The sequence below is a fragment of the Littorina saxatilis genome, linkage group LG17 (assembly GCF_037325665.1).
Source record: "Littorina saxatilis isolate snail1 linkage group LG17, US_GU_Lsax_2.0, whole genome shotgun sequence".
Taxonomy (NCBI): domain Eukaryota; kingdom Metazoa; phylum Mollusca; class Gastropoda; order Littorinimorpha; family Littorinidae; genus Littorina; species Littorina saxatilis.
In genome coordinates, this window is record NC_090261.1 from 63,420,537 (window position 1) to 63,564,715 (window position 144,179).

Below are 144,179 nucleotides of genomic sequence, written 5' to 3' on the forward strand. Positions count from 1 at the left end.
CCATTTATGTGAGTTGAGTAAGTATATTAATTAAATGAAAATTTAGTTTTGAAATTTTCGATTACAGGATCTTTTTCGTGCGCACTTGGTCTTGTGCTTGCGTGTACACACGGGGGTGTTCGGACACCGAGGAGAGTCTGCACACAAAGTTGACTCTGAGAAATAAATCTCTCGCCGAACGTGGGGACGAACTCACGCTGACAGCGGCCAACTGGATACAAATCCAGCGCGCTACCGACAGAGCTACATCCCCGCCCCATAGAGAGACAAATCACTTAGGTTAGTGCAAAAACCATCCGTTTTTGGATGTGAGTTTTCTGGAAGACATAGTTTGTACTTTAGTGCAGACACTTACGTTTGTGTGACACCAAGCCCGGCTGAAAACGGAGGAACAACGAGCCCCGCTAAAATAAGGCAGAACACAGTCCCCGGTGTGAATCTTGACTAAATGTTTTGGTGGTGTGTGTGTGTGTATGTAGAGCAATTCAAAGAAAACTTGACTACACGACCGATTTTGATGGTATTTCACATGAGAGTTCCTGGGTATGATATCCCCAGGCGATTATTTCATTTTTTACATTTAGTCAAGTTTTGACTAAATGTTTTTTAACATAGAGGGGGAATCGAGACGAGGGTCGTGGTGTATGTGTGTGTGTCTGTGTGTGTGTGTAGAGCGATTCAGACTAAACTACTGGACCGATCTTTATGAAATTTGACATGAGAGTTTCTGGGAATGATATCCCCGGACGTTTTTTTTCTTCATTTTTCGATAAAAAACCTTTGATGACGTCATATCTGGCTTTTTGTAAAAGTTGAGGCTGAATGTCTTTGATGACGTCATATCCGGCTTTTTGTGAAAGTTGAGGCCGCTCTGTCACGCCCTCATTTTTTGATCAAATGGATTGAAATTTTGGTCAAGCAATTTTTGACAAAGGCCGGACTTTGGTATTGCATTTCAGCTTGGAGGCGTAAAAATTAATCAATGAGTTTGGTCATTAAAAATCCGAAAATTGTAATAAAAATTATGTTTTTATAAAACGATCCAAAAATAACTTCAACTTATTATTCGTCCTTTTCTGATTAAAAAAACATATAAATATGTTTCATTTGGATTAAAAATAAGCTCTGGAATGTAGAAAATATGAAAATTAGGATTAAAATCAAATTTTCGAAATCGAGTTAAAACCAAGTTCATCTTATTCCTTGTCGGATCCCGATTCCAAAAACATATAGATATGTTATGTTTGGATTACAAACAAGCTCAGAAACGTAAAAAGAATAGAGATACAGAAAAGCGTGCTATCCTTCTCAGCGCAACCACTACCGAGCTATACTGACTTGTCAATTCCTCTGCCTTTTTCACGAGCGGGGTACTGACAATGCCATACGGTCTCTGTGAAAATGCAGTGCGTTCAGTTTCATTCTGTGAGTTCGACAGCTTGACTAAATCGTAGTAATTTCGCCTCACTGTCGACTTGTTGTTTCTTGCTGACAACTAGCTCGTTTTCTTGCGAAGAAGTTTCATTTTGTGTTAGTCCTTCTCTCTGTAGTTAACCGTTTGGCCTGTTTAGAGCGAATAAGCTACGATAGACATTCAGCAAAAATTAAGATAAATTCACAAATGGTCCATATTAGGAGGCCTCCACGAATCACCGTAAACAGCCCCCTATACTTCAAAATAACTTGATACATGTACAACTTTGCCGTGTGCAAGTCAGAGTAATTCAATTATTCTTTAGAAGTTTATTTGTTTCGGTTTGATGAGAACATCATTTGAAGCACAACAGGAAAGTAAAGAAACTTATCAAAAACAGAGAGAAAATAACTGAAATTATCAACTTCCACGAAAAGAAGACTATTTGTTATATTGCTATTTCATATGTAACGTGGATTTCCATTGGTCAAAACTGAGCTCATTGTAAAAGTGATATCGACGACATTTCCGTCGATATCAGACGACCTCTTTGCATATCCCTCCCTCTGATTATTATTTCTTTTTGTTCACTCTTTTCTTGTACTTTTCAGTATTTCAAAATGTCTTTTCTTTCAAAAAGTCTTTAGTCACTTGCTCAACTAAATTCTGGGATCATTACATTTTCATATATATTTGTTTGTTTTTAAATTTGGGTGTTTTTGTTTTTGAACACATACTTTTGTAATTTCTTTACAGTAAATACAAAATGTCCAGAGGTTATGTTTAACAAGCTTCTTAATAAATTAATGAACCCAGCCTTCAGCTTTTCTTTTCTTTTCTGTGTTGAAGGTACTTCATATTCGGGGACACAGACATACTTTCAGATTTTGCTATTGTTTTTTGTTTGCAGTAGCAACTAAAAACTGTTGATCAGTGCAACACAGTAAATGATGGGAGGGAACTCCAGGAGTAACGTCGCGGGTTTTCCTGGTGGAGTTATCTTCTCCTGCCTGGTCGTTTTTGTCACGCGTTGGTGGCGTCTCGAATTTTGTGTGTGTCGGGGTCTTGAACAGAACTGTCCGCCTATAAAAAAAAAATGTGTGTGTGTGTCTGTGATCTCTCCTGCTTATCAAAACCCTAGATCCTTCGGTGTTTGTGCACACACACATCCTGCCGTAACTACATGTATGAGCATCTACAGGCCGGAAACTTCAGAGTTCAGGGTATTACTCAATTTGGTAGTTCACATGAGAATGTGCAAATGCGTTTGTTTAACTTTATACATGTACGTGTATGAATGTGTACATTGTATATCTTTACCTGCGTGTGTGGTGGTGCAGACTGCTTTGCAATAATGGTCTTTGTGGACTACGGCTACCAACCGGAAGAAGAAGCATGTGTTTGCTCAAAGGAACATACTTGGTCTAGTTTCTGGCAATTGCTTTGTTTCACACAGACTAAAGTCTATAGATTAGATACCTGTCACTTGTTCTTTCTGCCATACTCCGAGACATCCGTCAACCAACCCGTTCACTACATGCACGCACAGACATAGCAAAGGAACGCACGCCAGTACTTTTGTCCCTGTTGAATGTTGTACACACCTTTAAGCACACACACACACACACGCCAGCAGGCAAACGCTCACACGGCTTATTTTCTCCTCACCAAGACACAGTCACACAAAGGTACGCACACACGACTGCTGAGACATGGAAAATGTTTATTTCACAGTCTCGCCATTCAGTGACGTTGGTAAAAGCAGACAGGATGAAACGGTGAAGTGAAACATTCGGCCATCACAACACCTCATACTCTCTGTCCCGCAATCATAGCGTTCGCCTCCACTCTCTTTATCTACAGACCCACTCTCAGTCTTACAGCAACAGGTGGCATTGCTCTACACATTTGTCCATAGACCATTGTTCACATCTTACAACAATCTGCAACAACCAAGTGGACAAATTCTATACATTTTAACACTCTTTTCCACTCAAGCAGATAGTGTTAATGATTATCAAAGGTGTCTGCAGAAGTTGCAGCCATTTCATTCCATAATTTGAAACGTTTTTACAGTTAAGTTTTAGACCTCAAACAAATTCAACAACGGACCCATCAACAAGTCCTCTTGCTTCAAGTTTTTAGACCAATCTTAAAAAAAGGCAGACACAAACAAACAACAAAACTAGCTTCCTTCTGATTGCAGGAGCTGGCAATGAAGGAATTATTGTTATACTTGCGTATGAATGCGGCAGTTTGGGGATAGGGGGAGTGGTGTGTACGTTACATACTAACATAGCATGTACTGCACAACCAACCAAACTGTCAAGGAAAAGGAACACTTGCTGCAAAACATTCAAACACAATCTACCCTTACTTATACACAATCTACCCTTACTTATAAACACTTTGCCATAACCCGCCCTGCATCACAATTACACAATGAAAAATGTCAATGAAAAGCGAGCATGAAGAGTTTGCAGAATGATATCAAATGGGGACGCTCATTCATCACGTGACTTAACAGCGGTCATCAATGGGTGATGGAGGAGTATTGCCCTTTCACCGGATAGCACTTCTCTTGTTCTGTTGGACCTTGGACCCAACAATGAATGGCCATCACTCCGATATCCCCAGTTTGGTGCCCAGGGCGCCAAGAATGTAGACGCCACACCAAGTAGCAGACCCAGGGTGTAGAGATGAGAATTCAGTGAATGTTGGTTTCAATACTGCTGATGGAGGATAGGAGTATGGCAGTAAGCAGGCTTGTCAGGGACTGTGCCTACAGCCCTAGGTGGGCACACACTGAGCTAACCTTAGTTTAAGCCCTATATAACGCAGTCATACCTCACTCTGCTTCTCTCAACTCGCACACTGATCCAACCTTCATTCAAGCCCTATATAATGCAGTCGTACCTCTCTCACTCTGCTTCTCTCAACAACCCACACATTCCTAGCTAATGCTTGCTACACCAAGCACATATCACGTGCTTGTCAAGTGGTTTTCACATAAAACACAGCGCATAAAGGCAGTGTAAGCGAGTTGCAATGGAGACAGGGAGACACACGCGGCTGGCTCTCCAGATACGCTGACCATGACGACCAGGGCTCACAAGGGGAGTGTGGGTCACTGAGGGACAAAGGGACGTGGGCATTAGCGACACACGATAATTACCTTGCACAGATACCACACAACACTGACATCTTCCCGTCATGGATACTTGGCTCAAATAACTGAGCAGAGGGTACTTAACCACATTTGATCGCTGACTACACACGCACAAACAGGTTACAGATAGTACGGTACACACACTACGACCGACAGGCCAGCACAACAGTGACAGGAGATTGCATCACAAAGTCAGCAGCTGCCCTGTCTGTCACTGTCAGCATCCTCATCACACACACACCAGCAGTGTTGCTGGCCAACGTCCAGTGTGAGATGACCAGTGTGAGATGACCAGTGAGATGACCAGTGTGAGATGACCAGTGTGAGATGACCAGTGCCCCAGCTGCCCTACACAGGGAGCACACCACACAGTGCTGCCATTGGTGGAGTCGGTGTGGCCCACACCGGTTGTTCACATACACCTCACAACTTGTTCAATACACACACCACTTGTTCACAAAAACACACCTCACTAGTTGTTCACACCCACACCGGTTGTTCACATACACCTCATAACTTGTTCACTACACGCACCACTTGTTCACACCCACACACACACACACACCTCACTAGTTGTTCACACCCACATACCGGTTGTTTGCACACACCACTTCACAACTAGTTGACACACCACCACCACACCTTACTGGTTGTTCACACACACCACCACCACACCTTACTAGTTGTTCACACACACCACCACCACACCTCACTAGTTCACACACACACTGTTCACATACACCTCACAACTTGCTCACTACACACCGGTTGTTGACATACATCCACTACCACACCTCACTAGTTCACACACACACTGTTCACATACATCCACTACCATACCTCACGACTAGTTGTTGACATACACCCACTACCATACCTCACGACTAGTTGTTGACTGCACACAGCTGGACAGATGTCAGTCTTGTCGCCAGTCACACATTTTGTTCTCCTTGCACACAAGTCGTGTGGTTCTCATCGTCATTTCCACTCGCACACCACAGGCAAGCCAAGCACCAGCAGAGACACAAATTCTGCTTTGACTGTAACACAACACTTCGTATTGATAGTGTGTGGCTTTCACCCCCCCCCCCCCCCCCCTTTCCATTCAGCACGTGACCAACACACAGCACGCTAAAACACCAGTGTGACACTCATTGCACACATACACTGACACACGCTTTGGACATGAGTACACAGCCCATGGCACTGGACTGGACATTGTCTATATGCTGGCCCGACTGACTTCGGGCCAAAGTCAACAGCACTTCATGGAAGTGAAAAAATCATGGCCTGGCACCAACTGGCCGGATACACACACGTCTGTCCGACACGCAGCTGGCTGACGGTTGTGACGCCCGACACAGCAACAAGCGTCTCCCTCTAAGTGGGTTGAGCACACAGCAAGACAAGTTGACCACTGTCACTTGACCGTCGGCACAATGTTCAGTACAACATCAACTTCTTACACTGCAGTACAGCCTCCATCCTACAGCTGGCCAGGGTGACAAGGTGTGACAGGTGTGTGGAAGCATGTATGTAGAATCCTGCCTCCCATTTTGTGCAGCACCCACATGTCCACACCATGGTCCGACAAGCCTGGCGTCACTAGTACACACACACGGCCCTAGCTGGCTGCCTCGTGACAGGCAGCGTCACAATGTTTGGTTCATCTTGACAGCACACAACTTGATCCTTGTCATCCACGCATCCTATTCTGTACATGTTAGCGTTATCTCACACGGCAGTGGGCCCCAGTGGTATCATCTTGACAACACACAACTTGATTCTTGTCACCAACGCATCCTGCTTTGTACATGTTAGCGTTATCCGACACGGCAGTGGGCCCTAGTGGCCAGACGGGCGAGGCGAGCGGTGAGAGGTATCACAGCACTCCGTGGTATGGACACCCGACTACAGGGTGTGTAGAGTGGCGCTGCCCAGCCGTGTTGAGATGGGTGTTAGTGCGGTGAGAGCCGTGTTGAGACGGGTGTAAGTGCGGCCCACACACGCTCCCATTCAGTCTTGCATCTCTTCGGGGATCTCGTGAGGTCCCAAGATTCCCGGCACGGCCATCTGCACCTTGCGCTTCTCGTCCGTCGCCTGACGGATGGCCGTCTCTCGCTCCTCCAGGAACAGGTCGCTCATGTCCTCCCCCGCGAACTCCTGTGGACACAGTGACAAACACTTGTAGGACAGGAACACCCTGACAAACACTTGTATGACAGGAACACAGTGACAAACACTTGTATGACAGAAAGCACACAGTGGAACAGACTGACAAACATCCATAAATGCATCTCTTGAGAATTGAAACTGGCAGCAGGAAACGCCTTGTTCTGTGAAATTCCTCTCCAATTAAATCTGCACAAAACATCTTATTCTTATTAACACAATAAAAAGCTTGTATAATTAACACCTATGGAGTATGACGACATCCTCTCCCTACTAATAACACAGCAACAAATGCGTAATAACCAAAAGGCGAGATGGAGGCTGATGAAATCAATGCAGCAACGAGTGTCAGTACTGACAGGACTACCCACCCTGATCTGCACCAGGAAATCCCTCAGGTGTTCCTTGAAGGCGTTGAAGTCTTGGTCAAAGCTGAACAGTCCCTCGATGAACAGTTTGATCTGAGGCCTGAACACAATAACACACATGTCAACATTGATAGTCTTGGTCAAAGCTGAACAGTCCCTCGATGAACAGTTTGATCTGAGGCCTGAACACAATAACACACATGTCAACATTGATAGTCTTGGTCAAAGCTGAACAGTCCCTTGATGAACAGTTTGATCTGAGGCCTCAACACAATAACACACATGTCAATATGGCTGCTTGTGAAGGACTTGATACATGATCTTAGCGACATCATCAGGTGTAAGGCATAAAACATCACCACAGTGGACCCAGGGCCAACACATGCACACCATTAACAAAATCAAGGGGAAAACAAGAAGGGCAAAGCCCATACGACTCACATGCTTGACCTAAACCTAGCAATGACATCATACACTAAGAACTGCTTTACACATTTTTCCTACCAAAATACATGTGACCTTGACCCAAGGTCAAGGTCATCCAAGGTCATGCAACACAAAGCTGTTAATTCAAGACATAGGAAGTACAATTGTGCTTATTGGCTCTTTCTACCATGAGATATGGTCACTTTTAGTGGTTCACTACCTTATTTTGGTCACATTTCATAAGGGTCAAAGTGACCTTGACCTTGATCATATGTGACCAAATGTGTCTCATGATGAAAGCATAACATGTGCCCCACATAATTTTTAAGTTTGAAACTGTTATCTTCCATAGTTCAGGGTCAAGGTCACTTCAAAATATGTATACAATCCAACTTTGAAGAGCTCCTGTGACCTTGACCTTGAAGCAAGGTAAACCAAACTGGTATCAAAAGATGGGGCTTACTTTGCCCTATATATCATATATAGGTGAGGTATTCAATCTCAAAAACTTCAGAGAAAATGGGAAAAATGTGAAAAATAGCTGTTTTTTAGACAACATTTATGGCCCCTGCGACCTTGACCTTGAAGCAAGGTCAAGATGCTATGTATGTTTTTTGGGGCCTTGTCATCATACACCATCTTGCCAAATTTGGTACTGATAGACTGAATAGTGTCCAAGAAATATCCAACGTTAAAGTTTTCCGGACGGACGGACGTCCGGACGGACGGACGACTCGGGTGAGTACATAGACTCACTTTTGCTTCGCATGTGAGTCAAAAAGAGCAAAAATATGTGGCAAAACAAATGCAAACCCAACCCAATATGAAGGCGATAAAAGTAGACCCCCCCCCATGTTAAAAGGATTACCGTATTTGACAGACTACAAGCCGCGACTTTTTTTTCAAAAAAAAAATCACATTGCGGCTTATAAAAAGATGCGGCTAAAACGTTAACTAAACTTCAATAGCATTCACCTAATGGAAGTCGCCGCGGATTTTCATTTCGCTCGATTAGCGATTACCGGTACTTTATAAGCTCTCTACTCAAGACTCGGCGCTTTTCTCTTTCTTTTGCGAATCTTCGTTTGTCAACAAGTCGTCGTGACAAGATAGCGTACAGAGAAACACTGGATGTATCAGGATCTCGCGCGTGCGAGATTTCGTTTATGTGTCTCGCAATAGTTGGAGGAGCGAGAGCCGCCATGTTGTGTTTTCGTCTGCTCGAAATGTGCGCAATAGTCGTAAATCATCCCAAAAAAGCTTATTCCGGGCGGGTCTACTTGTGTGTGTTTTTTTTTAATAATTTTTTTTTTTTTTTTTTTTTTTTTACAACACATTATACATTACATCACAGTTCACATCGCCACATACATACATACAACATGCATTCTAACAGAATGATCTAGAAAAGAGAGAGAAATAGAGAGAGATAGGGGGAATACTACATGTGTGTTGGTTACAAATTGTGTGTGTGATATTTTTCTTCAAACTTTTTCACAATTCTTCTTTGTTTCACTTGTTTATTCTCGGAGCCGATTTCGCCAAATACCGTACTTTCGTTTGCCTGGTTGTTTTGATTGATTGACACGATCTGATTATATTTTTTTCGACGGCGGCTAATATAGTGACGCGGCCTATACGTGGCTCGTCCCAATTTTTTTTTAAAAAGTCGAGGGCGCAGCTTATAAAACGGTGTGTCTTGTAATCCGTCCCTGGAACGCCGAAGAAGAAGAAGAAGAAGTAATCCGTCAAATACGGTATGAGGTGTTACGAGAGGAAAGTCACGTACTCGTTGAGGTGAGGGAAGGCTGTCTTGAGCAGGTTGAGGAGGAAGTCCTGGATGTAGGCCACGTTCTGTGCAGGGGGGTGGTTAGGGCTCAGCGGGGCGGTGATCTTGCCAGACTCCAGCGCCACAAACATCGTTGCCAGGATGGTGGCTTGCATTGTTAGACCTGGGGAAATAACACAATGTGCATCGTTAGACCTGGGGGAATAACACAATGTGCATCGTTAGACCTGGGGGAATAACACAATGTGCATCGTTAGACCTGGGGGGAATAACACAATGTGCATCGTTAGACCTGGGGGAATAACACAATGTGCATCGTTAGACCTGGGGAAATAACACAATGTGCATCGTTAGACCTGGGGAAATAACACAATGTGCATCGTTAGACCTGGGGAAATAACACAATGTGCATCGTTAGACCTGGGGGAATAACACAATGTGCATCGTTAGACCTGGGGGGAATAACACAATGTGCATCGTTAGACCTGGGGAATAACACAATGTGCATCGTTAGACCTGGGGGAATAACACAATGTGCATCGTTAGACCTGGGGGGAATAACACAATGTGCATCGTTAGACCTGGGGGGAATAACACAATGTGCATCGTTAGACCTGGGGGAAATAACACAATGTGCATCGTTAGACCTGGGGGGAATAACACAATGTGCATCGTTAGACCTGGGGAAATAACACAATGTGCATCGTTAGACCTGGGGGAAATAACACAATGTGCATCGTTAGACCTGGGGAAATAACACAATGTGCATCGTTAGACCTGGGGAAATAACACAATGTGCATCGTTAGACCTGGGGGAATAACACAATGTGCATCGTTAGACCTGGGGGAATAACACAATGTGCATCGTTAGACCTGGGGAATAACACAATGTGCATCGTTAGACCTGGGGGAAATAACACAATGTGCATTGTTAGACCTGGGGGACTAACACAATGTGCATCGTTAGACCTGGGGGGAATAACACAATGTGCATCGTTAGACCTGGGGGAATAACACAATGTGCATCGTTAGACCTGGGGGAATAACACAATGTGCATCGTTAGACCTGGGGGAAATAACACAATGTGCATCGTTAGACCTGGGGGAATAACACAATGTGCATCGTTAGACCTGGGGGAATAACACAATGTGCATCGTTACACCTGGGGGAATAACACAATGTGCATCGTTAGACCTGGGGGGAATAACACAATGTGCATCGTTAGACTTGGGGGAAATAACATCGTTAGACAATGTCACTGGAATGTGATTTCTCACTCTCCACCGAGACTGACACAGCATCAAAGGTTAGGAGAAAGGTTTACGCAGGAGACACACTTTGGATTGAATCATGAAGGGGACACCCTTTCCATTAAATCATCACCTTGCACACCAATGGTGTGAAGGGTGCCACCAGAGGGGGAGGGGGAGGGGTAGCGGTGCAATGTACCTGCGGTGTGTGAGCTGTCGGTGATGACGGAGAAGAGGTGCTGCAGGATGTCGGTGAAGTAGGTCTGGTAGAAGCTCTGTGCGGCCACCTCCTCCCCCGCGATGTTCTGCAGCAACGTGTAGAGGATGTCGAGCCCCGTGTCAGCCACGTTGCGCATGGTGTGCTTGAACGCCCAGATGATGGAGTCCAACACCAGCTTGAACTGGGCCGGCGGGATGTTGAGCAACGCTGCACCAAGCACACACAACACATACTTCATTCATCTTACAACTACACAACACTTGTCTTACAACAACACAACACAGTCAGCCACAGAACTGGGCCGGCGGGATGTTGAGCAACGCTGCACCAACCACACACAACAGTTGTTTTACAACTACACAACACAGTCAGCCACACACAACACATACTTTATTTATCTTGCAACTGTAAAACTCTGCATAAAAGGCTCGTCAACATCTATCTGCTATCCCATTCAATTCCGTGCTACAGCCCTGAAAAAAAGCTCAGCAGTCATGATAAAATGATATACAAGCCTTGTGAATTGCAACTGTCCACACAACATACACAGTGGTGGGGAGAAGAAGCAAGAGGTGTGACTGACCTTGGAAGCAGTGTGAGTTGACCGCCTGCAGGAGGAGGAAGAAGTTGGTTCTGTGCTCAGGGTACTCCTCAAAGTCCTGCAATATGGACAGTAACACCGGTGAATTAGCATCACAGCAGGTCCAATATCACCACTTTGTATCACAATTCTCTTTCTCCCGCCAACCGCGGGGTCTGATTGGTTGAAATAGAGATTTCTTGTGATTTCAACCAATCAGATGCTGCAGCTGGCTCCCACCCAGCTGGGTGGCACCCACTTTGGCTAAATGCACCTCAGCCCATGACTCCAACTGAATTGTAACGGTAAAGCTATGCCAGCCAAGGCATGCGCACATTGCCTTCTTGATATTGTGTATAGAAAAGACAGTGGTTGCCATGGTCACCTACCTTGTTGATCATGGCCAGGGTACACTCGAAGACAGCGTCAAAGATCTGTGGGATGCTCTGTGTGATGTGGTTCTGCAACACACAACAGTAAATATTACTTTCCTATAGTCATGTGCTTCTGTAAGACACATAAGTGCACATCATCCTGCATACACTGCTCACAGAAAAAAGACACGGTCTCAGTTCATACACTGCTCACAGCAGTGTGTGAACTTAGACCGTGTCTTTTCCCTGTGAGCAGTGTATGAACTGAGACCGTGTCTTTTCACTGTGAGCAGTGTATGAACTGAGACCGTGTCTTTTCACTGTGAGCAGTGTATGAACTGAGACCGTGTCTTTTCCCTGTGAGCAGTGTATGAACTGAGACCGTGTCTTTTCACTGTGAGCAGTGTATGAACTGAGACCGTGTCTTTTCCCTGTGAGCAGTGTATGAACTGAGACTGTCTTTTCATACACTGCTCACAGTGAAAAGAAAATCATGGTCTCAGTTCATACACTGCTCACAGTGAAAAGACACAGTCTCAGTTCATACACTGCTCACAGTGAAAAGACACGGTCTCAGTTCATACACTGCTCACAGTGAAAAGACACGGTCTCAGTTAATACACTGCTCACAGTGAAAAGACACAGTCTCAGTTCATACACTGCTCACAGGGAAAAGACACGGTCTCAGTTCATACACTGCTCACAGTGAAAAGACACGGTCTCAGTTCATACACTGCTCACAGTGAAAAGACACGGTCTAAGTTCATACACTGCTCACAGTGAAAAGACACGGTCTCAGTTCATACACTGCTCACAGTGAAAAGACACGGTCTCAGTTCATACACTGCTCACAGTGAAAAGACACGGTCTAAGTTCATACACTGCTCACAGTGAAAAGACACGGTCTCAGTTCATACACTGCTCACAGTGAAAAGACACGGTCTAAGTTCATACACTGCTCACAGTGAAAAGACACGGTCTCAGTTCATACACTGCTCACAGTGAAAAGACACGGCCTCAGTTCATACACTGCTCACAGTGAAAAGACACGGTCTCAGTTCATACACTGCTCACAGTGAAAAGACACGGCCTCAGTTCATACACTGCTCACAGTGAAAAGACACGGTCTAAGTTCATACACTGCTCACAGCGAAAAGACACGGTCTCAATTCATACACTGCTCACAGTGAAAAGACACGGTCTAAGTTCATACACTGCTCACAGTGAAAAGACACGGTCTAAGTTCATACACTGCGCACAGTGAAAAGACACGGTCTAAGTTCATACATTGCTCACAGAGAAAAGACACGGTCTAAGTTCATACACTGCTCACAGTGAAAAGACACGGTCTCAGTTCATACACTGCGCACAGGGAAAAGACACGGTCTTAGTTCATACACTGCTCACAGTTCATACACTGCTCACAGTGAAAAGACACGGTCTCAGTTCATACAACAGCTGCAAACAGTGAAGTTGGCACAGGATAAGGCCCAACAAAAATCCATTTCCAGTTCTTCAACCAACCTTACTTTTTCCTCCCAACCCAGAACTTTTGTTTGATCCTTCGATACAAAACAAACAACACATTCAACCCCCCCCCCCCCCCCCCCCCCCCCCCAACAGCTACTTGGACAGTCATCCACAAGGCAACGGCCAGTTCAACCCCCCAAAAGACAAGCTCTAGTCATCAACAAAGCAACAGGTATAGTTAAACCCCCCAACAGACAAGCTCAAGTCATCAACAAAGCAACAGGTATAGTTAACCCCCCAACAGACAAACTCTAGTCATCAACAAAGCAACAGGTATAGTTAAACCCCCCAACAGACATGCTCTCGTCACCAACAAAGCAACAGGTATAGTTAAACCCCCCAACAGACATGCTCTCGTCACCAACAAAGCAACAGGTATAGTTAAACCCCCCAACAGACAAGCTCTCGTCATCAACAAAGCAACAGGTATAGTTAAACCCCCCAACAGACAAGCTCTGGTCACCAACAAAGCAACAGGTCTAGTTAAACCCCCCAACAGACAAGCTCTGGTCACCAACAAAGCAACAGGTATAGTTAAACCCCCCAACAGACAAGCTCTGGTCACCAACAAAGCAACAGGTATAGTTAAACCCCCCAACAGACAAGCTCTGGTCACCAACAGCACGAATGCTCACCTCCAGCCTGTTGACGATGGTTGCCATGGTACTGAGGACCTCTGGTTCGCGAGCAGCGGGCACGTTCCTCTGGTAGTCGAGCAGCACGGCGTCCAGCAGGGGCAGGATGAAGTTCTCGGCCACCATCTGGGGGTCGTTGGAGCGGCTGACCCAGCCCGAGATCAGCTTCAGCGTCTCCTTCTTCACCGTGCGCATGCTGCGGATCAGAGGCTGCTTGGTCACGCTCTCCCCGTTGGTTGCTATGGCGCTCGAGATGTTCTCGCTCATCACCTTGTACACGTTGAGCATGTCCAGGTAGATACGACCCAGCTGTAACAACAGAGAGAAACACAAATAAATACCACCACTCAAAAGAAAGGGCAAACTGTTGCATACTTGTCATTATTTGTTGGAGTGTAGCAATTTCAAGCTTGACATAACAGTGTAGCAATTTGTCTTAAAACATAGCATGCTACGCTGAAAGCGTTTCAGTTGAAGTACAGCATGTGATAGCACAGGACGTTTTTAACAATACAAAGCAGGGGCCATGGCCGCCTCTGTGGGGCATGGCCTCCATGGCAAAGATAACTCAACCTACAAAAGCAGCTTCCATCTAGAAATCCTAGTTACCATGCCTGTTCATGAGTCTGCAAAATGCCCTCTTCCTCCATTTAAGTAAACCACTCAAGACATTGATGACAATGAGAGGTGTGCTGACCTGAACAACGTAGGGATGACCAAGTGCTTTGCAAGCCCGCACATTGGTCTTGAGGATGTTGCCTAGCTGTTTGACAGCGTCGGGGTCTTTGAGCACCTCCACGTTCTGCGTGGCCTGGTTGATGATGCCGTCCCACACCTGGTTGGGCAGCAGCATGTAGCGCTCGATCAGGTGTTCCTGGGCTACCTGGTCCGTCTGCGCGCTGATCATCAGGCCCACTGCTTCGTAGAATGTGTGCACCTGCAAACACAACACACACTTAGAATGTGCGCACCTGAAAACACAACACTTGCAACGTGCCCATCTTTCTTACGACCGTAAGTTATAGTGCAGGACTACAGGATACAAGAAGGGCAAAGCCCATACGACTCACATGCTTGACCTTGACCTTTACATGACCTTGACCTTCAGAGTCAAGGTCAAATAACTAAACCTAGCAATGACATCATCAGACCTGGGAACCCCTGTTTTACACTTTGAGTATTCTCAAACAAACTTGGTGTATTTTGTGACGGGCGCAGTGGCGTGGTGGTAAGACGTCGGCCTCCTAATCGGGAGGTCGTGAGTTCGAATCCCGGTCGCTGCCGCCTGGTGGGTTAGGAGTGGAGATTTTTCCGATCTCCCAGGTCAACTTATGTGCAGACCTGCTAGTGACTTAACCCCATTCGTGTGTACACGCAAGCACAAGACCAAGTGCGCACGGAAAAGATCCTGTAATCCATGTCAGAGTTCGGTGGATTATGGAAACACGAAAATACTCAGCATGCCTACTCAACGAAAGCGGAGTGAAGCTGACTATGCTCTCAGAGCATAGTGTGGGGAACCCAAATGGGCAAACGAGCTCACACGTAACCAGAAAATTCTGGAACGCTGAAGAAGAAGAAGAAGAAGGTGTATTTTGAAAAAAATGAGCGTACTCCACACAGCGTTTGCACATCCATGATTAAAACATGCCTCATGCGCGTCAGTCACACCGTTAATTAAGTTTACCTACACATTTAAAATAAATGCTTTTTTCAATTTTTACTGACAACAAGAAGAGCAAACGCTCGATCGAGTCACTTTCGCAGTTCTGAATATTATATGAGGCATCAGATGGACAGGAAGAAATTGCTATTCACAACACAATGAGTCACGTTCACATAAAATTTGAGCCCGGTCACTTTTATAGTTTCCGAGAAAAGCCCAACGTTAAGTTGTGTGTTGCCGAACAGAAAAGGCTAGTTATCTCCCTTGTTTTTCTGATAACGTTCGTAAAAGGCTACAGATGTAAATACTTTGATGTAAAGAATAATCCTACAAAGTTTCAATCACATCCGATGAACTTTGTCAAAGATATAAAATGTCTAATTTTTCCTTTGACGCTGACCTGTGACCTTGAAAAAGGTCAAAGGTCAACGAAACCATCGTTAAAGTGTAGAGGTCATTGGAGGTCACGACTAAACAAAATATGAGCCCGATCGCTTTGATAGTTTCCGAGAAAAGTCCAACGTTAAGGTGGTGTCTACGGACGGCCGGCCGGCCGGACAGACTAACACTGACCGATTACATAGAGTCACTTTTTCTCAAGTGACTCAAAAACTGTACCGTATTTGAGGGACTACAAGCCGCGACTTTAGAAAAAAAATAATCGCATTGCGGCTTATAAAAAGATGCGGCTAAAACGTTACCTAAACTTGAATAGCATTCACTTAATGGAAGTCGCCGCGGATTTTCATTTCGCTCGATTAGCGATTACCGGTACTTTATTAGCTTTCTACTCAAGACTCGGCGCTTTTCTCTTTCTTTCGCGAATCTTCGTTTGTCAACAAGTCGTCGTGACAAGCGTACAGAGAAACACCGGATGTATCAGGATCTCGCGCGCGCGAGATTTTGTTTTTTTTGTGTCTTGCGATAGTTGGAGGAGCGAGAGCTGCCATGTTGCGTTTTCGTCTGCTCGAAATGTGCGCAAAAGTCGTAAATCATCCCAAAAAAGCTTATTCCGGGCGGGACTACATGTGTGTGTTGGTTACAAATTGTGTGTGTGTGATATTTTTCTTCAAACTTTTTCACCTTTCTTCTTTGTTTCACTTGTTTATTCTCGGAGCCGATTTCGCGAAATACCGTACTTTCGTTTGCCTGGTTGTTTTGATTGATTGACACGATCCGATAATATATTTTTTTACAGCGGCTAATATAGTGACGTAATCATGTGCCAAAATACTGGATCGGCTTCAGGATGGGCTTGTGAAGAAAAGTAGTCTAGGAATTTTTCTCGTCGTATTTTTTCCCACTGACCATACTGAGCGTATTCTCGACAATCATGCGTACAAAATACGGCGAAATCGTATGAGTTCCCAGGTCTGCATCATACACTAAGAACTGCTTTACACATTTTTCCTACCAAAATACATGTGACAGGTCAAGGTCATCCAAGGTCATGCAACACAAAGCTGTTAATTCAAGACATAGGAAGTACAATGGTGCTTATTGGCTCTTTCTACCATGAGATATGGTCACTTTTAGTGGTTCACTACCTTATTTTGGTCACATTTCATAAGGGTCAAAGTGACCTTGACCTTGATCATATGTGACCAAATGTGTCTCATGATGAAAGCATAACATGTGCCCCACATAATTTTTAAGTTTGAAACAGTTATCTTCCATAGTTCAGGGTCAAGGTCACTTCAAAATATGTATACAATCCAACTTTGAAGAGCTCCTGTGACCTTGACCTTGAAGCAAGGTAAACCAAACTGGTATCAAAAGATGGGGCTTACTTTGCCCTATATATCATATATAGGTGAGGTATTCAATCTCAAAAACTTCAGAGAAAATGTGAAAAATAGCTGTTTTTTAGACAACATTTATGGCCCCTGCGACCTTGACCTTGAAGCAAGGTCAAGATGCTATGTATGTTTTTTGGGGCCTTGTCATCATACACCATCTTGCCAAATTTGGTACTGATAGACTGAATAGTGTCCAAGAAATATCCAACGTTAAAGTTTTCCGGACGGCCGGACGACTCGGGTGAGTACATAGACTCACTTTTGCTTCGCATGTGAGTCAAAAATGAGTTGGCAAATGCCTTGACCAGGTCTACACATTGCTTCACGAGGCAACTGCTACAACTGACCCAACAAGGAACAAGCTCACAAGATCTCCTGGTGGTCACTAGTTCACACCTGAAAACACATCACACAAATGCAATTCTTCCATCTTCCTTACAACACTGTATTCACAGCAATACGGCAATATAGCTATTCTGATGGACATGTGGGGGAATTCGGGGACTGTGATTGGATGGTCTCACACATCCCTTTTCCGATCATCAAAGCATAATGCTACGGAAGTCGGCCATTTTTGCCAATATCCAAAAGCATATTGGCAATAACAAAGACGCATGGTTCCGGTTTACCCATCTGTACCAAACGATGCCGTTTCAATCGACAACAGTATACACTGACAACTTGAAATTCTTCTCAGGAATGTTTTTCAGCTTTACAAATGTCGATAGTATACCCTTTTCTGCTAACTTCCCGATGAAACAGGACTAACCCAATTATTTTCTGTCCCTAAACACCACGAAATGCCCAAACTCGAAAGATGTAGTACAAACAGGGGAGTAAAACGGAACAGCCGTTTTTGTGTGAGCTCAGTTGCCGACTGACACAAACTTTCGCATTTGGCTTTTCTTATCTCGTAACTCCACACTAAATACCCCACTTCCCCTCTGAAGTATTGATGTACAACCCATGGCACTAACATTCATGTAGTCGTTTATAACTGAGGTTGAAAAATTCGCTTCATGACGAGACAAGTATAAATGCCATTCACCCAAACTGAAAAATTCGCTGCCGTCTGCTCGCGTCGTACGGATTAGCTGTTCTCTTCTCCTCCCCTTGTTGCATCCCAGTTCTTCAGTTGTTTCTAGTTTTCCGTTGGTGTTGTGTTTTGGTCTTCTTCTTAAGTAGTCTTGTTCAAAATTAAAAAAACTCAAACTTCTTTTTGTTGTATACGAATGAACTAATGAAAAGCTGTTTAACAGCTGTGTTATCAAATCAAGTTTTTTTCCAAAGTCAGTGTGGCGTCTGCGCAAAATTAATGCGCATAAGAAACGGCGTCTGCTATCAAGATCAACGCATCGACGCAAAAACTGTCATTTTGTAAGTTTGGAACAACAAATCAAGGTCAGAACAGCTATATAATCGCTATTGTATTTTCAGCGTAGCAATAGGGTCCGATATTTAGACTCGAACAAGTATAATGCGACTCGTCAGCTGTTAATACTATATGCAGCAAGCGACCAGACAAATACATGGTCAGCCAGGTATAAGTGAGCCACGTCTGACAAGCTCCTTACCTGCTGTGGCTGCAGATCACAGATGATGGTGTTGATGCCGTTGAGGATCTCCTCGATGAAGGGCATCACCTCCCCGACCTGCACCTGCACGAAGTGGCGGCGACATTTCTGTGCGATCTTGATGAACGTGTCACACGCCATGTCCTGCACTCCGTCGTGCGTCTCTGCACACACAATAAAGCTTGCTTACACCACACCCTTTGACCACACTACACAGCGCACTTTCTGTGACATCATATCTCTCTGCACACACAGTAAAGCTTGCTTACACCAACAAGTTACACCTCTTGCAATGAGACTCACAAAAACTGTCAAACAGCATTGGCAAGTGCATCAAATCACAAAACTGGAGTTAATGAGTGGCTAATGCGTTGTCTTTTGGCGTACGTGAATATCGGTCCAGACATGTGAAACAAGAAGGGCAAAGCCCATACGACTCACATGCTTTACACATTTTTCCTACCAAAATACATGTGACCTTGACCCAAGGTCAAGGTCATCCAAGGTCATGCAACACAAAGCTGTTAATTCAAGACATAGGAAGTACAATGGTGCTTATTGGCTCTTTCTACCATGAGATATGGTCACTTTTAGTGGTTCACTACCTTATTTTGGTCACATTTCATAAGGGTCAAAGTGACCTTGACCTTGATCATATGTGACCAAATGTGTCTCATGATGAAAGCATAACATGTGCCCCACATAATTTTTAAGTTTGAAACAGTTATCTTCCATAGTTCAGGGTCAAGGTCACTTCAAAATATGTATACAATCCAACTTTGAAGAGCTCCTGTGACCTTGACCTTGAAGCAAGGTAAACCAAACTGGTATCAAAAGATGGGGCTTACTTTGCCCTATATATCATATATAGGTGAGGTATTGAATCTCAAAAACTTCAGAGAAAATGGGAAAAATATGAAAAATAGCTGTTTTTTAGGCAACATTTATGGCCCCTGCGACCTTGACCTTGAAGCAAGGTCAAGATGCTATGTATGTTTTTTGGGGCCTTGTCATCATACACCATCTTGCCAAATTTGGTACTGATAGACTGAATAGTGTCCAAGAAATATCCAACGTTAAAGTTTTCCGGACGGACGGACGGACGGACGGACGACTCGGGTGAGTACATAGACTCACTTTTGCTTCGCATGTGAGTCAAAAAGTCCAGTTTTGCTTTTGTGTGTGTACGAATAAAGGTCTAGATGATCAATGTGCAAAGTGTGCCCAGCTTTGTGTGTACGAATAAAGGTGTAGATGATCAATGTGCAAAGTGTGCCCAGCTCACCATGCATGAACTCAAAGAGCTTGTTGACGACGGTCTTGAGGAACCTCCAGTGTGCGCGAAGGAAGCGCGGGTACTGGCCCACCACGTACATGATGTTGGAGGCGATGATGGCCTTGTTGTCCTTGCCGCGCTTCTGTTCACACAGCCCCAGCAGGTCCTTGATCACTGTCACCAGGAACCGCTTCTCGTCGTCCTCGTGCATCGCACCGCTGATCGAACCAATGGCCCAGCACAGCTGTAACACACACACACTGTTACACAGCACTGTAACACACACACCGTTACACAGCACTGTAACACACACCGTTACACAGCACTGTAACACACACACCGTTACACAGCACTGTAACACACACACACCGTTACACAGCACTGTAACACACACACACCGTTACATAGCAAACCCTTTTTTGTTCCTTGCACCCTTTAGCTGTTAAGTTTGGAAGAAAATACCGGTAAGAGAGAAAAACACAGAATTTTGACACCAATAGAAAATGTTTGAACGAGATGTGTAAGTTTGACACCAATAGAAAATGTTTGAACGAGATGTGTAAGTTTGACACCAATAGAAAATGTTTGAACGAGATGTGTAAGTTTGACACCAATAGAAAATGTTTGAACGAGATGTGCAAGTTTGTATGGGTTGTGAAAGAGCGAGTATCATTTTCTTGGACAAATATTGACACGTGCTTCCTGTACACATGCATATTGACACGTGGTTCCTGTACACATGCATATTGACACGTGGTTCCTGTACACATGCATATTGACACGTGGTTCCTGTACACATGCATATTGACACGTGGTTCCTGTACACATGCATATTGACACGTGCTTCCTGTACACATGCACCAGACACACCCTCTCGCTAGTGACTAGCCTATAATATCAAGAGGGAAATTACGTGGGGTAACTAGTAATGCGTCTATTCTGGGCGGGTGTGTAAGTAAGAGTATGAAATGAAGCCACTCACAGTATTGAGGTTTTTCCACGACCACTCTGTGCCGTTGACCTGGTTGTGCAGCTTCTCTGTCATGATGTTCTCTGTGTCCGTGTAATCCAAGTGAGTCAGGTACACTGCACATCATAACAACACTGCATGTCACAGCAACACACTACACGTCACAACAACATACTGCATGTCACAACAACACACAGCACGTCACAATGACACACTGCACATCACAACAACACACTGCACATCACAACAACACACTGCATGTTACAACACACTGCATGTCACAACACACTGCATGTCACAACACACTGCACATCACAACAACACACTACATGACAAAACTACACACTACATGTCACAACAACACACTGCACGTCACAACAACACACTGCATGTCACAACAACACACAGCACGCCACAACAACACTCTGCACATTACACTGCACGTCACAACAACACACTGCATGTCACAACAACACACAGCACGTCACAACAACACACTGCACGTCACAACAACACACTGCACGTCACAACAACACACTGCATGTCACAACAACACACTACACATCACAACAACACACTGCACATCACAACAACACGTCACAACAACACACTACATGTCACAACAACACATTGCATGTCACAACCCACTGCATGTCAAAACAACACACTGCATGTCACAACAACACACTACATGTCACAACAACACACTGCACGTCACAACACACTGCATGTCAAAACAACACACTACATGTCACAACAACACCCAGCACGTCACAATAACACACTGCATGTCACAGCAACACACTGCATGTCATAACAACACACAGCATGTCATAACAACACACAGCACGTCAAAACAACACACTGCATGTCACAACCCCAGTTACCTCACTCTGTCATGTCATGTTCTACAAGTCAACTCACTGCAATCCCTCTACAACTACTGATCTCCCAGACAAATGTTTTCTGTGCTTACTACAGAGGGAGCCAAAGGGCTAACCACCACTTCTTCCAACAAACCCTGGACTCCAGTCCATGTACTATGGATTGTCTTACAGTTCGGGACACTTGATGAGCAATTTCTACTTGTACACAAGAAAGATGAAATGAATGAAGATGGTGTAAAAATAGCATTCATGAATGCAGGTTGAAAAGCCACTGTTGAAGAAGTGAGAAAGATCCACAGAAGTTGAAAGCAGAAGAGAGAGGACTGACCTAGCGTCTCGCGCATGTTCTTGTAGAGGTTGATGGAGTCTGTGTCCTTCATGAACTCGCGCACCACCTCCCCCTGTTCGTTCTCCACCACCAGCACCTCCTCGGGCTTGGCCATGCGAGAGATCATCACGTGCCGCACCTAAAAACACACAAGGTCAAGGTCACTCTACACCACATCTCCTTCGACATGCACTATGCTACAGTGACAACATAGTACAGGGTATATGTGTATCAGAAGTTAGCACAGTAGTACCATTATAGTTACACAGGTAAAGCTGCACCTTGGCACAGGTATAAGTAGTGTGTGTAAGAGAAAGACAGACAGCATGAAGAGGTTGAGGGGAGGTGTGATATGAAGTGTGTGTGCCCAGGATAAGGGGAGGTGTGTGTGTGTGTTTAACGAACCTTGGACAGCACAGGATTGTAGAGCTGTCGTCGGGCGGGCATCTCGGTGAGAGGCTTGGTGCCCAGGATGAGGGGGGAGGAGCTGGAGGAGAAGGGTGACTCGCGGTACAACTCGGCAGCCAGGGCGCTCCAGTACTCTAGACAGATCTTGAAGATCTCCACCTCCTCCACTTCAGAGATCATGATCAGGTAATGAAGCGCCTGCACACACAGTATTCATCTATACACTCCTGTTGCCTATGGTTCTACACATGTTCATCTTAACACGCTTCAGTTGCAGTGGACACAGGGCTATCTTAACACTCATGTTGCAGTATTGTGTCACTGACAGCAGGGCCTGCCAACAGATGCATATTTTAACCCTTAGGCTGGTTGTCGCGACATATGTCGCGCTACTTTACGTATAATGTCACCTGGTTGTCACGACATATGTCGCGCTACTGGCTCAGTCTGTTTGGTCGGTTCCGATTACCTCCCATGGATGCGAAAACCTATATGACCGTTTTTTGTTATTTTTCTCTCTGTTAATTCACCTGTGGCCATGTAACATGTGTTACAGAATTGCACCAGTGTAAGGGTTAAGACAGATGTTGCAATATCATGTCACTATATGGCTCAAACAAAGAAAACTGCCAGTAAAGTGTATAACCATATTGACTGAAGCGACTTCTACAGTTAGCTGCTGGACAGTGTGAAAGTGGAGTCAGCCAACAGCCTCAGTCTGCAGTTGGCAACAAGACGTCCACTGTCTTGGTCACTTCACGGACAGAGAGAGAGATAGGATAAGGCCCTTCACTTCACGGACAGAGAGAGAGACAGGATAAGGCCCTTCACTTCACTGACAGAGAGAGAGACAGGATAAGGCCCTTCACTTCACGGACAGAGAGAGAGACAGGATAAGGCCCTTCACTTCACGGACACAGAGAGACAGAATAAGGCCCTTCACTTCACGGACACAGAGAGACAGAATAAGGCCCTTCACTTCACGGACACAGAGAGACAGGATAAGGCCCTTCACTTCACGGACAGAGAGAGAGAGACAGGATAAGGCCCTTCACTTCACTGACACAGAGAGAGACAGGATAAGGCCCTTCACTTCACTGACAGAGAGAGAGACAGGATAAGGCCCTTCACTTCACGGACAGAGAGAGACAGGATAAGGCCCTTCACTTCACGGACAGAGAGAGACAGGATAAGGCCCTTCACTTCACGGACAGAGAGAGACAGGATAAGGCCCTTCACTTCACGGACAGAGAGAGACAGGATAAGGCCCTAACGGCTGTGAGGAGGGACATAAATAGGATCAGGTCCTCACCGTCATGAGGAGGGGGTGAAGGTCCAGCTTTTTCTCCACCAGCGGAGCGTGTTCCTTGAGGAAGGTGCACAGGAAGAGACTGAGATTCTGGATAAAGTTCTGCTCGTCATCCGACCCCCGGGCATACGCCTCTTTGATGTTGGTGTCCACGGACAGCATCTGTTACACACAGCTCACATGTTACACACTACACTGCATCTATCACACACAGCTCACTTGTCAGACACTATACAGCATCTGTTACACACAGCTCACATGTTACACACTACACTGCATCTATCACACACAGCTCACTTGTCAGACACTATACAGCATCTGTTACACACAGCTCACATGTTACACACTACACAGCATCTGTTACACACAGCTCACATGTTACACACTACACAGCATCTGTTACACACAGCTCACATGTTTCACACTACACAGCATATATCACACACAGCTCACATGTCACACTACACAGCATCTATCGCACACAGCTCACATGTCACACACTACACAGCATCTGTTACACACTACACAGCATCTATCACACACAGCTCACATGTCACACACTACACAGCATCTATCACACACAGCTCACACGTTACACACTACACAGCATCTATCACACACAGCTCACATGTCACACTACACAGCATCTATCACACACAGCTCACATGTCACACACTACACAGCATCTGTTACACACAGCTCACATGTTACACACTACACAGCATCTATCACACACAGCTCACATGTCACACACTACACAGCATCTGTTACACACAGCTCACATGTTACACACTACACAGCATCTGTTACACACAGCTCACATGTTACACACTACACAGCATCTATCACACACAGCTCACATGTCACACACTACACAGCATCTATCACACACAGCTCACATGTCACACACTACACAGCATCTATCACACACAGCTCACATGTCACACACTACACAGCATCTATCACACACAGCTCACATGTCACACACTACACAGCATCTATCACACACAGCTCACATGTCACACACTACACAGCATCTATCAAACACAGCTCACATGTTACACACTACACAGCATGTCACATACTACACAGCATGTATCTCACATAGCTCCCATGTCACACTCTTAACTCACACTACACAGCATATAACACATAGCTCACATGTCACAGCATTTGTCAAACTGATAACTCAGACTACACAGCATATATCACATAGCTCCCATGTCACACTACATCATCACACTTCCAGCAGTCAACTTGTGTGCTGCAGACAATACACGCACTCTTAGTCACATTTGTAACGGTGACACGAGGAACACTCACCGTCTTGAGCTGATTCATGGTGAGCGTGAAGAGTTGCAGGAACTGTTCATCGTAAATCTGTGAGGCCTGAACGCCCGCTGTAACAACAAAAAATGTGCCATTGACATCAACATCACAATATCATTGAGAGCAAGCTATCAAGTATCAGTTCACACCAATACATTTTGTGCACTGCTGCACATCTTTAATCTCGGCCAATTCTATGATAGCTTCCAGAAACTATTCACGTGTCAAAGACCACCATGAAAGTGATTAACCAACGTGAGACACACAGACAAGGAAAGGGACATACCAACGTGAGACACACAGACAGGGAAAGGGACATACCAACGTGAGACACACAGACAGGGAAAGGGACATACCAATTTCTGTCAAGCACTTCATGGTGACGTTGCGAAACATGGGCACGTTCAGGAACTGCACAGAAAGAAACACCAGCAGTCAGACACATAACCTTTATACTGCCAACCACATAGCCTGCATCAAATCCAATGGCAGATAGGTTCTCAGTATAAACAGAAAAACTTGCACCCTACCCAACCAAATGTCAGCTCCTAGAAAATAAGAACCTTTGCAGCAATGTGAAACATAAGGGCCACTGAAGGCTTCAGGAAGAGAAAGGCTGCATACCTTGTAGATGAGGGTGGTGATGAGCAAAGTTAACTATGAGGGCCACTGAGGCTTCAGGAAGAGAAAGGCTGCATACCTTGTAGATGAGGGTGGTGATGACCAAAGTTAACTATGAGGGCCACTGAGGCTTCAGGAAGAGAAAGGCTGCATACCTTGTAGATGAGGGTGGTGATGAGCAAAGTTAACTATGAGGGCCACTGAAGGCTTCAGGAAGAGAAAGGCTGCATACCTTGTAGATGAGGGTGGTGATGAGCAAAGTTAACTATGAGGGCCACTGAGGCTTCAGGAAGAGAAAGGCTGCATACCTTGTAGATGAGGGTGGTGATGAGCAAAGTTAACTATGAGGGCCACTGAGGCTTCAGGAAGAGAAAGGCTGCATACCTTGTAGATGAGGGTGGTGATGACCAAAGTTAACTATGAGGGCCACTGAGGCTTCAGGAAGAGAAAGGCTGCATACCTTGTAGATGAGGGTGGTGATGAGCAAAGTTAACTATGAGGGCCACTGAGGCTTCAGGAAGAGAAAGGCTGCGTACCTTGTAGATGAGGGTGGTGATGAGCTTGGTCTCGAAGATGTAGCCCAGGGGGATCCAGTTGAGGAAGCGAAGTAACGTCTCCAGCGTGGCCCCCACCAGTGGTGCGTTCTGGGAGTTGTCCTGCAACAAACAAGACATCAGTCAAACAGCAACACCAGGCAAGTGTTCCGTCAAGCAGACAAAGACAACCAGCCGTGTGTATGCAGGCAAAATCTTTGCTAGGCTCATGCAAATTCAACTTTCTGGTTGCTGAAATGAAAAGCAAAAGTAACTGGACTAAAATCGGCAACTCTTCTGAAAAATCTGGTCATGTCAATTACTGAACTATCGCCTCACCCAATTCGCTTTACAGTAAATACTTGAGATAATCTTTAAAGCAGAACTGTGCAATTTTAAACATGAACTGCTTTACTGTGTCTTCACACTCTTGGTTTTGCGTGTTTATGAGATCGAGAGCGAGCGACGTACCATGACAAACTGACAGAGCTGGAAGATCTGTGAGAACTCGCTGCACATAGTGTCCTTGAGATGCTTGGCCTTGGCCTGCGTCATCTGGCCGCTGGAGAAGTCAAAGACCTCCTCACTGCAACAAGGTCAACATGCACAGTGTCAAGCCCGCTGTCAACACCTTCATACCATCAACATTCTCACTCCCTGCAAGAGTAACCATGATGGCTAGTCACAATGACACACCACAGCAACACATACACAGCTCCTGACAGCCCAAATATGCCATGACAAGGGAAGAAACTGGAGTCATACGCATGTCTAACAATCTCGTGAAGGTGGAAGCATTTGACCTAACCCCACTGACATTTTTTTAAAACAAATCTCAGACAAATCGTTTTTAACGAAAACAATTTTGCAAGCTGAAATTACAGTATGACTGGACCATGTAACTGACTGAAATTCTGTTAAATCAGATGAGAAACTTATAGTTGAATCCTGTTGAACTGAGACAATCAATTATCCGTCCTTACCTGAGGAGCTTGAGGATAATCATGTTGTTTTGGCACAGGGACTCGTTGGTCTTGCTGGCACCAACAATGTCGCTGATAAACGTCGGCCAATTTCTTGGCCACTCATACTTCAAGATCTGAGAGAAAGAACGAAAATCATGCTGAAAACACACACAGGCAAAACTGTTCTACATTATCCAATCACCCTTTGCCTTCACAAATGAACATTGCATTATCGAGCACAAGAAGACTTGTTTGGCAAGAAATATATAGTGTGACGCATTCCACTGAACTAACAAAAGTACCCAAGATTTTCTTTTAACTTGCCCTGAAAACTACACACTCCGTGTCCTAAGCATGCATTTCAAAGTTGGTGAAAGCAACAGAGTGCAAAAGAAAGAGGAAAATGCCACTGACCTGTACAAGGATCATGTTGAGCTTGCCCACGTACACTTTCTCTTTCTCTAACAATGCTGCGTCTGATGAGGTCTTGATGATAAGCCCCACGATGTATTTCTTGATGCCTGCAACCACACGCCATTCTCTCCATGTTACTACACACTCTTGCTAACAATTCAATCAAGGTTTAGGTAACCAGTTACAGCTGACTTAAGTAGATATGTGGTTTCCCCAACATTTAAACATGAACCACAGAACGATATCTCAACTTTTTCATGAAGACGTGTTGCTACTGGCTCAGAATCCCAGGTGGATGTGCAAAGTCAACATAAAGGAAATTCCCTTCATTTCATAAGCAACACCAAAAAAAATATACAGCACCAAAACATATTTATTTATTTATTTATTTATATGGGAGATTTATATAGCGCTTGACGTTCTCTAAGCGCTTTACATATTAATTTCTGCCGTGAGAGGTGGAATTTTTTACACAATATATCACGCATTCACATCGGCCAGTAAATCTCATATGTTTGGAAGCCAAATGCCCCGGCCACAAGTCTAGCCATGTATTCAGAGAAGTGCACCGACCTTCGCACTGTGTCCTGGGCAGCACCTTCCAGCGAGTCTTGATGACGTTCTCCAGGATCTGGAGGGCGTAGTACTTGGTCTGTTGGTTGGACGAGAACTCCAGGATGGTGTCCACGCGTGTCCAGGCATCGGGATGCTCCTTGAGGCGCGTCAACACCTCCTGTGCCACCCGTTGCTGAAAACACAACACTCGCGTTATACATCCTCTTGGACCATCTTGCACCGCTTCATTTTATTCAATTTTAAGCGGACAGAAGAGTGGCTTCTCTCGCAGAAAAATGTGTCCAAAGCTGCAAGAAGGGGCAGCGGCACTACCAACACAATGCAATGCTCATATGACTCATTTTCTCCGTGGGAAACTGAATCAGAAACAAATTATCTGTTGCTCCAGCTCAGCAGACATTGAAGAAAATGACAATTTATTACTTTTAGACCCAAACTTGACTCTACTGTGACCTGCAGAACGGACCAGGATCAATCAGACTTGAGTTTTGTCAAGAAGTCATCAAACAAATAAAAGTGTTGCGAGTTTCAAAGATGTAAGCTTAAAATATGTTGAATAAAATGATAATTTTCCCTTTTTGGGGGGAAACAGTTTCAAAGGTCTAGCATCAAATTATCTGAGAAAACCTCAACGTTAATGTGTTTGTTCACAGGCAGGCAGCTGGTTGATCAACTATTACCACTTGCCGGCCACCCATCCACACAAACACTGCTCATTAGTACGGCTCACTGATCAATCTTGTGAGCCAATACAATTGGTAGGTTGAGCACACCTGCACACGAAAAAAAGAAAGAAAAAGAAAGCTTCTGTTACAAATCAATGTTCCTGCACGAGAAGTAAAGAGTGATCTCTGACCTGCTCTCCTTCCGCAGAGTACATGGAGGAGACGACATTGTCCAAGAGCTGAATGTCGAGCTTCTGGCTGAAGTCCAGGAGCTTGCCCGCTTGTTCGGCTAACACCGCCATCTTTACATCGGACACTCGTTACACGCTTCAACTTGCTGGACAAACCTTCCTGTGATCTGAAAAATAGCATGAAATCAACTTAAATCACAACACTTACAATTATTCTTTCACTAGTAGGAAACGTTCAGATACAGAGGCTTAATGACAAAAATACATTAATTCTAACTAACACAATTAGGCAGAAATAGCATTGGCTCATGGAATGAAGACTAGGTAATGGGGACCAAAGACTTAAAAACCAATGAAAAATATGTTTACATTTAATCAATAAATGAAATGCACAGGCAAAATGTTTCAATCAAGCAGTTCCATTCATGCTCTTATTTTTTTAACTGACTGATGATCATGATGAGTCAGACCTGGGAACCCCTGTTTTGCACTTGGGAGTATTCTCAGCAAAAAATGAGTGGACGCCACACAACATTTGAACATCGATGATTCAAACATGCATCGAACAGTTAAATAAGTTTACGATACATTTAAAATACAGACATAGTGATAGTCAGAAGGAATTTTAATATTAATTTTTAATCAAGACTACACTTCACATACATAAGACACAAGAGGTGCAAAACAGGTGTGTCAAAATACTGGATCGGCTTTAGGATGCGCTTGTAAAGAAAAGAAGTCTAGGATTATTTTTTTAACCGAGCGTACCGATCATATTATACAATTGAGCGTACACAATACGGCAAAATAATATGTGTTCCCAGATCTGATGAGTTCTTTAATTTCTCTTTACATTGCACAAATAAAGTTTGCACTTAGGGCTGATTAGAACATAAATGCATGTTGTTGCTTTTATTTATTGCAAATAATGTCAATGTCCTTGAACCTGTAACTGTTAAAAGTATCTTTTAAAAGACAAACAAGACTAAAACAAATGCAGGTATCTTAAACTGGATAATATGATACTGATAGACACAATGTCTGAGTGATCTCACAAGCTTGTGTGTCCTGGATGAGCATAAAAAAGCAAATTCTTCTATAACAATGCACGTGTGACAGTGACAACCAGCCAGGGCTTAGCCTAACTCAAATTTGATTTCTAATTCTAATCATGCAGCATGACCACAAACTTTTTATTTATCTTTTAAATCAAACACTAGACTTAGTATTTCCAAGTGAACAAATCCTGGCATTTACACATTTTGTTGTGTTAGACTTATAATTTTTGAATGCAGGAAGAACGCAGCAACCAAGCAATACTCCTCAGACAGCAAGGCGCGCGCTCTACTTGAAGAAGCAGATCGCACTGGATATTACCATGCGGTACGCTCTTGAACCGTGGACTTCCGTTGTTTATATTCGAGTCAACATGGCGGCGCCCTGTTGGACGTGCCATAAAGGTAAACAAAAGGTTTTCTGAACACTGACGCGTTAATATACAGAAGCTATGAGGTCCATAAGACAGAAAAGTTCATATTCTTACCGCTTCGTACTGTGTCTGACACTGCTGCAGTAATTGTGAAGAAAACACCCAAAGTTACAAACCGGTTGAAACTGGTAAGCGTTCGCCATGTCCGCGTTTTATCGGCAATGTTCGGAAAATTAACAGTTTATGAAATAGGACTTTATATTTGTCGTATTTATTAAGAGTAATTTTTATACAACATTACAAGAGGTTTGATTGTTGGCTTTAGCAACAGTTTACCTTGTTTGTGTTTATATTACCAAAATTAAATTCCGCAAACAGTCGGCTTTTTCCACACTTTGATGAAACAGTTTTTCATTGGTCTGTTTTGTGAACATTCTTAAACACGTTTATTCAACTAAGAAATGTTGTATTAAACGTAAAATGATTCATGTAGCAGTGTTTTCAATTCAGTGTCATGTGTTGTAACAAAGCAAACTCTTTAACTAGGTTTTGGAAGTGGCTGATATTGTGTTCTCTGATTTGGAACCATCGGAAAATTTTCTGTGGTCAACCAATGAAAAAGCTCGTCTCAACAGGCCTTCTTGAGTGTGCAGTGGAAGCCCGTTGCTAATAATAGACTGATCGGGTTCACCTTTCAGGGTTCCAAACATCAACAGAACGCACTGGGTACAGTCAATGTTACTACACATGTTCCTTGTTCATGTAAGCTCTCCTGGTGATTGGATTTTTAAAAACCTTTTTACAGCAGGTCCTGGGATAATGTCCTGCGTTTTATATTAGTAAAACAGGTGCAAAAGCAAGTGCGCGAGGGTTTTGTATTTTCATTAGAGAGATCGAAGTGCTCTCGCTAACAGATTCAGACATGCACTGCAGTATTCGTCTTCTATGTCACCCATTCAAGCAAAGAGGGGCATTTTCTGTGCTCTAAAGCGCAGACTGGCCAATACCCGTTACATCTGGATTGTAGTGACACGAAGTTGTTTCAGTCTGCTTTGTGTGTGTGAGGGGAGGGATTGAATCGTTGCATTAATTTGCACATAACTTGTCAATCATGTTTTGAGATGGGGGGGGGGGGGGGGGGGGGGGGGGAGGGGGGGGGGGAGAGAGATGATAATGTAGACTGCTTTTGTAGGTCCTTTTGGATGGCACTGTCACACATGGTATGAGAATGGTAGTTTTCTTCTGTATTCGTGGGCTCCAATAAAGTCCGCATACACCCATGTTACTGTCGTTTTACCCCAGCCATTTAGGCGGTCATACTCAATTTTGTGGGAATGCATGTAGGGTACTTTCGTGCCTCTGTTGCTCGAAAAACTATGAGATAGGTGGCAAGATCTTTTCTGTGCGTATTCGACCTTTTGCTTGCGTGTACATTAATGCTCAGGCAAATTGTTTAACTGTAGGGTTTACATCATAGGCAATGTACAACCCCAGTCTATAAGAAAAGGAGTAGCTTTTAAAAAATATATATCGCTGTCGTCATCTGAAAACATTACACAACATGCCCACACACATTCCAGCGCACAAAATAACTTACCAACATGATGGCTGCTGCTTTTCATTGTAAAAGTCCAGGATGTATCACGATAATGCAAATGCAGCTGAATATCACTTTTCCAGATTGCTTCCGTTCAGTGGAGTGAATTTATGTGCCAGTGTCATTTATTGTATCACCATCCTTTCCGTCAGTGTGGTTCATTGTATCACCATCCTTTCCGTCAGTGTGGTTCATTGTATCACCATCCTTTCCGTCAGTGGTTCATTGTATCACCATCCTTTCCGTCAGTGTGGTTCATTGTATCACCATCCTTTCCGTCAGTGTAGTTCATTGTATCACCATCCTTTCCGTCAGTGTGGTTCATTGTATCACCATCCTTTCCGTCAGTGTGGTTCATTGTATCACCATCCTTTCCAGGGCCGGATCTGGGGGGGGGGGGGTTCCTGGGTTCCGGACCCCCCCCCCCCCCCCCCTGGCCATCCAATGTACCTCTCAGAGAAAAAAAAAAGTGGACTTTTTAAGCTCTTCCCCCAACTCCCTCAGTTTATTTGGTCTTCTAAAACTATTTCAAATTATGAACAACATCAAGTCGACAACGGCCTGCCCTCCCCGTTATAAGTCCATCATCATAGTAATATTCAAAGTAAAGAGTCCTGTCAGACTTATTTACTAGGCATATATGTCTTTGGGATTATTCCACTGAACCACTATGGTAAATGAATATATGAAGTATTTTGTTACTGTTGAAAATGTGTAATTTTGATTCCCAATTGCAAGGAAAGACCAAAAAATGACCTCACAAATGCAAAATTTTCTCGGCTTATGGGAGGCTTTGCCCCCCAGACCCCCCAGCGGGGCGTTGCCCCTGCACCCCACCGGGGCCTGGGCGGCCCCTGGACCCCTGCCTTCAGTTGGAAACCCCCCCCCCTCAAACGAACTTGGTCCGGCCCTGCTTTCCGTCAGTGTGGTTCATTGTATCACCATCCTTTCCGTCAGTGTGGTTCATTGTATCACCATCCTTTCTGTCTGATAACAAATTTGCTGATTCCAGGTCTGACGGAAAGCTGAGAGAGTTCCCTGGAGAGCTGAGAGAGTTCCCTGGAGATGTGACGTGGTGCTACATGTACTCCCGTCACTGATGTCAGCAACAGATGTACTCCCATCACTGCTGTCAGCGTGAGATAAAAGAGAATTGGGATGTACTGTGTGGTGCCACATGTACTCCCATCACTGATGTCAACTTGAGATGTACTCCCATCACTGATGTCAACGCGAGATGTACTCTCATCAATGATGTCAGCGTGAAATAAAAAGAGAATTGTGAAATACTGTGTGGTGCTACACGTACTTCCATAATTGTTGTCAGCATGAGATGTACTGCCATCACTGACCTGGTCAGACGACTGTGGCCATGAACGACGTGTTGACGCTTGGAGTGGGATTAGAGGAAGACGGACAAGGGAGCAAACTGCAGCTACACATGCCAGCTGGGAGTGAAACGTCAGGGGAAGAGAACCAAGACCTGGACACAGCATCAGAGGTGATGTCCAACAGCCCTGGTAGTGAGACAGCCAAAAGTGTGTGTGTGAGCGGTGGTGCTTTCAGCGAGACAGGTGCTGCCACCACTCGCATTATGCAGGTAAGGGTACTGCTCTGTACTCAGGGCGTTGTCATTGTTGTGGTCAAAAACTGCTCCCATGATTGTCACACTTCTTCCTCTGGTCAAGGCTCAAGATATTATATTCGCAATTTGTTTTTCGCTTTCAGAAAAGGTTGGACAATCATACTTGATTTGATAAAAGAAAAACCCCACTTCAGAATTAACATTGCCTATTGACCTTATCATTATCAGGGTGCGTAACACAACCCCAGGACCCCAGGCCTGATTGTCCTTGAAACTCCTCACTAGCACTGGATTGCCTGAATGATAGGGAGAGACGCACTCTTAACAATAACACAGACAACAGTACTCAGTAAACAAGAGCTATGCAGAACGGTCTCCTGGCACCCAGAGAATAATTGAAATGAGAAAGCAGCTTTCTTCCTCTAGTTAATAGCTGTTGCATGATGTGTAAGGCAACATGGGACTCCCCCAGTACCAGTACTGACACCGCCCTGATATGGCCCTTCGTGGTCGGCTGGGCGTTAAGCAAACAAACAAACCAGTACTGACAATGATTAGCACAAAGCTGCAGGATATGATATTGACTATTGTTAGAATTAGGGCTGTAGTGATGATTGTTGTACAGTGTGCAAGGCACAGTAAGAGTGTTGTTAGAACTGTAGTGATGGTTGTTGTGTATTCAGGGCAGTAAGAACACCCCGGTACTGGTACTGACGACAACGTCACATCGCCACACAGTAAGAGTGTTGTTTGTAGTGATGGTTGTGGTGTTTTCAGGGCAATATGAACTGGTACTGACCACCACGTCACAGCGCGGCACAGTAAGAGTGTTGTTAGAACTGTAGTAAAGGTTGTGGTGTTTTCAGGGCAGTATGAACACCTCAGTACTGGTACTGACGACCACGTCACAGCGCGGCACGGTGCAGGCGAGCGTCCTGCTTGACCCCTCGTCCAGCGCGGGCCCCTGGTCCTCCCTCCAGCTGTCCAGTCTGCACTCCCTGGCCCAGGCCAACCTCATCTCGGACACACAGCAACAGATCGCCAAGCAGCTCTCGGCCCACCACGATCAGGGGGAGGGGGGCAAGCAGCTCTCCCCCCATCACCAGGAGGGGGAGGGGGCAAAGAAGGGGGAGGGGAGCAAGAAAGAGAAGCGAACGGGGCTCAGACTTCGCTCGGCACAGAAAAACTCGTCCAAGATCCGATTTACTAATGGTTAGTGCTGAGAGTGACAGACTCTTGTTAGAAAAGGACATGAAAGAAGAGTGTTAACTGTTATTAGTATCATGTATGTGTGGGTGTGCATGAGTGAGTGTGTCTGTATGTATGTCACACGCTTTCCTTCTTTGCCACTACTAAAGCAAACGTGTGCAAGATTGTATGTTACACGCTTTGGAGCATGGCAAGAACGGATTCAAACTCGAAATCGTGCCTCCAAAGCCCCAAAATGCACACACGACTTTTATTTCTCCTGCCGTTATCGTTTCTTCTGTTTACAAATTCTTAAACGCTGAGAATACTGAAAACGGCATCCCAGACGACAGTACTGTTTCCATACGTGAATTTAGCTGCCCTTGGAAAGTGGCTCACTCAGTTAGTCTGAAACTAAAAGGACAGAGTTCTGAACATAGATGACAAAGATCCCGAAAAGAACAAACACAATGGCAGCTCCTGTGTTTAGGTTTGTCAAGCTTGAGTACGCAAAACGTGTTTGTTCTCTCCTCTGTTGAAGCTGTGAGACATAAATGCTATTCCGACTTGGTCGTGTGACAGAGTTTTCTTCCACACTCGATTAGCTGATGTCTAACTCAGCCTCACGGCTTCGTTAGACAATCAACGTAATCTCGTGTGGAAGAAAACATCTGTCACACGACCAAGTCTGAATAGCAGGTAATGTGTATGTGAGCTTGGGTGTGTGGCAGTTGCATGTTTTAAAAAGCCTTTAGCTGTAATAGTTTTCTGGTGTGATGCTAAAGTGGAGTTGTTTAATTGGCTCTTACGTGTGGAAGAATATGAATTCTTTGTGTGTGTACAAGTTATAGCAATCCATGTTTCGTGTTTGCACATTTGTAGCAATAACAAGACAATTAGTGACTGGCAATATACGAGTGTGAGGTTGACACAGGTGGAAATAATGTGAGAATGACACAGTGACTGTGTGTGCAGATCTGCGTGGTCAGCCCAGTCCAGGCCACAAGAAACAGATCGCAATCTTCGAGCCGCCTCCCAGCGAGCCAAAGACCTTTGTGTGCGACTACAAGGGCTGTGGGCGAAAGTTTGCCTGGCTCGCTCACTTCAAGTATCACAAGCTTACTCACACGTAGGTTTTCAGCTCTTTGTCACACGTATGTTTTAAAATGTCCTCTTTGTGTGTGTGTGAATTGCAGGCATATGGCTTTTGCTTGTGAGAGGGGCAACTGTGTCCATGGTTTACAAATGCGTTTTCAATATATCCCATGTTTAGGTACAACTGTTGCCACAAGTGTGATTTGTTCAACAAGCGCTTTCAATGTGTCCCATGTTTTAGGTACAACTGTTGCTACAAGTGTGATTTGTTCAACAAGCGCTTTCAATGTGTCCCATGTAACGTTTTAGGTACAACTGTTGCTACAAGTGTGATTTGTTCAACAAGCGCTTTCAATGTGTCCCATGTAACGTTTTAGGTACAACTGTTGCTACAAGTGTGATTTGTTCAACAAGCGTTTTCAATGTATCCCATGTTTTAGGTACAACTGTTGCTACAAGTGTGATTTGTTCAACAAGCGCTTTCAATGTGTCCCATGTTTTAGGTACAACTGTTGCTACAAGTGTGATTTGTTCAACAAGCGCTTTCAATGTGTCCCATGTTTTAGGAGTGACCATAGCTACAAGTGAGATTTGTGTCTTTTCAATGTTTCCATGTTGCAGGAACGACCGTCGCTACAAGTGTGAATCGTGCGGCAAACGTTTCCTGACGGGTCAACGACTACAGGTGCACATGAGGACGCACACAGGGGAGCGACCTTTCCTCTGTCCAGCCGAGGACTGTGGCAAATCCTTCACGACCGCCGGCAATCTGAAAAACCACAGTCGTGTACACACAGGTCAGTGAGAAATGTCACGTTCTGTCTGCATGGCTGAAGAGGATGTTGGACTGTGTGCGAGTGCGAGTCATGCTGTGATAACCAGGATAATAATGTAGTATATATGTGCGTGTGTTTGTGTGTGTGTGCTGATGTATTAGGAAACTCGTCACTGTTAGAAAGTGACAACTTGAGTTCAGCTTTGATGACATTGTATTTGTTGTGTCTTCAGGGGAGCGTCCCTTTGTGTGTGAGGTGGATGGGTGTGGACGTCGCTTTGCCGAGTACTCCAGTCTCCACAAACACAGCATGACGCACTCGGGTGAGTTGGAGTCTACACACATTATCCTAAAAAACAAACAAGTCTCGTGAAGCGATATAAAAACATTTAGTCAATCTGTCGGCATGAAACTAAAAGATCAACATCATAATCAGTCTTCGCCGAGACTACATTTTGATAGTCTCGACTAACCATACCCGAAGACAGAGACTGGTCACGCTTGCAAACCGTAGTACTTACTTGACCTATTTTCTTCAATTCTGAGCACATTTTTAGAGCAAACATGACAATATCTATATAGTGAAATTCGGTTTTAATGAAAACTTTAATGAACAAACTAATTAACTAATTTTAAGGCTTCCGAGCTGAAATGCAATCGCATAGTCCGGACGTCGTAAAAGATTGCTTGACTAAAATTTCAATCAATTTGCTTAAAGAAATGAAGGTGTGACAGTGCTGCCTCAACTTTCACAAAAAGCCGGATGTGACGTCATCAAAGACATTTATCGAAAAAGTGAAAAATACCTCTGGGGATATCATACCCAGGAACTCTCATGTGAAGTTTCATGAAGATCGGTCAAATAGTTTTCTCTGAATCGCTCTACACATACACACACACACACTCATACACCACACCCTCGTCTCGATTCCCCGTCTATGTTAAAGCATTTAGTCAAAACTTGACTAAATGTAAAAAGAATTAGAATAAAAACAAGTGACCAACCAACTAATCCAATTTCTGGTCCCTTGTCATTGGAAACAAACTTTAGTTTCATTTCTATTGTGTACCGATTTCAGGCCACAATCTGCTGAGCTGTGAGCGAATGAACCAACTAAGGGGGGGGGCTTACCGTCCTCACAGGTAGCTAGGGGAGGCTTACCGTCCTCACAGGTAGCTAACCTATTCCAGACATGCATGTGATGATATGCTGAAACCAAATTTGTCTCCTCATTTCTTTGTACTGGTTTTAGGCACGAAGCTGTTCACTTGTGAACATTGCGGGAAGGGGTTGTTATAGTTGTTTACTGGTTTCAGGCACGAAGCCGTTCACTTGTGAACAAGGGGTTGTTATAGCTGTTTACTGGTTTCAGGCACGAAGCCGTTCACTTGTGAACATTGCGGGAAGGGCTTCTCCCAGAGCAGCAGTCGGCGTGCGCACATGAACCGTCATCAGCTGGAGGATGCTGGGAAAGGGGTTGTTACGGCAACACTCCCCCATGAAACTTTGCCTGCGGATAATGATGGTGTGGTTGCCATGGACAACGGTGACTTGACGGAAGACGTGGCGGTGAAGGCAGAGCCGGCCTGTGACCTGCTGGTGCTGTGTAACTCGCACCATGACACTGTGCAATTCCAAGGTCTGTGCAACGTCACTTGGGGGGGGGGTGATGAAGTGTGGCCGTTGTACAGGGGCGATTAATAAGTTATTATTAGGCCAAAAAAAAAAAATTGTCTGTTTAGGGTAACATGACCAAAAAAAGTAGGGTCGGTAGGTAGGTAAAGTTTTTTTTTTTTTTTTGTTTTTTTTTTTTTTGTTGTAAATTATGCTATGTTGGCTGAACATTCACTTCTTATATTTGATGAATACATGTTTCAAAACTAACGTATAAATGAAACAGAGAGAAAGGGAGAGAAAGAAACGCCAAATGTCTCTTTTTAGCATTTTTACCTCTTTTTTTTTTTCTTTTTTTTTTGAAATCAAAAAAAAGTTTTTGGGTCGGCGCCAAATCGATAGGGTCGGTCGGGTTACCCTAAACAGACAATTTTATTTTTTTGGCCTTATTATGATTATGGGGTATGGGGCGGAAAGTGTGGTTTTAAAATGTGATCCATATATTGTCATGTGTATGTTTTGGGTGTTTGTGCTCTTATGGCTGTTGAGTTTTAGAGGAGAATCCAAGATGTAAGAGGTGGGTGTATGTGAGTGTGTGGTCCGTGGTACAACACATGTTATTCATCATGTGTCTTTTTCCACAAGTTATACTCAAGGGTATGGATTTGGTGCATCGCTTTTTCCACGTTATACTCCAGGGTATGGCTTTGGTGCATGGCTTTAGGAATTTTAGAGCCGCTTGTAGATCATGATTTTGTTTTCTTTGGCAGATCTGCAAAACGCTGAGTCAGTGGTTTTCCCCCAGGGGCTGACTGACCACATCGTCACGGTAACCACGCAGCCTGCAGAGGGAGAGGCGGAGAGGCTGGAGATGACGCACGACATACTGGGGACAGGTCAGACTTCTTGCTTTTTCTCACCATCTTCATTCTAACAACCACACATGTTGGTATGGTCACCATAGATCTTTTTCACACTTCGATACTGTTAATTCAGCTTTTTTGTTAGCACTGTTGGAGCCTGTACGTATGTCAGTGTTACACAAGTCAAGTTTACCGGGCAGAGAGTTTCAAGCTCAAGTTGTGGACACGTGATCACAGCTACAGTAAGTTGGTTGTGAAATTGTACGAGGCAAGTATGGGTACAGCAGTCCCTCTCATGAACGGACACCCTTGGGCCATAGCAAAACTGTCCATACATAGCAGGTGTCGGGACACGGGAGGAGTGACCACACCACCTCCTCCCCCATACACTCACAGAGACACACAAACAACAGGATTGAATCTATGCTAATCACTTCTTGTGGCTACCAAACAATAACAATAAACTCCTAATACTTCTTTGAACGTTCTGTAAAAATGATTTGTATGAAAAGTGTTGAAAAGAAGAGATAAAATAAATCCTCAAGGCAGTGAACACACTCACCATGCACTGACATAGGAAAGCAGCCACACAAACACAGCACAGAGGAGCGTGTGCAGATGCTTTGCAAGAATAAGCTTGAAAACCAGTTTGAATAAATAGCAGCAGATAGAGCTGCATGTCATAATCATGTAATTTATTTTCTTCTTGTCTGGCTTTATTAACTGCATGCAGATCATGTGGCATGGTAGTGACTTTGCACTCTTCAGTTGGAAATACACTGTACAAAACACAGCTCCCACTCTCCCTCACTAATGCCTACCCCAAGCCGTGACAACTGATGCTTGGAAATTGTGTGGAAGAGTACACCTCTCTATTTCTCTCCAATGCTCTTCCTGCTGACATGCAGTGACACCAGACACCCCACAGAGTTTATCCAGCTACCCCTCCCCCCCCCCCCCCCATCTCTCTCTCACTTCCTCTAGCCATGTACTGTTTGGGGCTGTGGCCAGAGAGGCCAGCTGCACTGTTCACTCAGAGCAAAACCAGTTGACTGTGTCGTAACTTTTGACAAAGCAAGACAACTGAAGGGTTCACAGATTAGGCAACCGACTCACTGGTCAAGGCTGAGGGGAAACAAGAGTATCTTGTCAATGAAAGAGGTTACACACAGACACACGATGCTGAGAATTGTGGCCGGTTTTTCACTCTCTTTCGCTCAGGACCTTCATCGACTGTGGTTTCTGTTGTTTACGTCCAACAGACAAGAATAAAGAGCATAGTGCAGTTTTATGTTGGCATCTTCGCATGTACTCCACTCCTGACCAAAACTACACCCCTCCTGATGGGTACACGTGCACTCAAGTTGTCAGTGACTGTCATCACGCCATTGCGGCTGTGATCTTTGTACCAAGAGCCGGACTGCTCTGTTATCGATTTTGTTGTGGTGAAAATTTGAGATGGTAATATAATAATAATAAAGTGTATTTATATTGCGCCTATCCCTTACAAAAAACAAAAATATTTGGCTCTAAGCGCATTACAACATGTGTAGGGACTTGGTACAATCAAGTCTGACAAATACAATAACACAATATACAGTCGGTCTCTTAGGTAAAGCTGGGAAAAGCAGCTTCGACATTTGAGCACTGCTACTTGAAGATCCTCTAACAATGCATACTGCTTTACAATATGCATTTATGTATTGATATAGTTTAAGAACATCAAGTTAATAGGAATTAGAAAAGGTTCTTATAATAAAACTATCTAGCGAACGACGAAGAAGAAGAAGAATAAAACCATCAATGTCGATGGTCTGTCCGTACATTGGAGGTATGACCTGCTGTTGGGACCGAAAATGAGTGTCCGCGTCCACGTTTTGCAGGTGTCCGTTTAACTTTAAGGGGGGGCAAATATGGAAGGAAAAAACTCCGTGCCGAGCAAATGTGTCCGTACATGTCAGGTGTCCGCTCACGCCGGGGGCGGTACATTGCAGGGACTGCTGTAGTGTACATCTCTGTGACTCTGATGTGTTGTTATTTATTGCTTTTGGGGGTGGGATGTTTCTGTGGTGCTGACTGTGATGGAACGGCGTGTTTCAGAAGTGCTGGTGGAGGACCAGTTGTCTGACGGGCGTGTAGGCGGCAGTGTGGTGGTGCTGTCCCAGCCGTCACACATGGACTCTCTACACTCACCCCTCTCCCACTCCTCCCTGTCCCACTCCCCCCTCCCCTCCCTCTCCCACCCCTACCACCAGGTGGCCACCCAAGGGGAGGGCACTGTGGAGTTTGACGACCACAGCCCCCTTCTCCATCACCTGCAGCAAGAGGAGATAACCCCGTCCCAGCACCACGTCCTGGCTTACCCGCCCCTGGACCCCTCGCAGCACACTCATGACTCGCAGAGCGTTGCCGTGGAGATAGAGGTGGGCGTGTCCTCCTCCTCCTCCCACCCCCGGGCAGGTGGCAGCATTCACATGGACCCAATGATGGAGTGTGACGACGACTTTGACACGCACACGTCATGACACGACACACGCTGATGTCATGACACAACACACTGGACAGGCACACGTCATGACACGACACTGGACACGCACACCTCATGACACAACACACTGGACAGGCACAAGTCATGACACTGGACAGGCACACATCATGACACGACACACTGGACAGGCACACGTCATGACACGACACGACACACTGGACACGCACACATCATGACACAACACACTGGACACGCACACCTCATGACATGACACACTGGACAGGCACACATGACACAACACACTGGACATGCACACCTCATGACACGACACACTGGACAGACACACATCATGACACGACACACTGGACACGCACACGTCATGACACGACACACTGGACAGGCACCCATCATAACACGACACACTGGACACACACACCTCATGACACGACACACTGGACAGGCACACTTCATGACACGACACACTGGACACGTCATGACACGACACACTGGACAGGCACACATCATAACACGACACACTGGACACGCACACCTCATGACACGACACACTGGACAGGCACACGTCATGACACTGGATAGGCACACATCATAACACGACACACTGGACAGGCACACATCATGACACGACACGACACACTGGACAGGCACACATCATGACACAACACCCTGACAGGCACACATCATGACACGACACACTGGACAGGCACACATCATGACACAACACCCTGACAGGCACACATCATGACATGACACACTGGACAGGCACATGTCATGACATGACACACTGGACTGGCACACGTAATGACACAACACACTGGACTGGCACACGTATGACACAACACACATGACAGGCACACGTCATGACACGACACACTGGACAGGCACACATGACACGACACACTGGACAGGCACACATCATGACACGACACACTGGACAGGCACAAGTCATGACACAACACACTGGACTGGCACACGCATGACACGACACACTGGACAGGCACACGTCATGACACGACACACTGGACAGGCACACATCATGACACGACAGGCACACGTCATGCCACGACACACCGGACAGGCACATGTCATGACATGACACACTGGACTGGCACACGTCATGACACGAAACGCTGGACAGGCACACGTTATGACATGAAACACTGGATAGACACACGTCATGACACGACACACTGGATAGACATGTCATGACACAACACACTAGACATACACACGTCATGACACGACACACTGGACATACACACGCCATGGCACAATGGACAGGCACCAGCATAAACCCCAGTGCAACCGTTTCTCTGGAAGAAAAGGTACATCTTGAGGATGTGTTTACCTTGTGATTTAATTGGAAATGTGTCTACATGTGTTGTGTGTGTTTGTGCATGCACATGTATTTGATTGATGTGTTTCACTGAATACAAAACAAAACAGTTTCTAGAGCAGAGGTTTATGCATGCAGTAATATTCTTTCATTTTTTGCAGTCATGATAGCGAGTAATAATATTTTCTGGTAAAATACGCTCCATTTGTTGTGGAACTTGAAGTGCATTATACTGTTAGTAAGCGGCAGTGTGCATGTTTTACCCGTGTAATTAACTTGCAATGTGACACACTGATAGAGGTTACCAGTGACTGTAGATCTGTGAGAGCCAATGACAATGTTCAGACACAAGCATCTTTTACCTGTGTAAGCAACCCACACTGATAGATGTCACCTGTGACTGTGAGAGCCAATGCCAATGTTCAGACATGGCGGTGCTGTGTTGTATGTGTTCATTATGCTTTACATTTGTGTTAAACAGTAAATAGCTTTATGTTCACACTCCCACAGACAGAGCAGTTTTTTTGGTTTTTTGTCATTGTTGCCAGGGAAATGTTAGGCCAAAAAAAAAAAATTGTCTGTTTAGGGTAACATGACCAAAAAAAGTAGGGTCGGTAGGTAGGTAGGGGTTTTTTTTGTTTGTTTTTTGTTTGTTTTTTGTAAATGCTATGTTGGCTGAACATTCACTTCTTATATTTGATGAATACATGTTTCAAAACTAACGTATAAATAAAACAGAGAGAAAGGGAGAGAAAGAAACGCCAAATGTCTCTTTTTAGCATTTTTACCTCTTTTTTTTCCTTTTTTTTTTTGGAAATCAAAAAAAAGTTTTTGGGTCGGCGCCAAATCGATAGGGTCGGTCGGGTTACCCTAAACAGACAAATTTTTTTTTTTGGCCTTAGATGATTGAAGATTGCTTTATTTCACTTTGGTGTCATGGAATCTGCAATTCCAATGCCATGTGATTTAAATTGTACAAAGTTACAGTGAAAGTGAGTAAAGTGTATTGTGTTGGTATTCTACATTGCCAGCGGTTATTCCTGGAAAGTGGTTCCCCTCTAGTGTGGCGAGAATGTTACTGTCTATGTTGTGGGGATGTTACTATTGTTAGAGTCTGTTACTCGGACAGCCAGGACTTCTCTGTGATACCGCCTTGTGAAAGGTTGTGAGTGTGACTTACTTCACTTTAGTGAGCAATGGCAGAGAGAGAAAGAGAGTAATAGTTACAGAGAGAGCGAGAAATAGTGAGAGACAGAGACTGTGACAGAGAGAGAGAGAGATAGAGACTGTGACAGAGAGAGAGAGAGACTGTGACAGAGTTAGTGAAAGAGTTAGTGAGAGAGAGACTTTGACAGAGAAAGAGAGAGTAATAGTTACAGAGAGAGAGAGTAATAATTACAGAGAGAGTGAGAGACAGAGACTGTGACAGAGAGAGAGACTGTGACAAAGAGAGCGAGTTAGTGAGAGACTTTGACAGAGAAAGAGAGTTAGTTTCTTTTATTTTCTTTATTTGGTGTTTAACATCGTTTTCAACCACGAAGGTTATATCGCGACGGGGAAAGGGGGGAGATGGGATAGAGCCACTTGTCAATTGTTTCTTGTTCACAAAAGCACTAATCAAAAATTTGCTCCAGGGGCTTGCAACGTAGTACAATATATTACCTTACTGGGAGAATGCAAGTTTCCAGTACAAAGGACTTAACATTTCTTACATACTGCTTGACTAAAATCTGTACAAAAATTGACTATATTCTATACAAGAAACACTTAACAAGGGTAAAAGGAGAAACAGAATCCGTTAGTCGCCTCTTACGACATGCTGGGGAGCATCGGGTAAATTCTTCCTTCAAACCCGCGGGGGAAAGAGTTAGTGAGAGAGATTTAATGAGAGAGAGAGAGAGACTGTGACAAAGTGAGAGTTATAGAGAGTTAGTGAGAGAGAGAGTGAGCACAGGTATGGTGTTTTTTCAGTGTGAAGATAATAAAGCCCTCCAGGATATGCTGCTCGTTTCCATCCACTTTCACGTCAAGCATCATTTTAAAAGGACATTAAATGGCTGCATTTTCACAGACTGATGTCGGTGTGATTTGCCGCAGCTGTACTTCTTGTTGGGTGGCTGAGAAGACAATGGTGAATGAGGCGGCCACAGTCAATGAAAACAATGACACACACATACACACTGAGAAGCACAATTACTTATAGGGTGACTTTACATTCACACTTATTTTCAAACATTCAATCAGCATGCAAAACACGGTCATATAAAAAATAATCACTTGCCAAGTCATCCTGCCTGCCATTTGTCACACTGTCTACGTCTACAACCACCTAACGCCACCAACATCCTGGTCCACAATGTTGGACTATTGTCTTCTGCTCTGCTTGTACAGATGGCAGAGTTCTGGCGCTGGTCATCACCCAACTATTGATGGGGTGATTTGTTGGTGTGGCTTCGTCCCCGTGGCAGTACTACTCCCTCTCCTGTACACTACCATCACCTGACAGGCCTGGCCCACGTGGCAGTACTACTCCCTCTCCTGTACACTACCATCACCTGACAGGCCTGGCCCACGTGGCAGTACTACTCCCTCTCCTGTACACTACCATCACCTGACAGGCCTGGCCCACAGCACTGGGCTCTCTACACACAACACTTGCACACAAACACTCGGCAATATGTAGTCCCTGAAAGAAAGAACTATGGACAGTCTCTCAGATCACCTGAGAGTCCTAGTCCTATACACCGTGATCACCCGAGAGCCCTGGCCCACAGTTTCTTTTCCCCAGGATTGGGCTCAATACCCATAACCACACACAGTCACACACGGCAATGGAGAGGCTCTCAGGTGATCACGCTGTACAGGTGATCACCTGAGAGCCCTGGCCCGTCGTTTCTTTTCCTCATAACTGGGCTCAATGCCGAGTGCCAGCCGCTCCAGCTGTGCGTGTCGCTGGTTCCGCATCTTGACCAGGTAGCGGTTCTTGATGTGCCAGCTCTTGAACTTGGTGTAGAAGGGCGGGGCCTTGGGGCGGTAGAGCGGCACCTTGCCCCCGTAGTACAGGTGCTCAAAGTTGAAGCCTTCCTCCTTGACCCCAACCTCCCGCGTCTTGCCGTCCTGTGGCCGCGCCACCACCAGGGGGATGTTGTCCATGTCCGGCCGGAACTCCACCACGTTCAGCTTGACCCGGTCAGCAAGCTCCTGGTGCGTCTCCTGCACACGCACATCTTGGTTAGAGCATGATGGGTAATCACTATTTCTAGCTTTAATAGCTCTCCTAGCAACACACATCTCGGTTAGAGTATGATGGGTAATAACTATTTCTAGCTTTAATAACTCTCCTTGCATAAAACACACGCATATTTTGGTTGTGGAATGTGGATAGAGAATGAGAGCAGGATAAAGTAAAGCCTGTTCTTCATGTAGAATGTGGATAGAGAATGAGAGCAGCATAAAGTAAAGCCTGTTCTTCATGTAGAATGTGGATAGAGAATGAGAGCAGCATAAAGTAAAGCCTGTTCTTCATGTAGAATGTGGATAGAGAATGAGAGCAGCATAAAGTAAAGCCTGTTCTTCATGTACACTGTGGATAGAGAATGAGAGCAGCATGAAGTAAAACCTGTTCTTCATGTACACTGTGGATAGAGAATGAGAGCAGCATGAAGTAAAGCCTGTTCTTCATGTAGAATGTGGATAGAGAATGAGAGCAGCATAAAGTAAAGCCTGTTCTTCATGTAGAATGTGGATAGAGAATGAGAGCAGCATAAAGTAAAGCCTGTTCTTCATGTAGAATGTGGATAGAGAATGAGAGCAGCATAAAGTAAAGCCTGTTCTTCAAGTAGAATGTGGATAGAGAATGAGAGCAGCATAAAGTAAAGCCTGTTCTTCATGTAGAATGTGGATAGAGAATGAGAGCAGCATAAAGTAAAGCCTGTTCTTCATGTACACTGTGGATAGAGAATGAGAGCAGCATAAAGTAAAGCCTGTTCTTCATGTACACTGTGGATAGAGAATGAGAGCAGCATGAAGTAAAACCTGTTCTTCATGTACACTGTGGATAGAGAATGAGAGCAGCATGAAGTAAAGCCTGTTCTTCATGTAGAATGTGGATAGAGAATGAGAGCAGCATAAAGTAAAGCCTGTTCTTCATGTAGAATGTGGATAGAGAATGAGAGCAGCATAAAGTAAAGCCTGTTCTTCATGTAGAATGTGGATAGAGAATGAGAGCAGCATAAAGTAAAGCCTGTTCTTCATGTAGAATGTGGATAGAGAATGAGAGCAGCATAAAGTAAAGCCTGTTCTTCATGTAGAATGTGGATAGAGAATGAGAGCAGCATAAAGTAAAGCCTGTTCTTCATGTACACTGTGGATAGAGAATGAGAGCAGCATGAAGTAAAGCCTGTTCTTCATGTACACTGTGGATAGAGAATGAGAGCAGCATGAAGTAAAGCCTGTTCTTCATGTACACTGTGGATAGAGAATGAGAGCAGCATGAAGTAAAGCCTGTTCTTCATGTACACTGTGGATAGAGAATGAGAGCAGCATGAAGTAAAGCCTGGTCTTCATGTACACTGTGCGCATCTGCCTGCAATCAATTTCCATGCACAACTTTTGTTTTGTTTTGTCGGTCAACCGCTGGTTGGGTGGCGAGCATGATCTACTTATTTGGGGGAAAAGACAAAGGGGCTCTACAGGGAAAAAGCCCTAAGAAGGAATTCAAGCCTGTCCAAACGATGCAGAGCTGTTGACCCATGGACATCTCGCTCCCCAATGATAAGCCCCACCCCCTCCTCCCAACACACCTACCTCCTTCATGTCATCTCCTGCATGACAGGTGAGGAAGGAAGGATAGAGCAGTGAACTCACCTGTCGCTGAAGTCCAGCAAAAAAGGCCTTGGTCAAGTTTTGGACGTTGGTGGTTGACCCTTCGACCTTGGCCGACATGTCCTGGATGCCGATCACCTCACAGATGGTTTTGACGGCGCGGTGACACGTCAGACCCGAGCCTGCAGGACACACACCATTCTACAGTTTGAATTTTGCTAACAGTCAGAATGGGGCAGTGACACACACATCATTCTATAGTTTGAATCTTGCTAATAGTCTGAATGGGGCAGTGACACACACACCATTCTATAGTTTGAATCTTACAATTAATGGGGCAATGACACACACCATTCTATAGTTTGAATCTTGCAATTAATGGGGCAATGACACACACCATTCTACAGTTTGAATCTTGCAATTAATGGGGCAATGGCAAAGTGGACAAGATCCTGACAGAAAGCCACCAACAGAGACCTCTACATCAAGACACACCTCAAACTACCATACGGTGCTATAAATACATTTGTCTCTAAAGAGGCGGCAAGGCAGCGTTTCACAGTGGACTGCTGTGACACTGACCCATGCCCAGAGAGAGCCATAGAACCAAGAGGGACGGAGGAAGCTGGTTGGTAGGTCTGTATGGGGTGCCCACACAATAAAATAAAAAACAAGTCGCGTAAAGTGAAATTAATAGATTTACTCAATCTGTTGAAGTCAAAGAATGCAACTGTAAGCACTGCATTTTTTCACAATGACCGTAGTCCGCCGCTTGTGCATAACGGAGTGAAACTGACGAGCCTGTTCAGCGGGGTAGTGGTTTCGCTGTGCTGCATAGCACGCTTTTCTGTACCTCTCTTCGTTTGAACTTTGTGAGCGTGTTTTTAATCCAAACATATCATATCTATATGTTTTTGGAATCAGGAACCGACAAGGAATAAGATGAAATTGTTTTTAAATCGATTTTGGAAATTTAATTTTGATCATAATTTTTATATCTTTAATTTTCAGAGCTTGTTTTTAATCCAAAATAACATATTTATATGTTTTTGGAATCAGAAAATGACGAAGAATAAGATGAAATTGTTTTTGGATCGTTTAATAAAAAAATAATTTTAATTACAAGTTTCCGATTTTTAATGACCAAACTCACTCATTAGTTTTTAAGCCACCAAGCTGAAATGCAATACCAAACCCCGGCCTTCGTCGAAGATTGTTTTGCCAAAATTTCAATCAATTTGATTGAAAAATGAGGGTGTGACAGTGCCGCCTCAACTTTTACAAAAAGCCGGATATGACGTCATCAAAGGTATTTATCGAAAAAATGAAATAAACGTATGGGGATATCATACCCAGGAACTCTCATGTCAAATTTCATAAAGATCGGCCCGGTAGTTTAGTCTGAATCGCTCTACACACACACACGCACAGACAGACAGACAGACACACACACACACATACACCACGACCCTCGTCTCGATTCCCCCCTCTATGTTAAAACCAAGTCGCGTAAAGTGAAATTAATAGATTTACTCAATCTGTTGAAGTCAAAGAATGCAACTGTAAGCACTGCATGTTTTTCACCAAGACAAGTAGTTTTGTGGGAGTAACTGTACACAGCCACCACCACCCTCGTCTGATTTCCAGTCTAACTGTACACAGACACCACCACCCTCGTCCGATTCCCAGTCTAACTGTACACAGCCACCACCACCCTCGTCTGATTCCCAGTCTAACTGTACACAGCCACCACCACCCTCGTCTGATTCCCAGTCTAACTGTACACAGCCACCACCACCCTCGTCTGATTTCCAGTCTAACTGTACACAGACACCACCACCCTTGTCTGATTCCCAGTCTAACTGTACACAGACACCACCACCCTCGTCTGATTTCCAGTCTAACTGTACACAGACACCACCACCCTCGTCTGATTTCCAGTCTAACTGTACACAGACACCACCACCCTCGTCTGATTTCCAGTCTAACTGTACACAGACACCACCACCCTCGTCTGATTCCCAGTCTAACTGTACACAGACACCACCACCCTCGTCTGATTTCCAGTCTAACTGTACACAGACACCACCACCCTCGTCTGATTTCCAGTCTAACTGTACACAGACACCACCACCCTCGTCTGATTTCCAGTCTAACTGTACACAGCCACCACCACCCTCGTCTGATTTCCAGTCTAACTGTACACAGACACCACCACCCTTGTCCGATTCCCAGTCTAACTGTACACAGCCACCACCACCCTCGTCTGATTTCCAGTCTAACTGTACACAGCCACCACCACCCTCGTCTGATTTCCAGTCTAACTGTACACAGACACCACCACCCTCGTCTGATTTCCAGTCTAACTGTACACAGCCACCACCACCCTCGTCTGATTTCCAGTCTAACTGTACACAGCCACCACCACCCTCGTCTGATTTCCAGTCTAACTGTACACAGACACCACCACCCTTGTCTGATTCCCAGTCTGTGTGAAAACATTCAGTCAAAACTTGATGAGAAGAGAAGATGAGATGATGTGCTGGAGAGTGACCATCATATTTAACGATTTTATCATCATCAACTTGTATAAATGTAAAAGAAAAGACCAATGGACAGATGAGAAGAGAAGATGAGATGATGGTCACTCTCCAGCACAATGAATACAGTGACAGGGAAAGGACAATAGCACAGACATCACCACTTCATCTCACATAGCACAGACATCACCACTTCATCTCGCATAGCACAGACATCACCACTTCATCTCACATAGCACAGATATCACTTCATCTCACATAGCACAGACATCACCACTTCATCTCACATAGCACAGACATCACCACTTCATCTCACATAGCACAGACATCACCACTTCATCTCGCATAGCACAGACATCACCACTTCATCTCGCATAGCACAGACATCACCACTTCATCTCACATAGCACAGACATCATCACTTCATCTCACATAGCATAGATATCACCACTTCATCTCACATAGCACAGACATCACCACTTCATCTCACATAGCACAGACATCATCACTTCATCTCACATAGCACAGACATCACCACTTCATCTCACATAGCACAGACATCATCACTTCATCTCACATAGCACAGACATCACCACTTCATCTCACATAGCACAGACATCATCACTTCATCTCACATAGCATAGACATCATCACTTCATCTCACATAGCACAGACATCATCACTTCATCTCACATAGCACAGACATCATCACTTCATCTCACATAGCATAGACATCACCACTTCATCTCACATAGCACAGACATCACCACTTCATCTCACATAGCACAGACATCACCACTTCATCTCACATAGCACAGACATCACCACTTCATCTCACATAGCACAGACATCACCACTTCATCTCACATAGCACAGACATCACCACTTCATCTCACATAGCACAGACATCACCACTTCATCTCACATAGCACAGACATCACCACTTCATCTACATGTATTACCTTTGGCTGCCTTGTAGACAAACACTGCCGTCTGCTTTTCCTTGGAGTAAAAGTTGTGAAAAACTGAAAATACATAAACACCCATATTTTTTTAAATATGCTTTCTTGTCATCAAAACAACAACAAGAAAGGCAAAATATACCATTCACTAGATCCTCAATGTTTTGATCTGTAAAAGTGCACATACAAGTCATACAACAGACTAGTGAGGAGTAAACAAAGGGAGACCACTGAGCTTCACATATTGCTTCTCAGAACATGGCAGAATCAACTTATGCTTTTTGTGTCAACACTAGTGCTACTGATGCAGCTAAATACCATACACACATTTCAGTGACACACTGTTAGCAAAATCATCAAAATGAACGTTACAAAAAAGCACCAGTCTCCACACAAACCTTAATAATACAATGTAGTTTCATAAACAAACAAAATCTCCTTGAAAGGGATGCAGATGTCAAACTATATACAAAGACAAATGACTGACAGACACATACATGTATACGCCTTCCCACTCCCCCATCTACCCCTTCCCCATCTACCCCTTCCCCATCTACCCCTTCCCCATCTACACCTTCCCCATCTACCCCTTCCCCATCTACCCCTTCCCCATCTACCCCTTCCCCATCTACCCCTCCCCCATCTACCCCTTCCCCATCTACCCCTCCCCCATCTACCCCTCCCCCATCTACCCCTTCCCCATCTACCCCTTCCCCATCTACCCCTTCCCCATCTACCCCTTCCCCCATCTACCCCTCCCCCATCTACCCCTTCCCCATCTACCCCTTCCCCATCTACCCACTGAACACACTGCACCTACACCAACCAGCCGCAACATTCCCTGCACTGTCTCAACAACACACTGTACCTACACCAACCAGCCGCAACATTCCCTGCACTGTACCTACACCAACCAGCCGCAACATTCCCTGCACTGTCTCAACAACACACTGTACCTACACCAACCAGCCGCAACATTCCCTGCACTGTCTCAACAACACACCTTCACCAAACACAGACAAACACACACAACAGAAATAAAAGAAAGAGAACAAGAGAAGAGACAGAAAGGAGCCCCCACCTGTGTGGTTGTCGTAGCGCTCGATGTAGCGCAGTCTCTGGGCGGCCATGTTCTTGGCCTGAAAACACACATTCACATCACATCACTTGACCTCACTCTCACTCAAACAGTGGCTTTCCCTACAGTCTCTCTCATTCTCTCTTCAACAGAGTAACAAGGCATAAAACACACAAAGTCTCCAGTAAACAGGTAGTAGAGTTACATGGTATGCAAGTCAGCAGGGTGCATGTCTTACCTTCCTCAGCGAGGCCTTAGCATTGGGCGCCTTGGCCAGAGCAAAACCTGCACACACAATTCATCATCCACATCAACAGTCACCTCAACAGTCAGCTACTTTACACCCATGTAAACACTCACAATTCATCATCCACCTCAACAGTCACCTACTTTACACCCATGTAAACACTCCAATTAGCAACAGTCTTTTCTTTTCTTCCTTCCCTCCTTCACAAATGCCAAGAAGTACATTGTTTTAAAAAAAACCTGTAATATATGCACACGCACACACACACACACAGAACACAAGAGAGAAAAAAGACTAACAAAGACAAGAGAAGATGAGTAACAAAATAACAGAAATCAAATGTGCCTGACCAGCCAGTCCATTCTTGTTGCCGGTGACGACGAAGGAACTGAAGCGCTGTTTGCGTCCCAGGTTGCCCGTCATGTTGGTCACCAGTTTGAACTGAAAACACAACCAGCGTCATGCTCTCATCCTCAATGCAACAAGTCACACAGTTTATAGCATTTCACTCTCAAGGTCACTCTCTGATTCTGAACGCGAAAACTGTCACAGAGTTTAAAACATTGAGAGAGTTGTCAACTTGAGTGTTAAGCATTGGACGGAGCAAACTCAAGTCTCTCCTATTTTGTGTTCAAGGTGGATTTAAAAATTAGTATTTTCATGGATCAACTAGTGAATGAATCTACAGATGTGACATTCCTGCAAATACAGACCATACCAACACCTCTCGCACACATGCACACACACAGAGACACACACACACACACAGAGACAGAGACACACACAGAGACAGACAGACACACACACACACACACACAGACACCCATACACACACACACAGACCACACACTACACTACAGCTACTGTGATGAACCTCACCTCAAGGACACGAGAGTCAAAGCCTTCAAATTTGTCTGAAAAACAGAAAAGTGTTCCGTATCAGGTAGGCAAATTTGCAATGCATCACTGAAGGAAAAAAGAAAGACATTTACAAATCTTAAAGTTTTCATAACGGACAGACACTGCTCAATACTAAGACTCATCGATTACTCAGCTCAGTCAAAAACATAACAGGAATGATAACTATAATTGATTGATCTTGCAGTCTCGGAGGACAATGACTATCTTGACCTGTGTAAAATGTCATATTTTTGTTAAAAATACAAATAACATACATTGAAAAGTGAGTTGGATGGTAATAATATGAATGGGCTGAAGGGTCTTTCTGATGCCCCTCTGAGCTTTACAGTCCTGTCAAAAGAGTAGTCTTTAGGACTTTACAAACACATACATTCATTTTCAGAGCGTGGAGTGTGGCAAACAAAATACTCACAGTCTCCCACGGGGTCCGGCGGGCCGACGCTGGTTCCAGGGAACTTGGCTCCAGTCCATCCGCGCTGCAGGGCCGGCACTTTGAACGACCTGAACTGTGACCCCCTGTCTCGCATCTCCATCATCCTTGATTCACGCTCCGGGTCGGGCGGTAACTGCTTGATGTTGACCACCTCCTTGCCTTTTATCACCGGCGCATTAAGGCCTGGCCACACCATGTTGTTTTTCCCTGTCACACAAACACACCATACAATGATACACCTAATGTTGACCACCTTTTATCACCGGTGCATTAAGGCCTGGCCATACCATGTTGTTTTTCCCTGTCACACAAACACACCATACAATGATACACCTAATGTTGACCACCTTTTATCACCGGTGCATTAAGGCCTGGCCACACCATGTTGTTTTTCCCTGTCACACACACACACACCATACAATGATACACCTAATGTTGACCACCTTTTATCACCGGTGCATTAAGGCCTGGCCACACCATGTTGTTTTTCCCTGTCACACACACACACACACCATACAATGATACACCTAATGTTGACCACCTTTTATCACCGGCGCATTAAGGCCTGGCCACACCATGTTGTTTTTCCCTGTCACACACACACACACCATTCAATGATACACCTAATGTTGACCACCTCCTTGTCACATTATCTTCAGGGGTTACCATGCCAATATGTTCTTGCCAATATCACGCACAGCAAAACAGTACGCTACTGATCTGTGCTCTGAGCTTGTACTGCGCAATAACCTGTTGTCTTGCATACTGCGGGGAAGTAGTCATCTTGATGCCAAAGATTTCTGTGCCTCTGATTTCTACGAAGCACACAGAATGTTGCTTGCATCCAGTATAACGGTACTGCATCACGACAAGCTATGCAAGTATGGTAAAGTCTGGTCTTTGTTCATGTCCTCTCTTACATTGTCCTTGTTGCATGTGTGACTGGCTGACGCAGTAGTCCCCCTTACACAGCAGCTGCTCTGCACTGACAGAGTTGTCTGCTGGCCTAAAGCGCAGTTTCTTTATAGTAGCTCTATATTACTTGTGTGTCGCCGGTTAAACACCTGTCAGATGTGGAGAGCTGTTTGTGATAGGGTCCGGCTGCTGGTGTCGCCGGTTAAACACCTGTCAGATGTGGAGAGCTGTTTGTGATAGGGTCCGGCTGCTGGTGTCGCCGGTTAAACACCTGTCAGATGTGGAGAGCTGTTTGTGACAGGGTCCGGCTGCTGGTGTCGCCGGTTAAACACCTGTCAGATGTGGAGAGCTGTTTGTGACAGGGTCCGGCTGCTGGTGTCGCCGGTTAAACATCTGTCAGATGTGGAGAGCTGTTTGCAATACAATACAATACAATACAATAACTTTATTAATCTCTAAAAGAGAAATTACATTGCTGAGCGTTTGTGTCCGTAATAAACAAAGATTACGGACACAACAGACAGCGTTGTCACCACCAGCGCAGCGACACAGACATCAATGACAGGGTCTGGCTGCTGGTGTCGCCGGTTAAACACCTGTCAGATGTGGAGAGCTGTTTGTGACAGGGTCCGGCTGCTGGTGTCGCCGGTTAAACATCTGTCAGATGTGGAGAGCTGTTTGTGATAGGGTCCGGCTGCTGGTGTCGCCGGTTAAACACCTGTCAGATGTGGAGAGCTGTTTGTGAGAGGGTCCGGCCGCTGGTGTCGCCGGTTAAACACCTGTCAGATGTGGAGAGCTGTTTGTGACAGGGTCCGGCTGCTGGTGTTGCCGGTTAAACACCTGTCAGATGTGGAGAGCTGTTTGTGAGAGGGTCCGGCTGCTGGTGTCGCCGGTTAAACACCTGTCAGATGTGGAGAGCTGTTTGTGACAGGGTCCGGCTGCTGGTGTCGCCGGTTAAACACCTGTCAGATGTGGAGAGCTGTTTGTGACAGGGTCCGGCTGCTGGTGTCGCCGGTTAAACACCTGTCAGATGTGGAGAGCTGTTTGTGACAGGGTCCGGCTGCTGGTGTCGCCGGTTAAACACCTGTCAGATGTGGAGAGCTGTTTGTGACAGGGTCCGGCTGCTGGTGTCGCCGGTTAAACACCTGTCAGATGTGGAGAGCTGTTTGTGACAGGGTCCGGCTGCTGGTGTCGCCGGTTAAACACCTGTCAGATGTGGACAGCTGTTTGTGATAGGGTCCGGCTGCTGGTGTTGCCGGTTAAACACCTGTCAGATGTGGAGAGCTGTTTGTGAGAGGGTCCGGCTGCTGGTGTTGCCGGTTAAACACCTGTCAGATGTGGAGAGCTGTTTGTGACAGGGTCCGGCTGCTGGTGTTGCCGGTTAAACACCTGTCAGATGTGGAGAGCTGTTTGTGACAGGGTCCGGCTGCTGGTGTTGCCGGTTAAACACCTGTCAGATGTGGAGAGCTGTTTGTGACAGGGTCCGGCTGCTGGTGTCTCCTGGCATGCTCTTTGAGTTCAGCAACAGCACATTTTTATACGGCTATTCATTTGGCCCGAACTCTCTCCTGTTTGATTGGCATTGCCTCCAAAGGTGATTAGAGAGTTTCATGCACTTGGTTACTATGCAAAACTTCACTTACCAACACCAATAATCTGTCCACGATTCAAATCTGTCTTCTTGCGAGCACGCTTCCCTCGACCTCTCTTCCGACCTGCATTGCTGACACCATACACACCGCCCCACAGGTCATCTGCTGTCACTGAAAACACACAACGATCCAAAATATTAATCTGGCTGTCACTGAAAACACACAACAATCCAAAATATTAATCTGGCTGTCACTGAAAACACACAACGATCCAAAATATTAATCTGGCTGTCACTGAAAACACACAACGATCCATTTATAATATTAATTTGGTTGTCACTGAAAAAACCCACAATGATCTATTAATATTAATTTGGCTGTCACTGAAAACATACACAGTGATCCATCCAACATAATGATCCACAGCTCTTTAAAAAAAACACATTCTACACCTATGCCCATGTTTCAAAGGCAACACATAACATGTATGACAGATATATTCCAAAATGATGAGAGGGCAACTGAGCGCTAAGTACAAACCTTTGCCAACAAAGCTGACATTTCTGCAGACGGTCAACTGAACAGGTGTCCTTGCGACAGTCTGCCTGCCTTGTATGCCTTGTACCACAAGATTCAGGCTGTGGCTTGAAGGCTGACATCTCCAAATGTTACCTGTAAATGTCACAGTTAGCAAGATGTACATCTTTCTCCCTGTCTTAACTCTTACTCTTAGGATGTTTTTATGCTTTTGATTTTGTGATACAGTAGAATCCGCTTAATAAACACACGGTTAATAAGGACAGCCGCTTTTAAAATACACTTTAGTCCGGTCCGGATTTATCACTATATGGCCCATGTAATAACCCTTCGGTTAATAAATACAAAAATCCGGTTAATAAAAAGAGTTTGTTGGCGAAATTGGGTATTTTTTCCGTGCTGGGACGCTCACTTAACACAAATTTGACAATGTATTGTCAAACACGGAGCGATATCTACTCACCTGACAGACGATGCAAGCATTTGCTGAAGCTTAGTGAGCTAAGTTCAGCGAAAATTGTGATTTAGGGGGAAAGGAGATCACGAGAATTAGATCACGTTTGCATTCTCTCATTGCATTCTCTGCTACACACATATAAAGCTCGCAGTTTTGAACATGACGGAGAAGAAGAGTTGCCAACCCCAACTGCTTCAGCGATGCGTGCAGCGCTACAAGTCCTGCGAATGGGACTGGAAAGACGGGGCTTTCCTGACAGTGACAGTGATAGCTTTAATTGTGTTGATGCCGACATCCGCGCATTTCTGCGCAAAGAGCCACTGAAACAGCTGACAATGGACAAGTTTTTTTTAACTGAATCGTACACGGTACAGGTACATTTACTTCATGATCGCTTCCTTTACAGGAGAGGAAATTCTTTTTTTTTCTGTTTGATTTTATTTTTTTAATTCGGTTAATATTAATAATAAAAACTTCGGCTAATAAATACAAAATTGCCCAGTCCCGATAAAAAAATATTGGTTAGAGTCTGCGGGTATTGTGCCTGCACATTGGTTTGTCCAGTGGTGAGACACATTCGTGTGCCTGTATACACTATCACTATGAGTATGATACAGTGGGATGGTTTATGTAACTCACGTCTGTTTTGTGCCAAGTATTAGCTTTGAATGTGCTATGTTTTTATTTTAAAACTAGACATTTGATACACTTAGACACTTGACAAAAGGGGCAGTTGAGAACCACAAGAACAATGTACCGTGACATGCAGACGACGTCCTTGCCAGAGTCGCCGCAAGGCCATGCAGAACAGACGCCATCTTGCTTAAACATACGAGGGAGTAACCTCCCCTCCGCAAGTGTTACCGTACGTTGGACGGGTTATGGATCGCAGCAGACGCATTTACACCGTTGATAAAACCCGCCGTTTGGTTATAATTACAATATGTAATTCTCACAGTTATATTAAGACGATGCCGCCTCACAAACAATTGGTTAATTTTATATACTGTATATTTCTCGGAGTGTCCATGGCTCCTCGGTAGTATAGTGGTCAGTATCCCCGCCTGTCACGCGGGAGACCGGGGTTCAATTCCCCGCCGGGGAGGGCTTCTTTTTATTTTTTTTAATGTTTCCCGTCAATTTTGTTATGCTGTCTTTGTCATGCTTTTCCTGAAAAGAAATGTTTTCAGTGCTGTGATAACTTGTCAAATTACATCAGAGCAGCAATACATCGTATACACAGTTGTAGACTTATTTTCATACTCGCTACAGAGCTGACAATTAAGAACAAAATAATACTTTCCTCAAACTTAGGTCTATTGCTTGTTGATACAAATGCTTATGTGTTTGGTCTGTCTTTAATTATCCCTGACTAAAATGCATGATTACAGGCAAGTTAGATTTGTTAAATTTACATGTATTCATTTAAATGGACAATAAAGTGATTATTATTTATCATTTGAGTGGGTCTGCTTGTTGTTTAAGTGGATGCACTTGTGAATTTTTTGTTCAGTTATGCGGGAGTCACACATACACGACGCACGGTCCGCGCATTGAAAATGAATGAAACATGGAAAATAAGATCAGTGCATCGTCACGGTTGTGCGCCCAACTTTCAAGTTGTCGAGGCCTTTGGTCACACATACGCGACACACGGCCCGCGGATTGAACATTAATTACACATGGAAAACAAGAGGCGAAGCCTTCAAGGCTCACGTAAGAAATCGACAAACAGTAACACAAACTCAATCACTCCGTCACACATACACACACACACACAGTAAGCATTGGTGACACTGTGCAAGAAAGAGAGACACTAGATCTAGATCTGTCTCAGTCTGCATGTAGCCTACTTACAGACACGACTGCCAAATAGTCTCGGCCCGCTCAAAATAACAATGACCGAGACATTCCTTCGCGTGACGTCTAACCCTCTTACGCCATAATGTGACGTCTTCAAATGACGAAATGTTAAAGTTTCTACCACAGACATACACACGCACGCACGCACATACGCACATACGCACGCACGCACAGACAGACAAAGTTACGATCGCATAGGCTACACTTCGTGAGCCAATAAGACCAGTGTGTTGTTGTGCGCCCAAGTTTTGTCGCTGTTTGGTACAGTGCAACCCCTGTGTAAAGACCCCTGGGACAGTGCAACCCCTGTGTAAAGACCCCTCAATTTAACACTTCCTCCCTTTTAACACCTTGGTTTTTAAGATTTTCTGTTCAAATCCTCTGTATATTTACTCCCATTTTAAGAATCTCTCCTTTTTAAGACCCGATTTTTTTCAAATTTTGTTAGATTGTAAAAGGGGGGGGGGGGGGTCCACTGTAGAAGCTAGCGAGTTGACAACGAATACACAGCGTGTGCTCCGCGTGTGTCTCGCGTTGGTCTAGCGCGCTCTGCGTGTGTCTAGCGTTGGTCTAGCGCGCTCTGCGTGTGTCTGGCATGTCCAGAACATACATGCGTCGAGCTCCGCACATTTTTGTACATGCTCAAAAATCCCAACACACACAGCGAATGACAACAAATGCATAGTGTTGGTCCAGCGCGCTCGACGAACGAGTAACGAACATTGACGCACACCCAGTGAACGACAACGCACTGGCCAAAATTGCGATTTTTTCTGTGCGTCGTGTATGTGTGACTCCCGCATTAACCTCGTTTTGTTTTTGGACGGAGTGGGGGTGAATGGTGCTATACTGAATGGAAGAGTGTGACATGAAGTTCTTGTACATCATTGTAAAGAGTGTGAATGACGTTTTAGTTTAGATGTCAAGCGCTTAGAGCAAGCCTTTTTAACGAAAGTTTTTGATTTAGCGCTATATAAATGTTCTTATTATTATTATTATTATTATTCTCAAATTATTGATGAACAGACGTCTTCCTGTTTCACGTATTTGTGTATATATGTGTGTGTGCATGTGGTGTGTGTATGTGTGTGGTATGTGTAAGTTTGTTTGTTTGTTTGCTTAACGCCCAGCCGACCACGAAGGGCCATATCAGGGCGGTACTGCTTCGACATATAACGTGCGCCGTGTGTGTGGTGTGTGTGATGTGTGTGCAGTCTGATATTTACAGACATTGCGATGATAAGAACAGTATCAGAAGTAGGGAATACCAATTTACAAATGATTGTATTGAAGACTGTGATGTTGGTCATTGCATATGTAGCCACTGGCTGCCAGCTCTTGCACCCCCACTCCGTCACACACACACAGACAGAGAAACACACTCACACACACACACACACACTCATGTGACAGAAACAAATACATGTAACAAGAACGTATTTTCAGGCTTCCTTTTACTTTTTATTTCCTTTTTTTTCATATATACTTTGTGTGAAATACACTCTAGCAGGGGGAGGTAGCGGTACAGGCAGTAGCACTGGAGACACTGAAAGGAATCTCTCTACACTGACAGGGAGAAACACAGCATGTGTCACAACACCTTGTGTTCCTGTGCCTACCTTTCTACCACCCGCTTTTAGTCCTGAAAGATCAATTTGTACAAAAATAAATGCTGGTTTTCTTATAGCATTGCCAAAGTAGCTGTCTCTATGAAAAGTGGACTACATACATGATTTGTGAAGGTTGTTGTTGTTGTGAGTGCACACCAGTCTGTCAACAGCAAAGTGCTGTATAACGTCTGTCAACAGCAAAGTGCTGTACAACGTCTGTCAACAGCAAAGTGCTGTACAACGTCTGTCAACAGCAAAGTGCTGTACAACGTCTGTCAACAGCAAAGTGCTGTACAACGTCTGTCAACAGCAAAATGCTGTACAACGTCTGTCAACAGCAAAGTGCTGTACAACGTCTGTCAACAGCAAAGTGCTGTACAACGTCTGTCAACAGCAAAGTGCTGTACAACGTCTGTCAACAGCAAAGTGCTGTACAACGTCTGTCAACAGCAAAGTGCTGTACAACGTCTGTCAACAGCAAAGTGCTGTACAACGTCTGTCAACAGCAAAGTGCTGTACAACGTCTTGATGGTCAACTGTCACACACATTGACAATTCTGTCAAAAGATGGCAAATGACAAATAAATATTTCTCTGAACTCTTGTAATCCGGTATCTGACACAGTTACATGAAATCGTGACACACTTACGAGAAGTAATCATGACAAAGTTGATGTCAAGCCCTTGAATATCATGCAAAGTCTCAAGTTAAAAGACTTTTCCACCGACCCTCCTAGCTAATGAAGAACACCCTCACCTGCACAAGATGTCTAAAATCTATTGTGAGCAGTACATAAAGAAGAGATATGTATCACAGTATGTACAAGACTAAAAAAAAAAGGTCACTTTTTTTGAAAAATCTTTCTCTTTAACATTTGTGAAACTGCAAATAAAACATGACAATAAATTATATTAGGCAAATTTCGGTTTGGATTGAAATCCTTGTTGAGGCAGACGGTGTACGCGTTCTCTGCCTGCGTTGCTGCCCAGTAGATGATGCATGCGACACTCGGCGTGTCCTGTGTATTCCCGCCTGTATTCCCTCCCCAGTAAGGCCCTTCGAGGCAAGCTTGGCTATGGCTCCAGATTCAAAGCTAACTACAACATTGGTTTTCATCATATAATTATAGCTTACAATGTAAACTTCCACAAAAACAGAACTTTTCGTTTCAAAAAGAAACATATTCAGGAGAATCTTGCATTAATTTTTAAAAGTAACAAGAAACATGTTCAGGAGAATCTTGCATTAATTTTAAAAAGTAACATTTTGATCTTTCGCCGATTAAGGAAAAAATGCCCTAAAACAGCTGGCTGAAGGGCTCACGCATGGAACACACAGGACACACCGTGTCAAATTGAGAGAGACACACCGTGTCATATTGAGAGAGACACACCGTGTCATATTGAGAGTGACACACCATGTCAAATTGAGAGTGACACACCCGTGTCAAATTGAGTGACACACTGTGTCAAGATAAGAGTGACGTAAAAAGCACAATCAGTATCAGTACACTGACAAGAATAAAGTCAAACATAGCAGGTAAAAAGGAAACAGTTAATCATGATATAAATAGTCCAGCAAATCAAACTTGAACAAGTCCAAACCAAGACAGTATAAATTAGGCACAGCCACAATAGTGCATGACCAAAGGAACCAGCTGTAAAACCCACAAGTCACACAGCTGAGGCGTGTGTTTGAGCCAAACACAGGTAGCACTGTACCCAAACGTACAGTGCAGTGCGCATACACCCCAAACACTGGTACAGCTGTACTGAAGACAAAGGAGGACATTGCGAGTGAAGGAAATAAGATAGGCTGTGAGATCGCATGCAATTTGTTTCATTTTGTACGGTGTTCAAACAACTGAACAGGGTAATCAACAACACATCTCAATTAAATGTTTACCGTTATGCATGTTAGAAAATGAAATGCCCCATTCCTCAACTAGGCACAAAGGAACAACACAACAGTTTTCAGTTGAATTGGTTTTTGTTGTCTGCATTCAGCAAACCACTACATTGTATAAAACACCTGAGATTGTAGAACTTGCGTAGATATCTCAAAGGTAAGATTGTAAGACCAACAGTTTCTGTCGCTAATGTTTGATTCTATAAATAGCATGCTGCCTATCAAGCCGGTTGAGCCAGGTAGAGGGGAGATAACTACACAGCCGATTAAAATACACACTTAGCAAAAACTAATGCATACATCTTCGTCCACTTATAAAGGTATCTTTTTTGAAATTTAATTATGTTAAAATTTGCTTCTCTCATAAATTTAACACGGAATCAAGTCCACATTTCTATGCTACTGACTAAAGTCATTATGTATGCATTAGTTTTTGAACATATTAGACCAAACCAATAAAAACACAACACTACATTTGTCATGCATAATGTACAATTTCTTTTCAAAGTCGTTCTATTTTTAACAGCATCAATTTGATGTCAAAGATCTTGTATTCAAAGAACAAATCTTCTTTTCAGTGATATTTTTTCTTTCTCATTTTTCAAAATTTCAACAGAAATATCTAAGATATCTGAGATATGACATCCTTTTACAAGAGAAATTATATCTTTTTTCTACAAATTGATCATCATTTAGCAAACTTTTGATCTTTTTTCGGCTAAATCCAACATACAGTTGACTTTTTTTTTATATGTGAATATTTGTCATCTTAACAATATACAAGCCGCTCCGGCACACAGTACTCTTTAGTTGCCACAGCAACAGACACAAGAGGGCGCCATGAGTCAGCCATGTCCAATCCGGTGCGGCCCCGACACAGGGCCAGTCAGACAACTCAGCTCTGACAGCCGTGTTCTGTATGAGGCAGTTGTGTGTCGTAATGACGCCTGCTTTCAGCGCTCACAGCTGTGTAATGTCTGATGTAGGTGTGTGTCGTAATGACGTCATGCGTTAGTGCATGTGCCACCTGTTGTGGTCTTTGCATGCTACACGATACAAGTCGTGAAAATCACTTTGACCATCTTGTGAATTATGTTGGTGTGGCATGTTTAAACATCTTGGGAACTTTGTTGGTATGGCATCTAGCATGGAGCGTGTTGCAAGCTTCAAACACCAACTGGCCATAGACAGCATGCGCTACATCATGGTAAGATGTAATGAACATCAAACAGCCACTGGCTATGGGCGGAGAGCTCACTACTCATAGCGCTACAGCTAAGCGAGATGCAATGCAACATCTGTTTCCGTTGTCTTCACCAGTCTCATCTCTGTGTCACACGTAGCAGTGACATGGAGAGACGGTTTCCAGGTCTCTGTACTGCTGGAGACAGGAGACAAACCTTACCAGACAATTCCCATTGTTGGCCTGTCTCATGCAACCACAGGCACAGTTATAAACTGGCCCGTCAGCAGATATTTGGTTATATCATGCCAGAAGGTGTTGTCATAGCAACAATAATCCTCGGTGCGATATGGAAGGTCAAGCACAATACTGCGAGGCGCCCGTACCCTTCGTCAGAGGTGGGCAGCCATCACAGCTGGGGCCGAAAGTGCTCAAGCATCCCATGTTTTTGTTTACCACCGTGTGCTCATGCACAGCCCTTGTGATTTTATTTACATGGGTAGGACTGGCCACACTTGAGTGATCTCCCTTGACATCACCGTGCACTCTCCCCATCCCTCCCTGCCAGGCTACCCACACTGTACATCAAGCACACATAGTCATCTGGCTTGTCAACACTGGCAATCAACAACATGTGGAGGTCAAACTAACCACATGTGGAGGTCAAACTAACCACATGTAGAGGTCAAACTAACCACATGTGGAGGTCAAACTAACCACATGTGGAGGTCAAGCGGATGCATGTTAATCAGAGGTCAGTCAGATGCATGTTTGTCCAAATGGAAAATTTCCTAAATAAATTATCATTTAATTAATATACTTACCCGAATCACATTAGCATTGAGTCACCTGAGATGCTTATCACTGAAAAACGCTTACCCGGCTAAAGAATTTAAAGGGAAGCAACCCCATCACCAAAACGAAAGTGAAAGTAGCTTTGGTAATGGGCCAGTACACCGGGAGTTACCTCCCATACGGGTGTATGCCACGTCACTTCCTCTAGGAACACGTGCCTATTATCATACGGCTTTAAAAAATCTTAAAACCATAAGCGGGGCAGGTGGGAGGGAATACAGTATGTGATTCGGGTAAGTATATTAATTAAATGATAATTTATTTAGGAAATTTTCCATTTAATATCATATTCTTACTCCGAATCACATTAGCAGATAACATCAACAAGGCGGTGGGCTAGAAATGAATCAAAACTCACCATCAAGTTCTGGACAGGAACTGGCCTGCTGCTATGAGCGCTGGAAGGCCTCTGGAGCCATCCTGTCGAAGAGCTGTGACGTCCCGAAGATAAAAGTTTATGAAAACATCTTCGGAACGCCAATACGCAGTTGTCAGCACCTCCTCTAGACGTCTGGAGCGCAGAACTGCCAGAGAGGATGCCCACGCCCTCGTTTCATGGGCTCGGGCCGAGTCAAGTGGCAAGGAGGGCATAACCCCCCCCCTCTTTGTGCGACTCCACTCATAAGCCTGCTTGATGAGCGAGGACACCCACCGGGCCAACGTTACCTTCGACAAATCTTTCTCGCGCCTAGTAAGGAGAGAGATAAACAACAACTTCTGAGAACTAGACCGAATCGGCTGAGTCCGGGCTAAGTACAGACGAAGTGCCCTCACAGGGCAATTGACCGAATCGGGGTCATCCGGGGCCAACGCGCTGGTCAGAGCCTTAACTCTAACCAGCGGAGAGGCCTGCCCCGGAGACTGATTCTTGGCCAGGAAATCAGGCCGGAAACGCAAAGATGCGGAACCGTCCGGCTCAAAGGAGATATCTCCAGGCTGACCCGACAGGGCGTGGACCTCGCTACCCCGTCGGGCCGTAGCCAACAAAAGGAGAAACAGCGCTTTGCGAGTGACATTGAACAGACTGGCCTCGCTTAAAGGCTCAAAATCCGCAGAACGAAGGAATTCCAGGATTAAAAACAAGTCCCACTTGGGAGCGGGCAAACGAGCTTTAGCTTCCTTAAGAGCAGCCCCTTTAATGACTGCAGCTATAACGCCCCCGACTCGAACAGAACGACCAATCTGCTTAAGAGTCGCCGAGATAGCGGAGCGCCGGACCCTCAACGAGGAGACTGAGGCGCCCTGCGAAGACATGAAAGAGAGGTGGTTAGCGACCTGAATAGAGCGCGGAGCCACCGAACTCACCCCTCTAGCTGAACACCAGGCAGTCCATGCCTTCCAGTGGGAAGCATAAACTGAAGAGGTGGACGCTCTATGCGAGCGAGCCACCAAGTCCAGAGTCAAAGACGACGCCCCAGAGCGCTTCAGCGAGTCCCGAACAACTTCCACACGTGAAGCTTCAGAAGACTGGGCTCCTCGTGTGGAATGCCTGTTCGGGGCTGCACTAGTTCCCCTCGCACGAGTGCGAGAGGAATGGGGGGCCCTTGGGCGAGCCGAAGAAGATCTGGAAACCAGACCTGCGACGGCCACAGAGGAGCGACCAGAAGAAGAAGGGCCGGCTCCTCCATCTCCGCTTTCCGGATTACTCGGCTGAGTAACGGAAAGGGAGGAAAGGCGTACGCCTCCAGACCCGTCCAGGGAAAGTCCAGAGCGTTCACTCGCCATGCCTGAGGGTCCGGGAATGGCGAGACGAACACCGGAAGCCTCTTTGAGTACCTTGTGGCAAAAAGGTCCACCAGAGGCTTTTGGACCTGGGCCCAAAGGCGAAGCAGTGCCCCGTGAGTGATCGTCCACTCCGACTGAAGCACCGTACCGGAACGACTGAGCGCATCCGCCAAAGTGTTCAGCCTCCCTGGAAGGTACCTGGCCGAGATCGTGATATGATGCTGAAAGCACCACACCAGGATCTCGCAAGCCCTCTCCGAGAGAGACGGGGACCGCGAGCCTCCCTGCTTGTTGATGTACGCCGCCACTGTCATGTTGTCTGTAAACAGACGAACATGTTTGGCGTACAGGGAGGGCAGAAACTTGGCCAGAGCTAGAGCAACTGCCTCTAGCTCCAGCAAGTTGATGTGCCACAAGGACTGCTCCGTCGTCCACAGACCGGAAGTAGTCTGAAGATCTGTATGTGCCCCCCAACCCTCCCTGGACGCATCTGTAAAGAGGTCCAGGTCGGGGAGGGGCACGACGATCGGAACACCTCTGCAGACCCACTCCGTGTCCAACCACGGAAGGGTCGCAGACTGGAACCATCCCTGCAAAGGGATGAGGGCGTCCCAGTCCACCAGAGGAGAGTCCACAAACGGCTTCAGCGCGAACTGAAGCGGACGTTTGTGGACCCGGCCCAGTGAAACCAGAAGAGCCATAGACTCCATCTGCCCCAAGATGGAGGCGAGCGAGCGGATGGAAGCCATCAGGAGAGGTAAAGTGGAGCGAATCTGGGCTTGGAGCTTGTCCACCCTTCTCTGAGAAGGCTGGACAGTCCAAGCGACCGTGTCGAAAGACATCCCCAGATAAGTGAATGTCTGTGACGGGGTCAGCCCCGACTTTACCCGGTTGATCGAGAATCCCAACGAGTTGGATTCTCGAAGAACCGTCAGGGTATCCTGCGAACAGCCGCTCTGGGACTGGTTCATGATGAGCCAGTCGTCCAGATAAGCCCGCAGACGGATACCCTGGGACCTCACCAGTGCACAGACCTGTCTCACCACCATGGTGAAAATCCATGGTGCGAGAGACAGCCCGAAAGGGAGTGCGCGAAACTGGTAGATCTGATCTCCCCACCGGAAACGAAGCCATTTCCGGTCGGCCGGATGCATAAGAATATGAAAGTATGCGTCCGTGAGATCGATCGAGGTCACCCAGTCTCCTGGGCGGAGAGAGTCTCGGACAGAGGCTGGCGTCTCCATCTTGAATTTTATCTCCCTCAAGAAAGTATTGAGGAGAGATAAATCCAACACGGGACGCCATCCTCCTGATGCTTTGGGAACAGCGAACAGACGCCCGTAAAATCCCAGGGAGCTGTGGACCCGAACTCTCTCCACCGCGCCCTTCTGCTCCAGGGAGGCAATTTCCGACTGCAAGACGGAACGTGCTTCCTGCGAGAAGGGGGGCTTGAACCGCGGAGGCACTCGGGTAAGAGGCGCCTTTTCCTCCCGCCAGAGCAGGCGGAAGCCCGATCTCACCACTCCCACAATCCATTGGCTGTCTACTACCAACATCCAACGAGAAAGTGCCCGGGAGGGGCCTCCCGCCATCACCAAGGTGGAGGGCGGGAGGGAGGTGAGATCGGGAGCGCTTCATTGGGGGTGTGGCTTACTTCCAGAGCCGCCACGCCCCCTCCCCGATGCCGTCCTCTTCTTCCCACCACGAGCGGCCGGCGGAGCCTGCCGCTTCTGAGCTGGCTTGGGGTTAGACGATGTCTGAGCCTGCTTCTGTTTAGAAGGCTGAGACTGTTTCACCCCCTTCAGAGTGTAGTCAAGGAACTGACTGTCCTTGTTTGACTGAATCTCCTTCTGTCTGGCATCCAGTGCCAGCGGACAGAAGAGAGACTCCTCTGAGACCGGGGAGACTCTCAAGGTCTCCCTAGTAGCCAGTTCCGTGAATTGGGACTGCGAGAGGAAGAGATCCCTCCTGCAGAGTACCGCTTGGGTGTACTGCAGGGAGGAAAGACGCAATTGTTCCTCATTGACCTTGGCCAATGCGGCCAAAAGCGCAGAGACATCGTCCGCATTCTGTTCTTCACTGAGAGTGAAAGGAACTAGCGAATCGGTCAATGCCCGAGACAGAGCCCGAACGAGAGTCTCCGCAATGGAGGACAGTTCGATCTGCCGACGTCCAACCTCCTCAGCAGAGAGGAGGGAAGCCTCGGAAACCGGCAAAACCGAATCACGCTTGATCGGTTTAGTCAGAAGAGGCAGCAATTCCCGGGAAACCGGAAGGGTAGCCCTAGGGAGTGCAAAAGACGCCAGCCAATTCTGGCTCTGATTGGGCATGCCAAGCTTCCTATTGACCGTAGGCACGAAGGAAGAGGCTTGGGCAGCTGAAGCCACCCACTGCTGCGCTGATTCCGGAACTGGACCAAAAGGAAGCAGTAACGGAACAGGCACTGGCCGAATACCACTCCCCGCATGTGCTGGACGAACCAGTGAATGCGAAAGTTGGTAAGCCACTGACGGAGACTCGGCGAACCGGAAGGAAGAAACATCCTCCTGTGCCGGCCGGAAGTCCGCCATGGCAGAAGGAACGAATGATGCGGAAGAGTCCGCAGCCACCACCCCTTCAGGAAAATAACGAGACGTTACTTCCGCCGCGACGTCAAGAACAGACTTGAGCTTCGACGGAAACACGCCCCGCGACTCCTCGCTGACCACTGATGGAGCATCAGAATAGTCACACGTGGAACCATGACCGAAGTCACCAGTTCCGGAAGCAGAAGCATGCCCTGGCAAACCGGAAACCGGAAAAGCCTGAGCACTAACGTCATCCTGCCGCCCAAAATCCTGTGAAGGTAAAGGGTAAGCAGGACGACCATCCGCAAAAACCGGAGCTGGATGAGCTGACGTCACTCCCCCGACTGAGTGGAGTGATGCCTGCTCAAGCCTAGGCGCTTGAAAGCCGGAAGGCGCACGCTGTAATCCACTATCTGGTATCCGGAAGGAACCACCAGAAGAGGAAGAAGCGTTTCCGGCCGAAACCGGAAGTGTAGTCAACGGAACCGCAAAATGCGGAAGTGAAGACTGCACTGGTTGACTTCGCGATCCGGAAGGACCGGAAGTCAGTGAATACTCCATCCTGCCGCGACCGCCGTAGCGTGCCGGAGCGGACGGATCATCACTTCCGGCAAGTGCCGGAAATGCGGCAGTCGAAACCGACTGCCGCCGCTGTTCGAACAAGTCCGGGGCCTCGTAGGTTATCGCCGGAAATGAAAGATCAGCAAGGTATCGGTCGTGACCCGATGCGAAAGAGCTGTCCCCCGAAGGAGAACGTCCAGGCGCCTCACGAGGGCTATCGGACCAGCTCTGCTTACCAACCGACGCTGAAGAGGGAGGACGCTGCTCCAAGCCGGAAGTGGAGGACAAAGACACGGAAGCCAATGCCCGGACGTCACTGCCAGATGCCGGAAACGCCGAACTGCTGGCGACGGAACGCTGAAATTCTGCCTGCACCAAGCTGCGGATTTCTGGAACCAGTGACTTTAACAGAGAGGAAACCAACGCACCTTGTCCAGGTGCTAACAAAGAAGACGAAGTCTCCGATGTAGAGACAGGTGCAGAAGTAACAGTAGCGCTAGGCGCCGCAAAAGAAGCAGAAGTAGTAACAGCGCTAGGCGCCGAAATTGGTACAGCCAACAAAGTGTTACGCTCTTGGTCTGTAACAAGTAAAGTTGCTTTGGAAGAGGAAGACTTAGCCTTAATTTTCCCCTTGGGGTCCGACTTGCCACGGCGCTTGTCTGAATCAGACATGTTGACAACAACACGTGGCAACGCGAAAAAATTTACTGAAACATAAGTCTAAACGACTGGAAAATTCAGTAAACACACGCACTAATGCGTTAACAAAATACTATAGCTAAACTTGCCCCACAAGCAGAGGCACGGAGAGCTACAAACAAAGTCACACGAGCTAGAAAACTAACTCACACAACAAAATGGCGACACGCAAGACACTGACACAAACGTCAACAACACGTGGCAAAGCCAAAAAGATTTACTGAAACGTAAGTCAAAACGACTGAAAAGACAGTAAACACACACGCTTACGCGTCAACAAAATACTAAAGCTACACTTGCCCAAACAGAAAGAGGGCACGCAGAGCTACTAGCAAAGTCACACGAGTTAGCTAACTAACTCACACAACAAAATGGCGAAACACGCAAGTCACTGACACACAAGTCCGTAAAAAACGGACAACGTACAGTAACGAAACAGCGCAAACAACCAACAACAAACGGGAACGAGCTCACCAAACTGTAGGCAAGGCGAGCAGACAAGCTGGGTAACGTGGCCGGCGGGTGTCACTCAAACACACAAGGTCAGCCACAGAGCGTCAAAAAGTGAACCGTCCTCTCCGAGGTGAAAAAGACGTATGATAATAGGCACGTGTTCCTAGAGGAAGTGACGTGGCATACACCCGTATGGGAGGTAACTCCCGGTGTACTGGCCCATTACCAAAGCTACTTTCACTTTCGTTTTGGTGATGGGGTTGCTTCCCTTTAAATTCTTTAGCCGGGTAAGCGTTTTTCAGTGATAAGCATCTCAGGTGACTCAATGCTAATGTGATTCGGAGTAAGAATATGATATTAAATGACCAGTTATGCAGGGACCACACATCGTCAGGTTACAGAGGATATTGTACAGGGACCCACCCATACTGTATGTACATGCTGTATTGTGTTGTGTGTCACATGACGACTCACACTGTCTTGTGTGCAAGTTGTGCTCTGTGAACATTCTACACATGCAGGGGCCAGCTCGCTCTGTGTAGTTCTGTACATGCCAGCTCGCTGTGCATTGTGTTCTGTACAATCCAGCGTGTGCTGTGATGTGATCTGCACAATGCCGCTTGCTGTGTGACACGCATGCTGTACAGTGTATGTGACACTCATCGTGTGTTGTACATGTGCTGGGCGACTGACAACGAGCCGTTTTTTTGTACAGCGGCCAGCCCGCTCAGTTGTGTACATATAACATGTATTCTGGACATGGTCCTCCCCACATACACATCATCCTCCCACCTCTCAACGCCCTTCCCCCGGGGGTCAGAGCTACTGGGAACAGTATGATACACCACTCACACACCCCTCCTATTCTGTACAGTTGGGCGTGCACTCAGCTCTGTACAGTAGCACACAGTTGTAGATTATGCAGCTTTGTACAGTACAACAATACACTACGTCAACCTTGTTTCAAACTTTCATCTTGCCATGAACCCAGCCAGCCAGCTAGCCAGCCAGCCGTGGCCATACTGACACACCAGTGACACTGCAGCCATCAGGACCAGGCAGCGTGCACCAGTCTCTCGAGGGACCCCAGTAGGTCCCCCCATTGCAACAATCCCACTTTTCTTCCTCAACACATTCAACCCAGCGCCAACTCCTTACATGAAGCCTGGCGCTTATAATATCACAAGTATGAACACAGTCTCTCGCTGCCGTGACCACGGCTAGCTCAGTCTCTGCTACGCATGATTGACTTTACGTCCACACGGGACCCACACACAGTGTTCACAGCGGCGGCGGCCCGTTGATGTGTCTGAGCTCTGGCGTGAAGGTCAGAGAGAAGCTGGCAAGGTCAGACAGGATGTCGGGGTCAAGGACGTAGACCAGGCCGGCCACCATGATGAGAGCCACGATCTGCACGGGGACGGAGCGAAGCCAGGACCACGCTCGGCCGCGCCGTGCCGCTCGGTACACACACCCCTCCTCCACCACAGACTGCAAGTCGTCATAGCAACTCAACTGGGACCTGAAAACAAAGGTGCACGGAATCATTAGCACAGCACAGTTTCACAGCAACATGTGAGGAACGTAAATCAGCAACACTTGCTGAAACAAACATTGTTTGAAGATAATCTAAGCTGCTGTATCATCACTATATAAATGTTTCCAAACTAAAATATCTATTTGTTATTTAGTTCTCTTCTTCTCCGTTCTACGGCTGCAGTTCCCATGTTGACTCGTGGGCTTTTACTTGTATGGCTGGAATTCCCCTCGCCATCCAAAGAGTCATGCTCTGTTGTGGAGGAAATGTAGTTTCACTGTGAAGAGTGATGGAAACTTTGCAATATCAGCTCCAATAGATAAGAGAAAGCTTTCTTTTTGTCTAACAAATGCATTGGTTGAACAGACTAACAAAACAAGAAACAGACATTGGCTGAACAGACTAACAAAACAAGAAACAAATGCATTGGCTGAACAGACTAACAAAACAAGAAACAAATGCATTGGCTGAACAGACTAACAAAACAAGAAACAGACATTGGCGGAAGAGACCAAGAAAAGCAGAAAGCCTCACATGTTCTTGTTGGCTTTGTATGACTCCTGCACGGTAGCAGCAGAGACGGCCAGACGACCCAGCTGTGATTGGTCGGTGTCTGTGGCGGAGTCCTGGTCCTCCACATCGCGGTACATCTGCCTGCAGCGCTGCGACACAACCTGCAGCTGGTTACGCAGGTCCGCCAGGGAGGCCAGGAACGCGCGCTGCGTGCTGTCGTCTGAGACACGCGTCAAGCGCTGTCGCATAGCCTGCAGCACGTGTAACTTGTCCTCGTACACACACAGGTTGCTCTGCAGCGTCTGAAACACGACACAATCTTGTGGTGAGAATAAGATCGTGAAGTGTGTGATACTGTTGAGACACAAGTGTGCGACACCTTTCTCCCTCTCATTACCGCATGATATATACACACTGCGGCTCTACACCATTTAAAACGGGATATAACCTTTCCTCAAGAGTCAAGCTTGTGACAGTTTCCTGCTCTTATTATACAATACACACACTGCACACACTCACTGTCCAACTGTACACACTGTACATACAAATAGTACAACTGTGCCCACACAGCTTGCTCTGTAGCGTTTGAAACAGGATGTAACTTTCCACCAAGACAGCGACACTTGTGAGAGTTTCCTGCCCTTACCACTTGATGCGACAGTCTGTTACAGTTGTTAAACTGTCCAGCATAAAACCACAATAGCTTCACTTCAATCTAGTTGTAAAACTCTGAACACAGGATGACACCATAACAGCTTGACTTCATGCTATCAGACTAGGACTATACATTTATTTCATCTTTTTAAAAACAATTTTTTCTAGATTACAGCAGTCCCTGCAATGTACGGCCCCCGGCGTGAGCGGCCACCTGACATGTACGGACACATTTGCTCGGCACGGAGTGTTTTTCTTCTATATTTTCCCCCCCTTAAACGGACACCTGCAAAACGTGGACGCGGACACTCATTTTCGGTCCCAACAGCAGGTCATACCTCCAATGTACGGACAGACCACGTCAAATTTTCACAGCAACAAAATCGATAACAGAGCAGTCCGGCTTTTGGTACAAAGGTCACAGCCACAAAGGCTAGATGACAGTATGTAAACTTGAGTGCAGTGCTGCACGTGTACCCATCAGGAGGGGGGTTGTTTTGGTCAGAGCAGCATGGCTAATCCGACTCCTGGTACACAGGTCAAAGCAAAGGTGTCAGTCTTGCGTTAGCTTGAGTGTTGAGTGCACGTGTACCCAGCAGGAGGGGGGGGGGGGGTGATTCGGGTCAGAAGTGGGGTAAGCACTTTGGTTTTTCAGTCTTTAGTAGGTTCTTGCTTTCAGAGAAGATGCCAACACGAAATTGCACTGTGCTCTTCTATTTATTGTCCTTGTCTGTCGGACATGAACGAGGGAAGCTACACTCATCGGAGTCACAGAGTTGACATCATCAGTACACAGCTTCACGGTGTGTCATGTTATGCATGCCAGCTGATGGTTGAGTCCAAAACTGGTGTGGTGGCTAAAGAGAGCTGCAGTGTATAACTTCTGTATAAGATCTGTTCATTCTTCATTTTTTTTTTATTCCCCCCACTACACACACACAATGTCAGTGTCAAAAGTAAGACACGACCACTTGGCTTTTGTCTCTCACTGAGTGGACAGGAGGCTGATACAGCTCTGACACCTCTCTACTTACAGACAGTGGCTGAGGGCTGGTGAAAGGGGGGGGGGGGGGAAGCGCTAGGGTGATATGGTGGAGACAGCTGGAAGACCTCTGGATATAATTGAAGAGGAGTACTCTTCCTTTCAGAAAAAGGTGTACTCTGCCTTGCAGATTAGATGTTTTTGGTGTTGGGGCTGGGTAAAGGTGGGGGGGGGGGGGGGGGGGGGGTGGGTAAGAGAGGGGTAAGGGGAAAGTGGAAACTGGACAGGGAAAAGTCACTGCCTGAAGCATTCAATATAGCCAGACAAAAAGAAATTAGGACATGCAGGTTTTCAATTGATATTTTTGCAAAGCATCTGCACAAGCATGTGTGCCTCTGTGAGTATGTGCTTGGCTGCTTTCATGGGGTGCCTGTGTTCTCAGTGATTTGACGATTTCTTTGATATCTCTTTTTTTTTTTTTTCACCATTGATTTAGCGTCATTTTTACAGGACAGTTGTTTTCCCTTTCAGTTATAAGTTGTAGTAGTTTGATGTTATTGTTTTAATACAAGTAGAGCTGGATCACGAGTAGCAAAGACTCACTCAGTCCGTCAGTGTGTTTGAGTGTGTGTGAAGGAGGGGGGGGGGGGGGGCGGGGCCGGGGGGCACCCCTCGTGACCGGCCACCTGCAATGTACGGACAGGTTTGCAATGGCCCAAGGGTGTCCGTTCATGAGAGGGACTGCTGTATCTTATATAACTATAAGTGGTCGTTGTCCATGAATTGTTTTTAATGCTTGTATGTTATTTCTTACGAGAAAACTTTTTATATGTAAAATGTTAAATTTTAATGTCTAATGTAAAGCGCCATGAGAGTGCCATTTGGCGGTGAACAGCGCTATAAAAGAATGTTTTATTATTATTATTATTATTACACAAGCCTACTTTCACTGCCAACAAGTGTAGGTGCCTGCATAGCATTTTAGTCAATCAATCAATCAATATGAAGCTTATATAGCGCGTATTCCGTGGGTACAGTTCTAAGCGCTTGTGCCTGCATAGCATTTTAGTCACACGTCTACAACAACTGCTACTAAACCGTCATTGTGATCTTCTGCCTTTCTTGGTAAGTAAATAATACCAGCTACTAACAAGTTTTTACTGATTCCTAAACACAGATGTGGTAAATCCATGATGACACCCCCCCCCCCCCCCCCAGCCTTAAGAGAGCTTTGCATGTTTGCAGCAAGTGAAACACAGCAGACACTATTGTGTAAACCGGCACGGTTGGCCTAGTGGTAAGGCGTCCGCCCCGTGATTGGGAGGTCGTGGGTTCGAACCCCGGCCGGGTCATATCTAAGACTTTAAAATTGGCAATCTAGTGGCTGCTCCGCCTGGCGTCTGGCATTATGGGGTTAGTGCTAGGACTGTTTGGTCCGGTGTCAGAATATGTGCTGCGACTTCTGTCTTACGTGTGTGGCGCACGTTATATGTCAAAGCAGCACCGCCCTGATATGGCCCTTCGTGGTCGGCTGGGCGTTAAGCAAACAAACAAACAAACAAACTATTGTGTAAGCTTCAATTCATTCCAATCACTAAAGGGATACACACATGTACATAGATTTGTGTTTGCAGGCCAACATCAGAGCAATACTGTCAATTTACTAAAATCATGTTTCAAATGTAAAAGGACTTTTCCCCCCAGATTTCTCTGACACATACATTTTCATCAATGAAAACAACAACCCAGAAACCCCAGACTGTTGATATGATTTGCAGTCTCCACAGAAGGAATGGCTGCGAATATAGGGGAACACTCCTTTTATCATTTCCTCATCGGTCAGACCTTTTCTCACATCTCTCTTCATAACATCTGTCAGACCTTTTCTCCCATCTCTCTTCATAACATCTGTCAGACCTTTTCTCCCATCTCTCTTCATAACATGTGTCAGACCTTTTCTCACATTTCTCTTCATAACATGTGTCAGACCTTTTCTCACATCTCTCTTCATAACATGTGTCAGACCTTTTCTCCCATCTCTCTTCATAACATCTGTCAGACCTTTTCTCCCATCTCTCTTCATAACATCTGTCAGACCTTTTCTCCCATCTCTCTTCATAACATCTGTCAGACCTTTTCTCCCATCTCTCTTCATAACATGTGTCAGACCTTTTCTCACATCTCTCTTCATAACATCTGTCAGACCTTTTCTCACATCTCTCTTCATAACATCTGTCAGACCTTTTCTCCCATCTCTCTTCATAACATGTGTCAGACCTTTTCTCACATCTCTCTTCATAACATGTGTCAGACCTTTTCTCACATTTCTCTTCATAACATGTGTCAGACTTTTTCTCACATCTCTCTTCATAACATCTGTAAATGTACCTCCATTTTAAGACCTGATATTGTGGGCTAGTTGAAGACCTGATATTGTGGGCTAGTTGAAGACCTGATATTGTGGGCTAGTTGAAGACCTGATATTGTGGGCTAGTTGAAGACCTGATATTGTGGGCTAGTTGAAGACCTGATATTGTGGGCTAGTCGAAGACCTGATATTGTGGGCTAGTTGAAGACCTGATATTGTGGGCTAGTTGAAGACCTGATATTGTGGGCTAGTTGAAGACCTGATATTGTGGGCTAGTTGAAGACCTGATATTGTGGGCTAGTTGAAGACCTGATATTAAGGGCTAGTTGAAGACCTGATATTGTGGGCTAGTTGAAGGTGGTAAAATGGGGGTCAACTGTAGCTAAATATGACAAGTTAAACCAGTCCACTCGCCCGTACCTCCAGTTCCTTGAGCACGTCTCTCTTGGTGACGCGGTGACCAGCCTCTCTCTGACACAGCAGCGTGTACAGTCGCTCGCGGTCAGTGGCCATCAGCGCGTCCAGCTCCTGCTGACCTTCAAGGTACTCCACCCACACCGCCCAGTTGTTCTCAAGGTCAAGCAGGTGACTGCTCACCCTGTGGATGACAAAACAATCGTGTAAAGCAACGCTTGGTATTTAACAGTCATGTAGTGCAAGGCTTGGTATCGTTTAAATGCAAATAGAACCACAAGCATATAACACACACACACACACACACACTCTCCTACTCTGTCCAAGCTGTCAACATCTGTCCTCAAAGATGACAGCATGACCGTTGCTACAATCACTAACGGAAGGATCACAAGAGTGCTATCAATAAAATATGTGTGGTATATATTTCATGACTTGATATTTGGTACTCCTTACTCCATATACCAAAAAAACATTCTGAAAGAAGGTGAAGACAAAGAATGTGAAGACAGAGAAGGTGAAGACAGAGAAGGTGAAGACAAAGAATGTGAAGACAGAGAAGGTGAAGACAGAGAAGGTGAAGACAGAGAAGGTGAAGACAAAGAATGTGAAGACAGAGAAGGTGAAGACAAAGAATGTGAAGACAGAGAAGATGATGAAAAAGAAAAGTAACTGAAAGAATCTTTCTTTCTTTCTTTATTTGGTGTTTAACGTCGTTTTCAACCGTTCAAGGTTATATCGCGACGGAACTGAAAGAATGGAGAGTTGAAGAGTTCGCAACTGATACAATGTATTAACAAAAGAGAGCAGTCCCAGACACAGAGAGACAACTAACAAAGGGAGACAACACTCACTTTTGCTGTGTGTCGGTAGTGGCCTTGTCCAGTGTGGTCAGCTCTTCCAGGAACTTGGCCACGTTGATTGCCGGGTGGTGCTGCACGAAGCTGTCAATCACACGCCGGTGCTCCCCGATCACCTGACGCTGCTTGTCCAACTGATCCCCCTTTACCTGGAACACACAGAAACACCTGTCTGTCAACACCTGGGCACCAAAAAAAGTCTCCAAACTTTTCTTCTTAAACCCCCCCTCTACACACACACACACACATAAACAAACACACACAGACAGACAGATACATACACACACACAGACAGACAGATACACACACACACAGACAGACAGATACACACAGACAGACAGATACACACACACACAGACAGACAGATACACACACACAGACACACCTGTGCCAGCAGAGCAGAGCAGACTATGCCGGACACATTGTACCATGGTAAAGAGCGGACTGAGAGGAGAGTGAAGAATGTAGAACGTACCCTGAGCGTGTTGATGGTAGTCTCCAGCTCCTCCCTGGATGCGAACAGGTCGAAGGTCAGACACCGCCGGGCCTCGGTCAGCGTGGACTTGATGGTCGCCAAGGACTCAGACACCGCGCTCAGCTGCTGGGACTGCTGGTGTCGATCCGCCGCCAGGGCGTGTAGCTTCTCCCACTGGTCGAGTAGGTCTGTAACCACACCTGGTACACTCAGACTTTATACTACAACTACTGTATAGATAACCACAACCAGGGCGTGTAGCTTCTCCCACTGGTAGAATAGGTCTGTAACCACACCTGGTACACTCAGACTTTATACTGGATCTTTGCTTATGTGGATGCATAGACACGCAAAATGCACTCAGACATTAATTCTATGCTTTACCTCTCATATCAAACACACAATAGCATGTCTGGTATGTTCAGCATGTATAATAACTTTTTTTTTAAACGGGATTGTGTACACATGCAAAACTGTGTTTTACCATTTGCATACATACACAGTCCACAAAAATTGCCTTCACAACTTTTACAGGCTCCTCTCAGATTCCCCAAGAGCACGTTACCTCCCTTGCCCCATGCACTGATGTCCCACAAGTCTCATTGAGCTGAATGTTATCAATGGCGGAAAGAAGCCCACTGCTGCATGTTATCAATGGCGGAAAGAAGCTCACTGCTGCATGTTATCAATGTCGGAAAGAAGCCTACTGCTGCATGTTATCAATGGTGGAAATAAGCCCACTGCTGCATGTTATCAATGGCGGAAAGAAGCCCACTGCTGCATGTTATCAATGGCGGAAAGAAGCCCACTGCTGCATGTTATCAATGGTGGAAAGAAGCTCACTGCTGCATGTTATCAATGGCGGAAAGAAGCCCACTGCTGCATGTTATCAATGGCGGAAAGAAGCCCACTGCTGCATGTTATCAATGGTGGAAAGAAGCCCACTGCTGCATGTTATCAATGGTGGAAAGAAGCCCACTGCTGCATGTTATCAATGGCAGTAAGAAGCCCACTGCTGCATGTTATCAATGGCGGAAAGAAGCCCACTGCTGCATGTTATCAATGGCGGAAAGAAGCTCACTGCTGCATGTTATCAATGTCGGAAAGAAGCCTACTGCTGCATGTTTCACTGAATTGTTACCAAGTTATACAGGCAGACTGAAACTTGCTCCTCTCTGAGTGTAGCACTGAGAACAAGGTCTTGACTAAGAAGAGTCTAGCTGTTTGTTGGTGCTTGGTGACGAGACACGCAGCAGCCAAGCCCAGTACACTTCTTCTTCTTGTCGATCACCAACCCCAGTACACTTCTTCTTGTCGATCACCAAGCCCAGCACACTGCAACCCCCCCTTCTATGACACACCAATTTAAAACTTAGGATTCTCCGTTAAAAACCTGTGTAAATGTACCCCCATCTTAAGGCACGCCAATTTAAACCTTCGGATTCTCCGTTGAAAACCTGTGTAAATGGACCCCCATCTTAAGGCACGCCAATTTAAACCTTCGGATTCTCCGTTGAAAACCTGTGTAAATGGACCCCCATCTTAAGGCACGCCAATTTAAACCTTCGGATTCTCCGTTGAAAACCTGTGTAAATGGACCCCCATCTTAAGGCACGCCAATTTAAACCTTCGGATTCTCCGTTGAAAACCTGTGTAAATGGACCCCCATCTTAAGGCACACCAATTTAAAACTTAGGATTCTCCGTTAAAAACCTGTGTAAATGTACCCCCATTTTAACAATCCCTCCTTTTAAAGACCTGGATTTCTCAGATTTGTTGAGGTCTTTATTGTGGGGTTCCACTGTACTGCTGACCGAGCTGTCGGTTCACACTCACCCTGCACCCGCTGCACGTCGTTGATGCCGATGTCTTCCTGCGTCAGGTGACTGCACACGTTCTTCATGCACACGATGTTGGTCTCGCACGTCGCTAGGATCTCCGCCTGAAAGTGACATCACATCACTATCAACATCGGTCACACATCATCCGACTCTTCTTCATTCCTATTTCATTTTCGCTGCAAAGTATTCCCTGCATGACAAACACTGCAGTAGCATCTTTGCAAACCAGTGGCAAGAATGTTTTTAGGCTTTGGCAGTAGGCAAAACTGATTTCAAATGGCATCAAACTTTGCCATCATTCTGGCAGAGCTGCCAAACTTTTTACAGAAGGGGGAAAGTTAATGCCAAAGACGATCTTAACCTTACAAAAAATATAGCATAAAATTTAAGGCCATTTTGGTGAATGTGGCAAAGAAAACGAATGCTAGCAAGCTCCCTGACTGGGGAAGGCATGGCAGATGACGAACGTTACTTACGTATTTTGCGTGCGCTGCCAGGCCGGAGCCCATGGGGTTGCTGCGCTTCTTCTTGAGCGAGCGGTCGACCAGCTTGAGACAGGACTCGGAGTCCTCCAGCACTGAGTGGAAGTCCTCCATGTCACTGTCACTGTCCTCACACCCACCCCCAATCTGAAACCACAATGATCACAGCTCACACAATCATGCTCATAAGTAGTCTTCTCACTAAAAATATTACATAGCTCACATTATGGCAGCGGGTGGATCATTGTGTGGATCATTACAGGTTTCTTCTGTTAGGAGGTGGGGGTTTGGGGGTAGAGATGAGGTTTGCTATGAAGGTAAAGTAAGTGTAACTATTCATGTCCGTTGGACATAACATGAGTTAGCCACACAATAATGACTGAGTCAGCACAGTAGTTTTAGGAATCAATAGCACGATAAAGACATGTTCGTGATCACTCAAAGACTACCAGTTTGTGTCACACACACAGAAACAAGGACACACAGACTGTAATAAACACACACATCCAATAGCCAACAAGTGACTGAGCACAGCAGACTGACCTGTTTGAGCTGCAGCTTGTTGGCGGTGGTGGTAATGGCGTCTTTAAGGACGGAGGATGTCTTGGGGACGGTGAAGGTGAAGTCGTCGTCAAACTCCATGTCGTCCACCGGCTCCCAGTGCAGCACTTCTTCCGTGGCGTCCTCGCTCGCCGTCGGGTACATCATCTGCCACAACACACGTGTCACTTTAGCCCATAATGTGTCTCACAATCACACAGTACAATACAGTGGAACTGCCCTTGAGACCACCTCGTGATAACAACCACCTGTCATTCCAATCACCCCAAAGGATCCCTAATGAGATTATTTCCTCTAGAATCCACCTTTCTACAAGGATCACGATAGGCGGGTCCCTTGTTGTTGTTACAGACAGGTTTGACTGTACGCTGCCCAAAGTTTGTTACCAAAAATAGTGTGATGAATTTTACAACTGAAATTCATGCTGTATGGGAAATTTATTCTGAATGTGGTATGTCTAGATATAGAACATTGTGCATGTGGTATGTCTAGATATAGAACATTGTGCATGTGGTATGTCTAGATATAGAACATTGTGCATGTGGTATGTCTAGATATAGAACATTGTGCATGTGGTATGTCTAGATATAGAACATTGTGCATGTGGTATGTCTAGATATATAGAACATTGTGCATGTGGTATGTCTAGATATAGAACATTGTGCATGTGGTATGTCTAGATATAGAACATTGTGCATGTGAAGATAATGACCTTTTCCCTGTGCCCGCCATTGACATGGTGTGCATCTTACTGATGTCATGAAACAATGTGTCCACCTTAAAACAGTCAAACCGCCCCTTTAAGACCATTGACATGGTGTGCATCTTACTGATGTCATGAAACAATGTGTCCACTTTAATACAGTCAAACCGCCCCGTTAAGGCCATTGACATGGTGTGCATCTTACTGATGTCATGAAACAATGTGTCCACTTTAATACAGTCAAACCGCCCCTTTAAGGCCATTGACATGGTGTGCATCTTACTGATGTCATGAAACAATGTGTCCACTTTAATACAGTCAAACCGCCCCTTTAAGGCCATTGACATGGTGTGCATCTTACTGATGTCATGAAACAATGTGTCCACTTTAATACAGTCAAACCGCCCCTTTAAGGCCATTGACATGGTGTGCATCTTACTGATGTCATGAAACAATGTGTCCACTTTAATACAGTCAAACCGCCCCTTTAAGGCCATTGACATGGTGTGCATCTTACTGATGTCATGAAACAATGTGTCCACTTTAATACAGTCAAACCGCCCCTTTAAGGCCATTGACATGGTGTGCATCTTACTGATGTCATGAAACAATGTGTCCACTTTAATACAGTCAAACTGCCCCTTTAAGGCCATTGACATGGTGTGCATCTTACTGATGTCATGAAACAATGTGTCCACTTTAAATACAGTAAAACGGCCCCTTTAAGGCCATTGACATGGTGTGCATCTTACTGATGTCATGAAACAATGTGTCCACTTTAATAAAGTCAAACCGCCCCTTTAAGGCCATTGACATGGCGTGCATCTTACTGATGTCATGAAACAATGTGTCCACTTTAAATACAGTCAAACCGCCCCTTTAAGGCCATTGACATGGTGTGCATCTTACTGATGTCATGAAACAATGTGTCCACTTTAAATAGTCAAACCGCCCCTTTAAGGCCATTGACATGGTGTGCATCTTACTTTTTGTTTGTTTGTTTGTTTGCTTAACGCCCAGCCGACCACGAAGGGCCATATCAGGGCGGTGCTGCTTTGACATATAACGTGCGCCACACACAAGACAGAAGTCGCAGCACAGGCTTCATGTCTCACCCAGTCACATTATTCTGACACCGGACCAACAAGTCCTAGCACTAACCCCATAATGCCAGACGCCAGGCGGAGCAGCCACTAGATTGCCAATTTTAAAGTCTTAGGTATGACCCGGCCGGGGTTCGAACCCACGACCTCCCGATCACGGGGCGGACGCCTTACCACCAACCGTGCCGGTGTGCATCTTACTGATGTCATGAAACAATGTGTCCACTTTAATACAGTCAAACCGCCCCTTTAAGGCCATTGACATGGTGTGCATCTTACTGATGTCATGAAACAATGTGTCCACTTTAATACAGTCGAACGTCCCTTTAAGGCCATTGACATGGTGTGCATCTTACTGATGTCATGAAACAATGTGTCCACTTTAATACAGTCAAACCGACCCTTTAAGGCCATCGACATGGTGTGCATCTTACTGATGTCATGAAACAATGTGTCCACTTTAATACAGTCGAACCGCCCCTTTAAGGCCATTGACATGGTGTGCATCTTACTGATGTCATGAAACAATGTGTCCACTTTAAATACAGTCAAACCGCCCCTCAAAGGCCATTGACATGGTGTGCATCTTACTGATGTCATGAAACAATGTGTCCACTTTAATACAGTCAAACCGCCCCTTTAAGGCCATTGACATGGTGTGCATCTTACTGATGTCATGAAACAATGTGTCCACTTTAATACAGTCGAACCGCCCCTTTAAGGCCATTGACATGGTGTGCATCTTACTGATGTCATGAAACAATGTGTCCACTTTAAATACAGTCAAACCGCCCCTCAAAGGCCATTGACATGGTGTGCATCTTACTGATGTCATGAAACAATGTGTCCACTTTAAATACAGTCAAACCGCCCCTTTAAGGCCATTGACATGGTGTGCATCTTACTGATGTCATGAAACAATGTGTCCACTTTAATACAGTCAAACCGCCCCTTTAAGGCCATTGACATGGTGTGCATCTTACTGATGTCATGAAACAATGTGTCCACTTTAAATACAGTCAAACCGCCCCTTTAAGGCCATTGACATGGTGTGCATCTTACTGATGTCATGAAACAATGTGTCCACTTTAAATACAGTCAAACCGCCCCTTTAAGGCCATTGACATGGTGTGCATCTTACTGATGTCATGATACAATGTGTCCACTTTAATACAGTCAAACCGCCCCTTTAAGGCCATTGACATGGTGTGCATCTTACTGATGTCATGAAACAATGTGTCCACTTTAATACAGTCAAACCGCCCCTTTAAGGCCTCCACAAATGTGATTTATTGAGGTGTTGATTTGAAAGCTTGATATTGTGGAAGTTGATATTGTGGAAGTTGATATTGTGGAAGTTGATATTGTGGAAGTTGATATTGTGGAAGGTGCCAGGAGACTGGTTCCTCGTGACTCTGGCTGACTCCTGTCACAGTCACGTGGTCTGGCACCCGTTTGTTTGTCATCACAGTCATGTGGTCTGGCACCCGTTTGTTTGTCATCACAGTCACGTGGTCTGGCACCCCTTTGTTTGTCATCACAGTCACGTGGTCTGGCACCCCTTTGTTTCTCACATGACAATCAAACACCACAACACTCAAATCAATCAAGTAACGATTCACTTTAAATCAAGAGCATGCTCATCTTCTAGTTGTCTGTTTAAAATGAAAGCAGTAAAAACTACTTTAATGTCAGCTTGCTGACCTGATAGTTGTCCCAGGCGTTCTCGGAGAAAGAGCCAGTGCTGTTGTGCGGATCTTCGTCGGCCGACGTCATCATCTCATCCATGGACGCCGTCACGTACTCGTCTGCAACATGCAACACACACTTCATGCAACATACAGCGTCCAGAGATAAGTAAGTGTCAGCAATAAAAGCTGGTCCTTGTGTACGACTGTGTATGTAAGTGTAAGTCATACAATGAGCAACATATGAGATTGCGGCCATCATCTTTTTTTGGAGGATGAAAGTCGCTTGTCCATTTTATTGCTTGTTATTCTCTCAGGTTCCGCATTACTCTCACTTACTCTATTACGCATGTTGTAAACATTTACAGTGCTTACTTCCCTTTGTTTATCAGATCACGCAACATCCACATCATGCAATGGCTAGATGCTATTTAAAAAATGACGCACAAAAGTGCGAGATAAAATTCCATCTTAGCATATTCACTTGCTTCAACATTTTTGTTGACCCCCAAGTGAACCAGCTACACTGAGGTTATAAGTTGTTTGACTGAAATGAACAGCTGACTAATCTCAGAGTTAAAGATTACCATTCTTTAAATGAGAACTCATCAGAGACTCGTGCATGACAACTCTAATTGACCTTTTTCTCTTCAACACACTTACATCCACACACCCAGACACAGAAGGATCAGGATGTACCTACACATCAACATTTTCAACCTAAAGACAAACACTGAAGAACACACATCACACCAGACGGACAACACCTTACCTGTCGTCTCACTCTCTGTCTCCAGCAGACAGGGCGGTCGCCCCTGGCTACGCAGACGCTCCACGGAGTCGTAGACTAAGGTACGATCGTCGTCATCATCCTCTGTGGACACGGCCACGCGCGTGGCGGACGACCTTGACGCCTGGCTGTCCGTGGCGCTGGAGGAGGACGAGTACTTGAGCTTGCGCTTGGTGGCACGCGGCGAGGTCTGTTCACTCCCTTCGCAGGCAGACACGGCACGCTGGTACACTCTGCTGCGTGCTCGCCGGGGGAAGGTGGAGGCATGGGAGACCGACACAAAGTGCGAGGACGAAGAGTCGGTGTCGGTGTGGGGGTGCTCCCGGTCGATGGCACTCTCCGAGGTGGACAGCGGGTTGAAGTCCATTTTCTTGTCGTCCTGGAAGCCCACCACGCTCCAAGGCCGGTCCTTCTTGCCGCCCCGTGGGCCCGTCTGCTTTCTCAGGCGAGCGGTATCCACGGTAACCGGGGCCGACATGATGGTGGACACGTCCTCCAGGCTGGTCAGATCGGCGGTGCCGTCCAGGGTGATGACGCTGTCGAACAGGGTGTCGTCCCCATCGTCCGTTGCCGTGGAGAATTCCTCCCCCGCGCTGTCATCACTGTTCTCGCTGCTGGCGTCGCACGAGCTCTCCACGCTGCTGGTTGCTGTGTTGACAGTCTGCGTCTGTTTGGACGGCGACGTCTTTCGCTGGGGGGAGGCGGGGGCCGCCGGGCGAGGGGGTGTCATCACCAGGTCCTCCGCGTGGTCAATCAGGTAGCGGATCTTCTCCTGCGACTCTGTGGCGCTGTCAGACTCTGACCCCACCAACAATAGGGGCTGCTCTGTCATGCTGACTTTCCTTTGATCCACCAGCCCGGCCCCCTCCCTCTCTGCCCGGTCACACTCGTCACTGCTCTCCAGCCATGACTTGACCTCAATGTCTTCTCCACTGTCCCGCGCAGTGCTGTTGGTGTTGATGTTCAAACCAGTCTCTCCCGCTGGCTCCGTCCTGCTGACACCCACAGAATCTCTTTCACTGTCCCCACCTCCCTCTCTCTCCTGCCCAGGGAGCTGTCCCGCCTTCACCCCCATCACCACCCGGGCCACGTTCTCCCGGTCATCCGTGGTGTTGCCATCATCGGTGGTGGTGGTCTTGTCGGTGGAGTCCAGGTCGACGTGGGTCATGCAGTAGTAGTCCTGGCGCACGCCACCAGGGGGCGGGATGGCCATCTTCTCCCCCAGGGGGCTGTCGCTCGACACCTCGATGATGCCTGCGTATCGACACTCCATGGCGATCTGTTGCTGCATGGTCTCCGTCTCGTCATTGCTCTGACTCTCGCTGCTGTAGCCCACGTCCCGCGCCTCGGGGCCCCCCTTCCTTACCCCTCTCACCTCCACCTCACCCTCGCTGAGGGAGAGGTCGGGGCGACCTTGCAACAGTGACACTCCCCGAGGGGAGTCGCCCATCTTGGACTCGCACTCGCTGATGTTGGCGCTGTCGCCGCTGCTGCGGTCCAGGAAGTTGGTCAGCTTGGGTGATGACAAGGTCGGCGAATTGAGCGAAGATCGTGTGAAGGTTGGACTGGGCGAGTCCTCTATGAAGCGTTCGGATCGCGTTCCAATGAAGAGGAGGCTGTCATCGCTCAGCTCCAGGAGACTTCCGTTGCTACCGCTGGTGATGTTGCCGCTGACCTGAAGGTCAAGGTCACTGCCGCCACCGCTGCACGACTCGTCCAAGGTGGGCAGGTTGAAGCTGCTGAAGTTGAGGCCCGAGCCATAGAGACCCTGAAACACACACAATACACATGGCTATCAACAGCATGTCATGACAACAAAACAAATCTGATCCATTAAAGAAAGAACAGAGAGAACTCAGAACTTTATTACATAAGGATAAAGGTTTTAGGCTTAGCCTAATCTTCCAACCTGTCCTTGGAACATATACAGAGAATAATTGTAAACGAAAGCAAAGACTGCGCACATACACACACACACACCCACGTATACACACACACGCACACACAAACTCACACACACTTATGCCCACACACACACATGCTCGCGCGCGCTCGTATACCTACACACATGCACATGCTATTAGTTCATACCTAAAAGGAACAGTATCTAATCAAAGTATTAAACTAGTAAAACATCAAAATAATGGTCGAGTATAAACATAAAAAACAAAACACTTAAGAGCATTGCATACATTATCCGAGTACACAATGGAAACTAGACATCAGGGGCAGTTTATAGTGTGATCAAATGTGTGTGCAACTGCCTTTTAAAGGCCTTTAATGATGCGGATCGTTTGATTTCTATTGGCAAAGAATTCCACAGAGATGATCCTGAAAAAGCTAAGCTGGATTTATAAAGATCTATACGAGGAATTGGAGGAAGTAAATTTTGAGACCCATACCTCTTCGTAACATGTGTAAAATAGGATTGCACATAACTGGGCACATCACCATGAACTAATTTATACATAAAGACAGCCTTATTGTATGCAAGGTGGGTTTTTAGGGGAAGGAAATTAAGGCTGTTTAACTTCATTTCTGTAGACATGTGCGATTCATACAGGATAAGTTTTGCAGCACGACGGTACAAAGAATTGAGTTTTAAAAAGTGAACATCACTGCAGCCATCCCACAATGTCGAAGCAAAATTAATATGAGGCATTATATGAGCATGAACGAACATTTTTAATGTTTCATACGTCGCATAATGTTTGAGTTTTGACAACAAATACAAATTCCTTGATAACACTTTGCAGAGGTTGCTTATGTGTGTTTGCCATTTCATTTCTTCATCAACAGTTACACCAAGTATGCGATGTTCTTTAACTTGCTGTATTTGAGTTGTACCTAAGGACAGTTGTAATTTAAGAGGACTTAGCTGATGCTTTTGTCTTGTGGTAATAACAATGCTTTTAGTTTTTTCTGGGTGCAGTATCATGGCATTTGATGTGCACCATTTCGCAACTTCGTCCAAAGTGTTCTTCAGGGAAGAATTTACTGATTCCAACGAGGTGTTACTGGTATGAATAGACGAATCGTCTGCAAAAAACTCGCATTTGACTTTATCATCCGATACATGTAAAGGCAAATCATTAACGTAAATACAAAAGAGAATAGGTCCTAATATAGACCCTTGAGGGACGCCATGTCTTCCTAGTGCAGTAGACGTATTCTGGCATTGTTGAGTGACATACTGTGTCCGGTCAGCAAGATACGATTTAAAGAAGTCACAGACCGAATCGTTTCTCAAATAATAGTGTAATTTTTTCAGCAATATGGAATGATCGACTAAGTCAAATGCTTTCTTAAAATCCAAAAACAATGCTCCTGTAACTTCAGACTTGTTCATTGCTGACAGCCAAGCTTCACAGAGAGACGTAAGAGCTGTGTGGCAAGAATGCTTGGACCGAAAACCGGATTGAAACTGATGGAACAAATTTTGTTCTTCCATGTAAGCAAGAAGATGCTTGTGCACATGCCTTTCTAATGGTTTTGACAAAACAGGCAGCAAAGAAATGGGTCTAAAATTACTTGGGTCTGAGAGATCTTTACATTTGGGAAGGGGTATGACTTTGGCGCTTTTCAATTTAGACGGAAAAAAGTTCTGCTCAATACTAAGGTTATATACGAACGTGAGCGAATCCACAATATACGGTAGAGAAAGCTTCAATAACTTCACGGGTATTTTATCAGGACCCATGGACTTTTTATTCTCCAGGTTTTCAATAAATGTTCCGACCTCATGAACTGCAATCGGAGGAATGATAAACGCTTCATTGTTTATTCTGTTCCGCTGACAGTATTCGTCCAATTTTTCAAAACAGTCATCTGTATCCGGAGAATTTGTTTCTGCCACAGAAGCCTTCAATTTATCCGCTAAAGATATAAAATGATTATTAAATTCTTCCGCAGATAGTTTTGTTAGATTAGCAGTTGACTTTTTCCTAGATTTATCAAGGATTTCATTTACTGCCCGCCAAATTGTTGCAGTATCGGAAAATAATTTATCAAAGTAACCAGTTTTTGATTGCCTCACACGGTTTAACACCAGTCCTCATTCCTCTGCTGTTTATATTCGTCTGTCATCTTATTTTCCTTGAAATAATCTCTCAGAGCCATCGCCTCTATAATATCTGATGTTAACCAAGGCGGAAGTCTGGCATGTTTTACTCTATGCTGACGCAGGGGCACGTGCTTATCTATAATTGTGCTTAAAATGCTATACAAGTGATCAAAAGCATCATCTGCAAGACTGAAATCAAAAACGCTCTGAAATGGAGCTTCACTAAGATCACGAAAAAATGCAGACTCATCAAAATGTCTAAAACTTCTGTATTCTATGGTCGTGTGGCCTTTTGGTCCTGATTTAGGCAAGCGCATCGAGACCGAAAAAAAAATAGGCATATGATCGCTAATACTGGAATTGGACACATGATACACATTTGAAACAATCTTCTTATTATCAGTATATATGTGATCAATAAGAGTGATCAATAAGAGTTGCAGTTGTGTCTGTTATTCTTGTTGGGTTCAGAACCAGTTGATGAAGACCTAATAAAGTTGTTGTTGAATTCCATACTGTTTGAGGCTTATTCAGATTAATATTAAAATCTCCAAGCAATACAATATCTTTATTGCGTGATTTGACTTTATCCATCATCTGAATGAAATATTCTGACCAAATCGACGTTTCGGCAGGGTTACGATATATATAACCTATGAGCAGAGGCGAGGATTTACAGTTTTTTACTTCAATCCAAATGCACTCAATATTGTCGTCCTCTAAATCAGTTCTTCGTGTTGCAAATTCAGAAATTGATTCATGAATATAGACTGCAATGCCTGTCTGATTCTTCCTTGCGCTGTCGCGTCGCAAAACAGAGTATTGGGGAATGTAAATCAAGTTATCGGCAATTCTCGAGTCGAGCCGTGTTTCGCTCATCCCAAATACATGAACTGGCTTTGAGCTTTGGTTTAGCGGCACGCATATATCAGGCACTTTGTTAACGAGATGATAGACATTAAGATGTCCAACCTGGAGAATGTGTTTTGACACGTTTAAAGCCATAATATAACAAACAAAATTATTTTTAAATTATTAAAAGAGAGAGAGAGAGACTGAGAGAGAGTCTATGAGACAATAAAAGCAATGAGACTGATGAGACATTTGTGGAAAGGCAAGAGGTGCAGGAGAGGTGGGGAGGGGGAGGGGGAGGGGCTGGGACCTGCAGACATAAGAGCATGAAGCAAAGCCACATCAACACAACGTGCAAAAGGCAACAACTGACAAACAGGTAACAACTGACAAACAGGTAACACAAACAGGTAACAACTGACAAACAGGTAACAACAGGTAACAACTGACAAACAGGTAACAACAGGTAACAACTGACAAACAGGTAACAACAGACAAACAGGTAACAACAGGTAACAACTGACAAACAGGTAACAACAGGTAACAACTGACAAACAGGTAACAACTGACAAACAGGTAACAACTGACAAACAGGTAACAACTGACAAACAGGTAACAACTGACAAACAGGTAACAACAGGTAACAACTGACAAACAGGTAACAACAGGTAACAACTGACAAACAGGTAACAACTGACAAACAGGTAACAACAGGTAACAACTGACCCTGCAGCGAGTTGCCCACAACACCGGCATGACTGTAACCCACCAAGCCAGCAGGATGCTGTCTGGTCTATCTGGCAAGTCCTGCTGACAGGTGTGACCTCTGTCCATAGACAGGGCTTCCCCTTCTTACTAGACAACACTATATCACTCCACACTTTACTGGGCACCACTGTATCACTGGGCAAGACTATATCACTGGGCACCACTATATCACTCCACACTTTACTGGACAACACTATATCACTGGGCACCACTATATCACTGGGCACCACTATATCACTCCACACTTTACTGGACAACACTATATCACTGGGCACCTCTATATCATTGGGCACCACTATATCACTCCACACTTTACTGGACAACACTATATCACTGGGCACAACTCTGGCAACATTCACATCAAGCACCAAGATCACAGCGGCCAGTCACCAGCACCAAACACACTGCATCGGCTAACACAGCCTGCTTGTGGTCTCAGTCACCAGCACCAAACACACTGCACGGCTAACACAGCCTGCTTGTGGTCTCATTCACCAGCACCAAACACACTGCACGGCTAACACAGCCTGCTTGTGGTCTCATTCACCAGCACCAAACACACTGCATGGCTAACACAGCCTGCTTGTGGTCTCAGTCACCAGCACCAAACACACTGCACGACTAACACAGCCTGCTTGTGGTCTCAGTCACCAGCACCAAACACACTGCACGGCTAACACAGCCTGCTTGTGGTCTCAGTCACCAGCACCAAACACACTGCATCGGCTAACACAGCCTGCTTGTGGTCTCAGTCACCAGCACCAAACACACTGCATCGGCTAACACAGCCTGCTTGTGGTCTCAGTCACCAGCACCAAACACACTGCACGGCTAACACAGCCTGCTTGTGGTCTCATTCACCACAAGCAGGAACACATGATTTTAGGCACTGTCAGTAGGCAGCGACACAGAAGCTGAACTAGCAGCATCAACAGCATCCACTCAGACAGAACCATCCAGTGGGAGAAGCTTCTAGCTGCTACACTCAGCCAGGTACTGCGCAGAAAGGTCAGGCAAATCCTGGCCCCTGCCCCAAGACGTGGCGGCGTTACAAGGAGAGTGCTATGACAGGGAGCTGTAAAGCCGCTATCCTCAGCCTTCCATGGCGGCGTTACAAGGAGAGTGCTATGACAGGGAACTGTAAAGCCGCTATCCTCAGCCTTCCATGGCGGCGTTACAAGGAGAGTGCTATGACAGGGAGCTGTAAAGCCGCTATCCTCAGCCTTCCATGGCGGCGTTACAAGGAGAGTGCTATGACAGGGAGCTGTAAAGCCGCTATCCTCAGCCTTCCATCGGCCCAGCTAGGGCTCAGCAAATTTGACTTTCAGACGACCTTGAGGGCTTGTGGCGCGAGGGGCAGACAATGCAGGCAGCCTCCACCTCGACAAACACGTGTCAACCGTCGCTATTTGCCTCACAAACACCCCATAATCAATCTCTTCCCGCTGCACCGCTAAACAACTGTGCTTTGTCAGCCATCACTTTCATTAACACGCGTCAAGATAAAAATGGAAAAAATTGGCGAAGATCATAAAGTACCATTGATATGTACCTGAAGGAGGTAGATATCAATTAGCAACAGGCAAAATAACTTTCAAACGCTGACGATTCCAAAGATAGTTAGCTTGAAAGTGCAAACTGAAACCAGAGACAAGGCTTGCTGAAAAAAGGTAAATTACTTGGGTGTTCTAGTGCTGACCTGATTCAATCTGTACTAAACCTAAATATGGAACAGATCACCACAAGCTGTTTTATCAGCTGAAATGTGTGTGTGAGTGTGTGTGTGTGTGTGTGTGTGTGTGCGTGTGTGTGTGTGTGTGTGTGTGTGCCCAGTGGGTGTGGCCAACAGAGAGGTGGTGACCAGACACACGCCGAGTGATGACAAAGCCAACACAAGCAGATCAAAGCGAAGAGCAGTATGCAAAGGCAAACTGGGACATGACATCACTGCCCGCCTCATGGCATCCCTCCTACTTCGCCTTAGAGCTGACAACAATACAGCTTGACTGTGGCCAGGTTTAAACCTCTGACAACTATGGGGAGGGGGGGCTTGCCCCTGTACTTTCAGACGACCTTGAGGGCTTGCCCCCTGTACCCCCTCCCTCCCCTGGACGATTTTCTTCAGGCAAGATCAAAACCTAGGCAATCTGGCTTTTTCTTTTCTCTCTCTCTCACATCAGCCATGCATTTCCAACAAAATGTGTTTCCATCCACTGAAAAATGACTGTTGAAGACTATTAAAGATAATAAAACACTGATACCAATTTTGAGGCTTTGAATTTGTTTCATCGGAAAAGTCATACTGAAACCTGTTAAATTTGAGGATCCGAGGACCATTCCCATGCCTGAGAACATCTCCCAGCCTACAGCTGTTCCTGTCACCCAGCGAGCAGTGTGTTGTGGTGATGGGAATGACAACACTACCAACAACAACAAAAGAGAAACTAGAATTCCTCACATCCACCCCAATCACTGGAAACTGCTGCTGTCCGCTGAAGGGTGGTGTGTGTGTGTGTGGGGGGGTGTGTGTTAGGAAAGGAGAAGGGTACTGGCAGGTCACCGGTCACTAGAGGCACTTCCACAATCACTGGCTGTTGTCTGTGGAGGGTGGTAGTGTGTGTGTGTGTGTGTGTGGGGGGTGTGTGTTAGGAAAGGAGAAGGGTACTGGCAGGTCACCGGTCACTAGAGGCACTTCCACAATCACTGGCTGTTGTCTGTGGAGGGTGGTAGTGTGTGTGTGTGTGTGTGTGTGTGGGGTGTGTGTTAGGAAAGGAGAAGGGTACTGGCAGGTCACAGAGCCACTTCCACAATCACTGGCTGTTGTCTGTGGAGGGTGGTGGTGTGTGTGGGTGTGTGTTAGGAAAGGAGAAGGGTACTGGCAGGTCACCGGTCACTAGAGGCACTTCCACAATCACTGGCTGTTGTGCCCAACGAATGGTTGTGTGATGCGCCCGCAGCGTGTTGGCGTACATACATGTGCTTGTCACATCTCGCTTTCAGCCTTCACCGTCGGCTAGCCAAGCTGCTTGCAGCACCGGCGAAAAAGAGAGCAGCCTTGCGTAAGTCTCTCTCTGCCAGTAAGCCTCTCCACAACAAGTCCGATGCAAGCTTTAAAGCAACCCTCCACGAGGTGTTGGGTGGTAACTGGGGGCCTTATGTCCCCAGGCAGAATTGCAAGGGCGCGGAGGAGGTTTGGCCCCGAACATGCGGCATGCAGGCCCACCGGTGCGTGGACACGCCCTGGCGCCCATGAACCAAACCCCCAGGTATGTAGTCTTGAGTCGAGCGTTTGAAAATGCCTGAGCCTCAAGGCGGGTGTAACTTACACCTCTTGGTATCAGTCTGCCTTGGAGATGAGGACGACACGAATAGCGCCAGATGGCCAGAATAGCGCTGCATTTTCCTGCATAGAACTAATTCGCGTCTGACGCGACGGTGCCTGAGCTAAACATTGGCGGGCACTGCTCTCAGCCCGGCACACGGCACTGTAAACATTCCCCGTCCCTTCACCTCTCTCGCCACCATCCGCCCTACCCTTGGTCTCATGCCTGTATGGGTTACCTACAAAGATTCTACGTCCCAACGGCTGACCAGGCGGACGAGGAGAGTGTACTCCCAACGGCTGTGAAGGCAGAAGAGGACCCTTAGTCTCACATCCCAACGGTAAAACAGGCGGACGAGGAGCTCCCAACGGCTGTTTTAGCGGATGAAGATGCCCCATGTTTCGCTGCTTTCACAAGCGCCGGGTTGGAAAGACTCGTCAGCCCTGATAGGCAGCTTTCCTAGGAGAAGGACACTCGGAAGTCAAACCCGGCCAGATGAGGGCCGATAACCGTGTGAGGAAACTTGTCTAGGACAAGGAAAAGTCCAAAATCACACCCACAAAGGCCTACCGAAGACGGAAGACACTGACCTTCAGGGTGAGGTGAGAACCGAGTGTCTACGCATCACCGACAAATATGGTTGTGTCTACTGGCTGTTGTCTGTGGAGGGTGGTGGTGGTGGTGTGTGTGTGTGTGTGTGTGGGGGGGGTGTGTTAGGAAAGGAGAAGGTACGTACTGGCAGGTCACCGGTCACTAGAGGCACTTCCACAATCACTGGCTGTTGTCTGTGGAGGGTGGTGGTGGTGTGTGTGTGTGTGTGTGGGGGTGTGTTAGGAAAGGAGAAGGGTACTGGCAGGTCACCGGTCACTAGAGGCACTTCCACAATCACTGGCTGTTGTCTGTGGAGGGTGGTGGTGGTGTGTGGGTGTGTGTGTGTGGGGGGGTGTGTTAGGAAAGGAGAAGGGTACTGGCAGGTCACCGGTCACTAGAGGCACTTCCACAATCACTGGCTGTTGGCTGTGCCAGGAAAGCTTTGCTTGCTTCAGCCAGGACACGGGGAGTCTATCTCCACAACCTGGCACCAAGCTCTCCCCCTTTCTGAGTCTGTTTTGTTCAGCACCCAAGGGTCCAGTGGAAGCCAGTTAATAGCAACAATTGTTCCTCATACTAACACAGTGGTACTCTCTTTGTAACACTTCCCCCTTTCTTTGACCTGCATTTTCTGTTAACAAATCTCTAGACTTACCACCAATCAAAGACCTGGATTTTCTGTTAACAAATCTCTAAATTTACCACCAATCAAAGACCTGCATTTTCTGGTAACAAATCTCTAAATTTACCACCAATCAAAGACCTGGATTTTCTGGTAACAAATCTCTAAATTTACCACCAATCGAAGACCTGCATTTTCTGTTAACAAATCTCTAAATTTACCACCAATCAAAGACCCGATTTGTTCAGATGTTTGGATGTGTTAAAGGGACCTGCCAGGGACCGAGTGCTGGGTCAATGACAAGGTGCTGCAGTGTGACTGTACTGCCAGGGACCGAGTGCTGGGTCAATGACAAGGTGCTGCAGTGTGACTGTACTGCCAGGGACCGAGTGCTGGGTCAATGACAAGGTGCTGCAGTGTGACTGTACTGCCAGGGACCGAGTGCTGGGTCAATGACAAGGTGCTGCAGTGTGACTGTACTGCCAGGGACCGAGTGCTGGGTCAATGACAAGGTGCTGCAGTGTGACTGTACTGCCAGGGACCGAGTGCTGGGTCAATGACAAGGTGCTGCAGTGTGACTGTACTGCCAGGGACCGAGTGCTGGGTCAATGACAAGGTGCTGCAGTGTGACTGGCGGTGCTGTCACCTGTCTCCATCCCGTACCGCTCGGCATCACGTCCACACACACACCGCTTACAGGGCTTAGTCAACTTACAGGGCTTGGTCAACTTACAGGGCTTATTCAAACGGCAAACACGAGAGTGATGGAAACAGATGTCATTCCTCTTCTCCGCCTCCATCCCCAGTGACACACACTTTTTGAAAAGGACCGTACAAGACAAAAACCTCAATGGTGAATGCAAAAATATTTCTCATCACTTGTTAGCACCTCGCGGGAATAGCCAGTGAAGACAGGGACTGTAGAGGACACAGTGACGACATTCTCTGCCCAGTTCCACGTGCAGGTTCTCGCGTTACACAGTCCTGCTGAGGCTAGCGGCGCTGACAGAGACAGAGAGGGGTGTGTGTGTGTGTGTGTGTGTGTGTGTGTGTGTGTGTGTGTGTGGGTGCGCGCGTGTGTGTGTGTGTGTGTGCGTGCGTGTGTGCGCGTGTGTGTGAGTGTGTATGTGTGTGTGGGGGGGGTGGTGGAGGTGGTAGCACGCGGCAAGTAAAACAATCGATGTCTGCTGACTGCCCCAAACGCCGCTATGATGTGGCGGTGGCGGAGAAGAAAGCAGCCAAGGAGAGTTAATCGTGTTAAGAAAACCCTCGGCGTCAGGAAAACTGAGAGTAATCTCCAGCCCTTCCCCCCTTTTTTTTTTAACGGCCAACTGAGAGTTTAGCAATTCCTACAAGTCTTTTAGGGGAAAAAAGGGTTCTCGACTCGTAACACCCCCCCCCCCCTCCCTTCTCTTCTTATGGCCAGATGAGAGTTTAATAATTGCTATCAGTTCTACTGGTGAGAAGGAGAGCGCGGGGAAGTGAAAGGATTGCATAAAGTGTCAATAGTATCGCTTCCATCTAGAGAAGACGAATCTCCCGACTTAGCCCCGAGCTACACCCAGCGAGCTTTGCGTGACGACAGGTTTTTATTCACGGTGACCTTTGATCCCCGCTACGACACGTGGAGAAGGCAAGCTGTCAACGGGACACACTGACGCTATGTGGACCCCACTTTGCTGACGTCACTATATTTAGTGTAACCCACTGACGCTATGTGGACCCCACTTTGCTGACGTCACTATAACTAGTGTAACCCACTGACGCTATGTGGACCCTACTTTGCTGACGTCACTATAGGGTGGCAGTCATTAGGAAAAATTTTACTTTGCATTTTTTTTTCATATTCCATGTATACTATGTATCATTCCTACGTCATAATACTGGAAGTTTGGTATGTGTTAAAAAAGGTTTGACTTCAATATTTCAAGGTGAATATCATACCTTCAAACTTATATTGTTTTATTCCTTAATTTTGAATTAGATAATTAACTTGAGGTCGGTTTAGACAACTAAGTAGTACTTCTCTGTAATCCACACCCAAGGGCTCAGGACTGGTTGTGTGTGGTGATGTTGTGAGTAAATATGTTTAGTTGCTGTACAATACCTTGTGAAATGCATAACAGTAATTTCCAATGTTTAAATAAATATTTCCTAAAACAAAGCACAAAGATTCCACACAACCTATTGCGATTTACTCTATCTGTCTCTCATCTCTCTTCCTGGGTACTGTAATTCCTAAAAGGCATATTCAAATGCTCACATTTCCATACTACCCACATTGTCAGAATAGCAATATTCACAACAAATGTTTATTACTACCTAACTTCATTTCAAACCCACACCGATAATTATACATACACACATTTTACATTTAAAGCATTGGTCGGCTACTATCAATATGTATCGACTTAAGTTTGATAGATTGTGATTATGAACGTGTATCGGCGCAGCCATCTGTTTTTCCGCAGACGTGTAATAGCGCAACCGTCTTAAGCCGGCTGCGCCAATACACGCGGCGTGTACCGGCGCAGCGCCATCTTAAGATGGTCGTAATCGTAAGAATGCGCGTAACACAGTCACGTTCAGCACTCCACTCATAATCACTGTTCACGTCTAGTGTTACGTCAAATCATACCTTTCGTACTTTGCCAGTGTCACGATTTAGTGACATGGATCAAGAAAGTGTCACTCGGTGGGGTGCCTTCTCTTGGTCAATTGCGATAGAAAGCGCCTGTGCTTTCTGTCAACGGTTGTGGGTTTTGCTGACAGCGCAAAACGAACACGGGTATTTTGTGTTGCACGGATTTCACGGGGGTGATTTCTGCTGTCGAGGCAGAATTGTCGATAACTGAACTAGGGTATGTGACAAGGTTAGTCACGTGATTTCGTCAAGGTTGTCTGTCTGAGACATGTTAACTGGACACTCGAAAACTCAGCGCTGGGGAGAACGGTCGGTGTCTTATATTTCCTGCTAGTTTGATGGACTTCATCGCTTTGAGTTCTGCATTGATATTCAACGCGCCGCTCTGCATATGTACAGGAGGGCTTCAGGAAAACTTCAGTTTGAGACCACTTTCTCTCCGTTCACATGCGGTCTGACGTTGACGGGTCGTCAAATTCTCTTCGCTGTGCGGGAAGGTAATTTCACCGCATAAAGGAGTCAGCAAGAGGGCGAATGGGATATCGCTGTTGACGAACAGGTGCCATTCAAAGGAGGAAGCGGTTTTCGCTTCAATGAGAGAGCTACCTACATAGGCTTTTGAGGTAATAAATCATTATTTAACGCTGTTGACGAGTCTGTGTTTGTGGAATGAAATACTCTCTGTTGTTCTTTCCAGGTTAGCGCATAATTTGCTCTTTGTGACGCTAAAATACTAATCTGTATATGGTTTTTGCAGATATGGAGAGAAGGAAGGAAAATAGCTGATTTGTTGTTGTAAAAGTCCGTTTGTGCAGGCCCACGTGCTCGATGAAATATGTCAGGGTGACATGTTTAAAGGTGGGGTGTGAGGGGTAGCATGACATGTCTAGTGCACCGAGGCTTTTTGTTGCAGCCTTTCTTCATTTCTACCTGCTACGGTTGCTGGCTGTTTTCTGTTGCCTATCTGCGAGACGCTGTTATCTGCGGGATGCTGTAACCGGATCGTCCGTGGGGTGTTGTAACCAGCCGCTAACCGGTTAACCAGCGACTGAGTGAGGCGCCTGATGTCTCCACTTTTCCCTGCTTCGTAGCCACGCCAGACGGCACTATATTCTACGGAGCAGTTGTGGAGACTATGAACAAATTACAGGCCGTCCACTCAGTGGCACAACAAAGCTAAGTGCACCATGTCTTATGCACCCTTATTACCACCTAGTCATCTGTGATATTTATGATTATACTCGAGTGGTGACAGCGTGGGGTTTGACACCTGCATAAATTAGCACTTTTGGCAGATCAGCTATATATTTCTTAACTTTACACGGGATCAGCGTGTTACTATAATTTTCTACACTTAATTAACTGGCATTTGTTGTCAGTGACCTCTTGGTATTTTACGTTTTGAACGTAAAAGAACATATTTTGAGTGAAGTCTCGAGGGAGGTGGCGAGTTATTACATAAACAGGCGTCTGAAACTTATACTTTTGTTGATTCCATTTAATTGTATGACTGCGAGAGTGGATCGTGGTGTGGTTAGTTAGTTAGAAGTAACTAACCGTTTCATAATCACCTTATGTGATATAGTGAAACGTGACAGCCAGACAGTATTGATCATATCTTTGACAGTTACAGACATTTTGACATTTTGACATGCTGTTGCTCTCTCTCTCTGTAATGATCGACTAGCTGTAAGGAAGAACAATATGGACCTAATGCTATTATCCTTCTGTAATCAAGTTTTCCAGTTCGATCATTCTCAGTCTAAGCCCCCTGGGGCCAAAACCTAATTAAAACTTGCGTGAAAACTTGTGTAACTCTCTCTCTCCCTCTCTATATCTCTCTCACTCTCTCTCCGCGCGCTTGCAAGAGATGAGTTAAAGTACACCTCAGGCGATTATGCCCCACAGGGTATCATTGTGACCAAATCACGCTCATCTCCTGGTGAAAAGCAATCAGTGAACCACTTTACACCCACTGCTGTCATCCATCAATCATGACACGTCAAGATTACGAGGTGTACACACTGAGCCACGAGAGACGGCAACGACCCAGTCACAGCATCACTGGTCACAGAAAGGCACCGAACATCGAGTTGTAAAGTTGTGAACCTGTGGGCGGATAGCCCCCCCTTTCTCTCTCCCCCCTCCCCCCTCAGCCAGCCGTGTGCAAGGAGAGTTCAATGAGCCTTGCTGACCATTGACCTTAGCTCTTGACGCCATTCACGATTGCTGGTCATTACGTCTCGCCGTCAGGTCCAGGCAATGATGGCAGAGTGTAACTAGCGATAAGTCGCCAGTCACAGGGCAACACATTTCTCATGTTGGTGTTTGTCCACTCATTGCACAGACACTTCCTGTGTGTTTCAGAGAGAGAGAGAGAGAGAGAGAGAGAGTGAGAGAGCGAGAGAGAGAATCATCTAAACACTACCAACACATTGTAGCGGTAACAATTTAGTACTACCACACTTCAGTGTGTTGCCCACAAAACATCCTCACTCTCCAATAGACAAAGCAGCAAAGCAAGGTCCACACGAAAAAGTAAACAAATTACCTTAGCGAGAAGTAGGGCCTATCAAAAGTAATTCACCACCACTGAGACGGAGTAACCACACCGAGCGGTCCGTAACAAGTGTCTCCGCCACACAGGTACCTCCCGATTACGTGCAGAAAATCACTGTTGCGTCGCCACTTGAGCAATGATCCGTATCGATCCGCGCCGTAAGGCGACCAGCAGCCAACCCCATCGATCAGCCCGACACGCTCCGCTGGCGTCACGGCTCGCTGGACCACGTCACAATGCGGCAATAACAACAACAAGCTGTCGGTGACACTGTGTCACACACCTGGGTGAGGTCAGCCTGCACGTCGTGTCATGACACCACAACACACCTTCACTTCAACACACTGCACTCCACTGCAGCGACACGCTAATCCCAACATTAAGCCCAGCAGTCCGGACAAGGTAGACTGGCCGCCACGCTCTCCTATCACCTGTCTCTCTGCCTCCACACAACGCCTGGCTGATAGTCAACTATGCAAATGTATTGGTGACGTAGCGAGGTAGCGCTGGCTGTGATGCGTGATTGGCTGAGTGCCACACAGACCACGCCCCCCCCTGATCGCTGATACACGACAAAGCGATGGCGTGAGATGGCGGCGTTTACTTTGACGACTGCATTGATTGGCGGCGTCGCTTTGATGTTAGCGGTACACCTGTACCCAGGTCAGAGACTTGTTTACCTGTGCGGACGCTACGCTGCGCCTGCTGCTGGCCACGCGGGGACATCGACCCCAGGTAGACAAAGTAACGGGACACACTCGATGCACACACAAACCAACCACTTTAACAGGTTGATTTACAATATCACTGCACCATACGGACAGCTTAGCACACACACATCATTTGCAAGACGTCACAACAAGCGCAGGACGGGATGAACACAAAGAAACACGCCGGGTGGGAATCCCGAAGCAGGAAAGGCCTGCAGTTCAGTTAGAGTTTTACAAGGGTTGTACACTTCACACTTGAGTGATCCCTGTCAAATTAATGCTGAGTGATTGGCCTGGATTGGGCTTTTCCACAGTTGAGAAGTGTCACAGCGCCTCATTAGGGAAACACGCTGACTGTAAACAAGACTTAGTGAGACTGTAAACAAGTGAGACTGCTCGGGAGCGCTCAACTCGGAAAATATCACGCGATAACAACCAGCCTCTAACGGGTCCCCTGGTACTGATGAAAACACAAGGGGTTCAAGTTAAAGGTTGTGAAAAGAAGTCCCGTTACTGTGTCTACCTGGAAAGAAGGGAAGAAGTAATGGCAGCAGGGAGGAGGAAGGGAAGAAGTAATGGCAGCAGGGAGGAAGGGAAGAAGTAATGGCAGAAGGGAGGAGGAAGGGAAGAAGTAATGGCAGCAGGGAGGAGGAAGGGAAGAAGTAATGGCACCAGGGAGGAAGGGAAGAAGTAATGGCAGCAGGGAGGAGGAAGGGAAGAAGTAATGGCAGCAGGGAGGAGGAAGGGAAGAAGTAATGGCAGCAGGGAGGAAGGGAAGAAGTAATGGCAGCAGGGAGGAAGGGAAGAAGTAATGGCAGCAGGGAGGAAGGGAAGAAGTAATGGCACCAGGGAGGAAGGGAAGAAGTAATGGCAGCAGGGAGGAGGAAGGGAAGAAGTAATGGCAGCAGGGAGGAAGGGAAGAAGTAATGGCAGCAGGGAGGAGGAAGGGAAGAAGTAATGGCAGCAGGGAGGAAGGGAAGAAGTAATGGCACCAGGGAGGAGGGGAAGAAGTAATGGCAGCAGGGAGGAAGGGAAGAAGTAATGGCAGCAGGGAGGAAGGGAAGAAGTAATGACAGCAGGGAGGAGGAAGGGAAGAAGTAATGGCAGCAGGGAGGAAGGGAAGAAGTAATGGCAGCAGGGAGGAAGGGAAGAAGTAATGGCAGCAGGGAAGAAGTAATGGCACCAGGGAGGAAGGGAAGAAGTAATGGCAGCAGGGAGGAAGGGAAGAAGTAATGGCAGCAGGGAAGAAGTAATGGCACCAGGGAAGAAGTAATGGCAGCAGGGAAGAAGTAATGGCACCAGGGAGGAAGGGAAGAAGTAATGGCAGCAGGGAGGAAGGGAAGAAGTAATGGCAGCAGGGAGGAAGGGAAGAAGTAATGGCACCAGGGAGGAAGGGAAGAAGTAATGGCAGCAGGGAGGAAGGGAAGAAGTAATGGCAGAAGGGAAGAAGGGAAGAAGTAATGGCAGAAGGGAAGAAGGGAAGAAGTAATGGCAGAAGGGAAGAAGTAATGGCACCAGGGAGGAAGGGAAGAAGTAATGGCAGCAGGGAGGAAGGGAAGAAGTAATGGCAGCAGGGAAGAAGTAATGGCAGCAGGGAGGAAGGGAAGAAGTAATGGCAGCAGGGAGGAAGGGAAGAAGTAATGGCACCAGGGAGGAAGTAATGGCAGCAGGGAGGAAGGGAGCGAGCTAATGCCGCTGTGCACACGGACAGAAATAAGTGCAGGTGAGGCAGTGCAGCTTACGACATAATCAACGCAATCACCCCACGCTTTCACACGGTCAATGTCTGGCACCTGGGTCACGTGACCCAACACAACACTGGTGGCTCGGGTGGTATTAACGGCGGTAATAACGATAACGGAACAGTAATTACAGTAAGTATGACATTGATTGTCAGCATTCACCGTGCCACACACACCCCTGTCTGCAGAGAGCAGACTGACAAACACAGGTCACCGTGACGCGCGCTGTGTCCCTGTCTGCAGAGAGCAGACTGACAAACACACAGGTCACCGTGACGCGCGCTGGGTCCCTGACTGCAGAGAGCAGACTGACAAACACAGGTCACCGTGACGCGCGCTGTGTCCCTGTCTGCAGAGAGCAGACTGACAAACACACAGGTCATCGTGACGCGCGCTGGGTCCCTGTCTGCAGAGAGCAGACTGACAAACACACAGGTCATCGTGACGCGCGCTGTGTCCCTGACTGCAGAGAGCAGACTGACAAACACAGGTCACCGTGACGCGCACAGTGCATACTTGAGCTTGATGTTCGCACAGCGTCACAGCGCAGAAGTACCCCCGCGTGATTGATGACCTGATGTGCAGGTAATGTGATTGATGACCTGATGTGCAAGTAATGACGCTATGCATCAGGCGAGGTAGGCGCTGTGACCTGGCGAGGTGCACGGCCATCAGGTATCGATCCCATCAACCCCTCCCGTGTCTCCACCTCACCCCAACTGGCTGTAACCCCTGCACACAGGTAAGCATGAGGACGTGGGAGTGAAGAGTCTGGGGTCTTCCAAGGCAACGTGTCAGGGGGAAAGGAGACATGTCAGAGGTCTACCAAGACTGGCTACAGCAGCCCTTCAGTCCTTTAGCGTTACCGGAAGTCAACTCCACCCAGGGCGAAAGAAGCCTGCGACTTCTGAAAGTCAACGGGACCTGTCAAGTTACGGACGTTACCAGAATGAAGAGCCGTGCAAACCCACAAGTCCCCAAAGCCCAGCTGGAAGTCCTTAAGTTGTAGGAGTCGTCAACCTTCACCTCGTCTGCCGTGACCTTTACATGTACAACTGGCTATGGGAGTCCGCCACACCGTATGGCTCTGGTTGAAGGGTCATCACAGCAGAGGACTCCAACAGTGGCCAGTATAACAGACTGAAGAGCCGCTAAGCAGTGACGACCACACAACTGAGCGAGCTTCATCCGGATGACGAGGTATTACGGGCATTACAGGTGATGACATGGTATTACGGGCATTACAGGTGATGACAAGGTATTACGGGCATTACAGGTGATGACGAGGAGGATTACTAGCATTACAGGCGTTGGCGTGTAATGAGGCAAGAAACGTTATCTCCACTGTCACGCCTCCTGCACTAACTGGGAGCCAGTCACTCTGACAGCCATGACGGTGCTGGCTGACTGTGATGCTCTGCTCCTGGCTGACTGTGATGCTCTGTTCCTGGCTGACTGTGATGCTCTGTTCCTGGCTGACTGTGATGCTCTGTTCCTGGCTGACTGTGATGCTCTGTTCCTGGCTGACTGTGATGCTCTGTTCCTGGCTGACTGTGATGCTCTGCCGACTGTTTACACGGGCACACAATCAACACTACACTCTGCTCAAGACCCTTTCTACAAACTAGGGAACTTTGACGGCTCTGGAAACTAATCAGGGAATGGCATCGTACTATAGTCACTGCCCTGCCTACTTACCCGTGTGAACAGTATCAGTGTCCTCGATCAACCCCCGGTTTGTACTGCTAAAGTCACCGTTCACTGCACACTGCCAGGCACTTCACGCACTGAAATGACCTTCTGTGCACCTCTCCCCGCCCCGTCATTTCCCCGTCAGTCGCGAGGAACCGATGATGGTCTTGTGTAAAGCTGGTCATTAGTCACCGACACCCTGTCATCACCCACCCTGTCATCACCCACCCTGTCATCACCCACTGCCAGCCATGCGCAGCGACCCATAACATTGCAATCATGAGAGTTTAATCCTTTCAATTGCATGCCCCAGTAAACAGGAAATAGCGCGTGTGTCGCGTCAACCCTGATGGTTCGAATTCCACCGCCATGAAAGGCTGCCTGTGACTGCGGTACGTGGGCTTTTGTCAGTGATAGAATTATGGGCGTAGTACAATACAACCCTTTTTACATTTAGTCAAGTTTTTACTAAATGTTTTAACATAGAGGGGGAATCGAGACGAGGGTCGTGGTGTATATGTGTGTGTGCGTGTGTGTGTGTGTGTGTGTGTAGAGCGATTCAGACTAAACTACAGGACCGATCTTTATGAAATTTGACATGAGAGTTCCTGGGTATGAAATCTCGGAACGTTTTTTTCATTTTTTTGATAAATGTCTTTGATGACGTCATATCCGACTTTTCGTGAAAGTTGAGGCGGCACTGTCACGCCCTCATTTTTCAACCAAATTGGTTGAAATTTTGGTCAAGTACTCTTCGACGAAGCCCGGGGTTCGGTATTGCATTTCAGCTTGGTGGCTTAAAAATTAATTAATGACTTTGGTCATTAAAAATCTGAAAATTGTAAAAAAAAATAAAAAATTATAAAACGATCCAAATTTACGTTTATCTTATTCTCCATCATTTGCTGATTCCAAAAACATATAAATATGTTATATTCGGATTAAAAACAAGCTCTGAAAATTAAATATATAAAAATTATTATCAAATTTTTTTTTTCGAAATCAATTTAAAAACACTTTCATCTTATTCCTTGTCGGTTCCTGATTCCAAAAATATATAGATATGATATGTTTGGATTAAAAACACGCTCAGAAAGTTAAAACGAAGAGAGGTACAGAAAAGCGTGCTATGCAGCATAGCGTAACCACTACCCCGCTCTTCTTGTCAATTTCACTGCCTATGCCGTGAGCGGTGGACCACGAGTATACGGTCTTGCTGCGTTGCATTGCGTTCAGTTTCATTCTGTGAGTTCGACAGCTACTTGACTAAATATTGTATTTTCGCCTTACGCGACTTGTTATATTTAGTCAAGTTTTGACTAAATATTTTAACATCGAGGGGGAATCGAAACGAGGGTCGTGGTGTATGTGCGTGTGTGCGTGTGTGCGTGTGTGTGTGTGTAGAGCGATTCAGACTAAACTACTGGACCGATCTTTATGAAATTTGACATGAGAGTTCCTGGGTATGAAATCCCCGAACGTTTTTTTCATTTTTTTGATAAATGTCTTTGATGACGTCATATCCGGCTTTTCGTGAAAGTTGAGGCGGCACTGTCACGCCCTCATTTTTCAACCAAATTGGTTGAAATTTTGGTCAAGTAATCTTCGACGAAGCCCGGACTTCGGTATTGCATTTCAGCTTGGTGGCTTAAAAATTAATTAATGACTTTGGTCATTAAAAATCTGAAAATTGTACAAAAAAATAAAAATTTATAAAACGATCCAAATTTACGTTCATCTTATTCTCCATCATTTGCTGATTCCAAAAACATATAAATATGTTATATTCGGATTAAAAACAAGCTCTGAAAATTAAATATATAAAAATTATTATCAAAATTAAATTGTCGAAATCAATTTAAAAACACTTTCATCTTATTCCTTGTCGGTTCCTGATTCCAAAAACATATAGATATGATATGTTTGGATTAAAAACACGCTCAGAAAGTTAAAACGAAGAGAGGTATAGAAAAGCGTGCTATCCTTCTCAGCGCAACTACTAAACCGCTCTTCTTGTCAATTTCACTGCCTGAACGGTGGACTGACGATGCTATGAGTATACGGTCTTGCTGAAAAATTGCATTGCGTTCAGTTTCATTCTGTGAGTTCGACAGCTACTTGACTAAATATTGTATTTTCGCCTTACGCGACTTGTTTTTTTTTTTATTGCTGAGCGTAGTACAATATAAACCTTTCATATTTGTACAGAGAACTCAACCCCCCTCGCCAATGCCAGTGACGCATACCTTTTATGTCATCCTAGCTTTTGTAACTGATCAAATGACTCAGCGAATTACAATCCACACCTTTTATATTAGCACTACTCCACCCCTTTCTTGCTTCAAGTTCAATATCAGCATTGCACGTCTTCCATATCATGTAGTCATACATTCCACCCGTGTCGGTGTGTGCTAACGGGTGTGTCAACATGTGAGTCATGTCACACGTGTTTACACAAGCTTCTCACAGTACACAACAGACACCGTGTGTAATGATGCATACAAAATCGAATTAAACAAAATCATAGTCCTATGTGTGAAATGATGCATACTGTATCGAATGAAAAATAATCATGTAATGATGCATACTATAACCAATTAAAAAAAAAGCAGTCCTATTTGTGTTTCGATGCAAACTATATCGAAAAAAAAAAGAGTTATAGTCCTATGTGTGAAATGATAAATACTATATAGTCCTGGATGGGCACACATGTATTATCCTGAGGACATTAAGCCGCCATTAGTTTGCCGTTAGGATGCATACTGTCCGAGGTAAGTAGAAGCAGTTTCTGCTCATACATAAGGCATGGTGTCGATGCGGTGTGGGGGCAGTCAGTGTGATTTAGTGCGGAGCTAGATGGGGAGATAAGTCCGTGCCTGGGGCGGCGCGTCGCATGGTACCGCACGCAGATCTATAACACAGCACTGGCTACCACCTCTTCACAATAACTCAGGACTGGCTACCATCTCTTCACAATAACTCAGCACTGGCTATACCACCTCTTCACAATAACTCAGCACTCGGCACCACCTCTTCACAATAACAATCCGGCTCCGTACCATCGTTCAACCACGCACACCTTCCATTTCTGCATCATTTTTGGTCTATGTTAAAGAAATTAATGAGAGAGAGAGAGAGAGAGAGAGAGAGAGAGAGAGAGAGAGAGAGAGAGAGAGAGAGAGAGAGAGAGAGAGCAGCAATGCAACTTGACTGACAATGTCCACGCCATCAAAAATGTCTCACAAAATTTCCTTTTTAACCTCACGTAATGTTTTTCAGGAAGGCATGGTCTTTAGTGGATGGGTTTGTGGGTACAGATACATTATGAACAGAAACCACTGGGTACCCGGACTGTTCCCACTTCAATGGCCGTTGACACTCCATGGTGTAGAAAAGCAAAGCAAAGATACGAGTGCACAAAAATCAAGGAGTTTTATGGGCGAGATTTCACTATAAACTGCTGGTGTCAAATCGACTGTCCCTGGCTTGCAGTGAGGCAACAAAGAACCTGAAACCTTGCACAGTGACAAGATGTGGAATTGTCGTTCGATCGCATGGCTAAATGTTCAGCAACGATTTCTTCGCTACATGTCCTGTACTGCTCTATATTCTTTCCCCACTCCACTTGGGGGAGCTCTAGTCTGCACATGACAAATGCACTCAACACCTGCGTGAGACTCTGTCAGCGGCAGAAGATCAAAGAACTCTATATCCACACTGCAGCAGACAGGGACAGGTAGAGAGAAGATGGATGGTGAGGTGAGACGAGAGGTGTGCACTGTACACGCTGACAGCAAGGCCAAGACAGACAGCAGCGAACAGCACGTGCACTGTCAACACTGTCACACACACCGCGTCACGACACACACTGTCAACACCGTCACACACACCGCGTCACGACACACACTGTCAACACTGTCACACACACCGCGTCACGACACACACTGTCAACACTGTCACACACACCGCATCACGACACACACTGTCAACACTGTCACACACACCGCGTCACGACACACACTGTCAACACTGTCACACACACCGCGTCACGACACACACTGTCAACACCGTCACACACACCGCGTCACGACACACACTGTCAACACTGTCACACACACCGCGTCACGACACACACTGTCAACACTGTCACACACACCGCGTCACGACACACACTGTCAACACTGTCACACACACCGCGTCACGACACACACTGTCAACACTGTCACACACACCGCGTCACGACACACACTGTCAACACTGTCACACACACCGCGTCACGACACACACTGTCAACACTGTCACACACACCGCGTCACGACACACACTGTCAACACTGTCACACACACCGCGTCACGACACACACTGTCAACACTGATGCACTTGGAGGGATGGTTTGGACAAAGAGGAATTGAAAAAAGAGTGATGAGCTAAGCGATGTGAAGAACATGAATACAAACAAAACATACAAACGAGTAAGACTGTGGGAAAACACACACACACAAAAACAACAACCACAAAACTAACTCTAATCAACACAGACATTCAGGCAGACAAATCACAACGAACACACAGACACTGGTACGGACAGAAAGGCGAGCGGACAGGTAGGCAGGAACACCATATCACACACAGACACTGGTAACAAAGTCATCACAAGAACAACACACATCTTCCGTCTTGTTAATGGCCTCCTCCTTTCCACATTGTCACGCCACAGGCACACAGACAAGACAGACATAGAGACAGACAGACATAGAGACACGCAGGCAGACCGACAGCCAAGACAAACATACAGACAGCCAAGACAAACATACAGACAGCCAAGACAAACATACATACAGACAGACAGCCAAGACAAACATACAGACAGCCAAGACAAACATACATACAGACAGACAGCCAAGACAAACATACAGACAGCCAGCCAAGACAAACATACAGACAGACAGCCAAGACAAACATACAGACAGACAGCCAAGACAAACATACAGACAGCCAAGACAAACATACAGAGAGACAGCCAAGACAAACATACAGACAGACATGCCGGTAGACAGACAACAAATCCCATACATACCTTCCTCCTGTGGATGGCTTCCTCCAAACGACACTGCCACTCGAGGGACTGCAGCCAGATGCCGTGCCAGCGTCGCTCCAGCCCCAGGGCCACCAGCTGCACAGAATCGCAGTCCCTGGCGCTCCCCGGGCATGACCTTGAACCCGACACGCGATCCTGCTCCAGTCGCTCGCTCAGCTTCAGCACGGCGGACACGATGCCCGAGTGAGACTCTATGTCCTGCTGGAGTGCCTGCAACACGGAATACACACGTCACGTTACTGGCAACAGCACGTCAAAGGTAACATCAGACAAGGTCACCTTACCGGCATCAAGAAGCAACGTCAACTTCAAGATAATGACATCAGCAATGCCGCAATAGTATGCAAGGCCACCCTTCTGGCAATAAAAGCAACTACGACAGACAAGGTCACCACAGTAGCAACAAAAGGGCAACATCAAGGTCAAAGTACTGGCAACATCAAGGTCAAACTACTGGCAACAAGTGTCAATGTCAGACAGCAACACACATCATCAGGTCAGTTGTACCGACAGACAGTATGCAGCTAATTACTACGACCAGAGAACCGTTCTAGGTCACAGTTACATTTCTAGGCCACAGTTGCACAAGATTTACGCTTTAGAAACAGCAGACATACATTGAAGAGATGCAAAGCGAGGCCGCTCGCGTGAACTCTTGGGGTACCGCGCTTGGTCAGCGTGACCTCGCGCGATTGTCAGCCATCATCCCGTACTACGTTGTTGTTCGCTTGCTCTCTGACACCGATTTGAAGTGCTTCTATATATATATATATATATTATACGACTTGTGTCTGTCTGTCTGTGTATCTGTGTGTGTGTCTGTCTGTGTCTTCGCGATGCACGGCCAAAGTTCTCGATGGATCTGCTTCAAATTTGGTGGGCTTATTCAGAGAGACCCCGGACACAACCTCATCGATGAGATATTTCAACACGTGCTCTCAGCGCGCAGCGCTGAACCGATTTTGGTTCCACCTCAGCTACCCGGGCCCCCATACCGACACACCAAAGCCGCTAGACCACATCACAACGCCAAAGTTCTTGGTGGATCTTTTTCAAATTTGGACACCGTATTCAGCTACACCCCGGACACAATATCATCGATGAGATATTTCAACACGTGCTCTCAGCGCGCAGCGCTGAACCGATTTTGGTTTTTGTGTTCATTTCACCATTACAAGTAACTCTTCCTTATCTTCTCCAGTGTTTTGCGTTTATCTCCCTTCCTTCGTGTGGCTTCAATCCATATTCCCGTTTCTAAGTTACTATTTTTAGAATGTCACTGCGCTGTCCAGAACGCTTCCCTTGCACCCGTAAGTTGTTCTTACTGTCAAAGTGAAAAGGTCGAATCAATTTATAGCCACGCGAAAAATACACTCTCACCTATCTCTATATATTTATAGATATAGATATACATATATAGTATATGGCTTCTCTGTGTGTGTGTGTGTGTTTGTGTGTGTGTGTTTGTGTGTGTGTGTGGGCAAAAACCTGTGTATTGTAGAGTTCTGTTTGTGATGTGGTCTAGCGGCTTTTGTCTGTCTGTATGTTCTGGCATTTGAGAAGCCACAACAGATAATATAGGGCTAAGAAATAAGCTCTAAAAATCTCAAACCCGTTTGACAGGACTTCGCCTTCAAAGGTGATTGTGGTGAACCGCCACGCTGTCTGTCTCTGTCTCGCGATTCACCCCGGCGAATTCACCATTCCCAGTAACTCTTCCTTATCTTCTCCAGTGTTTTGCGTTTATCTCCCTTCCTTCGTGTGGCTTCAATCCATATTCCCGTTTCTAAGTTACTATTTTTAGAATGTCACTGCGCTGTCCAGAACGCTTCCCTTGCACCCGTAAGTTGTTCTTACTGTCAAAGTGAAAAGGTCGAATCAATTTATAGCCACGCGAAAAATACACTGTCACCTATCTCTATATATTTATAGATATAGATATACATATATATATACGGCTTCTCTGTGTGTGTGTTTGTGTGTGTGTGTGGGCAAAAACCTGTGTATTGTAGAGTTCTGTTTGTGATGGGGTCTAGCGGCTTTTGTCTGTCTGTATGTTCTGGCATTTGAGAAGCCACAACAGATAATATAGGGCTAAGAAATAAGCTCTAAAATTCTCAATCCCGTTTGACAGGACTTCGCCTGCAAAGGTGATTGTGATGAACCGCCACGCTGTCTGTCTCTGTCTCGCGATTCACCCCGGCGACGCCGGGTATTCCTCTAGTTTCTGTCATATTTCTTTGGATATATCCAGCTTCAGACGAGAGATATCAGTGATAAGTAAACTTGATTCATATTCTGTAGCTTCAATAGTGTGCACACGAACGTATTTGAGAGGATTGGGTTCCCCAAGTGAGTCAAAAACACGGTTCCCTCAGTTCTTGCGGCCATTGTTCTAAGTCCATGCCTTACATTGTGCGTGGAGGCAATGTTTGAGAGCTAATATTTTCTTTTGTGCGCAACGTTACTTTCCCTTAACTGGCAAATGCATTACTGGTGTATACATTAATCTGTTTGTATAATTTTTGACGCGCTGTAATTAAATTTGATGCTTTTAAGTCTCACTCAAGTGGTTTTCGCACTTACACTGGCGTGTGGATAAAAAGTTTTTAAGGAGAAATGAGCGAAATTGCTTACTTTATTCATCTTCTAATCACCAAATGATGCAATAATCTTCTTCTTGTGATTTTCTGTTTCTCTTGAGTGCAAATAATTAACAGTTTGCATGTTTTATTATCTATGATTTTCAATGAAACAGTTATAATTCTTTAAAAACACAACAATTGCCGAAGATAACGCGAGCGGGAAGACAGCGCTTCGCATCTCTTCTATCTATGTCACTGGAACAGTCAAACAAAACAAAAATCAATATTATCACATTGCCATAATTCTGCCATTTTGAGTTCACTGTCTCGCCACACGTTTGCGCGGTACAGATTCAACAAACGCGGTCAGTCATTGATGGCCGCAGGAGCGGTCATCTATTGCAATGCATTCGGAGAGGTGACATGTCGCGTTTTGTTACCGTTCTCACGAGATCAGTTACAGGTGGTTTCTCTCTCTCTCTCTCTCTCTCTCTCTCTCTCTCTCTCTCTCTCTCTCTCTCTCTCTGTATGTATGTCTTTGACTGTGTCTCCCTCTGAGTCTCTCCGCTTCTGTCTTTCTATGTCTGTCTCTGTCTAAGTGTGTGTGTGTGTGAGCTCTCTCTCTCCCATCCGACTCCTGGCACACAGGTCAAAGCAGAAGTTAACTTGAGTGCACGTGTACCTAGCAGGAGGGGGGTGATTCGGGTCAGAAGTGGGGTAAAGCACTTTGGTCTTCAGTCTTTGGGTTATAGCTTTCAATGGAGAAGATGTCAACATGAAATTGCACTATGCTCTACTATTTATTGAGGGGTCGACCCCTCTTTCTTCAATTAGCTGAGGGCGGTGAACACGTGTCGTTGTTTGCCGTTCTCATGAGATCAGTTACTTTTGTTTTGTTTCGTTTTTTCCTCCTAATTTGTGCATTTTCACAACAGGCTTTTTTTGTTTAATCTGTCATACATGCTGTCAATTGGAAAAAAACGGAACAAAACAGAAGTAACTTATCTCGTGAGAACGGTAGTGCACTAGGTTTGGAAAAACACGACAGTAGCTTATCTCTTTCAACCCGTATGGGGCCCTTCAACATGTGACAGACTGACAAATCCACCGAACCCATTTTGTTCTTCGAGAGAAGTTTTAACAATCTCAAACCGTAACAGCACAGCATATCGTCCATACCGGCAACCAATTATTACCAAGTCCCAAATAGCATTGTATCTCGTTGGTTAAGCACATCACATTCTTACAACCACCACAACGAAGACCAAACATCAAAAATAAAATTTACATTGTATTTGTAACACCCTCTTCATGACGCTTTCATCAAAAACGATCACAAGAACATGCACCATGCGCCTTGCTCTTAAAGTTGCATAACCTACAACCCATGACCGCCAAACCGTCTCCTCTCTGTAACGGCAAAACTAGTGTGAAACATAAGTAATCAATTTATCCACTTGACTATATTCACAACAGGGACCTATCACTCTTCTTTGCATGTTTTTATGCCTATGGATTTTCAAATACTCTGCAACACATGTAACCCAAATTCAACATGTGCCCGTACAATACCGCTTCTTTTATGAAAACATTGCTTCGGCCATGTTGATTTTAATCAACCAATTTTCTTGTTATGGTTGCACTCAACACATTCAGACCACGTGGGCAATCTCATCTAAAGGTACTTCACCGACCACTGGCTTGCCTGCCATATCCCGGCGCCACTATCAAGGCGCCACTATCAAGGCCAAGGCCTCCCCCGCATTGTGCGCCACTCGGTGACTGCTGGCTTGGCCAATACGCTGCCATTCCACAAACACTTTCTTCGCGGATTGTAGCAGCCATTAAATGACCGTGCTGGGTTTTTTTTAAAGACAAGTCTCAGACTTCCGTAAGAGTGAAGCCTGCCAAATCCATCCCAGTCTCTGTCACAACATCCCCCGCCCCCTTCACGCTCCTTTTTAGCTCCACAATCTGTCAACCTAGCAAGACTTGAACAGAAGGAAAATTGTCAGAAAACAAAGAGTCTGCTATAGTATCCCAGATGACAGGCCAACGACTGAACACTGACAGGGTGTCGCGTGACAAAGTTCTGGAAACAACTGTTTCCAATCACACACTACAGGCCAAGGCCACGGTACCTGAAGTACTTTCCAGGACGGTCCTTTCTGGGTACCGGAGTGATTGACACTCCCCACACACACAGACTGAAGAGCGAGATTGAAACAGGTCCGGGAGGGCACTCTCAATGATTGCCGATACTTCCTCAGTCAGTATTGACAGAAATAGAGTGTGGCAATACTCCCTGACACATCCCTTCTGTCAATAGCAAAGACGCTACAGCTAAACGACCGTTCTAGTCGCCCCTTCCCTAGCCCCCCCCCCCCCCCCCAGTAACACAAGCAGCTCATTGTATAGTAGAAGTGACAGGGCTTAAAGTCACGCTGGGTGAATGTTGTGGTTGTGACAATTTCACCGTACGAGGGACAGATCAAACAGTACGAGGGACAGATCAAACAGAACGATGTTCAGTCCATACCAGCCTGTCACAGGCAAAGGGAAGAGGCAATGCAATGTTAGTGTGTGTCTTGGCCTCAGACCCCAGCAGCCATAAACACAGCGCCAGTCAGAGCTCCCCTAAATCCCGGGCTTTCCGCCTAACCGGGCCGCGATTGATACACAGAATAGTAATTGGGTGGCGGGTCATACTAGTATTGCAATGAAATGAAGTGTGTGTATTGGCCTCAGAACCAAACTGCCATAAACACAGCGCGGTAAACTGATCTCTCATGAATCCCCAGTTTTGAGCCTAACCGGGCCACAATTAATACACATAATTTTAATTGGGCGGCGGGCAATACTGGCTGTCAACCCTTCACGTCACATAACCCAACAACAAAGGGACAAAAGGCAATCTAAAATACGTACGACAGCAGTCAGTGACAGCCATGTAGTGAGTGTGCATTTCAAGTACAGTCTAAAACAACATTTGACATTTTATGAACTGGCCACAGGGTTCAGAAACAGTCAAGACCACATTTCTAATTTGTACTCTTGCCCCCACCTCTTTATATCACCAACCCCCCCCCCCCCCCCCCCCTCGACTCAGTGAAATAAAGTGTTGTGTCAGTGTGAAAAAGTGCCTACCTCCACGTGCACCTGTTGACACTGAATGCTTGCAGCATGTCTCACCTATTAGTATTTCAGCCCGGACTTGACGGCTGCTAATAATAATAATAATAATAATAATACGAATATTTGTAACGCGCACATATCTCACCACATATCCCAAACAACACAGCACTTCGCACAACGAGCCCAGGAAGGGCGGGTCACAATTCGTTACTCTACCCGCTCTTACACCCCGCGCCAGTCTAGTCGGGTAGATGACCGAGACAATAGGGTGTCTGACCCGAGACAATAGGGTGTATGACCGAGACAATAGGGTGTCTGACCGAGACAATAGGGTGTCTGACCGAGACAATAGAGTGTCTGACCGAGACAATAGGGTGTCTGACCGAGACAATAGGGTGTATGACCGACCGAGACAATAGGGTGTCTGACCGAGACAATAGGGTGTATGACCGAGACAATAGGGTGTATGACTGAGACAATAAGATGTTGCAATAAACATAATATGCGCTTTGAACAGCTGAGTCATTCTTTACACTCGCTGTCGCTACACGCGACCTAGATGTGTAAGTACAGGCCTGTTTGATCGCTACACCGTTCAATCAGTGAGGCGCGCGGACCACGCAGAGAGCGGAATGTGACGGAGAGGATTAACAGCTCAACACTGAGGGGCGGGGCGGGGCCGACCAACGCTTGCTCTACTACAATATAACCCGCTGGTACAGTCAGTGTTATGCTGGTGCAAGCTACTACCTGACATGCATGACTACAATATAACCCGCTGGTACAGACAGTGTTATGCTGGTGCAAGCTACTACCTGACGGGCATGGTAACCACGCCGTCATACACTGCAAAATAACGATAAAATCGTTTGAGTGCTTTGCTATGCATGTATATCCAACAACACTCCTGCACACCCGGGTATTGCTTTGTTCAACGTCTACGACTGGCTAGTTTAGGATAGTGACAATCCGACAAAAACCTCGAGCTGTTTACAATGCACATGTACAGATAAAAGAGTGGTTTCTTAAGCGATCAATTATAACCCAGGGAGGGGAAAAGAAAAAGCCGCCAGTCGGCCACAGGGCGAGGTGTGGAGTGTAACGGGACAGTGTCGCATCGATCGCCGTGACCTAAATAGCGCCCAGCACGAGCAGCAGACCGACACCGCACGGGACACAGGAAAGTGGGTCACACAGCGAGGGAATGTGTGGTCAGCCAACAACAGGCAGAGTGTGCAAAGCGTTCAGTGTCCCTGCCAGGATGCAGGTTGTGGACCATTTCTTTGTTTGTTTGCTTAACGCCCAGCCGACCACGAAGGGCCATATCAGGGCGGTGCTGCTTTGACATATAACGTGCGCCACACACAAGACAGAAGACGCAGCACAGGCTTCATGTCTCACCCAGTCACATTATTCTGACACCGGACCAACCAGTCCTAGCAATTTAAAGTCTTAGGTATGACCCGGCCGGGGTTCGAACAGGTTGTGGACCATCCTGAACTCAGGTCAAAATGAGTTCGGCTCATTCTCTCCCTGACAGGATGCCTTGAGTTTCCTTGTCTGGCAAAATTTCGACTTGTTTTGACCTTAGAACGATGTCTTTATCATAACTGTGAAGAACAGAACGGAGATCACTGTCGAAGTCGGCCAATCTGAAATCATTTTTGTCTCGCGAACACTGATATCAAATTTAGATCAGTGCTCGCGAAAAAACATATGGGAGATAACTCTGTATTCCTAGTTTTTACATTTAGTCAAGTTTTGACTAAATGTTTTAACATCGAGGGGGAATCGAAACGAGGGTCGTGGTGTATGTGTGTGCGTGCGTGTGTGCGTGCGTGTAGAGCGATTCAGACCAAACTACTGGACCGATCTTTATGAAATTTGACATGAGAGTTCCTGGGTATGATATCCCCGAACGTTTTTTTCATTTTTTGGATTAATGTCTTTGATGACGTCATATCCGGCTTTTCGTGAAAGTTGAGGCGGCACTGTCACGCTCTCATTTTTCAACCAAATTGGTTGAAATTTTGGTCAAGTAGTCTTCGACGAAGCCCGGACTTCGGTATTGCATTTCAGCTTGATGGCTTAAAAATTAGTTAATGACTTTGGTCATTAAAAATCTGAAAATTGTAAAAAAAAATATTTTTTTCTAAAACGATCCAAATTTACGTTCATCTTATTCTCCATCATTTTCTGATTCCAAAAACATATAAATATGTTATATTCGGATTAAAAACAAGCTCTGAAAATTAAATATATAAAAATTATCAAAATTAAATTTTTGAAATCAATTTAAAAACACTTTCATCTTATTCCTTGTCGGTTCCTGATTCCAAAAACATATAGATATGATATGTTTGGATTAAAAACACGCTCAGAAAGTTAAAACAAAGAGAGGTACAGAAAAGCGTGCTATCCTTCTCAGCGCAAGTACTACCCCGCTCTTCCTGTCAATTTCACTGCCTTTGCCGTGCGCGGTGGACTGACGATGCTACGAGCATACGGTCTTGATGCGTTGCATTGCGTTCAGTTTCATTCTGTGAGTTCGACAGCTACTTGACTAAATGTTGTATTTTCGCCTTACGCGACTTGTTTTTCATAGATTCGCGTAGGACTGTGGCGTCCGGTCAGGTAGAGAATGAGCCGGACTCATTTTGACCTGAGTTCAGGATGGTTTTGGACATGCAAATCACGTGACCAGATGACGTCAGCACACACACAAACACACACGAGCACCATCCACGTGCAACATCATTCCACGCTTGTTTCCCGACTATTTGACAGCCACTCCCAGCCACCTCCCCGCTCAACACGTGAATCTAAAGCATCACTGTATCAACACCGACCAACGAACTGCGCCCCCCTCCCCCCACACACACACACAGTCCTTACAAGCCGTTACAGGTCGGCAGTCAACAATGGGCCACGATCCGACCTGTCAACCGCAAGGCGTCAAGTGAGCCTCTCTCACCTCGCATCTTCCCGCTATTTAGACCACACTTCCTCTCTCAGCCCCAATACAAAGGTATGTTAGCCCTCACACACACACACACAACCTCCACGGAGTGAAACAATGTGGGTCACACAAGCCTCTGAGCGGGTTCACCCCTGCACGCCGTGTTTAGCTGTGTGTCAATGAATCGAGGACGGAAGAAATCTGTGACCAGCGGACCTGTGGTGTGGGCACTGGCCGTGTGGTCACACTCAGCTTTGTATCGAGTGGGGGGAGGGCGGTTAAGACACGAGTCAGCTTTGTATCGAGTTGGGGGCGGCTGAAGTACGAGTCACATGTCTCCTCTGTGCCAGTCCTGCCAATAACACGAGCGTCTCACAGCTGACAGTGACCACGATGTGTGGATTATCACACAGCAATCCGAGAATAGCACGGCCACCCAGCACACTGGGTCAAGTCTGCCGTGTGCTGACAAAACCGAGTAAGTCCATTTTTTTCAAAAATGATATTTTTTGTTCATCAAAGCTTAGAAATTAAGGCGCACCTTATGTGTAAATTGTGACTTTGTGAAATAAATAGATAAGGAGATATAAAAAAGTAAGTCCACACCTTAAAAACTGTTTAAAGTACATCTGCCATGTGCTGACAAATCCGAGTAAGTCCATTTTTTCCCCAAAATGATATCTTTTTGTTCATCAAAAATAAGAAATCACGAAGCAGCCTGTGTGTAAATTTTGATTTTGTAAAATAAATAGATAAGGAGATATAGAAAAGTAAGTCCACAACTTCAAACATTTCTCCAAAAAAATTACATGTCAATTTGCTGGTAAAACCAAGTAAGTCCATCCACCAATCACAAGAACCTTTATGACGCTATAACCAATCAGAATGCAATGTTTTTGCCAGTATGACGTCAAAGTCAATCCGAATATTCTTGCGGCATTTTACTTGTTAGTACGGGTGCTAGTTTTGGTGCAAGCGAGAGAGAGAGAGAGAGAGAGAGAGAGAGAGAGAGAGAGAGAGAGAGAGAGAGAGAGAGAGAGAGAGAGAGAGAGACTAAACAGGGAGAGAGTGAGAGAGGGGAAAGAAATCAGGTCCGAGGGGGGGGGGGGGGGATGGAGGGAGAGAGAAAAATAAAGGGAAAAAGGAATTAGGGAGGGAGGAAGAGAGTAAGAGGGAGAGAGATAGCGAGAGAGGTAGGGAGGGATAGAAAGAGAGATGGAGGGAGGAAAAGAGAGAGATAGGGAGGGATAGAGGGAGGGATAGAGAGAGAGACAAGGATCGTCAGGAGAATTATTGATTATATAGATAGAGAAGAAAAATGTTTAAAATAAAACGTCATAAGGTGACGTCATTATGTCTCGCCTTATCGAAAGAGGTCATTTGTGTGTTCTAAACTTTAAATGACGTCATTTGTGAGTTCTAAACTTAAAATGACGTATTTTCTGTATGGGTCGTCTGACAAGAATTTTAAAACTATCATTATAGGAAAATTGGGAACCCCTTGGACTTACTTGGTTTTGTCAAAACATTCATGCACACTTAAAAAGTTGTTTTTGGTTGTGGACTTACTTGTTCATATCTGCTTATCTAAGCACTCTAAAAAGTAGAAATTAGCACACAAGATGCGCATTGATTTCTTCTTTTTGATGAACAAAAATAACATTTTGAAAAAAAAAGACTTACCAAAGCGGAAGGTCGTGGGTTCGAATCCCGGCCGCACCTGACGGGTAATTAAGGTGAAGATTTTTCCGATATCCCAGGTCAACTTACGTGCAGGCCTGCTGGTGCCTTATCACCCTTCGTGCGTACACGCAAGCACAAGACCAAGTACGCACGGAAAAGATCGTGCAGTCCAAAGCAGAGTTTGGTGGGTTATAGAAACACGAAAATACCCAGCATGCTTTCACCGAAAACGGCGTATGGCTGCCTAAATGGTTTTGTAAAAACGGTCATCCACGTACAAATCCACTCGTGCAAAAGCACACGTGTACGTGGGAGTTTTAGCCCACGAACGCAAAAGAAGAAGAAGAAGCAGAACTAAAACGCCTTCACAAAAATTGCGTCCTCGCTGTTAAAACCCGTCAATCGGGACAGTGAATGTTTCAGTACCATGTCCACACGGCATCTGAATTGCTTAATATCAATTCAAACGTAACACATCTATACTGTTCAAAAAAAGAAACGCATAGTTGCTACTTGCCAAATTTGTTTTATTTTTCGAAAAAATTAACAGAAAATCCAATATTTAGATTATTTGTTTGAAATTTGGTATGGACACAGTTGAATGCACACACAGTTCATTTGCATCTTCAAATCAATCAGTCAATCAATACGATTGGGTGCCGAGGCTGTCAAGTCAGTAGGGGGTGTGACTGCCTTGAGCAGCAACAACTGCCCGGCACCTTCTGGGCATGGACTGGATCAGATGCCGGATATCTTGCTGTGGGATGGTGTCCCACTCCTCCTGAAGTGCCTGCAATAGATCGCGGTGATTTGCCGGCGCTTCTTCTCGCCTGCGCACACGTCTGTCCAATTCATCCCAGAGGTGTTCTATCGGGTTCATGTCTGGCGACATGGATGGCCAGGGAAGCACCTGGACATGGTGGTCGGTGAGGAACTGGGTGGTGAGTCGTGCTGTGTGCGGGCGAGCGTTGTCCTGCTGGAATATGGCATCCTGGTCAGCCAGAAGAGGAAGGGCGTGTGGGCGCAGAATTTCCTCCACGTATCGCTGGGCAGTTATGCGCCCTTGGACGTGCACCAGGGTGCTCCTTCCAGCGGTATTGATCGCCCCCCACACCATGACGCCTCCACCACCATGAACGGGTGCCTCATCCACACAGTTGGGCGGGTAACGTTCGTTTACTCTCCGGTAGACCCTCCTCCGACCATCATGTCGCTGGAGCCGGCAGTAGGACTCGTCGCTGAACCACACGTGTCTCCAGTGATTCCGGACGGTCCAGCGAAGGTGCTGGTTGCCCCACTGCACTCGGTTCTGGCGATGGCGGCGGGTGAGGACAGCTCCTCTGTGAGGTCTGCGAGCTCTCAAACCAGCTTCATGCAGGCGGTTCCGCACGGTCTGGTCCGATAATCGGTGTGGCCCGGGGAGAGCCTGGACAGAAGATGAGGCCGACAGGAAACGATTCCGGAGGTGGCGGAGCCGCATGAAGCGGTCGTGAGCAGCAGTTGTCGCCCTTGGTCTTCGCGCTCGTGGCAAGTCAGCAACGGAGCCAGTGGCTTGAAACCTGACCCACAGTCTACTGATGGTGCTCTGGGACACGTGGAAGTGCCTGGCGATTGCACTTTGACTTTGGCCTGCTTGTAAACGACCCAATGCAATTTGGCGTTCTTCTCTGCTCAATCGGGCCATCTTTCGTCGCTGAATTGTCGTCAGATTTCTTTGTGGCGAACAATCCGCTTTTATGGGTTTTGGAAGACATGGTGAGAGCTCAATATTCCCCGAGTTTCACGAGATTACACTGAAGCATGACGAGTGGTCATGCCAAATGAGCAATTTTGACATTGTAGCCACTGATAACGCATGCGTCACGTGCAGAGCTCACTTGTGGCAATGGACGAAAGGTCGACGACCAGATAAACATTTTCTGCAGTTTGGTGGGTATCCTTGTAGCCATATAACTAAATTAACCAAATATTACAGGCTATGCGTTTCTTTTTTTGAACAGTATATAAATAAATTCAGGAAACATTGACACCTGCCAGGGGCGGACGAGGGGGGGGGCACAGGGGGCACGTGCCCCCCCCCCCCCCACGAAAAAAAAAAAAAAAAAAAAGAAGAAGAAAAAAAAAAAAGATTTTTCTATGCTGATTTTATGACCATTTCTAAGTTCAGATGGCACCATTTTGCTTCTTTGGGCACATTTTTTTTCCGGGGGGGCATGCCCCCGGACCCCCTAGCAAATTCGGGCGCTTCGCGCCCATCACATTCACTTTCGATTCAAAGTGCCCCCCCCCCCCCCCCCCCCTTACAAAGCAACTGATCCGCCCCTGCCTGCAATAAAATCACTTTCGTGCCTGTGCTAGCATTTTAATGTCCAGAAATATTTCTAAGACATCAAACCCGGGTAAATAGTGTTTGATTTGAATTTCAAATAATGTGATTTAAGGTTGTACCACCCAAACTTACAACAACAAAACATTACCGGAACAACAAAACATGCTGTGTAGCTTAAAAACTTGTACGTGAATAATATGTACTTTAGCAAATCTCCGCAATCGGATATGCTCATCATTCTCCAAGGCACTCAAACTAACACTCACGTACACAGTCATACACAAGAACCAGCTTTTATTCTTGACTGGACATAGTCCTTAGATCAAGACTGGTTTTAATCAGAACAAACACACAAACGCACACATTGTTGCAGGTTCGCTTCGAAAGTATCTGTGAGAATCGTACCGAAATGAGCCAGAGCGTTGTTTAGAGATCAAATAAGCAAAGGGAAGTAAGCGCTCTAATGTGCACACATGTGTAATGGAGTAAGCGAGAGTTATACGGAACGTTTCTCCTGGCACCTGAGAGAACGCATTGAAATGAACAAGCGACTTTCATCCTAAAAAAAAAAGCATTACTTTTTCTTCCAAATGTTTTGACAAAACCAAGTAAGTCCACTTGCTTAGATCTGTCAAATTTTTTGATCTGATATAATGGAAAAAAGTGACAAAACCAAGTAAGTCCACAAAATGCCCAACAAAACAAAAACCATCCATCAGATCATTATCAAACTCGGGTTGTAAACGTACATTAATGCTATTTATCTTATTATCTCTGTAGGTTGATCAAGATAATCGTCACTTTTGAGAAATGTAATAAAACAGAAAAAGTCGTTTATCTCAGAACTAGGTTCAGTGGACTTACTCGGTTTTGTCAGCACACGGCAGAAGTGGTCAGACAGTTCTAACACTGCGTTACCAACACTTCTCGGCTCGCTACTAACGTTGTTACCGCCACTTGCCGCTGGAAACGTATACACCATGTTTGGATCAATACGCCATCAAAACGTCGCTCTGTGTCGAACCAAACTTCATGGAGAGTATAGCGGGGGTGGGGGTGGAGTTATCCCAGTAACGATCATCGTCGTCATTTCATCCACGGTGTCTTTCCTGCTGACGAACATGAAAGTCTTCTGTTTTCTGAAGTACAAGCTATTACTTTCTTTACCTATTCCTTCTTTTACCTAGGGGTGAAGAAAGGAGCGAGAGCAAGCGAAAGACACTTTCGCCATCGCTATACGGGTCAAGGGCGGATCAATTCACTTTGGAGGGGGGGGGGGGGTTACAAAATGACTGCGAAGATACAAGTTGACGGCGCCGAAGGCGCCTAAGCCTCTAGGGGGGTCCGGGGGCATGCCCCCCCGGAAATTTTTTTTTATCCAAAGAAGCAAAATAGAGCTATCTGGTGCATCCTGAGCCAATAAATTACCTCTTTTTTGGGGGGGTGGGGTGGGGGGGTTACGTAACCCGTGTAACCCCCCCCCAGATCCGCCCTTGCGGGTCACGGTGAAATAGACGAGAAGAGAGAGCTTGATGAAGAGACTTACAGCGCGAAAGGTGAAGATCCTGCTGACGACATAGCGTGTCCCTGTGTACAGCCACCTCACCACACTCACCACAGACATGGACAACGCACACACCACGCCAATATCACTCCAATCATCGAACAGTCCATGGGCACGGCACACACCACGCTCAGCCACCACGCCAAGATCACAACCATCCAACAGTCCTTCCACACACCTGTCACGTCAAGAAAACAAGACGTTTCCAGGCCTATCATTTCACGAAAACAAGACATTCCTTAGGAACGCGCCATGTTGATGCAAACGACTCATGCCAGTGACTGCATGTAGCCTACACTGTGCCTGATAAAGCATTTCCGGTGATTACCTGTAATCAGTAGTGGATACAACAACAGTGACCGGTCCAGTCGCTTATCAGTATCAAGGGTAGGCAACAACCTGACTGCATAATCACAGATTAGTCCACAGGCACCTGCCTTCACTTAATACCACGGGCGGGGATATAGCTCAGTTGGTAGCGCGCTGGATTTGTATTCAGTTGGCCGCTGTCAGCGTGAGTTCGATCCCAGGTTCGGCGGAAATTTATTTCACAGAGTCAACTTTGTGTGCAGACTCTCTTCGGTGTCCGAACCTCCCCCCGTGTACACTACATTGGGTGTGCACGTTAAAGATCCCACGATTGACAAAAGGGTCTTTCCTGGCAAAATTGCTTAGGCACAGTTAATAATTGTCTACCTATACCCGTGTGACTTGGAATAATAAGCCGTGAAAGGTAAATATGCGCCGAAATGGCTGCAATCTACTGGCCGTATAAAATTTCATCTCACACGGCATCACTGCAGAGCGCCTAGAACTGTACCCACGGAATATGCGCGATATAAGACTCATTGATTGATTGATTGATTGATACCATATGGCTCCATGAGCATGACCACAATCTTGCACCAAAGCCCAGATGAGATGTAGCAAAATGTCACTGTAAGTAGCCTCCTAGCCGCTAGCAGCACCAGAGTCCTTTCTGCCTTCAGTCACGGGTTGCACAACACCGGGGACGCTCAATGGTTGGATTACACTGGTTACACCAAGGCAGCTCGCTGACATGCAATCTCTCTCACTGGTTACACCAAGGCAGCTCGCTGACATGCAATCTCTCTCACTGGTTACACCTAGGCAGCTCGCTGACATGCAATCTCTCTCACTGGTTACACCAAGGCAGCTCGCTGACATGCAATCTCTCTCACTGGTTACACCAAGGCAGCTCGCTGACATGCAATCTCTCTCACTGGTTACACCTAGGCAGCTCGCTGACATGCAATCTCTCTCACTGGTTACACCAAGGCAGCTCGCTGACATGCAATCTCTCTCCCAGCAGCGATCGGTCAACACACGCGACGCAACATGTCCACACTGTGGTCACTATTTCACACTACACTATACCGCTGACCACGGTCAACAAGGTGTGTGAAGTGTGGGACCGATGACTACTGTAGGACTCAAACCACTCTACACTGGGCAGTAAGGAGCGCGCTGAGTGTTGATTCGCTGATAGCAAGTTGTAGCGGTCAGTATTCCCCTCTGATGACCGACACAGCGTTTCCTGACGGACACAGGTCAGCGACCTCCAGCAAAAGGGGAGGACCCGGCAAGGCCCATTCAAATGTGCTACCCCAAGCCTAGCACTGGGAAACGTCAAGAAGTCCCTCGTCACTTCCACCGAACTTGAAGTCATACTCACCCTGTAGTGTGTCTTGTTGTCCACCTTTCACACGCCTTTGTTTCTTCCTTTCAACGCATTCTTCTCTAAGCAGTTAACGTACCTATGACACATGCCAATGCCTTTCTTTATCTCCCGTAAAAAACATTGCAATTTTCCACTACATTGGTCCCGCACACAGGATACAGCGGGGGTGGAGAAAGCGGTGGTCGCCATTACCATTACCATTACCCCCTGACGTCACCATTACCATTACCCCCTGACGTCACCATTACCATTACCCCCTGACAGTGGGGGAGAGACGTCACCATTACCCCCTGACAGTGGGGGAGAGACGTCACCATTACCATTACCCCATGACAGTGGGGGAGAGACGTCAGTCACCATTACCATTACCCCCTGACAGTGGGGGAGAGACGTCACCATTACCATTACCCCCTGACAGTGGGGGAGAGACGTCACCATTACCATTACCCCCTGACAGTGGGGGAGAGACGTCACCATTACCATTACCCCATGACAGTGGGGGAGAGACGTCACCATTACCATTACCCCATGAAAGTGGGGGAGAGACATTACCATTACCCCCTGACAGTGGGGGAGAGACGTCACCATTACCATTACCCCATGACAGTGGGGGAGAGACGTCACCATTACCATTACCCCCTGACAGTGGGGGAGAGACGTCACCATTACCATTACCCCCTGACAGTGGGGGAGAGACGTCACCATCACCCCCTGACAGTGGGGGAGAGACATCACCATTACCATCACCCCCTGACAGTGGGGGAGAGACATCACCATTACCCCCTGACAGGGGGGGGAGAGACGTCATCATCACCATTACCCCCTGACAGTGGGGGAGAGACGTCACCATTACCATTACCCCCTGACAGTGGGGGAGAGACGTCACCAGCAGGCCGGAAACTGCTAGCAGCACCGCTGGAGGATCAAACCTTTCAGTGACTTTCCACAAAGCTACATTGGCTACACTGGAGGATCAAACCTTTCAGTGACTTTCCACAAAGCTACATTGGCTACACTGGAGGATCAAACCATTCAGTGAAGTTCCACAAAGCTACATTGGCTACACTGGAGGATCAAACCTTTCAGTGAAGTTCCACAAAGCTACATTGGCTACACTGGAGGATCAAACCTTTCAGTGACTTTCCACAAAGCTACATTGGCTACACTGGAGGATCAAACCATTCAGTGACTTTCCACAAAGCTACATTGGCTACACTGGAGGATCAAACCATTCAGTGAAGTTCCACAAAGCTACATTGGCTACACTGGAGGATCAAACCATTCAGTGAAGTTCCACAAAGCTACATTGGCTACACTGGAGGATCAAACCATTTAGTGACGTTCCACAAAGCTACATTGACTACACTGGAGGATCAAACCTTTCAGTGAAGTTCCTCAAAGCTACATTGGCTACACTGGAGGATCAAACCATTTAGTGACGTTCCACAAAGCTACATTGGCTACACTGGAGGATCAAACCTTTCAGTGACTTTCCACAAAGCTACATTGGCTACACTGGAGGATCAAACCATTCAGTGACTTTCCACAAAGCTACATTGGCTACACTGGAGGATCAAACCATTTAGTGACGTTCCACAAAGCTACATTGGCTACACTGGAGGATCAAACCATTCAGTGAAGTTCCACAAAGCTACATTGGCTACACTGGAGGATCAAACCTTTCAGTGAAGTTCCACAAAGCTACATTGGCTACACTGGAGGATCAAACCTTTCAGTGAAGTTCCACAAAGCTACATTGGCTACACTGGAGGATCAAACCATTCAGTGAAGTTCCACAAAGCTACATTGGCTACACTGGAGGACCAAACCATTTAGTGACGTTCCACAAAGCTACATTGGCTACACTGGAGGATCAAACCTTTCAGTGACTTTCCACAAAGCTACATTGGCTACACTGGAGGATCAAACCATTCAGTGAAGTTCCACAAAGCTACATTGGCTACACTGGAGGATCAAACCATTCAGTGACTTTCCACAAAGCTACATTGGCTACACTGGAGGATCAAACCATTCAGTGACTTTTCACAAAGCTACATTGGCTACACTGGAGGACCAAACCATTTAGTGACGTTCCACAAAGCTACATTGGCTACACTGGAGGATCAAACCTTTCAGTGACTTTCCACAAAGCTACATTGGCTACACTGGAGGATCAAACCTTTCAGTGACTTTCCACAAAGCTACATTGGCTACACTGGAGGATCAAACCATTCAGTGACTTTCCACAAAGCTACATTGGCTACACTGGAGGATCAAACCATTCAGTGAAGTTCCACAAAGCTACATTGGCTACACTGGAGGATCAAACCTTTCAGTGAAGTTCCACAAAGCTACATTGGCTACACTGGAGGATCAAACCATTCAGTGAAGTTCCACAAAGCTACATTGGCTACACTGGAGGATCAAACCTTTCAGTGAAGTTCCACAAAGCTACATTGGCTACACTGGAGGATCAAACCATTCAGTGAAGTTCCACAAAGCTACATTGGTTTTGACCATACCAGACACAGTGAGTCTCGCAGTCTGACATAGCTCACTGCACAGCTTTCTACCGACGATCAGCGTGTTACTGTTGAGCACCTGTCTGTGTGTGGGATGCTACTGCTAGGAGGAGAAGGAGGAGAAGGAGGAGGAGGAGAAGGAGGAGAAGGAGGAGGAGGAGAAGGAGGAGAAGGAGAAGGAGGAGGAGAAGGAGGAGGAGAAGGAGGAAGTGCGCCGAGGACAAGGGAGACAATCAATGTCCTCACTACATGCACTCTCTCCATAACAACGTCATCATGCTGATCCGCACCGCTACCACTTCTCTCCACGATTATCCGGGGTGTGGGGAGGGGAGGGTTAGAGTTGAGATCAACACAAAATCGTTAGCCTCTCTGTTCCACCTTTTTTTTGGTTTTTTTTTTAACTTCGCCCATTTTTTTTCCCTCGGCAGTCTATGCATAGCTAATGTCTCGTGAGGTCAAATGGCGCAACGGCTATCGAACCAATGGCCCGGTCCCATGGAAAGAGAGGGAGGAAGTTTCTGCATCACCCGCTTTCCCAATCCCTCAGGTCAAATCGCACAACGGCCATAGAAAAAAGTCTGTGCTATGCTCGCATGCCAGCCCACTGCCACCAGTCAGGCCTGGTCTTTCTTTCTGACTGCAACACGGTGTGCAGAATCAGGAAGTATACAACTGTTAGACTGAATATCATTGTCGTGACAGCACGTGGTACACAGCCATGCATGCACACTGTGACCTCATCTCTGTTCACTGCAAACTGTGACCTCATCTCTGTAAACTGCACACTGTGACGCCATCTCTATTCACTGCACACCGTGACGTCACGTCACCTGACGTGGACACAACGTCACAGGGACTGCAGACTCCAGGAAATGACCAAAGCTTGGTGTGTGACAAGCCATTGCTTTCAGAGATGTGTATGCAACTCATGTGGAACACGGCAAGGGCCGCATCCACACCGCACCAGCTGGCTCCCATCGACCTTTACAATCACGAGCAGGACCACAGATGAGAATGGACAATGGCCACAAAGGAAGGAACAGAGATTACACATTTCAAATGTAGAAGTGGAACAATTGTATTAATTTTCTTATCCCTGAATGAAGAGAAGGTTGACACAATCATGATCACGGTGCTGTTGATGACATCATAACGGGTAACACCTGTCGGACTGGTCATCACAATATACCGGACACTGTGTACTCTACAACAGTCTCTGGCACTGGGAGGAGTAACAGAGGAGGAATTCAGAACCTCATCTCTGAGGACAGAACGTCAAGAAATGCACAAGCTGAGGAGTCAAGGTCAACCTACAAAAGCATTCATCTGCTCGACCATATTCAGTAGTGAAATGAGGGGAGGGAGGGGGGGGGGGGGAGATTGTTGGTGCAATGTAGCAGCCGGTCAAACTTTGCCTTCAAAGATAAATAAACCTTAGTTTTTATACTTTGTGCAACTCTATCCAATCCGCTAGTTTCTGTTTACAATCCCAATAATTCCCTTTACCGCTATAGGTTTCAACTGATCAGCGAGAGGCGGCCAGCGTGAAGAGAGTCGTGTCCTGACAGCTGTGTGTGTAGGGGGGTGGGGGTGGGAGCCATCAAGTCGCCACACGGTAATCACGGCCAACCCCTCCCCACACCTACAAACATAGACACATCTCGAGGACTAAACGAGAGCGGCAAAGTCAACAGCAAACAACTGTTGCCGAGTGTTAGGTCTGGCCGCCACAGCTTGGAGCTCTTACCCGTCCCGACATGCAGCGCGACGGTTGCCACGTGGCAGGCCAGGAGGACGGTGTTAGTGACGTGGACAAGACAAATACACAGCGCCCCCCACGAGGCACGTGCCACCCGTAGCAAGCTGTACTGCACTGTGCAGGGTCCGCTGGTCATGATGGTAACACCTTGCACACATCAACCGTCAAGGACCGAGTCGCCCCACACGCTGAGTCGTAAGACGTTGCGGACAAAACAGACCAAACTCGTCTTCATGAATTTGTTTTAAATGACACGAACCTTCCCCGTCCGACCCTACGACAGACACTATACATACTTGCAGAGCATATATGACTTTGATAGTTCTAAACTATGTACAGAGAAAGCAAAAGCAGAGACCAGAACAGTTCTTGTGGACACGAGGAACCACGACTGCGCAGATTGAACATTCCAGTGTGAAACGGTTCTAGAATTGGCTTATCAATGACGTTGGACCTCAAGTGTCGGTGCCAGCCAAGACATGGGAAGTAATGCGCGCAATAGCAACAGGACTGAAAGAACCATCTGAGACCTCAAACATCCCCCTTCGCTTTGTAGGCCCGATGTGTTGAACGTAGGAAACGTTACCTTCTCCACTATCCCGCACTTGGGCCACGAACGAACTTCATTGGGGGCAATTATCAAACGTAACATAGGAAATAGCAATATAGCAATATTGCAATATTGTGCACAGTGCAGTATGACTCACGAGGGCAGAAACACATGTTACACGACGCCAGGTAAAAAGTTCAAACCCTCCAGCACCCTTCTGACGTCTTGCCACGACTGTGCCCTGAACCCCTCATTATGATGCATTACACGCATCGCATGGCTTCTTTCTCTCTTAACTACACACAATTCGCCTTGCCTTTTTGTCTCTTTTTATGACACACAAAGCGCGCTGCCTTTTCTGCATTAATTCCACTGCCGCGGGCTTGGGCCACAAAGGTTGGTTCGCACAGCAGTACAAACTGTAACGGGGAACTTTTTGTGATACTTTGATCACCTGCTTGCCGTGTCGGTCGGCCCTTGACGACGTGGCTGTCATACGTGAAGGGAACAGGCGGGGGGAGGGGGTGGTGATGGTTGTGGTTTGGGGGGGGGGGAGTTGTTAGCCGGCATAATGAACATTGGGATTGGGATTTTTATCGCATTTTAATTGAAGTGTGGTTTCGTGGTGAGCACAATTACGTGAAGGGTTTCTAGGTGCATTGCAAATGGTGTCCCCGTCACTGGGTGTAGGGCAAGTTTTCTTTGACATTGTCACGGGGTAAAGCCCTGCATGCCCCCTCCCACCGTGAGCCATAACGGTCCCTCTGTCCACCGCAGGAACAGGTAGAAAGCGATACACAGACACACACGCTCTCCGCAGTGCAGGTCAATAAGGCTACAAATATGCACGCGTCCGCGCAGTCGACGACCCCCCCCCCCCCCCCAATCCGCTTACCTGTCAAATTCTGCAGGAAAGCGGGACACGTACCGTGAAATGCACTAATTGTGGTTTGCTTTGTTAGTTTTGTAACAAGCTACTACTGACGTGTGCACTCCGTTACCCCGTGGCTCTGTCAGCACGCCCACCCGTGTTTCTACGTGAAACAATGCTATGCCCTCCTACCAAAATAACCTGATGTGCAATGTAGGATGTGGCAAAGAACAAGGACAATATAGAACATGGGCCAGTGCATTATGTCAAGGTATATTTATATGTTTTGCATTATGTCAAGGTGTATTTCTATCTGTTGCAGCGTGACAAGTGAGTGACACCGGCTGATGTTATGGTCGTCATTGTGGGACTGTCACATACATCATCTTCAGTGTCATCATACCTCTCTGGGACACACACACACACACACACACACACACACACACACACACACACACACACACACACACACACACATACACACACACACACACTATTTTTTCTCCTTACGAGACGTTGTTGTCAGTGCAACATGCTATGTCATGAAAGAGGTTCAAACTTCCACACAGACCAACTTACTGAGGGAAGAGCGCAACACACAGCCCTCACTAGCGCTTCTCTCTCCACACAACGACCATGAGCTCGTAGACCTAGGTGAGCACTGGCGCCGTGGGTGTTAACAGGCACTACCATCCTATTAACACAACACGTGGGTGTTAACAGGCACTACCATCCCATTAACACAACACGTGGGTGTTAACAGGCACTACCATCCCATTAACACAAGTAACGATTCCGACTGACCTGAGGTCACACGTGCAAAAACAAGTAACGATCCCAACTGACCCAAATATAGTAGGTCACACCTGCAAAAACAATTAACGCGCCGACTGACGCCAGTAACATTTCCATGTGTTAGCTTCGACGAATAAAATTCATACGCGAAACGACGCGTTCCCGGTTCAAAAACCAACAAACACCGAAAACTCCAAACTGTTTCCTTACCTTGCAAGTTGACACAATGATAAACAATCAAAATAGTCAATACACTTCAACTAACCTACAACTAAAACTTGTACAGAGAAAGGTTAGAGAAAAATGAAAGCAAAGCAAAAGAGACAGTGCACCAACACGTCTTCACAGGACGAAAACCATTCGTTCAGTGACGTATTCCCGCGTTCTATCTCACGTGACCCATTCCTCTCGGAATTGTGGGAGATAAAACATCCCATTAACACAACACATGGGTGTTAACAGGCACTTCCATCCCATTAAACATAAGTCAAGTTTTAGATCCAAGGAAAGAACTCAATTTGCGTTCAACGCGACGGTGTGTTGTAAGGTGTCGGCAGAATTTGTTTTGATAAACACTTATCTGTCAATGCGAGCAGTAGTAAATGCCGATGAGGACAACACTTGTCTGTCAATGCGAGCAGTTGAGTCAATGCCGATGAGGACAACACTTATCGGTCAATGCGAGCAGTTGAGTCAATGCCGATGAGGAAAACACGGTTCACAAGGACACCTTGTCCCTCTGAAAAGTGAAATTCCTTGCATTGGTTGCTTCACGCTCCACGTCACATGCAGGTGTGAACAACATTGCCCAACAGCCGCTCATAATTAAAATGCATTTCTGTGTTTTTGTCTGAATAAAATGTGTTATGCATGCCCCATCTCATCAGCCTGTGTTGTGTGCTTGACACAGCCATCAATTATCGAGTGCAAAGTTGGGGCTGCGGTCTGAAAGTGTTTTTGTCAAAACAGTCAGTGGGAACATCAAAGACAGCGCTACACTGCTACACTCAGTGGGAACATCAAAGACAGCGCTACACTGCTACACTCAGTGGGAACATCAAAGACAGCGCTACACTGCTACACTCAGTGGGAACATCAAAGACAGCGCTACACTGCTACACTCAGTGGGAACATCAAAGACAGCGCTACACTGCTACACTCAGTGGGAACATCAAAGACAGCGCTACACTGCTACACTCACTGACTCGCTTTCATCTTGTCTGGCTCGCATGCACACAGATAACAACTCAATCCCTCACGTCCATTGTCCTAGGCCACACACACATACACACAGACGCATACAGATATGGGAGGAGAGAGAGAGAGAGGGCATATTGTTCCAGTAAACAAAGAGCCCGCACAATGACAGACTGAAGTGTCTTGACAACCTCACGGGGTAGACCCCAAACAGCCGCTCACCGTGTGTTCTACCCAACTCCACGTCAAGACAGACAAGGCTCTCGGCACGTGCAACCCTACCCGGGGGACACGGGGAGAAGGGTGGGGTGGGTGGAGCGGGATAACGGTTCTTTATCACTTGCGGTCTTTGACATGCAGGTGGAGGGAACTAGCATACAGGCGACATGCACGCGGCATTTTTTGGACTCAAGCCGGCCACAGTAGGAGCCAGTCCTTGACAACTCCATGCAACTTCAACCCTCGGGGACAAAACACAATTCCACACAACTACATCATCCGGGAAAACACACCATGCGTTGCTCCGCTACAGGAATGCTGGTCTCAAACATGACAAGAACGTGTATCGGCAGTTAGTACCAATCTGCTCAAAGTTACTTCATAGAACTGCCGTAAGCTAATAATAATAATATAATAATAATAATAAAGTGTATTTATATTGCGCCTATCCCTTACAAAAAACAAAAATATTTGGCTCTAAGCGCATTACAACATGTGAAGGACTTGGTACAATCAAGTCTGACAAGTACAACAGCACAATATACAGTCGGTCTCTTAGGTAAAAGCTTTAGTGTCTGTTCACCCTATCGTTCTCTCAACGTTGGTTACCTTTACGAATTGATGGACTCATTTTGACCCTCCCTCTCCCCCCTTAGCTGCTCCCCCCAAACATCTCTTCCCCTGTTACCACAGAGATAACGGAGTTATTTCTCTTCGCGTACCTTGTCGCAAAACTATCAGTTAAGCTTCGCTGGCTTGAAGAACCAATTTGCGATGACTTGTTTGTCATGTTACCACGTGTTTATCCGTGGTTACCAGCTCAATAACCACGACGTGTAACATGTACGGTATCTGTTGTTACCAGCTCAATAACCACGACGTGTAACATGTACGGTATCTGTTGTTACCAGCTCAATAACCACGACGTGTAACATGTACGGTATCAGTTGTTACCAGCTCAATAACCATGACGTGTAACATGTACGGCATTTGTTGTTACCAGCTCAATAACCACGACGTGTAACATGTACGGTATCTGTTGTTACCAGCTCAATAACCACGACGTGTAACATGTACGGTATCTGTGACCACACCTGGACAGCGGGACGAGGTACTCAGTATTTGTACTTAACTCATCTTAGTTGATATTGCGGTGGTAGTGGTGTGTGTGTGTGTGTGTACGAGCGTGTTTGCGTGCGTACAACTGTATGCACCAACGAACGTGCAAAACGATGTGAACATGAGGGGACCAAACAACTTTTATCATCGGCACCAAGTACGGTCAGAACGTTCAGAAGGTAGCTATCAGCCAGTCAATGGCCGGCGGGGCAGTGAAGCGGATGACGCCAGTGATGAAGCAATCAATGCCAATGGCCCTGACCACTTCTATACAGCCTCTCAATTGTAGTCACAGAGAGAGAGAGAGAGACTTCTATACAGCCTCTCAATAGTAGTCAGACAGAGATAGCGAGAGAGAGGGGGATGGGGAAGTTTTGTTGTTGTTGTAACGTCCCTTCAACGGATATGGCCACGCGGGACCGAAGGTGATTGATCTTTTATACAGAAGGATTGAGGTTTTAACACCCCCTAGTCATGCAACCTGCCCTTACTATATCTTAACCTAAAATATGGTCATAAATCAGTTATACACAGTATATGTACATAAGCCAAACAACCAGATAGACAGACATGTGGACAGTGGCGGGTGAGAGGGGCAGAGGGAGGGAGAGTTGGGAAAGGCTACACGGCGTATCGATCAGACCAGACTACACTAGCCACTCAAAACACCGTCACACGGCAAGTATCGATCAGACCAGACTACACTAGCCACTCAAAACACCGCCAACTGATGCAACACGCCATTCCTCACGCCAAGCATCATACACCAAAACATTCTTACTTTCAACGTCTAATTGTGGCGGCTGAAGCCTTGAAGCGCCCCCCGAACACACACACACACTCCCACACAACGGCCTTCCCAAAGAGTCCTTCCGGTGTCCTCCTTTGGGGAAGTGCGAGGCAAGCAGGCGGCGTGTAAACAACACCCAGCAAACACCACGGACAGAGACGTGCTAGTGTGGAGGCCTTGCTAACAAACAGCGCACCTAACGAGACTTGTCAAGCTGACTACTTACGGTTGACGATGCTATGATGTCAGACAGGACTTGCACCGTCTGGTCACCAGCTATGTGTGTCCTTACTGTGAACACTGTTCTGCAATTAGACCACTGCGGAAGTGACTTGCACCCACTGGGAGTCAAGGTGAAGGACGGTACCAATGTTGTGATATGTGATATATGATTCACAACGCACTGCACAGGTGGGGGACAGACAATTTTTAAACTGTGCCCATGTCACGACACGTCACATCACTCAGCTGTCATCAGCAGTCACTGTCACCTGCACTGACAGACAGTCACAGTGTTTTTGCTCCTCTCACTGACAGTGTGACGTTGGCGCCAGTCGATCACTCACCGCTGGTGACGGCAAAATAAAAACCAGCTCGGTGTGCACCCACACGTCGTCGTCACAGCTGTCAGCTCCACGTGGCTCAATCTTTAAGTGGAACACCACATGCAAGGCTAAAGAGCATCTTGACGTTGACCGAGCACATGCAGCCCGGCACAGACACAAGACGCGGACCGTATCCTTCTCGTGGCTTGCCGCACACTGACGCTGGGTGGCTGCTACAGTAAGCGTGTGGTAGGTCTGTGGCGAGCATGGTGTGGGTGGTGTATGTCGTGGTGTGGGGTGGTGGTATGTGTCGTGGTGGTGTTGTTGCAGCAGCGTAATGTGCCGCACACCAGTCAGACCAGCACGTGCAGTGATCACGCCGCACACGCACACACGGACACACACACCACACAGACACGACACACACACAAACGCAGCCCTTGGATAGGGCGAGGGAAAAGACAGCACAGCACCACTGGTCAAACACAACCCGTGCAGCTCAATACACTTTTCTACTTTGTGCGTTCCTGACGGTGGTTTGTGACAGCGGCGCTGTGTCAGTGTGGTGGTCCTTGACAAGGGCGATGAATCAGTCTGTTATCATGCGCCTTGTTATCATGCGCCTTGTTATCATGAGCCTTGTTATCATGCGCCTTGTTATCATGCGCCTTGTTATCATGCGCCTTGTTATCATGCGCCTTGTTATCATGAGCCTTGTTATCAGTACAGAGAGCACCACGCGGTTTCTATCTCGCCAAACAACAGAACTTTACACAGCTAGCGACTTGTGTTTGACGCGACACTTTCACACCGTCATGCGAGACTATAAAAGCCAAGCTTAATGTTAAGTCCACAGGGCGTCAGTGTCCTCGAGGGGACTTTAATATTATTTTGTTCCATTATTATTTGTAATGGCGTCTTCTTCCAAAGCCTTGACCCACTCAAGATAAAGAAAAGGTATGATGTCTCATGTTCTGCTATAAGCTCTCTTTAAATGGCTAATTAACATCCGGACAGACCGACAAAGCAGACAAGTCTGTGTGGATCTATCGCGGAGTGACGGTGTGACGTTTTCATCTTTCGCCGTGGTGATATTTCGATTCTCGGCCTCGTTGATCTAGTATAAACTCTACACTGGACAAAAAACCACCCTTCGATAGTACCGATGAGCGACCTTGTGTACCTTACATTCATGGGGCCAAATTTGTCCAACCAATTTTTTTTTATTTAACTTAGAAATTTGATTCATCCTAAAATGTTTCCCTTCTTACTCAAGGGACGTAACGTTTTCGAATAAATCGATTTTTGGGGTGAAATCTATTACATTTCACCACCAATTTTCTTCACATGCAAGAAACTGACATGCTTTTCGTCCATAAATAATTTCACTTCTTAATTTTACCAGGAAACAACATTTCAGTCTTGAGTATATATCGAGGGGGAAATATGTACACAGGCGAAAGATGAAATCGTGACAACGGCAACAACACCGCCATCATGACAGCGCATTCATCATAACAAGAGGGCGGGGATGTAGCTCAGTCGGTAGCGCGCTGGATTTGTATCCAGTTGGCCGCTGTCAGCGTGAGTTCGTCCCCACGTTCGGCGAGAGATTTATTTCTCAGAGTCAACTTTGTGTGCCGACTCTCCTCGGTGTCCGAACACCCCCGTGTGTACACACAAGCACAAGACCAAGTGCGCACGAAAAAGATCCTGTAATCCATGTCAGAGTTCGGTGGGTTATAGAAACACGAAAATACCCAGCATGCTTCCTCCGAAAGTGGCGAATGGCTGCCTAAATGGCGGGGTAAAAACGGTCATACACGTAAAAGCCGTGGGAGTTTCAGCCCATGAACGAACAAACAAACAAAATCATAACAAGAACAAAGCCCCCCCCCCATTCACACACACACCACACAGAGTCCTGGATAGAAGCCAGCTGCGTGTTCCCAAATAAGGAAGCAGCTATCGATTTGTTCAGTGTACACGCCCTTCACCCACAAATAGCACAGCCTGGCTACACGCTTTAGGGGATTAGCTGGTAATAAAAAAATGTCAAAAAAGGGAGATAGGTGGACGTAACTGACGCTCCAACATTGACATTTCAACAATGAACACACCGACACTTAAACCCCTCCACGACACACCACGACTATTATAAACGAACACACAAACATAAAGGCAGATACAAATCACCATCAGAGCGTTAAGACAGAGATACCATAAGAGAAGATGCGATAGTTCATTCTGCATCACAGAATAGCCTGCTAGTGCTAATATCAAAACTGCGCAAAACCAAACTCACTCGCTTAGAAAAAATTCCGTTCAACAAGCAGCAAGATCTTCAATACTTCAAAGAGACTTAAATCCTTTCCCCGAAGGTATGCAGTGGCACACCAATCAACAGCGGGCTGAGAACATCAGAACAGTCATGCTTACAAATATTAGAGATATTGGAACAGAGTGGCATCACCAGTATCCCAACGCTTGAATTCTTTTATCAGATGTTCCCGTGTTGCGTCCACTGTGTTGCGTCCACTGACTTATACCCATTATACGTTGCGTCCCCTTCTCGAGTTTGGGCAACAAGGCAGAGACTGAATGTGCCAATAAGGGCCTTCAATTTGGCTTTCTAGTCTGGACTAAGTCTTTCCAAAGCAACCAGCTCAGCAGAGAACACGAAGAAGTGAGACAATGGCAGTCAACAACAGCCTCGCTGCCTGTACACAAGTTCCTGATCACAACTGCTGTCAAATACGAGGCCTCAAAACAGGCGAGCGGATGGGGGTTGGGGTTGAGATTGGGATGGGATGGAGGAGACGAGGGGGGCCTAGGAAGGAAGACGAAGGAAGGAATGGCACACGAGGTTGGGGGCCTGCGGGCTGAGATCTTACAGTGTCAGCAATCAATAGCACGGCCACAGAAAATAAGCCTGATTGCCTTTCTCCTGCCACTGCCTCCGCAAATCAGCCCACTTACAATTAGACAGAAAGAACAAGAAAAGATTAAAAAGTTGAAGAAAGAAAAACGTTTTGAAGTCCTGAGGCCAGCTTCTAACACAGATGTCTGATTGTGGCACACAGTGTGCCGTGAGGGGTCGATACCAATCAACCGTCATTGCGGACACGGAAAGAAAGCCGTGAGTGTTTGAGAAGAGTATGTAATGACGCCTTGTTGCCTTACCTCTGCTGGCCCTTGGGGGCTGCCATGATGTTCTTATCGCCCCAGCCGCCTCTTCCGCTTCACGGTCTGCGATGGTTCAAGGGTCTGCAGTCACTTGTCACACGGACAACACACTCTTTACAATCATGCACCAAGGTACTCTTAACATTTTCGAGTTGAAAAAAAACTTTTGAAAGGAAAAACAGGACAAAGTTACAAAGAAAAATTTTTACTACACGAGAATATTGACAAATGTCTTGTTATTGACGTGCCAAGCGAGCGGCATCACCGACAGCTCGGATGCTTATCTCGCGCCTCAAATGACGTGACATGTATTACGTGTTGGAACTATGACGTCACACTCTGTCCTTTTCCATATTCTCAGAAATCATTCCCTTCGTTCGGAAGACAGACTGTGTAGTAACTGCACTAACAAGACCGATTCACAGGCGTACTTGTAGATCAATAAACGACCTGAGGAGAAATGGACCAACCAACAGGGGAACAAATACTAACCACCACATGTCAAAGCCAGCACTTCAGATAACAGCTTGAGAGCTAATGGCAATGAACGTGTTCCTCCCTATTCATAAATTATAGTATAATTAGATCTTCTTCATGAAACCATAGGGCAAATCCGTCCCTTTTTTGACTGTGTCCAGAAAACTGGTCCGATGTTATCGTTGTGACATCTCGCGTCCCAACACAGGAGCCGTCAATTACACGACGCATTGAGTCGCTGACTTTGGGGACAATAAAGTGGGATCTACACTGGAATGGACTTTGCAATAAAAGGGATCTACACTGGGGTGGACTTAATCCTGCAGGGTGGGGGGTTCCAATCCCGACACCGCAGGGGGTGAGAGGGACCAGATTAACGCACGCTATAGCCAGCACAAACCTCGCCCCATAACCCACGTCACTGGAAGCGGGACAGTGCTTTCACAGGTGTGTGGGATTGAAAGTCGAGCGAGCGTTAACAAGCCGGAGACAAAGACGCTGGCTTCAATAAAGAGAACGGTGAAAGTCAGATTCAGTCCACGGCATTGTATCGAGGACATTCCATCCCTGGTTCATTGACATAGATTCTCTGTGTCAAGTCATTCCATCCCTGGTTCATTGACAGCTACAGTCTCTGTGTCAAGTCATTCCATCCCTGGTTCATTGACATCTACAGTCTCTGTGTCAAGTCATTCCATCCCTGGTTCATTGACAGCTACAGTCTCTGTGTCAAGTCATTCCATCCCTGGTTCATTGACATCTACAGTCTCTGTGTCAAGTCATTCCATCCCTGGTTCATTGACAGCTACAGTCTCTGTGTCAAGTCATTCCATCCCTGGTTCATTGACATCTACAGTCTCTGTGTCAAGTCATTCCATCCCTGGTTCATTGACAGCTACAGTCTCTGTGTCAAGTCATTCCATCCCTGGTTCATTGACAGCTACAGTTGGATTTTGTATAATCAGTTATTTCGCAGATTTACACTAGTGACTTTCAAGAAACTAATTGGTATTACCAAACATACAATTGGTATTACTATACATACAATTCCTACTCCCAGAAAGCAGAACTGTGTTGATTGTTGGTGTGTGTATGATGTTATCTCGTGTAGAAACTTGAGTCGACCTGAGACACTGAGCAGAACTGTGTTGATTGTTGGTGTGTGTATGATGTTATGTCGTGTAGAAACTTGAGTCGACCTGAGACACTGAGCAGAGCTGTGTTGATTGTTGGTGTGTGTATGATGTTATCTCGTGTAGAAACTTGAGTCGACCTGAGACACTGAGCAGAACTGTGTTGATTGTTGGTGTGTGTATGATGTTATGTCGTGTAGAAACTTGAGTCGACCTGAGACACTGAGCAGAGCTGTGTTGATTGTTGGTGTGTGTATGATGTTATCTCGTGTAGAAACTTGAGTCGACCTGAGACACTGAGCAGAGCTGTGTTGACGGCAAGGATTGTGCCTTCAAGACCCATTGTCACAAGTCCAAGAAGGGGAAGAGTGTGTGTGGCGTCCGTCCACCTTGGTCTCTTCACAACCACAGGTCCACATACCTTGGTCTCTTCACAACCACAGGTCCACATACCTTGGTCTCTTCACAACCACAGGTCCACATACCTTGGAACTGAGGGCCTTGGCTTGGAAACAACACACACACGCTCTCTCTCTCTCTCTCTCTCTCTCTCTCTCTCTCTCTCTCTCTCTCTCTCTCTCTCTCACACACACACACACACACAAACACACACACACTCGCCCTCTCTCTCTCACACACACACAACCACACACACGCTCTCTCTCTCTCACACACACACACACTCGCCCTCTCTCTCTCACACACACACAACAACACACACACACACACACACACACTCTCTTTCACACACACTCACACACACACACAAACACACTCTCTCTCTCACGCACACTCACACACACACACAAACACACACACTCGCCCTCTCTCTCTCTCACACACACACAACCACACACACACAACCACACACACACACACACACACACACACACACACACACACACACACACACACACACACACACACACACACACACAAAAACAACAAAAAGAGCAAAGCTATGCGTCACTCTCCAGCGAGCACTGACAGGGAAGGACGTTGTCCTGACGAGGGCAGGTTTGTTTGTTTGTTTGTTTGTTTGCTTAACGCCCAGCCGACCACGAAGGGCCATATCAGGGCGGTGCTGCTTTGACATATAACGTGCGCCACACACAAGACAGAAGTCGCAGCACAGGCTTCATGTCTCACCCAGTCACATTATTCTGACACCGGACCAACCAGTCCTAGCACTAACCCGCATAATGCCAGACGCCAGGCGGAGCAGCCACTAGATTGCCAATTTTAAAGTCTTAGATAGGACCCGGCCGGGGTTCGAACCCACGACCTCCCGATCACGGGGCGGACGCCTTACCACTAGGCCAACCGTGCCGGTATAACACGACGTTATCAACCCCTCCCTGTACTACTGGCCCACAATAACACGACGTTATCAACCCCTCCCTGTACAACTGGCCCACAATAACACGACGTTATCAACCCCTCCCTGTACTACTGGCCCACAATAACACGACGTTATCAACCCCTCCCTGTACTACTGGCCCACAATCACACGACGTTATCAACCCCTCCCTGTACTACTGGCCCACAATAACACGACGTTATCAACCCCTCCCTGTACTACTAGCCCACAATAACACGACGTTATCAACCCCTCCCTGTACTACTGGCCCACAATAACACGACGTTATCAACCCCTCCCTGTACTACTGGCCCACAATCACACGACGTTATCAACCCCTCCCTGTACTACTGGCCCACAATAACACGACGCAGAAGCACATTAAACTAGAAGTGTAGTATTGATAGACTTGTGCACGACGTTATTAACCCCTCCCCGTGACACGACAGAAAGGTGGCATGAACCTTCGCGTTGACATCGTCACACCTGTGAGAAACACACACACACCTTGTACACACCGCGACTTTCACTCTCTCCCCTCTCACCTGAAATGCGGTGACCAGGTAAATCCCAGGCTGAATATCATACACGCGCCGTCCTCAATTCCCCTCTGTCCCTCCCTTTTACACAGGCTGTATGATGCGCTATCTTATGACACTCTCTCACTGTGACACAGGCTGTATGATGCGCTATCTTATGACA

General features: G+C 46.2%; 4 protein-coding genes and 1 non-coding gene across 14 annotated transcripts in view; 2 read left to right on the top strand and 3 right to left on the bottom strand.

The window, feature by feature from the left end:
- Window positions 1–3,120: 3,120 nt before the first annotated feature.
- LOC138952089 (exportin-1-like) lies at window positions 3,121–31,082 on the bottom strand. Of its 3 annotated transcripts, XM_070323680.1 has the most exons (25): window positions 30,983–31,082; window positions 29,440–29,606; window positions 28,581–28,755; window positions 28,008–28,114; window positions 27,612–27,727; window positions 27,100–27,214; window positions 26,632–26,751; window positions 25,831–25,885; window positions 25,469–25,545; window positions 24,149–24,307; window positions 22,834–23,034; window positions 22,429–22,567; window positions 21,226–21,329; window positions 20,253–20,487; window positions 18,968–19,131; window positions 14,626–14,865; window positions 13,929–14,237; window positions 11,779–11,850; window positions 11,393–11,468; window positions 10,789–11,016; window positions 9,339–9,501; window positions 7,127–7,223; window positions 5,424–6,746; window positions 5,259–5,377; window positions 3,121–5,225 (listed from the first exon to the last, which is right to left on the bottom strand). In XM_070323680.1, exons 2-23 carry the CDS (start codon window positions 29,548–29,550, stop codon window positions 6,600–6,602), a joined length of 3,210 nt encoding a protein of 1,069 aa, XP_070179781.1. In that variant the 5' UTR covers window positions 29,551–29,606; window positions 30,983–31,082; the 3' UTR covers window positions 3,121–5,225; window positions 5,259–5,377; window positions 5,424–6,599. The 3 variants fall into 3 exon arrangements, with proteins under 3 accessions (XP_070179781.1, XP_070179780.1, XP_070179779.1); XM_070323679.1 differs by having other exon boundaries at window positions 3,121–5,377; window positions 5,461–6,746; XM_070323678.1 differs by having other exon boundaries at window positions 3,121–5,377.
- Window positions 31,083–31,510: 428 nt separating this feature from the next.
- LOC138952091 (zinc finger protein 143-like) lies at window positions 31,511–44,469 on the top strand. Of its 8 annotated transcripts, none has more exons than XM_070323686.1 (11): window positions 31,527–31,630; window positions 33,478–34,065; window positions 34,917–35,262; window positions 36,214–36,367; window positions 36,955–37,130; window positions 37,342–37,431; window positions 38,482–38,748; window positions 39,494–39,619; window positions 41,687–43,089; window positions 43,141–43,987; window positions 44,331–44,469. In XM_070323686.1, the coding sequence occupies exons 2-9, from the start codon at window positions 33,838–33,840 to the stop codon at window positions 42,109–42,111; spliced, it is 1,812 nt and encodes a 603-aa protein (XP_070179787.1). In that variant the 5' UTR covers window positions 31,527–31,630; window positions 33,478–33,837; the 3' UTR covers window positions 42,112–43,089; window positions 43,141–43,987; window positions 44,331–44,469. The 8 variants fall into 8 exon arrangements, with proteins under 8 accessions (XP_070179784.1, XP_070179787.1, XP_070179789.1 ...); XM_070323688.1 differs by having other exon boundaries at window positions 41,687–43,030; XM_070323687.1 differs by having other exon boundaries at window positions 41,687–43,000; window positions 43,090–43,987.
- A 1,156-nt stretch (window positions 44,470–45,625) lies between these two features.
- On the bottom strand, window positions 45,626–58,763 carry LOC138952093 (small ribosomal subunit protein uS5m-like). The gene is made up of 11 exons (XM_070323690.1): window positions 58,692–58,763; window positions 57,481–57,612; window positions 56,992–57,111; window positions 54,413–54,640; window positions 53,959–53,993; window positions 53,430–53,520; window positions 53,071–53,117; window positions 52,836–52,893; window positions 51,755–51,817; window positions 48,295–48,434; window positions 45,626–46,641 (listed from the first exon to the last, which is right to left on the bottom strand). Exons 1-11 carry the CDS (start codon window positions 58,750–58,752, stop codon window positions 46,297–46,299), a joined length of 1,320 nt encoding a protein of 439 aa, XP_070179791.1. The 5' UTR covers window positions 58,753–58,763; the 3' UTR covers window positions 45,626–46,296.
- Window positions 58,764–58,967: 204 nt separating this feature from the next.
- On the top strand, window positions 58,968–59,039 carry Trnad-guc (transfer RNA aspartic acid (anticodon GUC)). Its single transcript has one exon. It is a non-coding gene; the product is annotated as a tRNA-Asp (tRNA).
- Window positions 59,040–71,723: 12,684 nt separating this feature from the next.
- LOC138952097 (uncharacterized) overlaps window positions 71,724–144,179 on the bottom strand; it is a 161,183-nt gene continuing 88,727 nt past the window's right edge. Inside the window, exons 7-17 of the mRNA XM_070323691.1 lie at window positions 110,974–111,204; window positions 86,312–88,097; window positions 85,556–85,659; window positions 82,028–82,192; window positions 81,479–81,631; window positions 80,998–81,103; window positions 79,162–79,349; window positions 78,681–78,835; window positions 77,833–78,010; window positions 73,430–73,710; window positions 71,724–72,880 (exon numbers count right to left, since the gene is read on the bottom strand). Of these exons, the coding sequence (XP_070179792.1) occupies window positions 72,640–72,880; window positions 73,430–73,710; window positions 77,833–78,010; window positions 78,681–78,835; window positions 79,162–79,349; window positions 80,998–81,103; window positions 81,479–81,631; window positions 82,028–82,192; window positions 85,556–85,659; window positions 86,312–88,097; window positions 110,974–111,204 (3,588 nt within the window). The 3' untranslated portion in view covers window positions 71,724–72,639. The remainder of the gene's footprint in view (window positions 72,881–73,429; window positions 73,711–77,832; window positions 78,011–78,680; window positions 78,836–79,161; window positions 79,350–80,997; window positions 81,104–81,478; window positions 81,632–82,027; window positions 82,193–85,555; window positions 85,660–86,311; window positions 88,098–110,973; window positions 111,205–144,179) is intronic.

Coding starts and splice junctions, on each gene's coding strand:
- LOC138952089 (XM_070323679.1), bottom strand. CDS start 29,550: ATGGCGGTGTTAGCCGAACAAGCGGGCAAGCTCCTGGACTTCAGCCAG. Junction 28,115..28,580: donor GCCCAGGACACAGTGCGAAG/GTCGGTGCACTT, acceptor GTGTGGTTGCAG/GCATCAAGAAATACATCGTG. Junction 21,330..22,428: donor GAACATGCGCGAGACGCTAG/GTCAGTCCTCTC, acceptor TATGATGTGCAG/TGTACCTGACTCACTTGGAT.
- LOC138952091 (XM_070323683.1), top strand. CDS start 33,838: ATGAACGACGTGTTGACGCTTGGAGTGGGATTAGAGGAAGACGGACAA. Junction 36,368..36,954: donor TATCACAAGCTTACTCACAC/GTAGGTTTTCAG, acceptor TCCATGTTGCAG/GAACGACCGTCGCTACAAGT. Junction 38,749..39,493: donor TGACACTGTGCAATTCCAAG/GTCTGTGCAACG, acceptor TTTCTTTGGCAG/ATCTGCAAAACGCTGAGTCA.
- LOC138952093 (XM_070323690.1), bottom strand. CDS start 58,752: ATGGCGTCTGTTCTGCATGGCCTTGCGGCGACTCTGGCAAGGACGTCG. Junction 57,613..58,691: donor GACGTCGTCTGCATGTCACG/GTACATTGTTCT, acceptor TGACATTTACAG/GTAACATTTGGAGATGTCAG. Junction 54,641..56,991: donor TGGACAGATTATTGGTGTTG/GTAAGTGAAGTT, acceptor TTTGTGTGACAG/GGAAAAACAACATGGTGTGG.